The sequence below is a fragment of the Lepidochelys olivacea genome (genome assembly GCF_965140295.1).
Source record: "Lepidochelys olivacea isolate rLepOli2 genome assembly, chromosome: 25".
In the NCBI taxonomy this organism is placed as follows: Eukaryota; Metazoa; Chordata; order Testudines; family Cheloniidae; genus Lepidochelys; species Lepidochelys olivacea.
This window is the reverse complement of record NC_140435.1, coordinates 10,918,521-11,032,542: the sequence shown is the minus strand read 5'-3', so window position 1 is coordinate 11,032,542 and position 114,022 is coordinate 10,918,521. Positions and strand designations below refer to the sequence as shown.

Genomic DNA, 114,022 nt, shown 5'->3' with positions numbered 1-114,022 from the left:
AAGCTCCTGATGCCTGAGATGGTCTTTTGTTGATCAGGGATTTGATTCTGCCGTAGGGAGTTCAGATCCTTTCTGGCCTGATGCTGAGCAAAGCTGGTTGAAATCACCTGGTGCATAATTTTTATAATGATAATTGGATGGGGGGAAACTGATGATATTTTACATATTCATTTTTTAAGAATGATTGCTCATGCCACGTGGGTGGGTGATCAGAATTTTGCAAGGCTGCTCCGAGCATCACGTTTGAAATGCCTAGATGCCAGATGAAACTGTGACCCTCCCCAGGAGGTTTAGATTGGCGCTTTGTTCCCGACTGGGAGGCAGGGCTCCTGTGTTCAATCTTGGCTCTGCCTCAGAATTGCTGGTGACTTCGGGCCAAGTCATTTTCCTTCTTCAGGGCGCAGCTTCCTCAGCTGTAAAACGAGGCGAACGCTGTTTTGTGTGAGGTTTGGGAAGTGCTTTGAGATCCAGGGAGTGCACGTTGTGATAGGTGCGAACTCCTTCCTCGGCAGATACACTGGTCCATTTAGGGGTTACTGCGTGAGGGTCTCTTGGACAAAAATGGCAGCCCTCTCTGCTCTGTGCAAAGATCTTTGGGGCACTTTTCCTGAGGATGTTTGCAGAGTCCTTGGCCAACATTTCCCCCTCACCCACCCATTGGGCAGCACATTTGTATGCCTCACTCTTATCCTCCACCCCAGAGGTGGCTGCATTTCCATGAGTGCTGCATGTATATAGTTTGTAATGTGTTGTAGCATTAAAGGCCCTGTTTTAGTAAGGTAGCCTTGTGGCCACCAAACTTCTCTCTCCCTAGCACACTGAAAACCCTGAATCGGGCAGGAATCTGAGCAATCTAATAAAATTCCAGGCAACCTCTGATTCAGGAATGAGCAAGTTTTGTACTTTTATGACTTATCGCCTGCTCTGGTGCTTGGCAAATTGTGCCCCAACAGGAGCGGAGCGGAGGGTAGATTTTGCTAGATCAGATTGTTGCATCCTGAATCCTAACCTTGCCTTTCAAGATGCAGCAATTATTCAATCTTCCCCGATGAGTCAGCCTCTCTGATCCTCCCCTCGAGCTGAAGCTGGAGCTACCTCTGGGATGTGGCAGGATTCTTCTGTATCTTTGGGCCTGCCGGGAGTTAACGATCAGTAACTGACAAGATTGGGCGTTTAGTCTTTTGCCACCGTGACATGGAATGGACAGCGCCTGTGTGACTGAGCTCTTAGCACCTGTTATAGCAGCTTTCATCCTAGGATCTCAAAGCACTTGATTAGTTGGTTCTGTTAAGTAAAAGAATCTCTCGGAGCAGGGTAACCCCCAGTATATTAGGAATCAGATGAGAGCATCCTAAAAGCAGTTAAAACCCAGGGTTGTTTTTTTTAGAAAAGGGTTATTTAAGGTCTTCCTGAAAGGTGCGGGGAATCTTTCTGGAGATGGAAGCTGCTGGGGTAGAAATAAAAGCACTCTGGGGCTGCTTCTCCTTTAAGGCTTTGGAGTTGGGGTTTGGAATGTATCTCCTCTGGGGCCCTCAGGCTGGGTCATTAAATGCACAGGCTTCTGAGATGGGTAGTTCTCCGTCAGACTGGCACCAATGTATTTACTGTCCAGCAGAGGCAAAGCCTAATTTATTTATTTGAATAGCGGGCACTGAAAGACTGGCCCAGGGGATGTGCACAGAGCTAACGTGGTGGGGTGGAGGAGACGGGCGCTGGGGCTGACCGCGCCTCAAGCCCTGTCGTCCTTTCCTTGCTGCGGTTACTAGAAGAGTGCCCAAAACTTCACCCGGTGCCCAGTTTCAGTCCCAAAAAGATGCGGGCGTGACCTACGTGTGAGATGATCAGAATCGCAGGCTAACCTGGTCTGAAATGGGCCACGGACTCCTTGAAACAAACGGGATCAGGGCCTAACGCTCAGTTACACCAAGGCCTTTACAACCCTCTGCTAGCACAGAAAGACCTTGAAAGTGGCTTGTAAATTACTCCCACTGTAATGGGGCCAAGGTGGTGTAGGTGTTAGGCCTGGTCCACACACGGGTATTGTACCAGTATAACTGTTTCAGGTAGGGGTGTGACTTTTAACTGATGCAGCACAGTGCCTGCTGTGGATACAGTGATACCAGTAGAAAGATATGAGAAGGGAAATAAGCAATGCTGGTATAAGCACCTTTCTACCAGTAAACCTGCATCCACACTAGAGGACTTGTACCCCTTTAACTATTCCGGGACAGGTAAAGGGGTCCAATGCCCTAATGTGGACAAGGCCTTAACACTGAGGATTGTTCCTAGCCAGTCCCAGCCCTGTGATCTGAAACATATCACATGGGTCAGTCTCAATCAGTCCCTATTCCCCAGCTATATAGACTCAAGTATACGGATATAAAGTAAATATTGGTGTGTACTACCCAGCTCCTCCAGCTTAGCAGAGTCTAGAAAGGGCACCTTTCAGCCATTCTCCTGTTTTTTAAATGCACAGTTCAAAATGAAAAGAGATTCTAGTCCTTTTATTTTGAAAGCACTTTTTAGATTTTATTTTAATTTTAAAGTGAGAGCAGGTTTGGCCGAATGTAAACTGGAGAGGGAGTGAGAGGGGAGTGTGTGAACTGGGGGAGGAGGGCGGGGGGGGGGTGGTGTAGGGGAGAGAAAGATGGATGTTTATTTAATGCAGAAAAAGCAATAAAAATTTAAAAAACCATTATTAAAAAAACATAAAAAAAAAACCAACCAAGAAGTCTTAGCACTTTGCGATGGAACGGGTACTTCAAAATCACTTTATCTTAATTTAAAAAGCAAAAGCGAAACATGTTTACAAGTTGAAACCAACTTCTATGGAAAAAAAATTATGAAAAAAAAATTCCTAAATTTATTTTTGTAAGAAAAAAAAAAGTGTATATATATATATATTAAAAAACAAAACAAACCCCAACCTAGGCAGAATCCAATGTCTATTTCATGGAATAATAAAACAAAAAGATATCCAAGGAGAGGAAGGATGCTAATTAGGTTCTGTGACATGACCTGAAAATAAACCCCTCAGAAGTGATTGCACTTCACAAAACGGAAGCTTGAATATTAGGCAGGAATCATGGGTGTTTTTGTTTTTGTATTTTTTTCCTTCTATTTTCCTTTTTTTTTTTTATTTGTTTGTTTGTTTGTTTCTTAAATGTCTTATAGCCAGTGCTAGCCCAGATGTCTCTCCCAGCTTCCCCCAGGCCCCTCCCGCCCCAGGAGCATCTTAGCTTGTGTAGCAAGGAGGAAAGAAAGTGTCTCAACTGCTGGGTGATGTAGTTGATCAGGGGGAAAGGACCATGGGACGGGGCAGCCCCTGTGTTCTTCCTTGTTTCATTTCTTCTCCGAGGGATACTCAGCCAGGCTTGGGTAGATGATGAGATACGTCTCCTGGGTATAGAGCTCAAAGCCAAAAGCATACTCGATCTTTGAAGTTAATCTAGCATTTCCCAGCTCTGCCTCCTGCCACTCCACTGTTTGGACAGCAGTAGACGTGTTTCTAGCATGAAGCAGGGATTCAGGTTTGAAGTCAGTTTGTTGATGTCTAATTCAGGATAGAGACTTTTGTGGCTTGATGATGCACATAAACCCTCCTCCTCCCCACTTGCCATGAGCCCAGTGACTATTCCAGAATCAGATGCTCAGAGTGGAGGGGGGGGACCCACCTTACAAATTAAATACAAAGAAAGCAAATATCAAAAATAATGTCCCCCATTGCTTTTCTTTACCAACCGATAGGCTGGTAGCCAGATCTTTGCCTCACAGGAGCGCCCTGCTTCTGGAGTAACGTAAAAGCCCCCCAAAATTTCACACAAGGAATTCCCCCCCCCCAAGGGTGAAGAGAATAAAAAGGGTACAAAACCTGGCAGTCCTGACTCAGCGTTTCCCCCAGGGCCTAGGCCCGGCCTTAGTGTCTGAACGTGGGCTCGCTCCAGGGGACACGGAAACCTCTGGGCTGGTGCCTTTGCTTTCAGGCTCTAGTTCCTGTTTGCAGAGCACGAGGCTGGGCTCGGAGGCGCTGTAAGATCAGGGCCTAGGAGACAAACTGTTGGGAGAATGTGCCCTGCCCTCAAGGGGATGGAATTGATGACCTAGGAGGTCTCTTCACCTTTGACTCTTCTGATCCCATGACAGTTGAGATACATTTTAATAAGATGGCTCAGTAGTTAGTTGCATTTAGTGCCAGAAGCAGGTGTCCCATCTATTAAACTGCAGGGGTTGGAGGCTGTCGGTCAGCTGAAATGTACCAAAAGCCAAAGGAGGGACCATATGTCTCCATGCAGCAGCCAACTAAGGGTGACTCTGAAATGCCCCAAATCCAATCCCAGTTTCTCCGTAGTGTTGGTGACAGTGCAGATGCTGGGTCCTTCCTCCGTGCTGTAAAACAGCTTAATCTTGGCCCCCGCCTTCCCATCCCAAAGAGAGCGGAGTGGAATGTCCCATGACCCGGGCACTAGCTGGATGTGGCAAGCCACCTCTTCCAGGGATGAACCTCTGCTTAGCACTGGCTACCTATTGCATATGCAAAAACTAGTGTGGACTTGTAAATAGACAGTTACTTGAGGTTCTTTATTGTAATCAAAAGTTGTGGTATCTCTTTTCTCGTTTGTGTTACCCCTTCTCTGCCCCCACCACCTTTTAAAGCTTGTGTTTCTCTCCAAACCTCCTTCTGCCATTTCGGGGGGGGGAATCCCCCTCCCCCCTCCAAAATGGACAGGAAAAAAAAAAGTCTCAGGATTCTTGTTGGAGAGAGCGAGTCAGACACCTAGATTCCTTGTGAGAAATGAGAGCAGCCCTGGGGCCTTGACAGTCCCAGCCTGCCGAGCCCCCATCTTGGAGATCCCAGGGTGAGCCACTTTGGAGGTGCTCTCTGCCTCTGAGAATGAACAAACAGGGATGGGGCTGTTCTTAAGGGCAAAAGTCCTGTCCCCTCCTCTGTGAAATCTGCACAGCAGAGCTGGGGCCTGAATTAAAAGCCCAGATCCCAGTTCCAATCCCAGGGCCCCCACCCAAACCAGAACAATCCCACACTTTGGGATAGATCCCCTGGGGAGCTGGAGCAGAAAACTCCCTGGTCAGTCAGTTAACTGTGGGGATCCGGCGTTCTGGTCTGTGGTTTGGGTTGGGATCCATCTCTGCTACAGGCCAGGGAGTATCCTTCCACCCCCGGAGGAACAGAGGGCAGCTTCCACATGATGTAGGATGGCACTACACCTGCCCTCCACGCCCCCCGACCCACACCCTGCCAGTGTCCTCTCTCCAGAGCGAACCTCCTCTCCCTGTCCCCTGGGGGCCCCTGGGCAGAGGTGGGTTTGGAGGCAGATCAGCGATGGCTTCTGAACAGAGATACCGCACCTTATATGTGATATGAGATGCTTTTACCTTTATTAGAGATCCGGGGAGCCGCCGCGTGAGCTTTGATTGATACATGAGTGCCGGCAACACTTTAGCACAAGCCTTGATAAGTTTGCACTAAAAACCAACCAACCAATCTTCTCCCTTCTCCGTGTAGGGAGGCGTTGCCTCCACGTACATTCTGCCTTAACTTTTTGACCTGTCTTACTCTATGTACCAACCGACGATGAACAGACTAGTGCATGCAAAACCTCCCCAATCATATACTGTATATAAGCATTGATTCTTAATGTTGTTAAGGTTATTATTATTCTTTTGAAATTCAGGTTGTGATAAAGTGTTGCCAAAGATACTGCTGAATTATGACGTTTCAGGAAAAAAACCCAACCCAACCCATAACTCCTACGAAACAAACAGACAACACCGCGGACTTTTTAGTATTGCCTCTCTTCATTTCTTGGTACAAAACAAACCCTGTAATTTCAGTTGTGATATAACTGTGTGTGTGGGTATGCGTGTCTCAGACAGTGGGTTCCCCTAGACTGGGGGGATGCCTGGGTTGTCCAGCCACCCTAGATGGGGCTTTATCTGTGGAGTGGGGGTTTCACGGGGGCCATTTGAGAGCTCTCCTGCTTTGGGGGCTAGTTGAGGATCCTAATTGCCCAGCCATGGGATCATAGCTTCTACACGAGTGCCAATCAGGAAGAACGCCCTTCGAAGTCAGCAGTGTAAGTGGGCTCCGAAACAGGCCTGGGGTTTTTGACACTAAAGACAAAATGTCGGTGTGGTCCCATCACCCTCTAGTGTTGTGGGAGGAAAGCACAGATTGTCCAATGCACCTGACCCGCTACCCGCCCCCCCAGTCTAGAAGGAAACTTACAGAGACGCACATACTGTCCCATGTCTCCCAGCCATGGTGGGATACAGAGAAACCACCTCTGCTTGCACCTCTGCTCTAGGAAACCATGGATTTGGGTTGCACCCAAGGCTGTCAGGCTCACGGAGGGAATGCTATTGTCGTCGTTTTAGGTTGTTATCTCCTCCCTTCTTTTCCCTTCTCCTCCCCCTGCCCTCCCCACATGAAACCAGTGAATGTAAACCCGTGACCGTGGCGAAGGGTTAAGGAAGGCGGGGAGAGGTACGGGCAGAACTGCCCAGCTGTGTTGTAAAAGATCCTGTTTGCGTCCGGGCCTAACGGTGATGAGATCAAGAACCGTGAGTTCCAGCGATTTCTTCAGTCAATACCAAAGTATACTCCACCCTCACTGCAGAGCTCTCTCTGGGGGGGCAGGAAGGGGATTTCTGACAGGACCCCTTTGATCCCTTCCCACAGACTGGGATTCGTTCTTCGATTGGCTGCTGCCCCAGCCCATGTGGGGAACTTTCTGGGGGTGATGAACCAGCAGGTGGTGGGTGGGCCAAGATCCTAGTGCTGCGGAAGCCACCTGACGTGAGCGTGGGGTGTATTTTCCTCTCCGTTTGTCATACTCTAGCCCCCCTTTCCCCATTTTTGTGCCCCTCCTTCCCCTTCTCTGAGCTCCTTTTAAAGATGCTGCATCTTCTTGCTGAAACCCTCCCCCAGCCTCCGCTGGACCCACGTGTGAGTCGACAGCTTTGCCTGCGGAGGCGGAAAACCGGCCACGCCCAGGTAGAGCTTGGGCTGGGCGGGGGCTGCCCCCAGTTCTGAATTTGGGGGGAGGCGGGGGCGGAGAGAGAAAGGAGTCACAGCACAGAGCAAAACCATGCAGTGGGAGCGGCACAGCTGTCCCCTTCCATCGCTGTCATGGGGGAGCATCACACGTCCCGTCTGCCCTGGTGTGGGTGCAGCCAAGGAAGCTGCCCGCTCTTCCAACCCAGACCTCGAGTCACCTGCCCCAGAGCGGGGGTCTGAGTAAGGGGCAAAGACTCTACTTTCCCCCAGGCCTTAAACAAGAAAGAGGGATGCAGCATCTTGGAGGTGCAGGAGGTTTCTTTGCACTAACGGGACCCATTAGACTCAGTGGGAAGTTGTTCTGTGGCACATGGGAGCTAGGCTAGTGGCTGTTCCTAGGCGAGCCCAGGCTGTTGGGGGATGGGGAGAGGGCTTTCCTAGCCATTTCCCTCATTTCTTGGGGGCCGATCTCTGCATGCAAAGGGCTCCTTTTCCTTTAGCATCTGCTGTTCAATGCTGCAAGGGAATTTTCTCCCTTCTATCCCCTCCCCTCCAGAGCTCTCACCAGCCACAGCTACCCTCAGAGCCTGTGGAGCCCAGCTCCAAGGGAAGAGGGGGATAGGTTGAAAACCCGGAGGGAGAGTTCGGCTTTGGGGTGTGGCGGGGGCGCATGGAGGTTTCTGCGCAGTGCAGGTATTAAGCCATTGGGACAGCTCCTCAAGGGATGGGTGGATTCTCCGTCCCGTGGTATTTTTAAATTGAGATTGGCTGTTTCCGATAAGATTACACCGTTGTCCAGCCACAGGGTGCCATCTGGAAGCAGGAATGGTCAGCCTGAGCAACCATAACAGTCCCTTGAAATTGACAAACCGTCGTAAGTCCCTACATCATCCCCAAACATTTGGGATGCTTGAAATGACCCCGTCTTGAGCCCATCCGTCAGGTTAGCAAACCAAAAGCTCTGTCTGTATTCTCAAAATGCCGGTGTGAGGAGCATTCGGGAGGCCTGATTCGACTATTTAAAAAAATCTCTATATATTTATATTTTTGATTTATTATGAAAGTTTTATTTAAATAAAGAGGAACACTTTTTAAAGAGCAGGTAGCAGATTTAGCTTCCTAGTTGGGAACCTGTGTGGGTAGCATTTATACTGCCTGGGACAAGTAACGAGATGCTGTATTGAAGTTATGTTTTCTAAAATATATATATATATATATATGTATACACACACAGAGATTAATCTTTAATCTGAGGTGGGTAGATTTTAAACTCTCCCATCACCTCCCCAGAAATCAACTGATTTGATACCAGGAGGAAGAAAGAGAATATTAAGGCTAGGGCCACATTTCCTGCGTCTTTATATATAAACACAGAAAAACAAATTCTATATATAAAGTACTCGCAAGTTTCATCAGTTTTATGTGTAAACTACTTTGTGTGGTATCTGGGTAATGAGCGAGGCAAGAAAAGCACAGAAAAGACATTCCATAGATTGTAACTTTGGTAGTTCTTTATAAAGTGTGGGAGACGAGAAAAAAAAATAATAAAAAAATGCACTTTTTGGGGGCGTTAAAAAAAATAAAAGAGATATATTAAAAATATAAAAATGCAACCGGTTTTTCTTCTTGTATATAAGAACCACTAAACCCCACCACACAGCAATGTAACAATCTGCCCGTTACGAATGTGGGGGTAGTTTTTGTTTTTTTAAAAAACTTGTTTGAAATCAAAAGAGAAGAAAAGAGAAACTACAGCTGCATAAAAACTGCCTGTTTCTGGGCTAACACTTGAGGCGAGCTAGGATCCTGGTGGGACGAGAGGCAGCAGCTAACGCGCACTCCTGGCATGTCACCAAATGCATGGCAATTCCAATTCCAATCCCAATCCCTCACGATGCCCCAGTACTTTCCCCTGCATTCCTCAGGGGGGAGAGTTTGGGCCCCGTTGCAGCTGCTGTTCACCCCAGAGCAGAGAGGCTAACACCTCTAATGGCCCGGAGGCCTTGTACGGACTCCTTTGCACCAGGATGGATGCCACCCTGGGATCCAAGGACAGGCAATGACGGCAGGCTGTGGCGTTGAGCTGAACTGGTGCACGGGCCTAGCAGATGCCACAAGATAGTGGATCGGATGCGGAGAACAACCCTCTTATGCCTCCCAGGTGTACAAACCTCACCCCCCACATCCTGGTCATTAGCTGGCATAAATCACCTGTGGCTCTCTGGACTGAATGGAGCGAAGCTGATTTACGCCAGCTGAGGGTCAGGGGAAATTGTTCTGACAGGTGTTTTCATTGGAGCTGATTTCCCTTTTTGTTGATTTCGCTTTTATTTGGATTTGGGCTGTGCAGGATCAAGCCAGGCAGAAGGAGGTTTGGAGCTTTGTTAACTAGGTTGCTGCTCTTGGATTCTTTCTACTCCTTTCCCCCCAGCGCTGAGCTTGGAACAGTGTTGGGGGAAATGTGGGGGAAGGATGGAGATTTGGGTTTTATATCCATGCTCTTGGCTTTGTTTGCTGAAGGAGGGCAGGGGAGTCTTTGGATGGGGCCATTGCTTGGTCATTTGCCTGCATCCCGCTCCTCAAGCTCACTGCACTCTGGCTAATGGCTCTTTCTGAAAGCTGCCTGTCTCACCCAGGTCCTGTTTGCTGGGCGCCTCGCAACTGGACTTGTGACTTGTTTCACAGCGACCAGCCACTTCGGACTCTCCTTTCTGTCTGGCGCTATTTATACGAGGGAGCTGATCCCATTTGCCCTGGATGTGGGTCGGGCAAGTCAAATCCCAGTGCTGAGGAAGCCAAGCGTAGGTGGGGGTGGAGGCAGGTCTGCTTTTCAGACCCACCACCCCAGTGGGTGCCTGAGACCACTGAAAATTAGTCCCCAAGACTGTGGGGCACAATCCTCAGCTGATGTAAATCTGCATCACTCAGTTGAAGCCAGTGGGCTGATGCTGGTTTACGCCAGCTGAGGATCCAGCCCTGGGTCTACACTATGAAAATGGCCTGTTGTTGGAAAGTGGGTGGCCGATATGGCTTTTCCCCACCACTGCACTCCTGTCAGTGTTCTCCCCTGGACCAGGATCTGAACAGTGCTGTGGATCTGTCCTGGTTCCCTCTGCGATAGGGGATGTTGATCTCATTCCTGGCCCGGTAAGACAGCCCATTCCCAACCCCAGCTGGACGGAGGCCAGGAAGGGCTGGTAAAGTTTTGGGGGCCAAACTCTACCCCGTGGTACCAGGTCAGTGGCTGTCCTCCCGACTGCCCGGGCTGGAAGCTGGAGTAGAATCAGAATCTGGCCCTTTGGTGTTGGAGAGAGGCACGTTTCTCCCAAGCTACTTGGCGCTATTGACAAAGTAACTCAGAGCTCTTTGCCTGAACTATTAGGTCCCATCTGAGGTTCTGCTCGGAGTCTGCTGGGTTCTAATGCAAACCGTGTGCCTGGCCTGGCCAATTCCCCAAAACCAGCCCCCAGCCCAGGCAGGGAAAGGTCGAGGGCTTTGGAAGCCGCTTTGTGCCCATCCTGGCTGGGCAGAGTCTAACAGTGGTCGATGGACCAGTTTTCGCCAGCATAGACAAGGCCTTAGTGAGCTCAGGGCCCTGACCGAGCCAATAGATTCACAGAAGTTTGGGATTATTCACCGCACACCCCTGGGGCAAACGCCCATCTGTCCTGCCCTGTACTAACTGCTGGGAAACACCAAGTCACCGACCCAGGAGCTAACCGCCTGATTTTAATTGTTCTAGTTTGGTTTGGGACTGTCTAGTTCTAATTTTTTAGTTTCTAGTTTTAATTGTTCTAGTTTGGTTTGGGACCTGCCTGCAATTGGAAATGACGCAGGGATCTCTGCCAGTCTGGTTCTATCCCAGGCCCCAAGATGAACCCCAAAGTCCTTTTGCAGGAAAAACTTACACAGGAGTGAGGACTGGAGAGTGGAAGAGGCCAGCGGCAGCGAGCCTGGGAAGGGGATGGGGGTGATACTTAGATTGGAAATCAGGCATTTGACTTCCTGGCTAAAGGCCAGAGTGGACTTGCCTCACCACTCACTTCACTTGGGTTTTTTCTCCCCTAGTGAGCAGTAATATCCTGGAGGGACTGCTCAGGAAGGGAGTGTTTTCAATCACCTTCCTGGGGTGGATCCACTTGTTTTAAACTGGCTCAGTTCGGCAGCAGGCCTGAATTCCCCTCCCCACCCGCCCTAGAAGAAAGAAACCAACCAATGACTCCACCCCAGTCCCAGAATAATCGAAGAACCCGACTCATTTTGCCCAGGATCTAGCAGCAAACATGCATCTTCCTCGCAGACACCTTTTTAAAACCCAAGCGACAAGGTGAGAGCGGTCACATTTTGTTTGGGCCCGAGTTCTGACGGTGGAAGAAAGTCAAGCCGTTGGGCCCACCGCACAGCTGTGTGGCTCGGACGCTTGGCTCGCTCCCCACCAGCCGCTGGTCCAACAGAAGATGGGACCTCGCCCCTCTTGTGGCTCAAGTAGCCGGGGTCAACACAACAATTTAAAAATCAAGTCAGGTGCCTTCCCCGCCCTGCCCGTCTCCTGCTGAAAGTGACAATGACCCCGGGGATGCTGAAACAGGGATGCTCCCACCCCGCCTCCCCGTAAAGTAGCTCCCTCCTGTAAATGCCAGACTTCACTGCGGTAGCTGCTCCAAACTGCAGAGGAGGAGGAGAGCTGCACTGGCTCGCCGATGGCCTCGAACCCGTCGTTCCAGGCCCGTTACCCGCAGAGCCCGTCTGCCCGAAGCGCCGGCAGTCCACGGTGTCGCTCTTAGGCTGCCCTGAGACGCAGGGCTCAGGCCGATTCCGGTGTCGCTTCCACGTGTCTCCTTTATGAGTCGACTAGTGACCGATGGTCAGGGCGGCTGCTAACGCCCAGGGGGAGGCGGGCTGGAGAAGGCCTGGCTGGTTTGCTGGGAGACCTGGGTATTTTTTTTTTAAATTATTATTATTAATCGATGTCCAGGCTGGGGCAGCCACCACTAATTTCAAGTCTGCGCAGGCCACGTTCCCGTCCCCTGGATTTTCTGTCTTGTAAGGAGACGCCAGTCGAAACGCTACATTTGATCCTTTTCTGCTCTTGGTCAGGATCGGCTGCTGACTGAAATGAAGGCCGTTGTCTGTTCCGCTCCCTCTGTTGTCCTGTACTAGAGAAATGGTCATTTTTGCACTAACAGATTGTTGTCTCTCTGACTTCCGGCATCTGCTCTGTTTACTTGTGTCCGACTCTCATTCCCGTGGCGGCTTCCTCGTGACCACTGGCGTTCACGACTCGCACGTGGCTCCGCCGGCCCGGGGAAACGTGGCTCACGCCCTTGCGGCCAGTCCCTGCGTGAGCGCAAGGGCACCTGAGAGCTCCCTGTGGAACCAGAGCTTTCCCAGCACCACCTGCTGGGAACGGGCCCCGCAGCCCACGCTCCTGCAGCGCCTCCTGCTGGAAGCTTCTTCACAGGCGCTCCTCCCACCCCAGCTCCTGCTGGGGGAGGCTGAGAGTGGAGAAGCTCTGAACTCTCCCGGCTTCTCCCCCTAGAAATCAGCTTTGCAATCCCACTCCTGAGAGCTTCTGCCCTGTGACAGGCAGGGGAAATAAGGAAATCAAATGCCATCGACCCACGTGGCTCGCCAGCCCAATTCCACCAGCTCCCCCCGAAGGAGGGAGGCTGGAGCGCCGCGACCACTCCCCTTCCACTAGGGGGGCTCCAAAGCAGCAGGACCCCAGCAGGGGCAGGGGCTCCTCTCCCCCCCCCCCGCACCCCCTCCAGCAGCCCGTGCTGGGAGGGGACGCACCGCGCTGGATGGTGCAGTGATCAGGGCGCGAGCCAGGGGCTCAGGAGGTCTCTGTGCGTAGGCCCCGATTCCCCCCTGAGCCCTGCCGCAGAGGTGGGGGGGGGCTGTGCTGCGGGAGAAGATGGTGCGGGGCAATCTAAGGCCCTCCGGGAGATGCCAGCTCAGCCCCCCTGCGCTCTGCAGTGACTCCTTGTGGTGGGAGCTGGAACAAACCCAGCAAGCGCCCGGTACCAGGCCCTGTGCAGCTGATGGCCCCTGCTGGGTGGAACACCCCGGGGGGGGGGGTTCCTCCCCACCTCTGCCTCTTGCTTATTTATTGGGTGACACAATGTGGCCCATCTTTGCTTATTGTCTTAAAGGAGCTTTCCCGGCGCTCAGCGCTCTAAGCCGCTTGCCGGCGCTGGCAAGAAGTGCGAGGTGATGCTGCCGACGCCGGGATAGAAACACAAAGCACGCGTGTAATCCTCGTTTTGCTCAGCTTACTGCCTGAACGGCTGCTAATGCCCCCCCCACCCCCCTTTGCGCAGCGTGTTAAGGAGCTGGGCCAGAGCCGCTGCTGAGCGCAGGCCAACCTGTCGCCCAGCGGGAACGCGGCAGCATATGGCACGGGCTTAACGAGCCCCCCGGGGGCTCAGCTGTGGGCCAGGGCCGGGAGTCACAAGGGGGTGGGGGGCTGTGCATTAAGGCAGCCATTAAAACAGCAAGGATGGCTGGAGCCACACGGCCCAGGCGCTCAGGCGTGGCTTTTTTACGGAAGGCCCACGGGCCATAAAGGCTCAACAGGCCGGGGCAGCCTTGGCCTGATGCACAGGATGGGGGCAGGGCCACGTCCATGAGCAAAAATGAAACTAATCCCACAGCCGGGCCGAGAACCTGAGGCCTGACAGTTGTTCCTCTTCTCCCCACCGCCCCCGCAGCCAGGAGCCCTGCCGCCCATCCCTGCCCCCTGCCCACCCCTTTCCCACCCGCCCGCTATGTGTCAGCCAACGCAAGCGCCGGGTTCTCAGCCGCGCCAGGCCGCTCCCTGCCTCAGAGCGCTGCCCCGCGTCATGTTACCCCCACGGATGGATTCGCCCTGAAGCTCCAGCACCATCCCCCCCCCTTACCCCTTCCCCCCCAGTTGTGTGCTGCCCCTGGCAAGGGTCGGGCCACTCACGCTCCCCTCCCCCTCACTGCCGGGGTCAGCTGACGGCCCCCGAAGCGCAGTCTCGCCAGCCCCCGCGTGGCAGCGGGGAGGTCTGCGGGGAGGCAGGGTGTATGCGCCAGGCAGGGCTGTGCTGATTAACCCGGGCTCTGCCCGGCCCGGGCTGGCTGGCTGAGGGCCCCACGCATTAAAAATCTGCAGCTGATCCCCCCTGGGCTTGGGGGGGGGCCGCTCACGCCATCGTCCAGCCAGGGAACTCCACACAGCCGAACCCATTGCTGGCAGGGAGCCCAGCCCTCGCCCCCAGCGCCCCTGCAGCCTCCCTGCTGCTGCTGGGGGCGTTCACACCTTGCCCAGCAGCACCTGGGGCCGCGCCTGGCACAGCGCAGCCTTCCCCCCCCCGCCCCCAGCCAGGCTATTTCAGAGCAGCACTGGGGGCAGGGGATTGGGCCAAGCCCTGCACCCGCAGGGGCCAGCTCAGCCCGGCCGCTGCTGGATAACCTGGGCGGCCTGCAGTTTGGGGGTGTTGGGATGAGGCCCCCCCCGCCCCAAAAAAGTAAAGCACCTACATAGGCATGAAGCCCCCCCCCAAAGCACGTCCTTATACAAGCAGGTTTGCCTGGGCGGCCAAGGGCCACAGCTGCCCCCCCCCCCAGGTTGGTCGCATTTTGCTGGTCCTGGAGCTTTGGCATGTGCAGTGATCTGGCCACTTGGTCTCGCCCCCCGGCCCGAAGGTGGGGCCTGCCTGAGAACAGGGAACCCTGGGCGGGTGGGAGAGGCCAGGCCAGGGCCTGGGGGAGCTGGGGGCGGGCGGGGGGGCACACAGCTGTGTCATGCTTACATAACTGTGGACGCAAGTCAGCAGGAACGCAGGCCCTGTGAAACGCATGGGATTGGGTAACACTTCCTGCGTGCCAACCCCCTTGGCCAGCGTGACCCCCCCCACCCCCCCGAGGCGGCCAATGGCGGATGCTGGTGCAAAGCAATCGCCCCGGGTGGGACGTGCACCAGAGCCCGGCTGGCCCCGCACTAGCCTGGCCTTGCACAGGCAGCATAGCCAATGCTTAAGCCCCCGGCACCTCTGGGCTTGGCCGTTCCAAGCCCCCCCCCCCAGCACCTCTGGGCTCGGCCGTTCCTAGCCCCCCCCCCCCGGCACCTCAGGCCTTGGCCATTCAGAGCCCCCCCGGCATCTCTGGCCCCAGCACCTCTGGGCTTGGCCGTTCCTAGCCCCCCCTGGCACCTCTGGGCTCAGCCGTTCCTAGCCCCCCCCCGGCACCTCTGGGCTCAGCCATTCCTAGCCCCCCCGGCACCTCTGGGCTTGGCTGTTCAGAGCCCCCCCGGCACCTCTGGGCTTGGGCCGTTCAGAGCCCTGGCACTTCTGGGCTTGCTGCATCAGTTATGAAAGTAAAATAATTGCTTGAGTCCCGGCCCCTCTTTCATTACAAATTAAGCGCTGGGTGTATTGGGTCCTGGGGTAGACATACCAGAGGGAAGACTCAGCCATGGAGGCTCCAACAACGCACTGCAGGGCGCAAACGGGCGAGACGGGAGAGGAAAGACAGATGGTTTGGTGCCAGCCCAGGCCTTGGGACCTCTGGGTTTAGGTCTCTTTGCTGAGTGACCCTGGGCAGGTCGCCTAGACCCACATCCTCAAAGGCATCTAGGCACCTAAGTCCCCTTGGACCCCATGGAGGAGCTAGGCCATAGGCGCTGTGTGCCTCGGTCCTGTCCCATGGGGACTACAACTCTGCCCGCCCGCACAGGGGCAAGGGGAGGAGAGAGGCATTACAGATTGGCGGGCGCAGCGTGGGGAGACACGGCCCAGCCCCGGGGAGCCCCTGGGTGCTGCATCGTCAGCCTCACTAACACAGAGATTAGAGTCTCTAGAACTCCAGGGCTGCTGGGATTAGCAGTGGGGCAGTGACGCCCAGAGGCCCCACCCAAGAGCAGGGCGCTGCACGGACCCTGAACGAGAGAGTCCCTGGCCAAGGGTTTCAATCTAACGGGGGCGGGATGGGGAGCAGATTGCTCAAGGATCCAGCGGTGGGATTAGAACTCAGCTCTCCTGCAGCCAGCAGGTGGCCCTCTGCCCCGGTCAGGCGGCCTCCCTCTCGTGGGGCTCAGCGGGGCAGAAGATGAAGGTCGTGCAACTACAGGGCTAGGTTAGGGGAGTCAGAAGCTGGCTTTTTACCTAGCGAAACGGCTCCCCAGGGCAATGGCAGCACTGCCTGGGGTCTGCCCCTGACCTTAGACAAGTCACTGCCCTGCTCGCTGCCTCAGTTTCCCCACCAGTACCCTGGGACAATGCTACTGACCCGCCTCCTGGGAGGTTGGGAGTTTTGGATGGGAAGGTGCTTCCTCGTACTGTCAGGCCCCAGGAAGTCTAGCCCACGCTGGGTGTTGGAGGGAGACAGACAGACACACACCTGTAAGCATCCCCACCTCCCTCAGTAGCCAAAGGCAGCGGGGGTGATGCTGCAACCTCACAGTTATGTGATCATGTGCTCATCCCGCAGGGATGAGACAGGCCCCAGCTGCCCCCCGGACACAGAGTGGGGCACCCAGCCCCGTTCAAACATTGCGCCTGCCCATAGGGGGGAACCGTGGTTTGGCCCTGCCAGGTGCCTTGATTACCAAGTGGGCATAGCCTTGCTCTGACTGGATCCCACGCCCACAGACCAGGCTGTTCTTTCAAGAACTTGCCCGTTGGCAACATGGTTAGAAGCACAGCTGGCCGTCAGGGTCAACCAGGGCTATTGTGGTAGCAGGGAGAGAGGCTTTGATTACAGGTCTCACCACCTGGGGGAAGCTGGGATAGCTCCACCCGGGACCCTCCCCAGGGTGGGCAGCGGGTGCAATTCCAAATACGCCAGGGCAGAGGCTAGTGCACAAAGCGGCAATGGGGGGGTGGGGGGGGGACTGGTTTGAGACCCAAACTCATTTCCCAAAGGCCCCCACCCAAGTAAGGAGGTAAAAGCGGCGAGTCTCAGCCTCTGCCGTGACCGCCCCACCCCCCCCCATCGTCGTGAAGTCAGGACCCTCCTCCCATGGAGCCAGCTGGGAAGGGTGGGGTGACCGCCGTGTGCAAGGCCCCCTGCGGCCTTCAAGGGTCGAGAACAAAACTATCCCCAAGCCTGCAGAGAGAGGGGGACCCGCGTGAGAAATCGGGCTACTTTTCTTTGCCGGGGGAAGGGAAGCAGGGGTAGTTGTGTCTATAAGACAAAGCCTCAAATATCGGGACGAGCCCAACATTCTCGGGACGTCCAGCCGCTCGCTGCAGAGCCCGTGTGCACGAGCTCGGCATCAGGACCCTCGCTGGGTGGGATCCAGGCATTAGCTGCTAGTTAAATAGAAAACAATCACATCTCCTTCCTGCTTTAGCATAGCGGCGCCTGGTTCGCCTGGGCCCACGCATTACAACCCTACCCCCACTTACCCTGGCACGGGCCACATTTACTCTGCTAGAGGTTCAACACTCAAGCCAGGGCCCCCCAAGGCAGCAGGGGAGGGACTTGAGCTAGGAAAGGACCCTTGTTTGTTCACAGGAGGGGCACAGGATTTTGGGAGAGGACCAAGACAGTGGCTTCCCCTCCGGGGAAAAGAAGATGAGGGCTTGCGGGAGGTGCAGTGGAAAATCGGCTCAGGAAAGGAGCAGGTAACTAGCAGCCGAAAGCCTTAGTGAAGGCAGGACATTTTGAAAGAGGATTTCAGTGCACCAGCCCCCTTGCAGCCCTCGGGCCTGCACCTACATGTACATTTGACCCAGGGGTTGAAATGTGTTTCCCCAGCAGCCTCAATCCAAAGGGCACGGACCACGTTAAAAGATTAGTTTGTGTCATAAGCTTCCTATTTTGCGAGGCCGCTATAAGATTTGGGGGGCTTAGCCGCTGGGCTTAAACCAGCAAAGTCGTCTTTCTTAGCAAGGCTGCTAATGCCACTTAGGGCCTGGGATCTGCGATTTTCATTAAGGGCGTCAGGAACAATTAGCAGGGGGAAATCAGGGCAGGGTCGTTCTTAAATAAAAATGGAGGCTTATCCCATCAGTCAAATGAATTTCCAATCAAAGCACCGCAATACCCCCGCCCCCCATGCAAGGAGGAGATTTTAAGCCCCATATGTGTAAGCGGCTTCTGGGAGGGGTGGGAGGAACCTACATGTGCACACTTCTAGAAGTCAGGAGAGAAAAGGAAGTGGCCGTTCCCAGAGGATTCACTGCACTGTCCCAGGAACAGACTTTCACACTGAAGCGTTGATGCTTGGACAGCGCTTTAATACGAGGCAGGGTGGCGGTGTATTTCCACGCTGGGAGGGGCGGGGGGTTCGCTCGATTTCACTCCAGCTACGTCTGAAAAGGGTTCGTGCTGCACAAGACCTTACCCCGCAAAGAAACCCACCCGATCGACTTCACAAGCCAGCCAGGGTCGGAGTCATTAACACGAGAGGAGGGTAGGGGGCGCTGGGTGTCCGCAGGGAAGGGGTCACCCAAACCCACCCAGACAAAGCGCAAGGCAGAAGTAGAACATTACTGCCTGGTTCAAACCAAAATGCCACATCAAAGTCTCAAGGGAATTAAGAGCCTGCTAGGTCCCCGCTCGCCCACTGGTGATTGTTCTCTGCAGCCCGTTAGCGAGTGCTGGGCCCAGCTTGGTTGTAAGTGGCACGGGAAGAATCATAGAAATGGAGGGGGAAAGGGATCCGAGAGGTCATCAACTCCAGACCCCTGCACCGAGGCAGGACCAAGTCAACCTAGACCATCCCTGACAGGGGTTTGTCCAACCTGTTCTTAAAAACCCCAAATGACAGGGATTCTACAACCTGGTCCAGAGCTTAACTCCCCTGAGAGTTCGAAAGTTTCCCCTAATATCTAACCTAACTCTCCCTGGCTGCAGATTAAGCCCATTGCTTCTTGTCGTCCATGGGCATGGAGAACAATTGATCACAGTCCTCTTTATAACATCCCTGGACAGATTTGAAGACGTATTAGGTCTCCCCTCACCCCCATCATCTTTTCTCAAGACTAAACATGGCCATTTTTTTAACCTTTCCTCAGCAATCAGGTTTTCTAAACCTTCCCTTGCTTTTCTCACTCTCCTCCAGCCTCTCTCCACTTTGTTCACATCTTTATTACAGGGTGGTGCCCAGAACTGGACACCGTGCTCCTCACCGGTGCCGAGGAGAGCAGGACAATTACCGCCCATGTCACCATGACACTCCCATTAATCCATTCCAGGTTGACAACAGCTGCGAAAAAGGCCACTATCGCATTGGTGACTCACATTCAAGTTGTGATCCGCTGTAACCTGTTCAGCAGCACGGCCACCTAGCCAGTTATTCCCCAGATAGTAGCTGTGCAGTGGACTTTTCCTTCCTACGTGAAGTTCTTTGCACATCAAGGGTAGCTGTGCTTCCAATCCCACGTTCCCTCAGTCGCACGAATACACTTCTGTGTATGGGAACCCCGACTCCTCCTCTCTATCACTACCTTCTGGCTCCACCGCCAGAGTGGGTTTGCACTGGCTGGGGGGTGCAAATTCCATCCCAGCTTCCTGGCCCTGAATAGGGGAGTGTGGGCCAGGCTCACCCTGGGCTCAGCGGCTTAGCCTACAAGGCAACGTTGAGAGGATCAGTTGCCCAACTGGAAAATGGTTTTGCTTGTGAACATCAGGCCATGGCCCAGGGAGGGTCATTAGCAGCAGGGCTTGAAGGTGGGACCTCCGGCTCTGGCTGCCTGAGCTGACGCACCCGTGTGCATTCGCCACGGCTGCAGATGGGTCGTCAAGATCTATCTGTGACCCAGACATCCCTAGTGGTGCCCAGAGCACCACACTGAAGGGAGGCAGGTCACATTGTCTTTATCTTAGGCATCAACATGGTGCTAATCCTGGTATGTGACGGCCCTGCGTTTGACCCCAGCCCAGCAGGAGAATGGAGACTCCATGACCTATTCAGTCCTTGGCCTGTCTCCAGAGGCTGCCCACAAGAGTGGTGTGGGATGCAGACAACTGGTTATCATCACGTTAATGCCCAGCCCAGCGAGCAGCTGGGGCCAGTCACCCACCAACCATCAGCGGCTGAGCCGAGCCACGCTTGAGCTCAGGAGCTAGATGCGAAAGGCTCTGTGCATCCCTTTACCGATGGCCTGGGCCCCCAGAGCAGGAGTGGTCAAGTCTGAGGAGCTCATAGACCAGAATTGGCAGAGCTTCTGGGCGCATTGCAGAAGACCTAGCGGACGGCGGGAGGGGAGGGCTGGAGAGGATTGCATGCATGCCCCTGGAGCAATACAGAGGTGGACAGATGTCCTGTAGGTGGCTGGCAGGCCGAGTTCCTGCCTGCTTGATGGTTTAACAGCAGTGAGGTGCTACGGAGCTTTAGGGCCCCTTCAGTCTTGCGTAGGCCTCTTGTCTTTTGAAATCAAAACCACGGGGAGACACAGAAAGGAGCAGCCCCAAGCAATGAGGAAGGGCAGCCCGTCAGCATTCAAACGCTAAAGACGCTGGGCAGGTATGGCCATGAGCATGGACGGTTCCACGGCTGTACGTAGGGAGCCAGATGGAGCAGGGCTACTCGGGGACTGGAGTTGCAAGAGTCACTTCCCCCTTTGAAGAGGGTGGAGGTGGGGAAGATAGCCAGGCCCCAGGGACCCAAAGGCAAACCACGCCGAGCTGCTCAGGGGCTGCTCCAAAGCCGCGTCCCAGGCCAAGCAGAGAAGCAAAAGCACCCAAAGATCTCCTTGCTGGGACGATCCCTGGTGGCCCAAGGCTCCCCGGAGGCTGGCGAAGTGGAGGCTACAGGTACGGATGAGCCTGCAGGGGGCGATGGAAGTGGGGTCTGTGCCAAGGCCAGCTGAGCGGCTTCTCCTGCAGGACTTTGTGGGCGCCCACGGGAAGGTAGGGGTGACGCTGGGAGGCGGGCGGGTAGAGAGGGAGGAGTGGGAATCCAGGCTGGCAATGCGCAGAAGGGCTGGGGCCAGCAGGGTGCGCGTAGGGAGGGCAGCAGAGGCAGACACGTCCCGGGCAGCAGCTCAGTCCGTAGAAGGCGTACGGGTGGCAATAGTTCAGGTTCACCGCCATCCTGCATCGGGCAAGGAGAGGACAGTCAGACAGACAAAGGCCCCTGCTCCCAGCCTGGGGCAGATTCACCCGAGCTGGCTGCAGAAGGGGAAGATCGGGCCTCCCGCGGCAGCCAGCTCGCCAGGAGGGTTGGCCCTGATGGAGGGGAGGGAGGGTCGCCCCCGACCCCCGCCAAGGCAGGGCAGCTTCAGCAACTCCATGGGAGGGTCAGTTGTCTCAGCTACGTCCCCTTCTGCAGCTTCCACCCCACTGGCACAAGAGTTCATATTGGCCTCCAGGAGGGAACATAAGAGCGGCCATACTGGGTCAGACCAAAGGTCCATCTAGCCCAGTGTCCTGTCCTCTGACAGTGGCCAGTGCCAGGTGCCCCAGAGGGAATGAACAGAACAGGGAATCATCAAGTGATCCATCCCCTGTCACCCGTTCCCAGCTCCTGGCAAACAGAGGCTAGGGACACCGTCCCTGCCCATCCTGGCTAATAGCCATTGATGGACCTATCCTCCATGAACTTATCTAGTTCTTTTTTGAAACCCGTTATAGTCTTGGCCTTCACAACATCCTCTGGCAAGGAGTTCCCCAGGTTGACTGGAAGTGGGTCTCTCTCCAACATGCCCTGATTTTCCATAGTCCCCCATCCCTTCCCATGGGACCCTTATTTTCCCTTCCCTAGTATCTTTCACCTGAGCGCCTCTCCGAACACGCTTACCCGACATCAGCCCTCTCTCAGCAGCTGGGGAGGGAGGTGAGCATTATGCCCGTTGTACAGATGAAACTGCGCCCCACACGCTGACTGGTCTAGAAGCTGCACAGCTGAACCCAGGAGTCCTAGCTCCCCAGTGTCCATCTCCTGCCCACAGAAGAGCTGGAGCTCCAGAAGCCAGAAACGAATGAGGCTGCATTTCATTAAATGGCCGAGAACCTGCAGTGGTCCTTGGTCTCGTGCACCAAGGAATGTTTGGTAAACACGGGAGGCCAGGAGCCCTGGTGCACTGGGCAAACGCCCTCCCCGGAGACCTGACTTGGTCTCTTCACGCCTCACCACAAACCACCACCAGGCCGAGTCTCCCCAGCTGGCTGAGAGGAGACGTGGCAGTTTTTCTCCTTCCAAGAGCAGAAGGGTGATTTTAAAGCAAGGGTGGAGACAAGGTCACCTGCGGGACCAGGCTCCAGTGAAAGGAGAACGTGGGTAGCATTTGGGGTCTGGCAAGGTCAGATTCAGGTCAGCATGAAGGAATAATGGTCTTAGCCCTGAAGGGGGAGTAATGCCGGCTGGTCATCAGGCTAGAGGCTAAGAGTCCATTAGGGAGGGGGTTACCGGAGGGATAAGCGGAGGATTTGAGCGCCTGGCCCCACTCCCCCACCCTGAGCCACCTCTCACCTGCGGATGCGCCTCCGGGCTCGGCGCCGGTGGTAGTCGCCCTTGGAGAAGTCGTCCAGGTTGGCCGGGTGGATGGCCCAGAAGTGCCCTTTGCCATTGTCGCTTCGCCCGGCCTTGATGAAGCATTCGTTCAGGGACAAGTTATGCCGGACACTGTTGCGCCAGCTCTTCTCCTGCAAAGCCAATGAGTGGGGGCGGTGGGGGGATTGAGATACGGCAAGCGGGGTAGGGACACAGGCAATCAAACCTCCATGGCAAAAGCCCACGGGGCGAGGCAGCGGCTACACGAGCCGCAAACCTGTTTTCATGATCCCAGATCATCGGTGGATCCCTCAACCGTCCTGTCACGTCCCCAAGCTCTACAGATGGATAAACCGAGTTATAGGGGGTCCAGCAAAGGACTTAAAAAAATAAAGCCCACCATCTCTGGACTTGAGACTTAGACACTCCTGCCATCTTTCTAATGGATAAAGGAAGTTTTTCCCTCCCCTGGTGTTTTTCCCCCTAACTTTAGAAATATCCAGTCTGCTCTTCTCCAGGTTTGCTGGAGCAAAGGTGTGGCTGGAGGTACTTGTGATTGCCGGGTGACTCTTTTAACAGAGATGTCTCTGCTCCAAACGGTTCATTCGCCAGTGGAATTAAAGCAGCGTCGAATGACCCAAGTTTTAGTGATGGGACAAACCGCTTCCCTCTCTCACTTGCTGCAGCTTGCAGCCTCTCTGCTCGTGTTGCTTCTGCTAGGTCCCCTCTCACCCCGCTGCCATCGGAGATGCTTCCAGGGACGACCAGCCCTCACTTTGCAATGTGAGCAAGCAGGGGTTTGTAACATATGGAAAAACAAAGGCAGATGCGGGATATTTTTCTGCCTCCTTTGCGGGTCACTTAAATGACTCCCGCAGCAAGCCATGAGTTCGCCCCACAGCTTGGTTCCCCGCACCCTACTCGAAGCCCTAAGCAGAACTGACGACCCCTCTCCCCCGCACAGGGGCACCCCCCCATGTACTCCAGATGGCAGTGTCACAATTCCCATTGTGTTTGCTCAATCGCTCGGACGACCCAGGGACGGGGACGCTTTCCTAGTACAGTCACAGTCCGATTGTTTTCAAAGATGAGTCTGACCTGAAAACAAACAAACCCCAACCCAACACCACTCCAGGCCCGAAAGCTATGGACCCTCTCTGCACCTGCCCCTCAAACCGCTGCATTCTCCTGCCAGGCTGGAAAAGGACCTTTGCATTCCCCCAGCAATGGAGGTTTAGAGCAGACTTTCCATTTCAATGTTTCCTGACCTTTTCCATCCGTTATACCCAGAGTGGCCGGAAGGCAGGAGCGGGAGTGTTACCTTCACCCTGCCCTCTCTCGCAAGCGGCAGATCACAAAGAGCAAGTTTGAAAATCAGGAAGAGGAGACACAACAGCAACGAACAGGATACAGCACCCTGGGGACTCAACTAGTTCAGGGCGCGAAAGGGCGAACGACTGAGAACTTTCCACTCGCCTTCAAAAAGAGGAGGTTTTCCCTAGTTCTGACCCACCGCCCTTCGTCTCTGCTGGTCTAATTTCAGAGGCCAGGCGATCTTGTGTCTATTCCTCACCGAAGAGGGAGAAGTTTGTATTGGACAATTAAATCCCCCCAAAATCCCAGTGAAAACATCAGAGAGAGAGAGAGAAGCAATGCTTTGTGATTCAGCTGTGCAAGCCCACACGCCGATAGGCTCAGACGGGGCTGGTGGGTTTTACGAAAGAAAGCGTAACCGAGTTTTATAGAATCGCTCTGCTCCCCTTGGGAATATACCAGGGGCCAAAACACAGCCCCAAAGGAGTGACTCTGGAGCTAGAGAGGTTTGGAAAGCTTGAAGCCCAGGGTGTGAACGCACTGGGGACAGCTGGACCCGCTCCAGCCCTCATCCTGGCCTAGAAAGCCTACCAGCCCAAGAGAGGGGGAACTCACCTTATTTTTGAAGTAAGGGTAGTTATCCATGATCCACTGGTAAATATCCGAGAGCAGCAGCTTCTTTCCCGGGGAGGAGAGGATGGCTGTGGAAATGAGGGCGATGTAAGACTGGTTGGGTTTGTCCAGTGGATCCAGAGACTCCGGGATGGGCGGGTTCCCCCGAACCACCTCCTCCACTGATTTCCTTTCAGAGGAGCCAGGGGTATCCTGTGGCCGGCAGCTCCTGGGCTCCCGCTCCTTGCTGGCTGGCTTCCCCTTAGCGAAGAGCAGATAATCAATTGTGAAGGAGGCTCCAGGTTGGCGTCTGCTCCCAGCTTCTGCCTCCTCCATGGTCTGGGCAATTCTGGGGGTTTCACCTGAGCTCTTGCCCCTCTCCTCCTCCAGCACGAGGAGCGGCTTCCAGTGGGGCCAGGGAAACCCTGCGGGAGCTGAGGCGAATGAACCTCCTGAGTGCTGCCTGATAATTAGTGCAGATTACAGGGTTTGCTAATTGTGTTTTCACAAACGGGCTGCCTTTGCAAAGCAGCCTGTTTATCTGGCAAAGCCCCGGGTTTAGCAGGATTTGGCCCGTAAGCCTAATAAATAAAATGATTAATCCGCTCGAGGTGGAGGAATTCTGAGCCAAGCTCTCCAACAAGGCCAGGGTTCACAAAGAGAAAAGAGCTGCTCGAGCGACGCAAGGGAGGACACAGAAGAGGGCTCGGAGATATTTAAGGAGGGTGGCTCCTCCGGAAAAACAAAACCTGAAAGCCATCAGCACGCTTATTCGCTGGCTCTGTTACCGCAGAGGGGCTGCAGATCCATAAGTAAGGGACCCAAGATCAGCTTTCTCCCTTGGGTGGAAAGGTGTCAAAGGAGAGTTGGGGGACAAGTTGTGGAACTCCATTGCTGAGCAGGATCAGCAAAAAGCCAACTAGGGAAGTCGATAAAAGAAGCCAAGGTACCGGCGTGGCTTGAGTGTGCCCAAGGGGTCTTGTGCTCCAGGCCGCTACTTCTGATGTCAAAGAATCACAGAGCAATGGGTGTTTTTTCAGCCGTGAACAAGGAGCACAAGACTGGGAATCCCATGGTGAGGGTATCTCTGAAGAGCTACATTTTTCATACTGGTCACAGGATAACTGATCACAAAGAATCATAGGATGAATCGAAAGCTTTTGAAGGGAAGAAATTTCACATCCTCAGCCAGCAACTTAAGAATGAGGCGCTAGCCAGGCAAACCAGCAAAGATGTATTCAAGTAACAACCCACTCATGTTGCATCACCAAGCACTAGCTGCTGTTAGGGCCAGATTTCCAAAGGCGCAAATGAGAGTTCAGTGCCCAACTGGCCCGGCAAATCAACAGAAGTTGGGTACCTCACTGACCTTTAATCTCTGACCCTGAGGACAGCAAGAGGGGTGAGATGCTCAGTAACTAAAAGCAAAATTGCTCTAAACCACTGAGGTTAGAGCAGCTGCCAATTCTTAAAATCTTCCTGTGGCCACAAGAAAGTCAATACGAAACCGTACTGACCTTCGGCATTAGGCCTGTCCACTCCGATGTGCGTATTTGTGCATTTAGGATGGCTTGTGCCTCTTCTACAATTGAATGATGTGTCGAGCTCTCATCTCAACCAGCCTCCCACTTACAGCGTTCTCATGTTCTTCTAGGCCTGTCTTGCAAAAGGACAATTTCTACCCTTACCGCCCCCCCTTGCCCTTCCCACTTTCCCATTGGAGTGAGTGGCCCACCTGTTTAAAAATAGAACTGAAAGATCACCTCACTCCACCCCTGCCGTGATCAAACAGACACGCTCCTTCAGAATAGAGAACAGGCCTTGGTCTGATAGAAGCAGGGCATTTTACCCAATTTTTTTTAAAGTGCCCATAAAAATTAAACCAACTTAAAATCCCAATGTATTTTAATACACAGGTTAAGAGAACCAGCTGGCAAGGTTCCCATTTGGCCTGTCTAGTCAGCCTCGTGCATGAGAAATTAACTCCCCTTCCTCCACTGTATGGACCAATTCAGAACTTAGGGCCTGATTCACATTTAGACATAAGGTTCTGCCGGACTTAAACTTGAAGTCATTTACACCCAAAGGGAGACCCCTTTGCACCACCAGAACAGTATCAGGAGGCCCTAGTGTAAATGAGAACCAGGCTTTTGCAGAAGACCCTAAGGGTACATCTATACTGCAGACGGGAGGTGTAATTCCCAGCTTAGGCAGATGGACACGGGCTAGCTCTCCTCAAGCCAGTGTGCTAAAATAGCAGGGTGGCCCTGGCAGTGCGGACAAGCCCCCAAGCATGTATCCAGGATTTTGGATGGGTGACCCAAGGTGCTGTGGCCACGCTACCATTTTTCGCGGGATAGCTTGCGCAAAGCTAGTGCACGTTATTCTACCCGTGCTGGGAAGCGCCCAGAGGTAGCCGAAGGAATGCGTCTACACTGCCTTGAAACGCCTGTAGCTGGCCTGTGTCAGCTGACTCACGCTCTGGCTGTGGGGCTGTAAAATTTCAGGGTGGCCGTTCAGGCTGGAGCCCAAGCTCTGGGGCCCCACGAGGAGGGTGCTCAGCCTCCAGCCCTCATGTCTACACCAGTTTTACAGCCCCAGCTCAAGTCAGCTGGCAAGGGCCAGCTGCATGTGTTTAATTGCAGTGTAGACAGACCCTTAGGAGCACACCGAAAGCCAATGGGACGTGTGCTCGTAAGCCACTGAGGCGCTTTTGAAGATTCCCTCCAAATCTCATGATCTTAGGCCCCGGATGGGCCACCCTTACCCAGCATCCATGTGCTCCTGCAGTAGGGCACGGGAACGTTAAAAACTCTGTGCAACTTACCAGGTTTCTTTGTGCTAATTTGTACTTTCAAGCCAACCATCAGGGCTTTGGCTACTGGTATGGGAAGATTTTATGCCCTTTCTAGGGAAGGTTTTTAAAAGTGGCTTGATAGATGGTGCTGTAACTGTGTTCCTCGCCAAATGAAAGGCTGAATGCTCTAACGCTGCAGAGAACGCATGGAGAAACCAGAATCTGACTGTTACGTGGGAAGACTCCCTTATCTGCAGCAGCTAAGACAGCTGGTGTTATCCACAGGGAACCAGCCCACCAGAGGCTGCGGTCTCTCACTGTCTGCGGGTGGATGGGCCAGCGTTCCAAGCGCTTTAAAGCCAATTTCCAGCCCATCAGTTTGTTGGAATCGCTCAGACATTTCAAAGCCAGGATTCGAGACCTGCAGCAGGATTAAGCAGGGCCGCATCTTCCAGGAAGTCCAGTGCTTGGCGTATTTTGCTTTAGACCTCTGCGCTGTTGTTCTCGTGCTGGGTTGCCTGTTAGTGGATCTCATCGGCCCAGCTCTCACTGATCCTCAGTCATTTTTTGAAGATTACGTAGCAAAACTCTTCCAGGACAGAAGAGAGTTATTTAAATTACAGTAACACCTAGGGGTCCCAAAGCCCTCCGCCTTTTACTTACACAATGGCCCCCTGCTCCAAAGAGCTTACAATCTAAGTGGACAAGTCAAACAAAGGGTGGGAGAGGGAAGAGGCAGAGAAAGGAAGTGACTTGACCAAGGTGTCACCGCTGTTCAGTGGCAGAGCTAGGAAAAGCTCTCTTTAATCCCAGTTCAGTGGACCATGCTGGTTAGGGTTTGGAAAGTGTAGTTCCTTCCACAATTCTGGCTGCCACGTGCTTTGTGTTTCAGTGGCCGTGCCCAAGGACAGGCTGTTGCTGATTGGTGCCCTCTTAACATGGATAAGAAACAAAATGGTGCACTTCTGTTTTGGTGCTGATCTAAATTCCAGACATTTATATGAAATAAATGGGTCATTGTATAAAGCCTAGTTTGGTTCAGTGTCCTATTTTAAGTGGTGATTTGAGCATATCTGCAGGGAATGGAGCCAGAGCTCAGTGTGAATGCTGATGGCTCATAAGACCTCCAATACCAAAAAAAGCCCCCAACTTGAATAGGAGAGAGGAACAAGGGCTGGTCCCAGATTTAATCGGTAAAAGGATCCATGCAAGCTCAGAGCAGCCTTTCCCACTCAGAAGCCCCGTTAATGATACAAGCAGGAATGCAAAATAAAGGACAAGGCAGCCACTTTATTCCTAATGAATTCAGGAGTTATGGCGGGGGACATGTGGGAGGTTCATTGCTATAATTTAACAGATGTACACACCCCCCATTTATGGTCAGGAGATGAACACACTCCGACAGACCAAGGCCCCATATAAACTGAGATTACAGCTATGTCTTAGTAACCAGTCTGTGACACACTTCTGGCCCAGGCATGGAGTTGTCCACACAGCACTTATTCCACGGCAACCACACATCCACTAAGCTTGTCCCCCATAGCGCCTCTGAACAGCTGAGTTTTAACTCCATGCAGTCTGGGAAAATGTAGGCAGCTATCGCCCCGTGCCTCTGCCGGGAACACGCACCCACAGAGTGGCAGTCCACCTGCGCATTCTAGGATGCCCTGCCTGCCGCACTGAGAACTAGGAGGGAGAAGCAGGCAAACTGGTTAAATGGTTAAAGGGAGTCTCCTCCACACAGCCAAAAAGGTGGCTGTGACCAATTTGACATCCGTGTTCCCGCTTAGGATGCATGTGGTAAGCTACTACAGCTCTGAATATTAATCATATGTTGCCGCAAACTGTATCTGAAGTCAGCCACGTCGCTATCGAGTTATTAACTCAAAGTTACAGCATAGGAGTTGCAATGTTACATCTTCCCCTGGAGAGTCACAGATTAAGGATGACCATTATGATCACCTAGCCTGGCCACCTACATGATACTGGCCAGAGAATCCCATCCCGTGACTCCTACATGAAGCCCAACATACAGTGGAGCCAGACCATCTTTTTTAGATGTCCGGAGCATCGGATTCTCCCTTGCCCTGAACTTCTCACTGAGTTTAAAAGTGCTAGTAAATCACCATGGTAACATTCACGCCCACTTCCCCCTGGTGTAATTGACAACGCTGGGTAACAAGGCATCGGGCTCCCAATCTTCACCCCACACAATGGAGAATCCACCATCTCTCCCGCCCGCTCTACACTTAAAAATTAGATCAACCTAGCTCTGTTGTTCAGTGCTGGGAGAAACGTCTCGCTCGGTGTGACATCAGGTCGACCTCACCCGTGGTGGAGGCGCAGTTAGGTCAGAAGAATTCTTTCACTCTCGAAGAGGTGGATTAACAACATCAACGGAAAAACCCCTTCTGTCCATATATGGAAAGCAGGGTCCATGTAATGGCACTCCAATGGCCCAGCTCTGGTGTAGACCGTAGAAGCAGCTGTAAGGTAGACATGCCTTCAGTCAGAAGAGGGAGACCCCAAAGTATACAACGGAAAAGGACAAGCTGGGAATTAAATGTAAATCTTTCTTTTTATTTAACAAACACTAGAATTCTGAACGCTGAAGAATGTGTACGGAGGGAAAGAAAAATAATTTTCTTTTGTTTTGTTTTTTTCCTCTTCTTTATAAAAAAGAAAAAAAACAGGCTATAAGAACAAACATATGTACAGGAGGAGCTGGCCAACTCCAAACAGAAAGCAGTAACAGAAGCATGATGTCTCCAAACAGTGGCTTGGCCTGCAAAATTTAAAAACAATTAAATTAGGATACAAATATTAGGAAAAAAACCGGACTGTAACACTACCGGGCGGCTGGGGGTGCAAGCCGCCAAACCCTTTATACAGTAAAACAATTGGAGCTCTACCAAGGTTTTATTTATTTATTTGTTTCAACCTGAAAACATATTGCTTATTTGCAAAAAAAAAGAAAGAAAAGAAAAAAGGAAAAAAGTCTTCCATACAAATAAAGGTTTTCCTGTGGGAAAGGAACTAAAATGGTGGACGAGTGAACTAGATTCCAGGGTTGCCTCTTTCCCTCCCGTCCCTCATCCCCTCAATTGCTCTTGAGGGGGGCCCTGGGCAATTCCTTCACCATCGTGTTTTCACAGGCTGGTGCTGCTGAGGAAATGCAAGGGAGGTTTCTTGACAATCCCCCCGCCCTGATGTGCACCTGCCAGTCAGCTTTGCAAGTGTTCGTTTAGGGGGGAGGGAGGGGAGAAAAAGCAGAAACATGCCTCCGCTTCCGTTTGCTGGGCCGAATACAGATTTGCAGGAAGGACTTTTCCCTTCAAACATGCCCATGCGGTCCAAGGTGATCAGCTCTCGCTCTCAGAGGATGCAGAGTGAGATAACCCACCACCGCAGGGCACGGGATTTCTTGAAGCAGCTTAATCTGAGGGACAACATGCCTCACTGGAGAAAGCTCTATTCATACATCATGCAACGAGTTTCAGTGAGAATTTGGAGAGGGAAGGCTCCAAAAGCCAGGGTCTAACTTTCTGCTCAATAGCCTTTATGGGATAATATTCGGCTCTCTTCCTACATGCTTTAGAGTAGGTCCTTAAAAGGGTATTTTAAAAGAGTTCTAGTGGAACTTGATGGCTTTTAAGTTGATGGGGTATTTTAAATGCATTACTTTTTCTTAAATGCATCAGAAGTGCTTTGGAAAGCACCATCACTTTGGTTCTGTGTTTTAACATAGCTGCCTCCTTTCCTCCAGGCCCAAGCTTTAGGGGAAGAGGTAATTACAGGAGATGTGTCTGTACTTTCACCGCAGCTGGGCTCGACGGTTAGAGAGTACAGTGTGAGCAGAAGGGGTGGTGGGGCTGGAAAGGAGAGACTGTCCTTTGCCAGCAGCTGGGAAGTCTATACACAGCACAACTGGAAGCTACTCGCATAGCCTTGGTTACAGCATCTCTGCTCAGCTGGTGGGGTGGTCCAGTGCATTACTAAGGGCAGTTACTTTGAGTTCCACCCTTCCCTGGTACACGGGCAAAGTTAACATGCCAACTTCCTTCTAAAGTTTATTCTCATCCACAGACGAGAAAGTCAGCAAAAGAGATGCAGACTTCAGAGGCTTTTAACTAGGAACAGGCAGAGCGGCGTATGCAATTTAGTTACCAAAAAATCTTTACAAGACAAAGGAAAAGGTTACCATTTGGAAACTCAAAAGCAACAATGTTTTGCCATTAAGAGCTTAACAGTAGCTTTGGGTCTGGGATCAAAGTCTTAAAAGAAGTGGAAAAGTCCAGAGGCCATCAACACGTGGTCGCTGTGCTCCACTTAGCCCTTGGCTAAGTCTCCAAACACCATGACATGAATGCGGTCAGCAGTACCAGTGATGGGCTTTGCACTGTTTCATGACTGAAATAAACCTGAATTGGAGTTACCGAGGTAGTTGGCTAGAAACTGAGATTTCCCCACCTGGCATTTTCTTGAAGGCCATACATCCCCTCCACCCCACCTCACGCCTACACAATGCCACATGTCCAGGTGATGGGCGTCAGCTGTCCTGCAGGCTCCTGGCACCGATTCCCGAGACAAAGCCTTCTTTACAAAAGGGAATGCCCAGCCCTTTTAGTCTTCAAAAACACCAAGTTATTGCACTTCAAAAATACAACAGATTTGTGGTTCAAGCCCTCCCCACCCTCCCCATGGCTTCTGCTCAACTAAAATGATTCACTATGCACGATTTCTACATTATCTTCAGATTAGATTAAAAGGATTCAAAATGTGTCTCTTTACATGAGGTGCAGAGCTGCTGGAGCTCCTAACTAGAACAGTGCGATTCCAATCTTAAGTCTCTTTCCTTTCATTCCTTCCCCCACCCCTAAAAAACCCTCTAACTTTGCTGGGATATATAAACCTCCCCCCTCCACCCCAAGTCCCTCTCTTTCCCACCCTAACCCACCCATTCACATGTCCAGCAAAACTTTAGATAATCAGGAATGGTTATTTAACAAGACAATAAAAATGCACACAGCTTTGGAGATGCACTGGAGTTAGCCATCCCGTAGATTTTCAGGGGAACTCCAGAGATTCACACTGTAATGCTGAATGGCAGCCGAGGTCAGTTAGCTCTGGATCCTGGCCGCCTGGCTTAAGACACTTTCCTTACTTCAGACTCCGGGTCAGGTTGAGCTGGCAGAACTCGGGTCAGGCTGTTTAGTGGGGCAGTTTTCCAACCAAGAAGCAGCTCAATGGTTTTATTTTTCGTTTTAATGGTTAACTTGGAATAGGAACGTCAAGAGGAGACCAGGGAGGAAGGGAAGTGAGGCGAAGGAGAAATTCCCCTCCCCTCCAGTTTAGTAAGCACCAGAGTATTCAAGTCTGTCCATTCTGAGATTCAGAGCTACTTCCGCAGTCAGCAGGCAGAAACTAAACCTTTCTCGTAAGAGCAGCGTCGTTTCGGTTGGGGTCCGTCATCGTCGTCCTCGTCTTCTTCGTCTTCCTCCTCCTCTTCCTCAGATGATGAACTGTCCAGTGTTAAATCCACAACGTCGGCGGCGACCTTGCCGTTCTCTCCATTACCGTTGGGAGTGGGCAACAGCCCGTTCACATCAGAAGAACCTGGGAAGAAAGGCTTCATTAGAACATCTACAAAACTTACTAACACTTCTCAGCAGCTCTTTCACCATCATCATCACCACCACAGCAAATCCCAGAGGGATGCAACCTCCTTGCATATCTGAACAGTATTTGGAGAAGGGGCAGATAAAACATTCCTTCTAGGGAGGCTGCGTACGGAAATCCACCTACTTCAAAGACCAGTGGGGTAAGTGAATACTTCCTGAGATGCCCTGGAAGGCCCATACATCCTGGAAGGAAGATGGTTACTTATCTGTACTGTAACTGTTGCTCTTTGAAATGTGGGTGCAGACATTTATTCCACTCACATGTGCACACACCCAGAGAACTTTGATTAGCAGTACCCATCAGGGCACTGCTCATGCACTCTGGCCCCCAAAGCCCCTCCCCGTAGCTACATACAGGCCGCTCCACCCTGACCCCCCTCAGTTCTTTGAGACCAGAATCCAAGACTGGAGACTCTGAAGCAGACACAACAGAGGGCGGGATTGCAGAAGATAGGTCTGCACCCACATCTCCAAGAACAGTTACAGGTAAGTAACCATCTTTTCTTTGCGTAGCTGCAGACGTATATTTCACTCAGATGATTCTCCAAGCCCTACCTCCTACTGGTACTGCTTGAATCTACTCATACAATGACTTCAGACCTGCCTTCCGTAAGTTTGCACCTGACCTAGATGCCACCACAACAGCATTATGTTTCGTAAAAGTACGTATAGAAGACCATGTAGCAGCCCTGCAAGTGTCCCCTATCGAAACACTGTTGAGAAATGACAGATGTCACTACGGCTACTTCATAAGCGGTCATAATGTTGGAAGTTCTCCCACCTGGAAATTGTGTGCGTTGAGACCAGGTGCCCTTTCATCCAATCCGCACAAAAGACAAAAGGCCAGTGCAATGATTGAAGTGGTTTAGTCCTTTCCACATAAAATGCCAAACATTGCCTCACATCGAACATATGAAGACACCGATCATCTGAGTGTGGCTTAGTAAAGGATACAGGGTAAGTAAATTACTTGCTTATGGTGAAACTGTGAAATCACTTTGGATAAGGAACTTCAGATGTGGCCTGAAGGACACTGTGTTTGAAGAACTGTGTAGGAGGAAATCCTGCCATTAGGGCCTGCAGTTGGCAGACTCTTCTTGTGGATGTTATAGCAATAAGAAAGGCAGTCTTCTTGGAAAGAAAAAGGAGAGACAAAGAGCAAGCTGGTAGCGGCTCAAATGGAGGATACAGGAGGGTGGCCTGTACAGCATTAAGGTCTCACAATGGGACCATTTCCTTCACAGGTGCACACAGACTGACAATACCTTTCAGAAATCTCACTGTTATGGAGTCTGAGAAAACTAACTTCCCCTGGATTGGAAAATGGAATGCCGAGATAGCTGTTAACTGAACTCTCAACAAGCTAAGAGGCAGACGGGAGGACTTCAGATGTAACAAGTAATCCCAGAGCATCCTGAGCACGAGCGAACATCAGCTGAATTCCCCTAGATATTGACCAAATGGAAAAAACACTTTCACTTGGCTAAATTGGTGGTCCTAGTAGATGATTTTCTACTATTAAGTAGGACCCTCCAAACTGCTTCTGAATACTGCCTTTCCTCTTCATCTAATCATCCATACCGTGAAGTTTAGACAGCTCAGCATAGGATATGCAACTTGGCCATGGTGCTGAGTCAGTAGGTTGGAAAGGAGACGGAGAGATCTGGGAGGCTGGACAGACAGATTGAGAAGATTAGAGATCCAACCTTGTCTTGACCAAGCTGGCACAATAAGTATCAGTTTGGCAAGGTCTGACTTCAGAGTTTGAGGATAACCTGAGAGATAAGAGGAATAGGGGAAAGGTATATATCAGGGCTGATCTCCAATTCAAATGGAAGGCATTGGTTAAAGATCCTGGACTGAGGCTTGGTCAAGAACAAAACTGATGGCACTTTTACTATCCTTTGTTCCAAACAGGTTTACTGAAGGGATGCCCTGTTCCCCGAGGATGGACCTCACCATGCTGCTTTCCAGAGCCCACCTGCGGTTCTCGGAGAAAGTCCTGCTGAGATGGTTGGCCAATTGGTTTTGCGAAGCCGGTAAGCGTGAGGCTGTAAGCATGATGTCTTTGATGCAAAGTACCAGAACTCTATTGCTTCCTGGCAAAGCTGGTTGGAGCGGGCTCCTCTCTGGTTGTTCACATGAACCACTGTGATGGTACCGTCAGTTGGTATGCTCCCCTGATCTGATCCCCAAAGGCAGGACAAGCATCATAAGTGGTGCAAAGCTCCAGTGTGTTGATATGAAAAGACGCTTCCATCTCTGACCACAAAATCATGAACCTTTAATGTCCCTAGATGCGCTATTATGGAAGCATCATAGACTGGAGTCCTGGTCAGTAGAGGACAGGCAAAGGGAACCTGACATGCATTGTTCTGTTTAGCCCACCACAGTAGCAAGACCAGTATCTCTGGTAGCACTCAGACCAGCCTGTCCAATGACTGGCAACTCAGGTGATAGGCCAACTTCAACCATGACTGAAGAGGACAAAGATGCAATCTCGTGTGCTGGACCACATAAGTGCACAGGGCCAATATGGTCTAGTAATTTCTGGTATACGTGGACCAGGGTTGAAGGCTGAGATTAGAGGTCCAGAGGCACACAGGCATCATATTGTTTGGAATCGCGGACACAGGAGAAAGGCCCTCAAATTCATAGAGTCTAGTAGAGTCCCCATAAAAATCAATGTCTACTTTGCTGTGTTCAAAATCAGACCCAGGTGATCAAAGAGGTACAGTGTGAACAGAAGAGGACTGAGGACTTATTCTTTGGATCTGCCCCTCACTAGCCAATTGTCTAGGTACGGGAGGACATGAATTCCCCTCCACTGGAGATAAGCCACTACAACCATCATCATGCATTCACTAAAGACACGTGGGGCTGATGACAGGCCAAAGTGGAGACCAGTGTATTGATAATGATTGATTGATGACTAGGAAACTTTCTGTGGTCTGGGAAAATCACCAGATGGAAAACAGGCGGCATGAAGATTGAGAGCAACAAACCAGACGGCGTGATCCAATGTGGGGAGAATAGTAGCCAGGGTAACCATGTGGAATTTTATGCGTTTGATGCAATTGCTGAGACCATGGAGACTGAGAATAGGTGTCAACCCTCCCTTGGACATAGGGATCAGGAAGTACCAGGAATAGAATCCCTTTCCATGATGAAGAGGAAGCACCTTCTCTCCAGCTCCCAGAGCACAGAGTCTGAACCTGCTGAAGCAGCAGCAGCGGCTTGTGAGATGGGTCCGTGAAAAGGGATGGGTGTAAACGTGCGGAAAGGGGAAATAGAAGTTGGATGGCTTAACCTGACCCCACAGTGCTTAGTACCCATCTGTCTGTAGTTATTGCTTCTCATGCACTGCAGAAGTGAGACAGCCCGTCCCTGAACTGAGATGTAGTTGAGACGGTCACAACTGGTAAGCTGCTCTCGATATGTAAGTCAAAGACGCTGCCTGCCCAAAGATGGAGGAGGAGGAGGAGGATGGGCTGGTTGGTTAAAATTAGAACCAGGTCTCTTCTGGTGATTTATGCCCTTTTCTGAAGAAGTCTTGTGGCCTAGCAAGGGAGGATAACAGCTGGAAGTATCACTGCAGACAATGTTGCTGGGCTGTCGCTGACCCCGCAAAATGACGACTCTTTGTGGCCTGGGTATAAAATTCCTAATGACTGGAAAGTAGTACAAGTCCTCAAAATAATGCAATGTATCATCAGTTTCTTAGAGAACAAAAACTGACCATAAAAGGTAAATCCTCTATGCTCTTTTGGACCTCAGGAGCTATGCCAGAATTCCGTAACCTCGAGGCCCTTCTCAATGTTACAGATGAGGCCATAAATCTGGATGAAGCATTTGCCACATCCAATGTTGACTGCAAAGAGGTTGTGGCCACTGAATGGCCTTATGCAATAAATGCCTAAAAACTCTCCCTGAAGGATTCTGATAACTAATCTGTAGACATGGACACAACATCCCAATTCACAAAGTCATATTTAGGTCATAGTTTCTGCTGGTTGGCAACGCACATTTGTAATGGAGACTGAATAAACTTTCCTCCCCATCAAGTCCAACCTCTTAGACGCCGACGTGAGGAGTGGATTTATATCTCCCCTGTTGTAACTTCTCGTTTTTCACCATTACAACCACGGAATCAGGAGCTGGATGTGAGAAAACACACTTGCCTGGGAACATAATTTCTCTTATCAGTATACTGTGGGTGTTAGAGACACGGTGGGGTATTTCACAGATTTGGGAGGCTCTAATATCACTTCATTTATAATGAGAGCCACTCTCCTAGGAGCTGAGAGCTGAAGGATATCAAGTAACGTGTTTGTTCTCATTAAAAACCTCAGCTTGAATAGCCAAGATCAAGGTCATTCATCTCAGGAGATCTTGATAGGATTTTAAATCCTCAGGTACCAGAGATGAAGAATCCAGCAATATAGTATCATCTGGTGACAAAGAAGAAGAGGGAAGCAGTGGAAGTACATGACTATAACAAGGGATCCAGGATGCACCAATTAAGAGGGAGCTTACTCAGTCTATGGCTGAAGCTCAAGCAGCTCACAAGGGGAGAGAACAGGTGATCTTCCCTGGACTTAGTGGAAGATCAGGACCTTGCTGAATAAGGATCCACCCAAGGATGCCAAGTAAGCCACTTTGGATAGGGAATGACATTAGTGACCAGTAGAAGCTACGCCAGGTGCAGTTATCCCTACTGCATGAATGGTACCGATCCCCGTACCACTGGCAATCGCCCAGAAGTTTAAGTGACCTCAGAGTGGTACTATGAACGTGAAGGGATGGAAATGTCTCCTAACTAGATCCTGAAGACCCTTCCACATAGTCTGGCTATAATGGAGAAGCCACTCCAGATGAAGCCAGTAAACGCCTTGCATCATCTGTAAGAGATGGCACTTACAGTCCTGATAAAGGCATCCCACTTGGTATCGAAGCTGGCATTGGTACCAAAACCAAAGTTGGTCTCAGACTCAGAGTTAGACAGTGCTGCAATCATTGTCGGTACTGAAAGGTTTGGCAGTGCAGATGCTGACCAGGAAGCCACCTGCAACCCTGGCCCATGGATACGAGGTGCTTCAGTCGACAGAGCCAACAACAGTCTGCAGCCAGTCCCAGTGGTACCAAGGACACCGAATACTAAGCCACCACTGTAAAATGCTCCTGAACAAGTGGTGAGTCAGGAACAGAAAGGCACAGCAAATCCACTGCTGCCCAATACACCGCCAATATGGGAAGCATCCATGATGACACCACTGTTGTTGGTACTGGACTCAGTGGATGCCCCACAGGCATCAGTACCAGAGTTTACTGTACGGTCTCTAACTGGTTTCACACTGGTACTGCAGGGTGGGTTGACAGTCCACCTCTACCCCACATATTGAAAGACTCACGGTGCCGGTCTACATTCTTCTTAGAAGGGGAGGAGGAATCTCTCCAAGCTCTGGAGCGGCTCCAGGCCATTTTGTGAGAGCTTTTCCTCAGATTTCCAAAGGAAGGAGAACAATCGCTGTTCCTCCTGGGCGAGGAATCCAAGTGAGACTGTGGAGTCGCAGCCTGTACTAGCTCAGGTGCTCTCTGAGGGGCCTGATGATCTGTGGCGGTCCCCTATGCTGAAGCAGGCCTCATGTTCTGCCCTAGTAGGTGCTAATTTAAGTGCAAGGCTCTAAACACCTGCATTCTCTTCTTGAGCTTACAGATGGAGCATCTTTCCTTAATGTGCCCTTCCTCAAGGCACAATAAACATTGAGTGTGGGGATCACTGGTAGGGATAGCTACTCCACATGGTGGACAATGCTTAAAACTCAGAGAAGGCGTCACACCTGGCTAAAAACTAACTACACTAAACCCTAAGGTACTACTAAACTAACTATTTCTTTGGTTTTTTTGGATAAACACTGCGATGCAGAACATGAGGTGAGACACTACACTGAACGCTCCAACTCAAGCCGCGGGTGGGCGAGAAGGAACTGAGGGGGGTCAGGGCGCTGCCTCCCCTATATAGCCATAGGAGGGGCTATGGCAGCCAGCGGGCATGAGCGCCACCCCAACAGGTACTGCCAAGCAGAGTTCCTTGGCGTCAGTGCTGTGGGCAAGCGCACACGTGAATGGAACACACATCTGCAGCCACTCAAAGAATTAGTGTTTGCTCGGGAAATATTTGCACAAAAGTAAGGGACTGCTTCAGTCAGAGATGTTACAGAACAACGCAGACGAATTTGTTGGTAACACCACCACTAAGGAAAGGTCTGGCCTTCCACTGTCCATGAGAGGAGGCAAACATTTCAGGGTTATTCCGTAAGTGAATATACAAAAGATATTCATTCCATGCCACTTTGAAGGCATAACCAAGTTTTGCTAAACAACTGATCTGAATGCTAACTCAACCATTAGGGATTTACTCAAAGGGCTGGAGGATCCCAACCAGAATAATCCCCTCCTTACTGTGCAGTTACTACCTCTCTGATACTACTTACTCCTTTGTGTAGAAAGACGGGGGAACCTATTAGCTGACTTATAATGGTATTCTGAGCAGAGCTCATAAGGTGTTCTATAACTCTCCAACACTGACCCAGCTTCCTGATGTTGTATCAAGTGATTTGTGTATGTTCTTTACAGTTTATCTTTCAGTGCATTTAAAATCGTTCACCCCACTCACTACACACCTACCTAGTACCAATATTGGACACTGAGGGCTGCAGCTTCTCTCTTTCTCAGCTTTGATTGGACACCAGGATCCATCCACCAGGTATTCTATTTCATCTGCATCCTCGCATTCCGTCAATATTTTTGATAGCAGCCTGGAGAGGAAAGAAGATGCCATCTGTTAACCTTGAGGCAATCAGCAGAGCACCTTTGATGACAGAACGCTAAGATGGATCCTCACCTTAAATGGCCCTAAAATTTATGTTTGAAGGAATTTGGTAGTGAAAAGCTGCTACACCCAAGTCCTATTTTCCCCCCACACAACAGGTACTGGCAGTGCCAACATCCCCAATCCATCCTGACACAGCTTAAACCATGAATCAGAGCAGCCTCCATGCTCAATTCAGTCCTTGGTCTCTGTTGACGCTGCCCATGGTGTGGGAGAGGACAACTACTGTTACTTATGACAGGTGGTAGTTATGTAATGAAGACTTTCCACTAGGAAGTGGGCCGAGATACCAGCTCAGTTATTAGACCACATTTGAACACCATGCCAAAGACTCAGCTCCTCACACCCCATCAGATCCCTAAAATTTTAATTATAGTAGAACACATTCCCACCCCGCTGCAAGTGGGAAGTTAGACCAATAGACAAGTTCCTTGTGCTGCTCCCCAGACAATATTCTTACGATGCCACATCTATAGTACACTGGGTGACTTGTGCACACATATTCAGTTTATTACGTTATGAAAGGACAGAGTAATCCACCAGATTAATAAAGTCAGGTAGGAAGTGTAGCCTTCCTCTCTTCTCACTCTTTATCAGTCCAGACGCTGGACTTCCCAAGCTAGTGCTGAAATCTCTGGGGAAAGTATAATGCATGCAATGTCCTCCCGCTAGAGGCTGCATCAGAAAAAGCTTCTGTGCCCAGCCCATATTGTGTTGAAAATACAAAAATGATGGCATAGATCCAGATGGCCACCTTACCTATCTCTAATCACGAGGAGACGGACCTCTAACTAAATAGAGACTACCTCTCTGGTTCATCATGCCTTAGAGGTTGGGCATTTGCTTTACTACTGTTGAAGTGTTTCTCATCACTGGCCTCAGGAGGGTGCTTGTTTAATAGCTATTGGAACAGACCATCTAGAATTCAGATTGTAGAAAGCATCACTCATGCCTAGGCTGTGGAGTTTTTCCTTTATCAGTATGAGGGTGAACCAACACTTGATTTGTAAAAGGCCATTCATGAAGTTTCCTTGAAGTGTGATACCATTCTGAGCACTGCTTTGTCCTGATTGAGTAGGATCTGCTATTTGACTCACGACAGGATCTGGACAGCTCTAGTCTCCTAGCCTAGCAAAATGAATACTAGAAATAGAACTTTAAGGATGTAAAATGGTTCAGGGACGCTTACATGAGCTCCCTCAACTAGCTTGGTCTTCAGTAGCTTCTTTGGATCTTTACTGGATGAGTTGTGTTCCTATGCTTGCTGAAACGGACAACATCCAGATGAGACTCCAACATCGTCAGTTCTAGTTTACTCCTAAAGACTGACTATTACTACCAATTTTACAAAAAACGAACAGGTATCAAGTCCAGCTGTCTAGAGAAATGCCAGACTAGTGACAAAGGCACGGACTGGATCGAGTTCATCTTCTCTACATCAGTGTTTTCTGCTCTAAAATAAAGACAATGAAGCTTTGCCAGTGGAGATAGCACCCTTCTTCTATAAGCTAGTCCTCCATAGCCAGGCTATAAACGAGAAAGGGAAATGTTCCTGTTGTATTTACTCCGGGGGGAATTCTGCGCACGATGTTTTAAAATTCTGCAAAAATCTACATATTTTGTCAAAATAATGCAATATCATCATTCTGGTTTCAATTATTTTGGTAATTTATTTAAACTACCATACAATGGATGGAGAATGGGAGTGGGGAGCATTGGAGGAAGTACCTAACCCCCTTTGTCTAATAGTAATGTAGCTAGGTTTGACCCTTTATTTCTAGTTATTAGTCAACAAATATATGCAGCCATATGCTCAGTGTTACATCATAGGCAACTGAAGAGCAAGTGAGGGCTGGGGAATGAAACTCACAATTTACATTGGCTACTGACCACCTCCAGAAAGGCCAGTAGTAAACAGTTCATGGAGCACATTTTGATAGGAAATGTTTTCAGTCCAAAAACTTAGACCAGTTCTAATCACGAAAGCACAATAAGCATTTATAAGGCGATACTGTCCTTTACACCCTTCTGGCAATGTGAAGGAGCCTTAAAACTTTTACAGCTGTTTTATACACCTGGGGGGAATTCAAAAAGACAATGGGAACAATTCATTAAGCGGGCAGGCTGCTACATTCTGCTCTGCCTGAGGGGACAGAGCCTGCCCCATGCCTACCTCCTCAGAAACACCCTGAAGCTCTGCCGCTCCATGCTGTGCATACTGCAATAGCGAGTGAGAGGGACAGAGTGTCTCTCTCTTTCACTTGCACGACTGCCCAGCTCCTCCCTCTCGGCGGTGATTTAAGCCTCTACCGGCTGCTCTGGGCACCTGAGCCAACCTGCCTGTGCTGTCAGGAAGTGGCGCATGACTGCTCTTGCAGCTTCCCTTTGCTTTCCTGTCAGAAGTCATTTTTCTGCGGGGAAGCAAAGAAATCTGCGGGGGACATGAATTCTGCACACACGCAGTGCCGCAAAATTCTCCCTGGAGTATGTATTGGTAGGCTTGGCAGAATTTATTTAATAATTTTGAAGGATAGTCTCAAAGACTATTTAAGCACCTTCTTCCGTTTTCATCTGTTTAAATAATTATTGTTTGACCCCACCTAACTTCCTGAAACTGTGGAAAATTTAATGACAGTAGATGTTGAGATTCAAAAAGTTAAAGCTTTATGACTGTTAAAACAAACATCAAAATATACAAAGTAAATATCTTTAAATCAAACTCTAATAAAGTTCTCAAGCATTTTTCTTACTTTGCATATCAGTAACTTTGAATTTTTACTGTTTACCAAGAAAAATCTAAGCCTATGTATTGGCCACAGGGCAAAGTGAACAGGTAATCTATGCCGAGGTTGCTTCAGACTGACCGAGGAGGACACAAGAGCCAGAGAAGATCAGTAACTATGAATTCCTTGATGCCCTGAGTACAGTCTGCATGACTAAATCCACGGAAATATATAACCTAGGTTGAAGTTCACATATACTCACTCATCTGCCCTTTGTAGAATTTATCTGAGCTCTTGTGATTGAGTCCATCAGTATATTTGAGGGAATTCCCATTAGGATGTCTGAGATATCTGAGGCGGGGGGGGGGTGCGGGGGAGTTCATTTCCCAGAAACAAGGAGCTCTGCAGCTTGTTGCCATCACCATTTTTATGACTGTCAGCAATTTCCACACTGGAGCTCAGTGAATAGTCAGGCTGTCTGGCCATTTCCTGACTCCTGAGCTGCCTTGTTCACATAGGAAACAATGGCAGTCATCACTTTGTTCCTTACTTTGCTCTTTGCAGAGCAGGCAGCCAGTTTACTGAGCTCTCCTTTAAGGTGATCAGCATCTAAAGCATCTAAAGCCATGTTCCTGGAGCTATCAGGGATCCTAGTCAGTCTGTAACTTGGGTGGCATCTATTGCCAGGACTAGCTAATTCAGTGGTTCTTGTAGAGGACTCTTGTCCAGGTTCTGCATATGGAGACCAGATAGCAATGATAAGAGGCAGACATTCCTTGGATAGGGCTATCCTCTTGATAAGACTCAATTCCATCTCTCCATGTTTCTTTATATGATCTTCCAATATCAATGAATCAAACCTTGTTCAGAGATGCGCAATGGAAGCAGATCACCTCCAAGGTGGTGGTCTATTATCAAGCATTAATCTTTGAGCAGCTGACATTCTTAAAGGTCTTCCAGGCTAAGGATTAAGGACTTTCTTTGACTCAGCCAGTTGCCCACGTATGGATAGACTGTGAAGCCTTCTCCCTTCCAGGCTGATGTATAAATGGTCACCATGTTAGTCCAAAGAAGAAAGCTTGGTACTGGTATGTGGACCCCAACACTGAATATTGCATCTGTAGGACACGCCCCCTCAAAGGCCAGTTGTTCTCTCATCAAGTTTTTTCAAAGGGCATAGAAACCCCCTACGGTTCACAATCTGAAGGCATGGGCTTTTAGGGTCGCCACCCTAATGTTTGGGACCCACAAGAACACACTGTGCAGCATAAGATGACAGAATGAAAGAACTCTCCTCCAGATATATTAAACACAGTCTCCACAAGGGGCAAAAAGGGGAGATTGGTTTGGGGTTGGCCAGTCTTTAAGGACCTTCCCTAAAATTTGTGGCTTCAGACCCTTGCCCCAGCTTGGGGGTGACAGAATGCAGGCCCTCCTGCCTCCCAATGTGGACCATAATGCTCTTGGTTCTCTGGTCTTCCTCCTTCATATGCTGTTTTAACAAAGTGATCCAAACTCGACTGGCTGGATCAGAGCCCAACAGGGCCATCTACAAACCTTAGAGACTTTTTTGGAATCCTACTGGCACACTTACAAACAGCATGGAAGGCACAGTAAGTGCTGGGGTGTGCTACCAGACCTCGTAACGTTGTTAGAGGATATACAGGATCTTCCATCTGAAAGCTTAACGCTTACTCACAAAAAGCTCCTCTCAGAAAGCAGCACAAACAACTAGTGTGACGTTATAACAAAGATGATTCAGTTCTTAACAGCTTGAGGTTCTTTGAACCTACCAAAGTAAGGTTATTGGATGCAGACACTGTACTACTAGAACCATGAACCAACAAGCCCCTTTTATTCATGGAAGAACATTATAAAAGCGTCTGTTGTACTGTCTCCATCTACTGGCAGGGAAGAGCCTGGATTAGTACTGAACGGTGCAAGACTACAACCTTAAGCTGCTTTGATGAACCCAGACCAAAAGAATCAAAAGTAAAAATAAAATCATTTCAAGAACATATTCGTAAAAACAATGGCTAAAAAGCCAGGAAAATTCCAAACTAAGCTTACAAGAACCCCAAACCTTTGAAAGTGTGGATATTCATAAATAAGGTGCCCAAAGTACCCTAAATATACCCCTACAAAGATTCCAACCCCATATCTTATTCCTTTTATAGGAACTCATAATATATATAAAAATAGAAAAAGCTTTGCCGGCAAAGGACTTTGAGGAGTTTGCAGCCTACCACTACAGACACTATTTGCACAGTTTGCAGGTGGAGTATCCAAAAAAATGTACCCACAGAGCACTGGTTTATAACTGCAGTCGTACCTCCATCTTAGATGTGCTAGCTCTGCATCTAATGACACCTGGATTAATGGCTGGCACATACTTATGACGTGCTGAGAACTGCTTGTGAGGTACTGAGCACCTTCAGCATCTTGCAGGATCAGGCCCTTAACGAAGGAGTGGGAGAGGAGTGCATGCCGAAGGCAGCCTGTCTTGTCAGGAGTGTGTAAAGTAGTTTTACTCTAGGGAGTGTAAATGACAATCAACAATCACTGCATGGAAAAGAGCAAAGCATCCTAGCTTTTGCGGTCACCAAGATGAAAAATGAATACGGTTGTATGAGTTTCAGAGCGAGCTGATGAGAAACTACAGAATCAAAAAGCAAAGACTAATGACCGAGTCTCACGCAAACCCACTACCACCCGTAACGGGGAGGTTAGTCTCTTACATGTCCATAGAGCAATTATATATTTTAAACTTAAAAATAATTTTGAAATGGAGGTGGATCAGCTATAAGGCCTTACAAATCAGAGCATGAGCCCAACATGGAAGAGGGTGGGGAGGAATAACCAAAGGGGCAGAAGAGGAAAGAGGGTGTGAACTCACCCGTCAATTATTAGCTGATCATAGGGTGCTGGTTTGTCACACACAGGGCACATCCAAGTGGGTTTCTTTTCATTCATCTGGAGGTAGAAGACTGCATCGAAGCACTGTAGGTGTGCACAGGTCTCAGCCCGGCATGGGACAGACAGACGCATCTTCACCAGCTACGGGACCAAGAGCAGACAGACCAGTGACCCATCCCACCATTGCATCACTAGATGCTTCCCCTTCCAAAATTGGATACTGGTGCCATGTGCAAATACACAAGAAACTGCTTCTAGATGTTTCTGGTGAAAAAGATGATTATCCTGTAAAGATGGTTTGGGCGGATGAATAGGAGAGCTAATGTTAAAAGCCTGGACTGCTGTGCAAAAACTTACCGGGCAGATGAGAGAGACTCGAACACCTGTAGTAGCAATTTCACTGTCTGGATCCAAACGCAACTTCTCCTTTACTGTATTCAGGAAGACAAGAGGGGATAACATTAAAGCAATAAACATTACGTTTTAAACCTGGGAATAACATGTAGTATAAGAGGTAAGCTTCTGCGATTGTCACATGGGGAAAAAACTGCTGATGCCAGGGGAGGATGCAGTAAATTCTCTGCAATATGCAAGCAACTCAGTCAACCATGGAGAGCAGGGACAACAGGGTGGGAGGTGTTAGTAGGTCACTTCACTGCAACCTCAGGGCAGATACTGGACAAATACCTGGCACTCAAGCTAGGGGCTCACCAACAAAAAAAAAAAAAATCATAGTAAAATGCAGAGTAATGCACGGCAATAATGAGGCAAGCACAAGAGATAGCGAGGCAGCTGGACTCCTAGTCCAACTGACCCTCCTAGTCTCACCTGAGCTGAATAGACTAGCTCTATCCAGACCCCAGTGGGATGCAACTCTGGAGCTAACCAATGAGCTAGGCTGCGGGCATACTGGCCAGTTTCTACACTGCAGCAGCCTTTGTCAGGTCTGGGAGATTAACATGTGCAAAGCCAGAGAGCAAGCAAGGCAAGAGTTCTGGCCAAAATGCTGTTTTCCAAGGAGGGAATAGGCGTATTTGGAAGGAATCAACAGATTAGGAGAGGAGGTAGGGAGTTCAGTCTCTGCTGAAGCTCACCGGTGTAAAAATCTGGTGGGACAGCAGACAGAATCAAGGATGATACTCTAGCTGGCAGGTGAAATGTGGCAGCCTACATGACTGCAGAGGCCACAGGGAGACAACCATTTACATCATTTGGAGGGACATGTTTTTAATCAAACAGGTGCTGAACAAACATAGAATACTGTCCCTAAACAAAATCACTCCATAAACATTACAAAACCTGCCACTAGCGCGGCTGTTCATACAGGTTTACTGCATTTCCACCATCTCCTCTCTTTGGGGAAGGGTGCATTACCTTGGCTGTTTGAGACCATAATAAAACAGCTCTATATAGAATCTTTATGCAATTTTGAAACAGAAACAGCTCTATGCCAAGATGTTGCTTTACAACTAAAACATAATGGCTTGTGGGGTTGTATAGTGTTGTTTTATGAGAAAACCAAGCACTAAATTCTGCAAACAGTTAAATTCATTTTCCATCCAGTCCAGCCGAACATGGAAAATGAGAACAACTATATCCTAGGAGCTATTAACTAGCATCATGGATTTTTTTTTAAATGGGTGATGAAACTTTGGCTTTCACAGTTAGGCATCTAAGTACCTGATTTCAGAAAGTGCACTTATAGCACTCAACAGAAACATATGCAGAGGACGATAAATCAGCCCTGGGAAACAAGTGGAGTTAAGGGCAGTGTTAGTGGTTAATGAAATATAGAGGTGATCAGAATCCAAAACTATCTGTTGAATGCACTGGTGAGCTATCGTAGCAGGGTTTACAAGATACTTGGATGTGGCAGATTCAGATGCCCACAAAAAATGAGTTTGTGGAAACCCAAAGTGATGGTATTTCTCATTAGCTCATAACGTGACCAGAGAAACTAAACAAAAGAAAGATGACTCCAGGGTTAAGAATTTAACAAAAGTAATCCACCTCTGCCAGGCAAATGAAGCCAAGGTTTTTATTAAATTATCTCACTGGAGTTTGAGGTGATGACAAAAATCAAGCCTGCGAACAGTGAAGGCAGGAAATCCTGTTTGTAGAATATTTGCACGATGGTTCCAGACTTTGAGGGGATATATTGTAAGCACTAGTTTTGAAAAGAAGAGCCATTCTACTCTGATTACCCACGCCTGTTTCAAGGAAAAGGAAAGTGCTGGGCTCAAAGAGGAATGATGGGATCTGGTTTTATTTATAGCACTAACGGCTAGGGGAAATGGGAGTGCAGTCCACAACCGCTGCTTCAGATATACTAGATACAGAAGCCTCACAACAACTAGTGACTGCCAAACACTTAACTGGTTGCCACTTTCCTTCCCCTTATGCTCAGACTGCCCTAAGCAAACATGCAACAGTTCTGCTGATGTCCATCAATCACATGGGACTGCTTGTTATTTAGGCACAATTGCGCCAAAGCCACTGCCAGAATGTTGAGATGGAAGAGATCAGCATGGCCATCTGCACCACACCTGGGCAGGGATGGGAGCGAGGGGCAAGGTACAAAGGTATATTGGGACCACAGGGAACCCCAAAGATAGTTGTACAAATGGATGCTGGAGTTTGGCTGAACTGTTGCAATGTAATAAGTCTTATCTAGCACTTTTCATCGGTAGATCTCAAAGCACTTAAAGGAAGTTAGTATCTTTAGCTCATTTTATCAATGAGGAAACCGAGGCATGGAGCAGGAAGTGACATACCCAAGGTCACCCAGCAGGCCAGTGTCAGAACTGGGACTAGAACCCAGGTCTCTTGATTCCAAATTCAGTGTTCTACCAACTAGGCCACACTGTGCCTCCTAAAGGCATGTTGACTTCTCTCTTTTCAAAATAATCAGTCATTTGTAGCTAGTGACCAGGCTACAAGGACCTGATACATCTGAACCATGCGTTTTCTCCTAGACATTAAATAGACCCTTTTTTCAAATTGTGCCCCCTAAGCCCGGTAAGTGCAGTCTGTGGTTAGTGTAGAATACCATAGCATGATCTTTTTTATTGTCCTCTTATACAGAATTAAGTGCTGCGGCCATTATGTCATAATATAATTTGGAATCACTGAAAGACGAGGTAAATTCCTTGGACTATTAAGAACTGATGGTCTGGCCTTGCCTTTGAAAGGTAATTTCCCTAGATTTCCAATAAGGTTCTGCATTTACCCAGTACCATGATCTATCTGAATGGGTTCGACCAAGGATCACCTCTTTTCTAAAGGTCTATCATCAGATTTGAAAGAGGTGCTGTGAACTCCAGCTCTCAGCCCTAAGAACTGAACACAGGGGAATTGGCAGCAGGGCATCTCCACAGAAGAGTTCTTTGCTTCAGAGATTTCCTCTGGAGATCCTGCAGGTGCTCTGGCAACATTCATAATTATTCAGCCAAAGGCAGGAAGCCTCTCATCAGAATGACATTGACCCTCAGCAGCACTCACCATAATATGATCTGGGAATGAATTCTAAATCCAACTGAATGTCGTCATGATTTATCTGTATAGCCACAAGAAAAAGTGCTGCAAAAACCTCTGCACAGATCTGGGGCAATTTGATAATGTGCCTAATACACAACTTAGCAAAGTCACTCAGATTTGACAAATGTTTTTTATAGAATTGCAGAGGACGATTCTATAGAATTTGACAATTGTTTCTGCACAAATTTCTAGTAGCCTTACTTCTCAGCCTTTCCAATCTGATGAAGGCTGCATGAACTTTACCAATGACATGGACTTACCGAGTGCCTTGCAGAGCTCTGGATGTTTGATTCCAATGGTTTTCAACCTCTGCAGCAATTCTGCTGAGGTCATCTGCCGCACTAAGTATAGGCCCACTGAATAACTCTGAAGAGAAAGGAAAGGGACAGGATGAGGAGAAAGGGCACACTCCACATACATGCTCGTTTAGTTCCCAAGTCACACAGTCATTTACCTTTCCATAATTCCCCCATGTAACCGTGATACGATTGGTCGCTGCAGACAGGTACATGAGATGCGTGAGGTTAATGGGACGACAGGGCCTTTTAGGCTCTACTCCAGGCTTGTTGGATGGATAGTAGCCCTATAGCAAAGACAGACATTTGTGTCTTTATTTTACCAGACACGCTGCTGTGGATTTTTTCCTTTTCAACTACAAGAACATCAGCCTTGCAAAATTCTACTCATGCACAGAGTAACTTTTTTGGATAAGATCATCAAGTCATAGTAAAGAGCAGGGAAGTTGACACTGTACTTTCATGGCAGTTTCGCAAGAATACTGTTAATGAACTCTACAAAACAAATCCATTACACAATGAGCTTCAAAGCCAAAACAATCTACTTCTAGCACTGCAGCTCCCCTTCTGTATTCGCCAGATAACAATTTCCAGAAAAAAACAGAACCATTTAAATTGCACACATTCTCCCTGTGCTGTCAAGTGACACTTCGTGGCTGGGTTGACTTACCGGCACCGAGCAGTAACTATGATTCACTTTTACTGCGATGTTTGGAGGGTACTGATCCTCCTGTGGAGAACTAGTGTCCGTGTAGCAGATTCTGGAAAGAAATGGTGACCTTTAAATGTCTACATCCCATATGCGATTTAAAAGATCTCTAACCTAATATATACTATTGACTTCAACAGCAGCCAGCTATGAGTACCAGCCAAACTAAACTAGGCTTGTCATCGGGTCAAACCAAGCCCATTAAACCCAGGAATCTCTACTGGAGGACATGATATAGACTTAGCATTATGCTGTGAAGCCGAATTTGATGTAACCAGTGTTTTCTATTAAAGCAATAACTCACATCATCTGCAGAGAACCAAGAGGGTCAAAGCAGTAGAAAGTTACGTTGTAGACGCATGTGCTATCCTTGCAAACAAGGGACTTGCTTAAAGTGATCAGTTATTTTAGCTACTGAACACAGAGCATTGAAATGGTTACCATGTTGTGTTAGTGATCTCCCTCCCCTACTTTTCTGCCTCATGGGTTTAATTAATTTCATGCTATTCAGACGTACCTTAGCACAACCTGAACAGATTTCACACCGGCTTGTAACTCCCTGGTAAAACAAAACAAACAGACTTTCATTTAACAAAACCTCATTTTCTTCTTTATCCAATCAACAAAATAACCTAAAGCTATTAGAACTGATTTTTTTTTTGTAATAACTTGTCAGGTTTGTGCCGTTTACTTTTAAGATTTCACTTGTTCTGGAAAATAGGAACAGTCTGGTTAGTTTCATTTTCCAGCTCTCCTGCACTAGACCGAGGCTGTGGTGTTTGGGTTTCCAAAATTGCAGAGAAATGTTTAACGACAAATATCTGTCTTCATAAAAATATGAAGTGACCATGGAAACATTTCCAGACAGATGAGATTTTGTAAAACGTTCCCACCCTCTGCCCCCCACTATGCTTAGGCTGACAACGTCCCTACAACATCCTCTTCATTCAATTAGTAAACTAAAACTGCTCCTTCAAATCAAGGAATCTGAGCATTAGGGTACCAACACAATATTCCTGTTGACACTATTCGCTTTATCAAACTGTATATTAACTAGTTTCAGAAAAGCTGCACAGCAGAATACGGGGTTCTTACTAGAATGTTTTAGACAGAGGCACAAGATGTACTCTAACTTATACCCAGACTGAATTCAGAATTTTGCCCGGATTTGACAGTGAGCGTGTTTCACAATCCAGTCCTACTTTTAAATTGTTTAAAGTTTTCAGGAGGTTGAGTTCAGCCCGTACCTTACGGGAAAAGGAGTTACTCTGACAGCTTTAAAGAGTCCATCAGCAGGGACCATATTGAGATACTTCTCGCTGGTGTCAGAGAAGGCAGGACCTACCCAGAATGAGCAGGCGTGTGATGTCAGGCACTCACTAGAACCTCTACAGGGAGTGCATGCTGCATTCTAATCAGACTACAGGTGATGAGAATCCCCTCACAGATCCAAACAGTCCTGGCTTTTCCTTTCGCCACAGTCACGATACAGAGTAAGCAGTCTTTTGTTAGATCATCCCGAAAGGTCTGCCCAAGTCTTGGTATATTGTTTCCTCTCTGCTGTTCTTTGAATGGCATTTCCTGGCACTACTTTCATCTACGTAGATCACCATATTATTTGGGTACTTAATTTAAAAATAAATATTCAAGAAGGAAGCTCGCCCCGATCTGACACATTATTATTCGGTTGTTTACTGTGGGAGAGTTGTATCAGAGTTTTTACATTTCACTCAGAAGCCCAAAAGGTTTATCATCATTCTGATCTCTCATGGCAACAGAGTCACAGGCCAGCTGCAGAGTAAGCTTTATCTCCCGCACTGGTGTATCTTGCTCCTGGGGTTGAAAGTTATGCCACTGAAGAGGAACATAGTTGTCATGGGAAGTTCTAGTGGCAGAGTGCAAGATAATTGCTCAGGTAGCTATTGTAAGAATCCTCATGTAATGGCATTAAGTATAGAGCTTTTAACCTGTGATTCAAAAAAGATTCTGCAAACCAATTCACACTGCAGGCTTAAAAGAGAAGTTTCAAGACCTCAATAATTGCATGCTGTTTGTCCTGCCTAAACTTACTATTCTAACTGGGATTTATTGCACTATCCAGAAGGAAACCCTACAGAGACCAAGACAGATTGGACGGTGCCAAAAATGGTTATGGGCCTCATGTTGGGGAAAAGCCTGTCTGCTGGTGTTCTCAAGTGAGCAGTGTTATCAGACAGAGAACAGAGACCCAAAATGGAGGGAAGACTGTCAGGAAAGTTATGCATTTAACAGGGTTTTAAAAATACACAGCACAGAGTACCTGGAATTTCTGATCAGCTCCACTTGTCTTGGCGTCAGTGCAAAAATGCATGGACTCTCCTGAAGCTTCTCGTTATTCTGTGGGACTGAAGAGAAGGAGAAGAAAAAAAGAGGAGACTTTATACTCCAATGTACATCCAAGTGCTACTGAAATGAGTAGTGTTCGATCCCTCATTTCACTTCCTGTTTATCAATACACCCACAGTTTGTTTAGAGAGATATTTTTTTCTTTAAATTGGCATTGGAGAAGAAGTCCTCTGCTGGGCTTAGAGGATGCTGCTATAAAGCCAAAGATATGCATGGATAGTCCAAAAAGGGAACCTTCTCATGGTAGGATAATGAAGGGAGAGATTAGTGAGACAAATGTCTTTGCACCATTGATCAAAATGCACTGCTCACTCCTTGCCTGCCTGTTTTGTTACCCATGCAACTAACATGCAGTGGAATCTGTCCCACCCATTTTTTAATGTGTTCCCTCAATTTCCCAATCAGGCAACAGGTGCATACTTTAAAATAAGAGCACATTATGAGTGGAATCACAGCATGAAGACTAGAATTCAGGGGGAGAAATGTAAGCATGTGTCAACGCATAACATGAAAGTATTTATAGACAGGACCATTAGACTGGCTGAGGAAAGGGAAAAAAGCAATCTAACATCAACATCAGGTGATAAGATAGCATCAGAACGCTGGCCCCAAAGGGCAGAGAAAAGAGGTGTCAACAAATACAGTAAGTTAATGGTGCAGTTTTAGGTATGGTAATGTAATGATCTGTAGACCGCTAAGGAGATACTGTTAGCCACAACCCAGAGCAGACAAAAACTGGATTAAAAAAGTCTGTTTAATTTTAATAAAAAAATCCAAATGACATACGTTTTTCTTTTTTAAAAGAAGCTTATTTAAAATTAAAATAGAAATTATGACAGCTATGTTAAGGTCTAACCTTACTCTAAGGTATTAAAATATTTCACACTGAACAACATTCAAGCAGTACATATTTGCAGACGACATTTTTAAAGAAAGCCAAACCATGGCTCTGGTGGAAGTCAGAGTTTAAGGCCAGAAGGGACCACCAGATCACCTAGGCTGACCTCCTGTATATTGCACACCACATCATGGAGGTGATGAAGAGGGAGGGGATATTCCTCCTATCCCCTGTTGCTGACCAGTTTAGAGGCAGCAAATCTCATTGGCTAAGCACTCGTTACCTAAAGTGCTAAGCAGCAGTAGCCTCTTCTGCAGGTACAGACAGAATATTTTCTTCACTTCAGTTTATTAGACTAGATCAGTTCAAAGACTAGATCACTCAAATTTGAAAAACAGATTGGGAGTTGGAAAAGCAGGAAAGCTTGTTTATCTCTTTTGATCTATGAATAAAAACTAGGTGTGAGGACTAGATCTACTAGTTCTAAAATCTTGAATGACATGGTGACCAGAGACCAATTCACCAACTGCAAATAATACTTCCTTTAATAAATTAGTTTTAAATGCAAATAACTAAACAAAACAATTTTTAAAAGCTGCCTTGTGCATTTGCAGTTGAATTCCAATTTCCATGCAAATGTAGCTGGACACAAATTACCAGTAAAAATGAATCTAGTAAATAAATATTTCAGTCACCATTTTCTAATGTAATAAAAAGTCAAAATTACAAATCTGAATAAATGTATATGAAGTTCATACAATTGCTTAAGCGTGTACAGGGTATCCTTCTGGTTAGCAAAAATAGTTTCCAAATTACAACAGTGAGAATCAACCTCTTCAGAAATTAACTAAAAAGTACAAATAAAAAACAATTAAAATCAATGAGTCACATCAAGGTTTCCTGCTTGGTGATTTAAATTACTTTGATTTATTTTTTTAAATCAATCCACCCTGCAAGAATCCCTCTTCTTTTTCAAAGCAGCCACCTTTTCCAAAAGGAATGCCTGTACCCTGATTGAGAGTACAAACCTCAGCATCAGCAGCGAAGCCATGACCCGAGCAGTCTCCCCACTTATCCCATCATCACTGTAGGATTCAGTTTTCATCTGAGGTTACGATCATCTCTCTTCATCAAAGTATTGCCCAGCAGCAAGATATCTAGCATACCACCTACCTCAAAATACATAAAAGGCCTCTCTCTACAACATGGCAGATGGCAGTGGGCAGACACCACGGGTGAGGTGTCACTCCAAGATTACCTCTTTCCCTTGTCACTCAAATGTAATTGGGCTACAAGTCCTGCCAGAGGCTGGGGAACAAAACAAGTATGACTGTGAGGCAGCATAGCAGTGCTTTCCTCAGACCACAAAACAGAGACTGAAGCAACAGCAGCCCTGGTCAATACTACTCCATAGGAAAAGCAATATCTGCCAAAGCAAAACTCTCCCTTTCCTTCTGCAGCTAGTGGGCGATCCTTGAAAGAGAAAAGGAAACAGAATTAAGAGACCTGAGCCACATGGGTCCCTTTGATCTTTCTTTATTTCTCCCCATGAAGGAGCAGGGCAACTCATCTTTCCTGGCAGAGAGTTCGGCTCCCCTCACCCATAGCCAGTCAATACCTCTACTGGGTGAGCCAGAGGAGGCTGCTAGAGGCTGATGTGAGTGAAGAACTCTTAGATACTCCTGATCCAAAAGAAGCTAGAAAAAAAACGTAAACTGGGTCAGCCCAGTGGTCCATCTACTCCAGTATTCCATCAACAGAGGCCAGTACCAGATACTTCAGAGGAAGGTGTGTGTGTGTCCGGGGGGGGGGGGGGGGCGCGAGGGCAGGGGGAAGAAGAGAGTGGGGGAAAACGGTTCAGTAAGTTGTTATGGGATAATCTGTCCCAAGGGAGAATTTTACCTGATCTCAACTAGAGGTTGCTTTATGATCTGAAGCATGAGACACTAGTCCCTTTCAAAATCTTACGATAAGTATTAAATAACTCATACATGAATTATCCTTGGCCAACAGCAAAAAAAAAAAAAAAAAAGTCATGTAAAACTATTCAATACTTAGAACATAAGAATGGCCATACTGGGTCAGACCAAAGGTCCATCCAGCCCAGTATAGTGGCCAATGCCAGGTGCCCCAGAGGGAGTGAACCTAACAGGTAATGATCAAGTGATCTCTCTCCTGCCATCCATCTCCATCCTCTGACAACAGAGGCTAGGGGCACCATGCCTTACCCATCCTGGCTAATATCCATTAATGGACTTAACCTCATGAAACTGTCCAGTTCTCTTTTAAATCCTGTTATTGTCCTAGCCTTCACAACCTCCTCAGGCAAGGAGTTCCACAGGTTGAGTGTATGCTGTGTGAAGAACTTCCTTTTATTTGTTTTAAACCTGCTGCCCATTTAATTTGGTGGCCCCTAGTTCTTATATTATGGGAACAAGTAAATAACTTTTCCTTATTCACTTTCTCCACACCACTCATGATTTTATATACCTCTATCATATTAACACTTAAGAGTTGGGCACTTTTAATCAAAAGCAAGTTTCAGCCAAAAACCTTTTCTGAAAGTGAGCTATCCCCGGTACATGAGTTACAGCTTTTCTGAACTGTGTGGCTTTTGTGACTTGCTGGGATGAATTTCTGTTAAAACCCCAGGATAGCAAGATATAAAGAAGTCAATTAATTATGAAGTTTGAGCTAGATCAGCAAATCTCAGACTTTATGACAAGACATAGAACCTCTAACACTTACAAGTACTTGGCATAGCCCTTTAGGATTTTAGTCCAATTATAATGGATTCTTATTCTGAGAAGCCAACCCACAAGCCAGTTTGAGAACAGCTGAGCATGATCACTTAAAGCTCTTTGATGTCAGAATGATCGTTAGTTTTAGGGTTTCCCTACACCAAGCTGTATGTTGTATCAGTGCATCATATTTAATAGCCTGGGAGCCTACTACCTAACTTACCACCTCTCTTTCTGCAACATACTCCCATAGTTGTGGTCAGTGGAGGCAATGCTAGATTCTCCACTTGATATATGAGAGAAGGGGCTGCTGGCATGGGAGTCTCTGTAAGAGCTCCAGAGCTCTGAAGTGTCCTTCCACCCCACAATCCAAAGTAGCCCAGATTTGATGACTTTCACAGTATGGTACAGTGCCCATTCATTTCCCTGACCTTTGAAAATACATATTGACTAATGTAAGGGGATGGTAGTGGAGTTCATACTGGGACTTGGGTGAGAGCCCATTGCATTTTGTTTTTATAATTTTAAATACAGTAACTGGCAGGGTTCTCAGGGAATATTGATGGGCACTTTTTATTCAAACTCAAAGTGAACCAATAAATCCTCCAATTTGTTCACCTCTGAGAACTAGCCCAGAGAGAGAAATGAAGCAACAGCTTGAAAATATGCTCTTGGGAGGATTTCTCAGCGGATGTCCAATGCGGGGATGTGTGTTTTGCAATCAAGAGAATGCAGTTGCCTCAGCCATCACAGGTATGTCTACACTGCCGTTAGACACCAGTGGCTGGCCTGTGCCAGCTGACTCAGGCTCGCAGAGCTCTGGCTAAGGGGTTCATTTAATTTCGGTGTATAGGTTCAGGCCCGGCCTGGAGTCAGAGCACAGGGTGATAGAGGCCAGGCTCCAGCCTGATCTTGAACATGGGTTCCCTAGGGAGGTGGTGGAATCTCCTTCCTTAGGAGTTTTTAAGGTCAGGCTTGACAAAGCCCTGGCCAGGCTGATTTAGTTGGGGTTGGTCCTGCTTTGAGCAGGGGGCTGGACTAGATACCTCCTGAGGTCCCTTCCAACCCCGATATTCTATGATCGATACTGCAATAAAACAGCCCATTAAACTGAGCCATGCCAGCCTGAGCCACAAGTTTTTAATTGCAGTGTAGACATCCCCCAAGGCAGACTGAATATACACAGGAACTGAGCATGATCTTCAACAGGGGAGGAAATATTCTGGCAATTGTATTACTCATAGCTAGATAAAAAGCAGTATACAAATTGCCAAGTAGATACCATCAAAAGGTATCAAGCAAACTGAGATACAGTTTACTCTGACAGTGGCTGGAACACACAGATTATGTAGCCCTCTGTTCCCACAATGATACCAGCAGATCCCCCTCAGGCACTGCCTCCAAGTGAAGACCACAGCACTCTGCATCCACAATAAGCAAGCATCTCTCCCCTCAGGAGAACCAGCCAAAATTCCCTACCACACCACATTTCGCTATTACCAAACCATGTTCATCTTTGATAAAAACCAAGGCATTTACTGACAGCCAGAGTACAGCTAGGAAAGTCTACAAAAACATCCTGTCAGCAAATACTAAGTTTTAAGCCTTGTCTACACACACAAGCTGTATCGATTCAACTAAACCAGCACAACTACCCTGCGTGGACAATCTTAAAACCAATTTAAAAGTGTCCACACAAGGAAGTTGTGATCATTTAATTAAATCCATTACTAAACTGAATTGGTATAACGTGTGTTTATGTAGTTACCAAATATGGAATGTTACCAGGTTCACAAAACACTTCAAGTCTCCTCGCCCTAACACCTGAAGCTGTATCTTTGTCTGCAAGCATGGTAATCTGACACTCTTCTGCAGAGAAAAGCATGTCTGCCTAGAGACACAAGGTGGGTGATGTAATATCTTTTAACTTCTGTTAGTGAGAGACGAGCTTACACAGAGCTCTTCTTCAGGTCAAAAGAGCTCTGTGTCAGCTCAAAAGCTTGGTCTCTCTAACCAACAGAAGTTGGCCCAATAAAAGATACTAACTCACGCACCTTGTCTCTCTAATATCCCCTGGGACCCACACACCTACAACACCACTGCATACATATGGTAGAAATCTAGTTAAATATAGCCCACCTTTTGATCTCAATGTGATAATTTAAAGGAGGCAAGAAATCCTCTGTTGTTTCTCAGCACATATTAGCTTTTGATTAACAAAGATCCTTCTTTAATACACAAGTTACAGTTCCCTGGTTTCCCTCATCACAGTACATATGCTTAAAATGTCTTCTGTAGCAGGACATTTACCCAGGCCACATTATGATGTGCATGTGAAATAGGTCTTTGATCTCAGATCTGTTTCAGGTATTTCTATGGGATACCACCAGTAGCATCTGAATTTTCTACAGAATAGCTCTTGGGATTAGTCTACACACAGAAGTTGCACTGCTTTAACAAAAGGTGTAAAGTTAAGAAGAGATAGTAAACCAAAGTAACTGATAAGCCTTTGTTCTTCTTTATTCTTTTTTCGGTCTCATCAAGTAGAACTCCATAGACATTTAACTTTGCATTGGTATTCTTAACTTAATACTCTTGGAGTTAAATTGTCAACATGCCAGTTTTCAAAACACAAACAATTAGCGTGTATTTGTGAGTATAGTTCACTAGCACACTCATGAGCATTGTTCTTGGGTTATGATAACTGGAATCTTACTGAGCCAAGTACAAAAGTTAGCCACTCAGATATCTATCACCTCTGCTAATGTTAATGCTAGGAGAGCAAGAGTCCAGAACCAGATCTCAGTAGAGATGCCTACTAGTCTCATTTCCAGTTACCAAAATGAAAGAGTACATTGCAGACATTCCGCCATGCTGAAGCCTAAACACTGGGATCATACACTGGGCTTGCTCCCCATTAATGATACTCAGCAATTGTACTCCCTGCCACCACCAATGCCGGACCTCCAGAGTCGGTAAGGTGAAGTAGAAATGTAAATAATCTATATTTTAGTGCGGATTCGGAGTGATAAAGCAGATAAATCAGGATTTAAAAGAGCACCTGTTCCACACCGAGCTGCCCTACACCAAGTCCCACAGATAAAGCACAAGTTACACCCATCAAAAGAGAACATTTGTCAAACATGCACCGGGAACAAGAGGACTTCTGGGAGGTGCTAGCTTTCACATGGAGCAGGATGCCAAGCTAGCCAAACTAAAGATCTGATCTGACATAGAACTTTTATGTATTGTCAAACTTCAGTACCCTCTGGCAATCAGGCTAAATATATTTATCATCTCTAGATGCTTCCGCTCCTTTTTCTTGGAGCTATAAATAGGAGATGGGGTTGTAGCTGAAAAAAAAAATTAACTTTTTTCCTCCCCCTTCAAAATATTAGATTACATTGCATTTGTGTTTCCAGTGGACTGGCACATGAAGTGTTCAAGACTGAATTAACCAATTTCTAAAACTCTGTTTAAGTCATCACAGCCTTACCGTCTGTACTGCCTTCTTATGCAGACAAATCACATACATCTGAAGCCTGTATAATATAGTCAATACAGTTTTCTTTTTATACTGGTAAGTAGTCCAGAAGCTAAGAAATATGGAAAATAAGAGTAAACAGGGAAACTCCACAAGTAGTAACAAACATATGGAATAAGTTAACAAGGAAGGCAACTGAAACAGAGGATATAAATAACCTCAAGGGATACCCAGCCTAGTTTGTGAAGGCGGAAGGGAGTGAAGGGTTATGATGAAAACAGCAGGAAGATGGGATTAAGAAATTATGAAAGTGCAGGCACACAGGGCCAGATGGCTGTTTCCTGTTCCTAAAATTTATGTTCTCTCAAATTAAAGAGAGCAGTTTAAGTATTATCTGATTTGTGTTCTGGCAGGTTTCTCAGAGCCATGTAACATGGTTAAAGAAAACGCCTTTTATGTCCACATTAGAGAAACAAATCCACACTTCTGCCTAGTGAGGGTATTCAGCAATGGTTGCTTCCCACATGCCTTCAAATGTCCAGTCCATGTTCAGACACTGCAGCAGTTCATCGAGCTGCATCTTGGTAAGATGCACTACCTTCATTTATCAACACTTCTTTCACCTCTGTGCACATTAGGATCAAGCCTTTCCAGCAATGGGAGATCCTCAAGTTCAGTCTTTATTTTGCTCAGAACAAGGTCCGTTTTGTAACAAGGCCTGAGGTTACCATGTTTACTCTACAGGCCATTGAAGATGGGTGTAGTGTGATGGGTCACAAAGCAAAGGGAGCCATAGCAAAAAGGCACATTTTGCCTACGCCATTCACAAAAAACCACATTACAGCCAGTTATGGCAATGCTCGTCACTACCTAGAACCATAACCACGCTAACCCAGACTCTGGTTATCATGGCTTCAAGGTGGAAGGAGCTGCTCCTTTCACCTTCCAAGCTCCTCTAGCTGCTCCTCAAAACACAAGGTATGGTGCATAAAGAACTGCATGACAGGTTTATAAAAGTAAAAAGAGGGGTGTGTGCGTATTAAAGTAGTAAGTCCCCTTTCTTTATTTGTGGGAAGCTTTAAGTCTGTCATGATTAAGTATAGAACTGGTATCAGCATAGAAAGGGCCACTGTTCCAGTTTAGCAGAGTTGTGACAATGACGGAGAAAACAGCTGCTCTCCTAATATACTGCTACGTTAGCTAGAGCAAGGACAGATTATGATTCAGTACACAAGGATGCAATATGTTAAAAAGGTAGCACCTTCAGCGAAGGATACAAAAGCTACAGCAAAACAAGACAGACTTTCAAGTCACTTATCAAAGTGACTGCAGCTCCTGCTTTAAGAAAGGTTTAAAAAAAAAGCAACAAAAATTAATCTAGGAATATTCTGAATAAATACACACCAACTAGAAGAGAACCCACTGGTTTTCTTTTTCTCTCGACTATGTGGCCTCACTGCTCACCAGAAATGCTACCATCATTTCAAAACTTGTATGCTTTTTCACCGTCCCTTCCCAGATGGAGTCCTGGGCATTACTAATGTATCTGCATATATGAGAGAGACTCACCTAGCTCAGTTGGCTTCAGCAGTTCATCCAAGGTGGTATAGAAGGGAAGTTTCACCAGCCGCACTTCAGGCTTTACAACTTTGGGTGGCAACCTCCCCAGTCCGTTAAGGTATTTCCCATAGAGTGCAGGATAGTCAATGTTAGGCGTGGAAAGAGAAGTCCTAGCAACAGTGCTCCCACGGTCATAGGAAGAATGTATGGAGAGTGCCTCTGGAGGTCGGTGCTGCTGTGGCTGCCCTGGTTCAGAGCTCTTCTTAGCATAGCGAGTCTCATAGAGCTCTTTAATTTTCTTGAAAACTTCAGGGCTACAATCAAACTGGACCAGCTGCAATGCTCTAGTGACCAGCTCGTGTTTAAGTCCACTCTTACTCCGGCCAACAAAACCCAGTAACATCTGAAGATCTGAGACTCTGAAACTCATCACCATGTTCTAGGAAATAAAGGTAAAAAATTAAAATAAAAGATTCTTAAAGCTATAAATAGATCAAGTGACAATTCTCTCCAAAGCCTGTACCCTGGAACTCAAAAGATTAAAATTCACTTGCAAGAGTGACACCAACGCTTCTGTTTAGATCACCTGCTTTTCAACTGATTTAACGTGCCACGTATTAGACACCTGTTTGTGCAATGGGAATACACAGTAGACCTACTGAACATCAGCCAGTATACACAGATCGGAAAGCAGTGACACAAGCTAGTCACTGAATTACTACAAAAAAATCTGTGATAAATACTAAGTAATCTCATGGTAACAGCCGGAAACAATGGCAATCACAAGGACACTAAATATCTTGCATCAGGTTGTTGGAAAAGCAAGCGTATTGGGGGTTAACAACTACTTCAGCTCACACCTCACTTCCTTCAATCAGCTCTCCTGTGAATAGGACCAGTGCCTGCTTCTTTTACTGCTCTGAGGGAGCACCATGAAACTACCTATTTCAAGGCTGATCCTAAGGTTTTGAACAACACTGAAACTGACCAGTCTTGTCAACTTCACTTTTCTTCTGCCTGGGGAAGCTCAGAGGGAACTGGAGCTGTCTGTAGACTCAAAGACAACACAGAATTGATCTACACAGGGAAGATTGTCTTCATAAGGATAAGAGTGAGAGAATAATAATTAAAATTAATGCACTTGTTCTGCAGAGATGGATTGTTAAGGCCTTCCTCATTGCCAAAAAAAGCTTCACATACACTCAGGGTGAAGAAAGTGTTTTTCAAGCCCTGAAAATATGTTTGAACATTTGCATTTATTCTTGCAGCTTGCTCACCGGTTTGTGAAAAATATAGGAGAAATTTTCCAGAAAACACTCCTACATGTCCAGCTGCAGGCAATGGAATCAGACACGCACTAGGTGTTTTCCATATTTATTTTCTGATTATATGGAAAAGGCATACAGAAATCAGATTATTAATTTACCAAAATAGGTTGAAAATAATATTCTTACTGATCATTGAAAAAACTGACAAGCCAACTTTTAAAGGAAAATGGCAACTGATTTAAATCCAGAAATGTTCATTAACACTGTTTGTGGGCCATGAAATTTAACAAAGGTCACGTCTACACTATGGGGGCTATAGAAGCATAGCTATGGCACTCTACCTCTGCTGGCATAACCCTGTAATGTAGAGACAGCCTACAGTGACAGAAGGAGTTTTTGATCACTGCAGGAACACGACATTCCTGACCGATGGTAGCTAGGTTGATGGAAGCATTCTTCCCTGGAATTAGCGGTGTCTACACTGGGGGTTAGGTGGGCATAAGTATGGCATTCATGGGTTTTGGTTTTTCACCCGAGTGCCACAGTTATGTCAACCTAAATTTTAAATGTAGGCCAGGCCACAGGAAGAGTTAACCTCTTACATTTTATTGTTCCCCTTTCCTGTGAAATCCCCTTGGACTTCCTATTTCACTGAAGCTGTCCTAGAATGCATCCCAAATGCATCGGGGTGCAAGGAGACATTTAGTAGTGTGATGTGTTCTGGAATCTCTTCAGTGAGAAAAAGAAAGTGAGGGGGGTTGAGAGATAGAGATTTGACAAACTAAGGAAAGATGTTCAGTGGTTAGGGATCTAATCTAGGACTTGGGAGACCCAGATTCAATTCCCTACTCCACCACATGCTTCTGGTGTGACCCTGAGCAAGTCATTCAGTCTCTGTGCATCACTTATCCATTTGTAAAATGGGGGTAATAGAACTTGTCCATACCCCACATGGGCATTGTTAGAATAAATACATTACTGATCATGTGGTGCCTAAATACTACAGCAAAGCAGGCTGCATAAGCACCCTAGACAAGGGAGTTAGCTCTGTACTCATTGTTCCTCATTTCCTGTTCTCTTGGTGTATTGGGCATATAAACCAGCGCTTAACTCAATTGATTTTTGCAGTTTACATTTACCCAGATTTCAGGTCTAGAGATGTTATCAGATTTGAACAATAAAAAGCAAAACAGGCTATTTTGGCACAGAGAAATATATGTCTAGAACCTCACACCTCTAACTCTGAGTGAGTGGTATGAATATGCAGTTCTCATTAGCTAGTGAGATTATTCATTTTAAAATGAATATAGATGTAGGCTTTGGGCAGCAACAAAAGACAGGAAATTGTGTGTTCAAGGAGCATGGAAGATAATGAATTCTCACTACAGACAGGCAACAGATCACAGAAGTCTTCAAGATGCTTCCTTTCAGAAGAGTGGTGGGCTTCTGCCCACAATAATCAATGAGGAAGGGCTAACATATGGAGAAAGGGTCAGCCAGTGTTATGCCTACATTTAAAAACAGGGTTCTCCACATTTTACTTCTGCCCTACATCAGCATTCACTGGGTCTGCCCTGTCATTCCATTACTTAATGCCTAATCCTGCCAGATGCTGAGCATCCTCAACCATCACTGAAGTCACTCAGAGGTGTTCAGCATCTGGCAAGAATGGGAACTTTATTATGAAAGCCCTGTTGTGTGCACTGAGAGATTACAGTTTTGCTTCACAGACAGTACACCTGTGATTCCACTCATTGGCAGGCAGGAACTGAAGAGCCCCACTCATACAGAGAGCAGTATCACATAGCAGAACTGGACTCAATAAAAAGAGAGGCTTGGAATCTGTGCTGCAAGTCTTCCTCTCCCCAAAGAGGCTCGTTATGCACAAGGTATGTTGTAAGTATAATACAACTTAACATATTTTTAAAAAACGGCACATCACTAGACAATCTCCAAATACATCAGACATCACAGAATCCTCCAGTCTATGCAGATTTATAGACATATCAATATTTTCTCCAGAACTTTTAAACCACCATATTCTCTTCTCTGAAAGCCTCTTCATACCTTCAATTTAGATAATAAAATAATCCATTTATGCTTTCATGGAGGGGTGGGGGTTTAAAGTTTGCAAACAATCTGACCTACTGGAGACATCTGGACAGTTCACTCACCCCAAAACTATTTCCTAAAATGTCAGTGGAGGAAACCCATATGTCATCACTTCACACTCACCCCCCAACTGCACTTGCAAACTCTTCACTCTGAAGCCCACTGAGCTGAGATTGGAACAGGAAAGGGGGTGGCATGAGGGAGTCACAGAGGAAGGGGAAAATGAGAAGAGTAGAAGTGAGGATGGGAGAACTGCAGGAGGGACCTGAGGCAATGACTCCATGGAGGAGGCAATAGTGAGAGAAGATGAAGCAGCAGGCGGGGAGGAAAGCCAAGGTGTGCAGGGAACAGCATGCCTATTGTAATGATTTTTTCAGGACAGTTATAAAAAATGATGCCCTGAAATGGGGGAGTAAGCTAGGGATCTTCAGGTTCAGTGTTGGGGTGAGAAGAGGCTGAGACAGCAGCAGGTGGGGAACGTGTTAAGTAACAGTCACAAAGAGTGAAAGCAGGGGAAGCAGGGGTGGGGGTGATGAAAAGGACCTGAGGAAATCTCAGGAATCAGCATGGGGATGAGAAGGAGCTGAGCCAAATGGACTCTGGAGTTGGCGGGAATAGGAAGGCACTGACGCTGGTGGGATTGGGGAGGGATCTCCAGACTGGAGGGGAAGGTGGGGACACCAGAGGGATGGGGGCTCTCTGGGGTCGTGAGGGTCAGGCTGACACGGGGCTTGGGTGGAGTCTCCAGGGTCAGGAAGGGGCTGATGCTGGAGTCAGCTATAGAATGGCAGGATGGCACTGATGCCAGGGAGGGGGATTAGGGAGAAGCCTCCAGGGAAGATTATTGGGGGTGGGGGAAGGCAGGACGGCACTGTCACCAGGAGATTGGGGGTGTCCAGGGACAGGGCGGCGGGGATGGGACTGCACCAATGCGGGGGTGGGGTGGGGAGGGAAGCGTGTCTCCAGGATTGGGACGGCGCTGACGTGGGGGGGGGGGGAAAGGTGATCGGGACGGGACGGCGCTGACGTGGGGGGGGGGGGAAAGGTGATCGGGACGGGACGGCGCTGACGTGGGGGGGGGGGAAGGTGATCGGGACGGGACGGCGCTGACGTGGGGGGGGGGGAAGGTGATCGGGACGGGACGGCGCTGACGTGGGGGGGGGGAGAAGGTGATCGGGACGGGACGGCGCTGACGTGGGGGGGGGGGAGAAGGTGATCGGGACGGGACGGCGCTGACGTGGGGGGGGGGGGAGAAGGTGATCGGGACGGGACGGCGCTGACGTGGGGGGGGGGGGAGAAGGTGATCGGGACGGGACGAGGAGGCTAGTGAGGGCTCAGACCCGCAGAGGCGGGACTGGTCGAGGCCCAGGCCCCCAGGGAGCTAGCGGGTGAGGGCCCTGGCGGGGGAGCGGCGAACAGGCCGGGCCGGTTCCCCGCGGGGGGCCGGCGGAGGAGGCAGGAGCTGGGGGCGGCTCCCGCAGGGAGGTTCCTGGGGCCCTCGTGGCCCGGGGGTAACGGGGCCGCCGCCCGCGGCCCTGTCGCCGCCGCCCCAACCCCGTGCCCCCGCCGCGGCCCCACCGCCCCCGCCGGGAGGGGGGGGGGAGGCCGCTCACTCACTTTCGCCTCCACCAGCTCCGCCGCCATCTTGGCTTCCAGCGTCCACCGGCGCGCCGGGAGCCGCCGCCGAGTCACGTGACCCATCAAGGTGGGGAGGTGCGAGGGAGGACCGGGGGACCAATCAAATCGCGCTCCGCCCCCTTCTCCCCCTCCCTCCGCCAGCCGGCGCGAGCGCACTGCCGCGCGCTCGCGCCCCGCCTCTGACCCCGTTCCGGCCGCCTCGGGGCGCTTAAAGCGACAGGGCCGGGGGGCGCGCCAAGCCCGGCCCGGGGCGCTGCCCCTCAGCGCTCTTCCCAGCCCCCCCCCCGAGCACAGGGCCCCCCCGGGAGGCCAGGCCATGGTGGGAACCGCTTCAAGCCGGGCGGTGCTGCCCCCCCCGCCCCCCTAGTTCCAGCACCTATGGAGGCAGGATCAGGCCCGTTGTTTAGAACGAGGGGCCAGATCTCCCTTGGGGGAGATTTCACCTGGGTCGCGGTTTGCCCCTTCCCATCGAAAAGGCTGGGGGAATAATCCCTCCAACATGGCAAATGTCCCAGGGTCATCCTCAAGGAGCTCTTGCGTGTCCTTGCGGTGCTCCCAAAGCCGGCTCCATGGCAGAGTGGCTCCTGGGGGAGCCATGTTACCAGAGAATCAGCCTGCCCGTGGAATCAGACTTGGCTAGACTTGTACAGTCCTGGAGCTGCCTTACTCCCGGCTGCTGGTGGGAAGATGAGGAACTTCCATGCAGGCTCACCCACTTCACCACACCTACCCATCCAGTGTCCTCCGGCTCCTACCACGGCGTGGACCCCAGACTTGTGCAGTGAGTCCTGCAGGGTCTGGATGGAGGGACGGGAAAGTGCCACAGAGGTAGCTGATATCCCGTCTCCTACAGGGCAGAGGGATATTTGTACATGGAGCGTCTCCTTTGCACATGGATCAGAGGGGTTTGATCCAACCCACTGTTAGGGGATATGTTATAGAATGATGGAATCTCAGGGTTGGAAGGGACCTCAGGAGGTCATCTAGGCCAACCCGCTGCTCAAAGCAGGGCCAATCCCCAATTTTTGCCCCAGATCCCTAAATGGCCCCCTCAAGGATTGAAGTCACAACCCTGGGTTATAGTATAACAATAATAATACACAGCCTGTAATGGAATGTACTTTATAAGGATCCCCCCCCAGGCTAGCGCTACCCTGTTACAGGATGGAACAATGCCTGTGAAACCAAAGACTATTTCCGGGGGAGGAAATAGTCTTAGGGAGTTTGGGGTGTGGAAAAACCATTGCTGCTAATTCTATTTAGGTCTCAAGGCCCGAGTCCCCAAGCCAGTTCCATGAGCCAGAACCCACCTCAGCCCCAGTGAAGAAGAGTCAAGCAGTTCTGGGGAATGGGGCAGTGGGGAGTAAATCTATTTCATTAAGGAGATTGCGGTGGTGGGGAACGGAGGACATGCCTCACTGCTGTGACTAGGGTAGGACTTGGCGACTCCCACATTTGTTAATCCTCTTTGGTTGGAGAAAGGCCATGTCTATACCTACAGGCGTGACAGGGGCACAGCTACCAGCGCCATAGCTAGTAAATGCAGACTGCAGTGACAGAAAGTGGTTTCCTGTTGATGTAGGTAATCCACCTCCTCGAGCAATGGTCGCTAGGTTGACAGAACCATTCTTCCGTCGACCTAGTTGTGTCTGGATCGGCGGTTAGGTTGACATAGCTACAGCACTCAGGAGTGTGGGTTTTTCATTCCTTTGAGCACTATAGCTGCGTTTTATGTGTAGATCAGGCTAAATTTTACTGCAGAACTGGATTATATGTGGCCAGATTAAGAAATCCCTTTCGAGTGCATCTGAAATGTTCTTTCTGGCCTGTTTTTGAAAACAAACAAACAAATTGCCTTCCCCGCCAGTCACATATACCCATCCAAGCAAATTAAAATAGAAAAACCTCTGGGAAACCAGAAAACCACTCTACAAAACAAATAAACCCTTTCAGGCTTCCTTGACCCATCACAGAGAGACATAAAAGGACACAAGCTCAAATTTGTTTTCCTTTGCAAGTCACCCTTTAAGAAACTGTCTACTGAACAGTGAGCAGTTTTCAAACTTGCATATTTGTTCCGGCCGCATTTGATTCAAACTTTGTTGTGCCAGCCCCAGGTGTTCAACAATCATAAGTCAAAATATCACGAGAGTGGCTTAAAAATCATGGGATTTCAAAAGATAATATATTTGGGGTTCTTTTAATTTCTCTTCTGGTTTCTAACCTTTCTACTCCAGTCATGATTTTAGGCTTTTTTCACAACCACAAGGGCTAGGAACGTTTTTTTTTTTTTAAAAGGGAGCTAAGGGCTGGTCTAAAATACAAAGTTAGGTTGGCTCAACTGCATGGTTCAGGGCTGTGAAATATTTAATGTCCTGTGCAATGTAATTAAAGCCAACCTAAGACTTGGTGTAGACACTGCTAGGTTGACGGAAGAATTCTTCTATCAACCTAACTACCACCTTTTGGAGAGGTGGATTCACTACCTCAGTGGAAGAACCCCTTCTGTAGCTGTAGTGTGTGTCTACACTGCAGCACAGCTGCAGCGTGGACGCTCTGCTGCGGTAGTGTTACCAGTGTAGACACACCCTGAGATGTTCATGGAATCACTTGCTTCCAGGAGCTGGGGCTTTGAAAAAAGTCACCAAATATCATGAGACCTGGTAATAAAACTGCAAGCGTTGGCAACCACGCAAACTAGACAAAAGGCACTAGTGCTCCTTGGCCAAGATTTTCTGCAAAGTCTTTATGAATATGGTTAACATTATGCACTGTGAGGAGTCCTGCAGTGGGTTTTAACAATATATAACTTTAACAATATAACATATATTTAATATATTAATATATAACTTTAACAATATATAAAGTTAACCATACACATAAGCATGTCCATAACTCTTTGAAGGATTGGGGCTTGAAAGGCCTAAACTTATTCTCGCTCTTTTTTCTTTAAATCTTAGCCTTTAGGGACAATGAGGGAGATTTGCACAGCTACAGATGGCATTTAGGCAATGAGAGTTGGGTGCCTAACTCCCGTTTGTGCCTGTGAAAGATTCTAGGCCAAATGTTCGAAAGCACCCAATTCTGTTTGCAAAAGTCACAGATGCGTGTAGGAGCCTAAATCTCATAGAAAGTCAATAACAGTCCTCATCCGAGTTCTTAGCCAGCCCTTCTTACCACAATAGATTCAAGTGCTTTGCAAAGGAGGTCAGTATCAGTGTCCCCATTTCACAGGTGGAGAAACTGATGCACAGAGTGGGGATGTGATTTGAAAAGTCACCCAACAGGGTAGTGATAGAGTTAGGAATAGAACCCAGGTCTCCTGAGTCTGACTTCCTTATGTCAGCCATGAGGCAACACAGTTCAGGCTTTGAAAGGCTACATTACATGCAGAGAGGCGTCAAGTGGGTTTTTAAATGTACTCAGGTGCCTAACTCCTGCTTGTGGGGAGCCCCATGTCGTCAATAAATAAATAATCCCCAGTTTTTATATACTTCTTTTCATCAGTAAATCTCAATTGTCTCTGGGATTCCGCGCCCCCCCCCCAGTGCTTTACAATGGAGGTCAATATCCTTTAGTCCCATTTTACAGATGGGAACATTGACACACAGAGAGGAGAGACTTTCCCAAGGACATGCAGCAGGCTGTACACGGGTGCAAGGGTCTATTCAGGTGGGTCTACTTGCAGGATCTGGGCATTAATGCAGGATTCTGCATTAATGTAACATCTGGATTTCTATTGTTACCCCTTCTGTTTTCACTCGATCAGAACTTTCCAAAAAAGTTGTCTTTGGAGTTGAAACTTTGCTTAGGGTCAGCCCAGAGTTGATTTTTTTTTAAAAGGCAAATTTGAAGAAAATCTTTTCAGCTGGTTTTGAGTTATGGGAGAGTGGGGGGAAATATTTTTTTCATCTTGAAAAAAGAAAGGGAGTCTTCTTTCCCTTACACTGTTCTTTAAACCTGAGTGAGGCCAGGTCTACACTAGGAAATTAGGTTGGGATAATTACGTCACTCAGGGGTGTGAAAAATGCACACCCCTGAGTGACGCAGTTAAACCGATCTAACCCTTGGTGTAGACAGTGCTAGGTCAATGAGTGAATTCTCCCGTCAACCTACTTACCGCCTCTCGGGGAGGTGGAGCACCTACATTGACCGGGAAACCATCCCGTCGGTGTAGGTAGTGTCTTCACGAGAGCGGTACAGCTGTAGCATTTTAACTGTAGAAAAGCCCTAACTCCATCGACTTGAGTGGAGTTACTCCTGATTCAGAGAAGAATCAGGACCTAAAGTCCAGATTCGCAAAGGCATTTAGATGCCTAACTTGACATTGGAAGTTAGGCACCTAAATACATTTGAGGATCAGGGCCTAGGCCTTTTTTGCTCACCAGTTGAATATGACTTGAATGATGGACTATGCAGGGCCAGTTTATACAGAGCATATTACAAGATGCACCTGGCCAATCATATTCTGTAACATGGATGGATTCCCTCCTGACCCTAGTTGTTAATCAATTTATGTCCTGAAGCATGAGGATTGATCACCCTGGTCATTTTAACTCTATATGTTTATGGCAGCCAAGTCTCAGCTGGTGTCAGGGATCTGCTCCCTGCAGTTTATTACCCAACCTTGGCAAAAACTCTCTCCAGCAGCCCATTACCCTCGCTGAGCAGTGATCCTTTTCTTCACCAGCCAGTTCACTTTGATGAGGGGGTAAAGTCTAGTCTTTGTTCAAGTCAACAAGCTGTTGTCTTCATAGCCTGGTTGGGAAGATTTATCCTAACACCAGGCAGGCCAGTCCCCCATCCAAACTGCAGCAGGCGTCAGGGTGCTTTATTAAAGGTGTGAGCTCAATACAGACCCGACGTAAAAGGGTGCAGCTCAGCTGAAGTCCCTGCCTGTCCCTCTTTTCCAGCTAGTGCTCCAGCTCAGCTCCATTGATGGCAACACAACATGGGCCCTCTGGCTGCTACCACCATTGAAAGCACTTTGACAATTAGATCTGCTCTGTGGGGAGGGTGAAGAAGCCTGTAGTTACCAGGAAAGGGATCTTCTAGCACAGTGATGGGGCATATACACCCTGCTTAGCGGATGGCAGGGAGGAGGTTAACTCTTTCACTCGCTTTTTCTCCCTGAAGAAGAACCACAGCTGCAGGGAGCCACTCCCCCAGGAAAACCCCTCGGCGCTCAGGGATTGTTGGGGATCCAGGGGGGCAGGGCTAGCCCCAGTTGTGGTGAACGGTCATCCTTCTGGACACTACAAGACGCATGTGTTTGGAGGACTCTGGGCTCGCCCTGCACTAGGGGTACGTCAACACCACAAATTACAGTGCAACTGTAGTGCAGGTAGGCACAGCCATGCCAGCTTGAATTTAGCCAGCGCAGCTACCATTAGCGATGAAGACGTGGTGGCATGGACCCTGGGACAGGCTAGCACAACCCACGTACATCCCCAGTGGGCTGGACAGAGGTAGCCAGAGCCCATACGGAATCTTGCCGCCTTGTCGTTGCTACTATTCTTACCTGCGTGCGCTGAATTAAAGCTAGTGCCTCCCTGTGCCGCAATCCCACCTTAATGTGCAGTGTAGACATGCCCTAAGGTATCAGTTCCTTGTTGGGCCGCTTCAGGAACCTGTCTGAGCATATGAGCTGTGCAAAGCCACTCCTTGGTTGATTTGGTTGAGAGACCTGGGCAAAGGGAAGCCCCTTCCCAAACTTTTCGGTGTAGGTAACTTCCTTAGCTATCTGTGAGCGTTGCCCTGGCTCTGTAAAGCCTGAGACATTTAGGGTGAAAGGGGTGCTCAAAAAACTCATATACCGATATAGATAGATATAGATATATTAGGGCTGTCGATTAATCGCAGTTAACTCAAGCGGTTAACTCAAAAAAATTAATTCTGATTAATCACACTTTTAATCACATGGTTAAACAATAGAATACCAATTGAAATTTATTAAATATTTGTGGCTGTTTTTCTACATTTTCAAATATATTAATTTCAATTACAACACAGAATACAAAGTGTACAGGGCTCACTTTATATTATTATTTTTGATTACAAATATTTGCACTGTAAAAATGATGAACAAAAGAAATAGTATTTTTCAATTCACCTCCTACATGTACTGCAGTGCAATCTCTTTATTGAGAAAGTGCAACTTATAAAAGTAAATTTTTTGTTTGTTACATAACTGCACTCAAAACAAAACAATATAAAACTTCAGAGCCTACAAGTCCACTCAGTCCTATGTCTTGTTCAGCCAATCACTCAGACAAACAAGTTTGTTTACATTTACGGGAGATATTGCTGCCCACTTATTATTTACAATGTCACCTGAAAGTGAGAAGAGGCATTCGCATGGCACTGTTGTAGCCAGTGTTGCCAAGTATTTACGTGACAGATATGCTAAACATTTGTATGCCCCTTCATGCTTCAGCCACCATTCCAGAGGACATGCTTCCATGCTGATGATGCTCGTTAAAAAAAATGCATTAATTACATTTGTGACTGAACTCCTTGGGGAGAATTGCATGTCTCGTGCTCTGTTTTACCCATGTTCTGCCATATATTTTGTGTTATAGCAGTCTCGGATAATGACCTATCACACACTGCTCATTTTAAGAACAGTTTCACTGCAGATTTGACAAAACACAAAGAAGATATCAATGTGAGATTTCTAAAGATAGCTACAGCACTCAACCCAAGGTTTAAGAATCTGAAGTGCTTTCCAAAATCTGAGAGGGAGGAGATGTGGAACATGCTTTCAGAAGAGTTAAAAGAGCAACACTCTGATGCGGAAGCTACAGAACCTAAACCACACCAAAAAAAAAAAAAAATCAACCTTCTGCTAGTGGCATCTGACTTAGATAATGAAAATGAACATGCATCAGTCTGCACCACTTTGGATCATTATCGAAACCCGTCACCAGCATGGACGCATGTCTTCTGGAATGGTGGTTGGAGCATGAAAGGACATATTAATCTTTAGTGCATCTGGCACATAAATATCTTGCGACACTGGCTACAACAGTGTCATGCGAATGCCTGTTCTTGCAGGTAACATTGTAAACAAGAAGCAGGCAGCATTATCTCCTGCAAATGTAAACAAACTTGTTTGAGCGATTGGCTGAACAAGAAGTAGGACTGAGTGGCCTTGTAGGCTCCAAAGTTTTACATTGTTTTACTTTTGAGTGCAGTTCTTTATTTGTACATAATTCTACATTTGTAATTTCAACTTTCATGATAAAGAGATTGCACTACAGTACTTGTATTAGGGTTAATTGAAAAATACTATTTATTTTGTTTTTTACAGTGCAAATATTCGTAATAAAAAATAATAATATAAAGCGAGCACTGTACACTTTGCATTCCGTGTTTTAATTTACATCAATATATTTGAATATGTAGAAAATATCCCAAACTATTTAAATAAATGGTATTCTATTATTATTTAGCAGTGCGACAACTATTGCCTTATATTATGGAAACACAAAGGGTTTTAAACCTCTCATTAACTCTTCACCATTTACCTTCCCTGTTTGCATCAGACAGATTTTCAGAGGCGCTCAGCTACCATTTACACACCAAAAGAAGTGGCCAGATTTTTCAAACACAGGTCGGGTCCTGCTGAGTACTTGAGAAGCTGGCTCGAGAGCCTTTCGTGGATGGGAAACTGATGACAGAGTGATAAGTGCCACTCTTCTCTAACCTTTTCATTTTCCACCTCTTATGCGTTAGCATCAGGCTGCAAAGTCTGGCTTGCAAACAGCCTGGAAATATTTCTGTTCCCTTTAGGGCTTATACCCTCTGCCACTTTTGTTCCAGCTGTACATTTGGTGTCTCAATCTAGTAGAGTCCATTTAATGCTAATAGCTTCTGGACTCAGGGCAGGTTTACACATAAAGCGCAGCATCAGCGCAGCTGCTAAGTGAAGACACCCCTACACGACAGGAGTGTTCTCCCGTTGGTGTAGTTAATCCACCTCCCAGAGGCGGTAGCTAGGTTGGCGGGAGAAGCTCTCCCATTGACCTAGTCCTGTCTACACAGAGGGAGTTAGGTCAGTATAACTGTGAGCCGTGTAGACCTGGCCTCAGTAAATGACCATGGGAAATTCCAGAGTGAGCTCTCCCCAAATAAAGTCTGCAGCGTTGGTGACTCAGGAAGTGGCAAATCCTGGAACTCAGCACACCGCCTGAATAACTGGGGTCACCGTGGGGAGCACACAGAAGAATCCCCACCAACAGCCCAGGCTGTGGAGCCACTCCGCAGCGGCCCCTGCAGCTTGGGACTGCAAAGCCAAGGTAGCTGATGTGCCACCTACAGGAATAGTCACTGGTCCACCTGCCCTGCACCACTCCTCCCCTTCCACCTGCTGCACAAGGAGCCCACCGCGGAGCTGAGCTCTGCGGCACGCAGGGGTTATGTGCCTTATGTACTTCCAGGCAGCCTGGCTCCGGGCACGGTGGGAATGTGCTTCCAGGGAGAGGGGCCACGGGGACGGGATTTGCCTATAGAAGCCCAATTCTTCAGTCCTCATGCAATCAACACTGCCATTGACTTCAAAACTAGTGGCCTGAGTGTGCATCTAGGATCTTGGATGGGGGCGTACTCAGGCGGCTGGTGCTGCTCTCCCATCAAGGTAGGAATTCTTCCCTTGACCTTGGGCTGTCTACATGGGGGAAGAGGTCAGCTTAACTATGCCATTCAGGGGTGTAGACTTTTCATGCCTCTGAGCAACGTAACCAAAATTTTTAGCATAGCCTAGGCCTACATCTACCCAGGAATTACACCTCCTAGCTGCAGTGTAGACACACCAAGAGGAGAATAAGCTCCCAGACATGCAAAGGGAGTGCATGTAACCAGTGCTGGTGGGGAAGAGAGAAATTTCCAAGAGACTTTCGCACATTGACAACAGCGACAAATATTCACTGAAGACAATTTCCCTGACAGGCCGGTGTGTTAATCTGGCCAATGGTGCCCAACTTAAATTCTGGCAAAATCCAGGGTTTGTGCTAAAAATGCAAACAGTTACCGTAGCAACTGCAACAGCTGATAGCACCTCATGTCACAGGGAGAAAGTACACCCCCAGACAGACTCAGTGGGGCAAAGCAATCCCTGATGTAACGCCCCGAAGCCACCAGAGTTACACTAGGAGTGAATTTGGCCCTTTCTCACCCATACATGCTGCCAACCGCTGTCTGTGATCATTCTTAAGTAAGCTGGGGGAGGAGGTGTGAGGAATTCAGCAGGAGACTGCTGACTGGCACGGTAGTTATGAAACAAAGTGACTTTGTTGTGCTCTAACTTTTATTATTGTAGTTTATTGAAGTTTGAAAAAAAAGAAATACAGTTCGTATCCCATAATGCTGTTTATCCTGATTGAAAATAAATAAAAGAGAGGGAATATATCTATCCTCTAAAGAAGGAGAAAGAAAGAGTCGGGCCGCCTGGATTCTCACTGTGTGACCCTGGGCAAGTTACTTAATCACTCTCTGCCTCAGTTTCCCCATCTGTGAAATTGGGACAAGGCGACTTCCCTACCACACAGGGGCTGGGGGAATCTTCATGAATCAACATGACTGATTTTCCTCTCGGACCAGGTCGACATGGCTGTAACTCCACTGCCTTCAGTGAAGTTACTCCTGACTTATCCCCATGTGAGATATGAATCTGAAGAGGTTTTTGAAGCACTCTGAGATCCTGTGAGGGAAGCTGTTCATGGGGCAGAGTAAAGTATGAGATGGAGCAGGGTAGATAGCTGATATTTAGGCCATGTCTACATGTCGTATTGTAGACAACGCTATCATCAGCCTAGCCATGTCTACACTTGGGGATAGGTTGTCTTAATTTTTCACATCCCTGAGTACCTAACTTTTAAGTACAGACCAGGCCTTAGGGGCCATAAGGATGTATTTTCTGAGTCATACTTTGTTTTTTACATGCATTTTAACAGAAAACAAAACATCCAGAGTAAGCTAATTGCAGAATGGTTAAATACTGAGCAAGGTGCAACTTCTGAAAGGTTCTGGATTAGGAGTGAATTTCTCACCTAGAGGGTGTGAATCCCCAGACCATCCCCTGATACAATTGGGCTTTGTGCAGTGTTGCTGTGGATCTTTTAAAGGGATGCGTCCTGAATGCAAAAAAGTTACCACACAGCCTGAATCAAGCAGGTGGCTCAGCTCAGTGATGGACTATGCTGCCCCACCCTCAAACACTCCACTCCCCCGTGCAATTTAGGATCCTGATTTGATCCAGCCAGCTTCACTGGTCTGGCCTCGCTCTACCCCTCTTTCAGCTCCTCCTTTCACCTAGCAACCACCTCCTCTCTGTGTCTTCATGCCATTTCACTGTTGTTGTGAGAGCCGTCCCCCCTGCAGCTCCTGCCTCTGTCAGCAGTGAATGCACTTTAAGGGGAGCCTGCCTTTTTAATGTTTCTGCAGTTCATATCAAGTCTGTGGAGGGAACAGAGCCAGGACCCCACCCTGCCAGGAAGCAGGATGAGCTTGCATCCTTCAGGGCCCAGTGCAAGATGCATTTGTTTACACAATCCTCTAATCTATGCTAGTAAGGAATAGATAGGCCAGCACTGACTCTTCTGGAGAAAAAGCCAGATCACTTAAAGGAGCCGAGTAAAACCATGGCAATATGGAGATCATTAGATGCTACGTTTCATTTTATCGATGCTCAGGTACCACAGCGATGAGCCCAACTAGACAGATATGGGCCACCCATTCCTCCACCTGCAATGAGCTGACCATTCTGCCGAAGCGGGAGGAGTTCTGCAGTGTGGATTTCAAGGAGACATTTTAAAAGCCTCCCTCGCTGCTGGGCGCAGGCAGAAATCTCCCCCCCTACGAAGATCTTCGCGAAGGTGATGCCTGCGAGAATCGAAGCGCACGACAGAGCAATATACACAGGCACCCAAGAGCCAGGTTTCAGTGAAGGCTCTAAAAATAATTCTCTTTAGCACCTGATTTATGCAGGGCTGCAGAACAGCCCTGCTCTCCCCTCTTGGCAGGCCAGCAAAACACAGGAGCCAGCTAAAGCAGCACCCCTGGGAGCTCTTGGCTTGCAGTGGAACCTCCCGTGCTGTAGGTGTAGCTGCTGCCTCTTTCTCTTGCAGAAAGTACATGCGCAGCACAGGCTCCCTGCAGAGGTTTTCATCTCCCTTCCCCACCCCCTCCTTCAATATTTAATGCAGGCCTCTGAGGCCCTCCCCCCTGCTCCCACCCCCTTGGTATTTTGTTTATAAGCACAGAAATAATGGAGCTAATGCAGCAGTAAAGATACAAAAAACAAAACACAGAGGCCAAAAAAACCAAGGGAGGTTAATATCAGCCGGGAACCCAAAGTGCTAAATTATTCCAGCTTCTGTTGAATTGTAAGCATCTGGCAGCAGCTGCATTTTGAAAGCTCTGACAGCAGCACTGTAGGGGGCAATGGTTTCAAGGAGAATAAGGGTTCTAAGACTCAGTCCACAAAATAAAAGCAACCCCGAGCAATCGGCAGTGCTGTCTTTTCACGAACTCTTTAGGTGTACATTTAGGGTGATAAATTAAAGGCTTTTCCTTTGATTTACAGCGGAGGACTGGACCAAGCTGGGGCCCAATCTGGGAAACCTTCCCTCTCGCAGCTGTTTCCTTAGGCTTCAATGGGACACCTCACACAGGATTACTGGCTTGCCTAGGGAATTGCAAGATCAGGCCTGGGTTTCCAGCTGACCAAACGTTAACACAGTGAGCCAAAGGTTAGTGCTTCAAGAAACGGTGGCGCTTTTTTAAAAACACCCTTATTTGCATCTTGCTTTTAAGAACAAGACTAGAGAGCCTGCAATGAGCAAAGCACAGGTGCAAGCCTGTGCTTCTGCAGAGACCCTGTGTCTTAATCAGGGCTCCACATGGACTCTGCCCATGCAGAGCTCATTGCAGGATCAGGGCCAAAGCAAGACATAATGTATACAGTCTATAGTCTGGAGCTGTTATGAATCATCTCAGACTGCACTGCACTTTGCAAATTAATTCAGAGACCCTGATTCTCATCTGCTTTGTGCTGAGGTAACTCAAGTCAATGGTACCATTGTAAAATTGATGAAACTGAGCAGAGAATCCCAGTTTCCTTTAGGGAAAGGAAGGTATTACTACCTACACTTTTAATGAAAGGAAGTGAACTGCCCAAAGAATGCAAAAGCAGATATTTTAATCTGCTTATTCCTTATTATGTTGTTTTATTTAACACATACATTTTAGTTATGTACTTTGTAGGAATCAAGATACATAGACAGCTCTACAACTTTAATGTTTAATGCTTTAATGTGCCTTGTGTGGTCGCGGCTCAGTGCTCTAAAAAACCCACCTCCATGAGGGGCATAGCTACCAGCGCTGGGAGCTCCCAGCAGTTTACACTGGCGCTTTACAGCACTGCAACTTGCTGCGCTCAAGGGGGTGTTTTTTCACACCTCTGAGCAAGAAACATACAGCGCTGTTAATTGCCAGTGTAGAAGCTGTAGTCATAACTTGTTTTCACCAAAGTTTTCTGGGAATTTCCTTAGAACCCAATTCTCCTTCCAGTTTAAACAAATGGCAAAATTTCCACTGATTTTAACAAGAGCTGTATCTGACCCTTGTTATAATTTATTATACAAGAGTCTGAACAAAAATTAACTGATGTAAACTACTACAGTCCTATCTAATCATCATGGTGAAGTGAGTCATAGAGAGATAACATCATCGGTAATTACTTTTGTTTTCATTATGTGTTTAGAGGATTATATTCATTTGCTTAATTCCATTTAATCATGGTGTGTCAAACAGAACCAACATCCAGGACTAGCTTGTATTCTTGATAAATGTTTTAAGCAGAATGCACTTTCATTCACTGTGTAGTGGTTTTACTAACATATTTTACATGTATCCTATGAAATGTGGCCCCAGTCCTGGAAAGGGATTTGAGTGGACAGATCCTCATGCCTTGCTGGAATCCCACTGATTTCAGTCGAACACCAGGCAGGGCCCTTTGAAGGATCATATATCTGTGACCCATAACTAGAGGGTCAACTGCAGAGGATCTGTGTTCCAGCTTTGCACCTTAGCCCTAGGTTGTGAGTGTGACTCAGATCACAACTCTGCATACCACCCTGCACTAAAAATGAAGTTGATTTCACCCACAGAGTAGGATACTTTAGGGACAAGTATTAAGGGACTCCCAGTTCCCCAAAGAGCTTGCAAATATGAAATGCGTTACTTATGTATATGCATCAAACCCACAATATCTAATACCATCCTTCCTAAATCTTCCCCACGTTTTATTTTTCGTTTACTTTAATTTTAAAAGTGGAGAGCTGGTTATTCCCTGTTGTATTGCTTTGAATCATCAGTGGAATTATATAACTTGTGTTAAAGATTAAACAGCCCAAGTCTCCGCCTATGTAGCGTTTGTAGTAGTTCCAGGGCTTTGCCCTGTGGGATACATGAGTGGACTGGCGACTGGGGCTCCCCCTATGTACAGCCACGTGGTTACAGCATGTCCCTTCTTACAGAGTTAAAGGCCCTTCGGACCATAGAGAGTCCTAAAGGGCATGGGGGAAATAGAGAGGCTCTGACGCATGCGCCTTGGGCAGCCCGCTATCCCCGCCTCTACGCCGGCTCCGGCCTATAAGAGGGCTGGTCGTTGACGTCAGCTTTCTCTTCCGCCCGCTCTGTCCCCGCCAGCGAGACAGGGCCGCAGCCGCCGCCATTACCGGTCCCCTCCTTTCCTCCACTCCCGGAGAATCCGCCGCCATCCGCAACCATGGTGAGCCATCCGCGCCCCGAGGGCGGCTGGGGGGACGCGGGGGGCCCGGACCCAGGCGGGCCGCTGGTTATGGCCGCCCCCTGGCCGGTATCGATCGACGGGGCGGCCTGGGAAGTGGGGGTGGGGCGGCCTGGGAAGTGGGGGTGGGGCGGCTAGACCCCTAAATACTCCCTCCTCCTCCTTCCCCCCCCCCCCAACACTCCTGGGAACTGTGGGGCCCGGAGCCGGGCGGGGGGAGGAGGGTGTCCTTCCCTTTCCTGGGTGTGGCTTGTGCCAACCAGGGCTGTGCTCCCTAATGGGAAGTGGGGCAATGGGGTGGGGTGGGATGTCTCTTCTCTAGGGGAGATCTGCCCCGGGCCTCTGTTGGAGTGGCCTATGGGGGGACCCCCCGTTCAAGGAGGCCCCTTCCCCAGGGGAGTTCTGGTCGCCTCTCGCCTTGGGGCAGTTGCTCGGAGGGGTCTGCTAGCCTCCCCCTTGGGGCGGGGGGGGGGAGATCAGAGACCTTCCCCCTCTGCAGCGTATGGCTGCGCCATTGGGGAGGGGGTAAGAGGCTCTGTGGCCTGCTAACTCTCCCCAGCCTCCGTGCTGTGCTGAGTGGCGGTGGTAGGCGTGAGCGGGTCCGAGTCTGCAGCGGTAGGCCCAGCGAGGCTGGTTGGCCTCTGCCCTAGAGAGACCGGCTCACCCCAGCCCGGCTCTCCTGTCAGAGGGGTTGGTTTGGTGGAGCCCTGAAGCTGCTGTGCGGCTAGGAGTGATGTGGCGGGGTGGGGGAAGGCAAGTGCCAGGATGATGTTTCTGGTCTCTCCTCTCTGGCCAAAGGGAGGTACTGCAGCCTGGTGGGAGGGCGGGGGGGGAATGTTTCCTGCAGAGAGGTAGTAGCGATTTTATGTAACTCTGCAGTCTGGAGTAAAATCCTAGCTTGGATGCTTGGGTGGCGAAAGAGTGAGCTGATGCGGAAGGTTCTCTCTGAGTGGTATAGGAACAGGAGTGACGGTGATCTTAAGACTGGGATACAGGGGAACTTAATGACCCTAAGAGCCTATTAGGCTTCCAGGGATATTGTCTCCCCCAAGGCAATTAGTAAAAGCCACTGGTTGGGACATTCAGCTAGATGAGAGCACACTGGAAAACTCTGCTGTCTCTGAGTTGCCCTGTAATGTCTGCCGAGCGATCTATTTCAGCGTGGCACTGCTATGTTTGGATTCTTGGAAGAACTTGCTCCTGATCATATAACCTTCTCTTCAAGGTGAACTTCACAGTAGACCAGATTCGGGCCATTATGGACAAAAAGGCCAATATCCGAAACATGTCTGTGATTGCCCATGTAGACCATGGCAAATCCACCTTGACTGACTCCCTGGTGTGCAAAGCTGGTATCATTGCTTCTGCCCGTGCTGGTGAGACCCGTTTCACCGACACGAGAAAAGATGAGCAGGAAAGGTGCATCACTATCAAGTCAACGTAAGTTCCTTCCCTTCAAGCATCCTGGTGTTCAGCTGCTTCTCTTCCTTGAGACATGGTCTGATTACAGGACTGGGACCCAAGAACTCCTGGGTTCTAGTTCTGTTTCTGATACTAAGCGGGGGGGGAAGAAGAAACAACTGCTTAATGAAGTGCTTTGGTTGCCACCAGAGGTTTACTTCCCTGAAACCTAGGGCATTGTGAGTGTTTAAATGTGGTAGGAGTACTGAATATTGGCTTGTACATGGTGCATCAATTAGTACCTCTGTCTTGGTAGTCAAAACAGTAAATTAAAACTTCTAGGTTAAAATGTTCCCTGTTAACGTAGTTAGATGGAGTACTAACTGGAATCCCTGGAGTGGTTGGTTGTTGCATTTCTTTAGCCAGCAACTTAATGGTCTCCAACTTTTATCTGGAGTATGCCGAAGAGCTGCCTGAGCTAAATGTGCTACAAATGCATAGACAAAAATAGAATGCCTTAAAGATGAGCATTCTCATGTAGCACTTCTCTTACGTATCTTTATTTTTCAGAGCGATCTCTCTGTTCTACGAGCTGTCTGAAAATGACTTGGCCTTTATCAAGCAGAGCAAGGATGGTTCTGGTTTCCTAATCAACTTGATTGACTCTCCTGGACACGTAGACTTCTCTTCTGAAGTCACAGCTGCTCTCCGTGTCACTGATGGTGCCCTGGTTGTCGTGGACTGTGTCTCTGGTGAGAACTGGTAGCCACATGTAGATGCATGTTGTATAGAAACAGCAGGCTAGTCCTGCAGTAGTAATCGCCACGGTTCTGCCCCCTCCAGGTGTGTGTGTGCAGACGGAAACTGTGCTGCGACAGGCCATTGCTGAGAGGATCAAGCCTGTCCTGATGATGAACAAGATGGACCGAGCTCTGCTGGAGCTTCAGTTGGAGCCCGAGGAGCTGTACCAGACCTTCCAGCGTATTGTAGAGAATGTCAACGTCATCATTTCCACCTATGGGGAAGGAGAGAGTGGCCCCATGGGAAACATCATGGTAAGGAGAAGAACCAAGGGAATGTGTTCCAAGTGAACAGCTGCCCAAAGTTTTCCCTCGGGTGTTTTGAAAGGCGTCCTTTTCCTTTGAAGCAAGGACCAGTTGTCTTGTGTTCCTCTGGCGGTTACTTCCATTGTAAACGGGCATTGTTGACCCAGAAGAATATTTACTATAATACAGTATGGGTCGTTGGCTTGAAATACAATTGACTTATGATAGTCATGCTTCGGTTTGGATGCACTGAATTACAGGTTTAATTGTACTGCTATCTGACCTACTTAGTGTCAAACCACCCCTCAAATTCCTGGTCAAACTGAAACCCTCACCAGCTACCCTCTTCCACTTGATCAGGTCTTGTATCTCATGCTTCTTCTACCTATGCTGGTATAGGTGGACTCTCCTCTTTAGAGTAGAACGTTCTTCTAGGCACTCTGGTTCCTCAACTATGCCTTGGAGGGTGATACCATGGATCCATAAACAATTATAGGAATTGCATCCCCTTTGAATGGACTAGTATGCATTCATGTAGCAAATTTTTTATCAATTTGCTAGGAGCCCCTTCCAATCTGGGTCTCAAGTATTCTTCTCAGCAGTCAGTCATGAGGCCTTGCAACCAGTTAATAGCCAGTAGCTTTTGTTTGGCCAAGTCTACCTCTTGCACCCAAAGCACTTCACCTTCCCTTTGCTTAATGAAACCATACTCGGAAGTGTGTAGTGGAGCTGGGTTGCCTGCTATTCATCCACTGGGAAGGTACCCTAATCAAATCACTCAGCATAGGCATACGTCTAGTCATGCAACATCTCTGGATCACTAATCAGTGCAGGTAGCTGGTGAAGGCCTGAAGACATTCAGTTAACTAGTGTTTTTTGCTATCCGATTCTCAGTACTAAAGCTGAAATTGAGGTGGTGATTAGTTAACGGTTGCAGCACTATGGAAGGCAGGATTTGCTTATCAGTGGAGCTGCTACAGTTGTGGGGGGGGGGGGGGTCAATACAAACTTCACCTGAGCGCCACTCGTCTGACCTCTTTCAGATTGATCCTGTGCTAGGTACTGTTGGCTTTGGTTCTGGTTTGCACGGCTGGGCTTTCACTCTGAAACAGTTTGCTGAGATGTATGTTGCGAAGTTTGCCGCAAAGGGTGATGGGCAACTGAGTGCTGCTGAGCGTGCCAAGAAGGTAGAGGACATGATGAAGAAGCTGTGGGGAGACAGGTAAGTGACTGGAGCTCCTGGCTCTAGTGCTGCTGATTTGAGCCTGGTCTTGCCCTATCGAGTATTACCTGGGCTACACCTTGAAACTGCTCCCTGGAGCAGTGACCTCCATAACAAGAGTTGGCAGAGCACAGAGGTGGTCTCTAAACTCAGATCAGGCAGTGGTAGGGAGTACCCATATAACACAGCTGTAGATCTCCAGAAAGGGGGAAGACTTGAACTCTCCTGGGCTGGGAGTGAGGAAGCAAAAGTATGGTAGCACCCAAAGGAAGGAATCCTAATTAGGGTAGATGGCTTATTGTGACGACTGCTTCGCAAATCGTTCATGGGAGGGACTTTAATCTAGATACAAGCAGACAAATATTAGGGGATAGGAACAGGAATACACCATACAGGCAGATGTATCTCCATTTTGCTTTGGAAGCAAGTGACTGAAAGTGCATCAAATCTCGGGAAGTAGATGTAAGCTCATCTCAAAACAGGTCTTTGACTTGATAAATCCTTCCCTCCATCCTGAAAGGCCAGCAGAATAAGCAGTCTTAATTAAACAAGATGGAGAAACTGCACCACAGTGCCCTCTGATTTGATTTTTCTAGATATTTTGATCCTGCTTCTGGCAAGTTCAGCAAATCTGCTACCAACCCTGATGGAAAGAAACTGCCCAGGACTTTCTGCCAGCTGATCCTAGACCCCATCTTCAAGGTAACTACCATGGTACTCAGTCTCCTCTTAACTGGCAGTGGTCTGTGCATGATGATGGCAAAATTTCTTCACTTTGACCTGACTTTTGTTTGAAGAAATTTTAAATATCTGACAAGCACAGCTGACCTGTGCAGTAAGGGAAGTTGGGAGAGTTAGTGCTCTCTAGACAAGAAGCTGTTTATAAACCTTCATGTATCTGATCAGCTGACCTACTAATTGGCAGATACAAGGGTTGCTGTTAATAAGACAGTTCAACTGCCATTTACTGGCTCTCCCTGGAGAATGAGTGTGAGCTGCTTTCTCTGTGAACTGGGTCGCTTGATGCTTTCTCCCCTAACTTGGAACTCTTGCTCTAGGTCTTTGATGCAATCATGAACTTCAAGAAAGAGGAGACTGCTAAACTGATTGAGAAACTAGATATCAAACTTGACAGTGAGGATAAAGACAAGGAGGGCAAACCCCTACTGAAGGTAAGAACTGACTGGGCATTGCCTTGGGAAGACCCTTGCAGTTAGCTTTGCCTGTATCAGAGTAGGTTGCTAAGCTACTCTTTCAACACTGGCCTGTTGGGAGATCACCTGTCTGCACAACTTGGATGATAAACTAACGAGTGGGGGCAGTAGTATGAGCACAGATGGGTTTGCCTGAGTCTCATGCCTCCAATCTGCTTTTTCAGGCTGTGATGAGGCGCTGGCTGCCTGCTGGAGAAGCTCTGCTGCAGATGATCACCATCCACCTGCCTTCCCCTGTCACAGCTCAGAAATACCGCTGTGAGCTGCTGTACGAGGGCCCCCCTGATGACGAAGCTGCCATGGGTATGAAGCACTTGTAGTGTGCAGGAGCATAACTGCATTAAGGCTGTAAAATGCCCAGAGCTGCTTGTTTGCTTTTCAACAAGTATACAGCTGGGCTGAAGTTCTTGTAATTACCACACCTGCAGCCTTTCTAATGTGGATCAGACCAGCTTATTAGTGAGCAGCTTTCCTGTGGATAGCTGGGCTAGCTAAGTACCTGGATAGTAGCCAGAGTGTATACTAAAGGCTCAGTCTATATTAATTACAGTGATCTCTTGGCACATGGCTTTTCCTTGCCAGTTGGGCTAGCCAACTACCTGGATGGTAGCCAGCAGGCCAGTGTCAAACTGCTGCATTCTGTCTTAGAGTTGATTACTTTGCTCCAAAATGAAGAGCTCTGGTAGTGGAAGAAAGGACCACAGGTCAGCATTGATGGCTTCTTCTTTCCCAGGTATTAAGAACTGTGACCCCAAAGGGCCCCTGATGATGTACATCTCTAAAATGGTGCCAACCTCAGACAAAGGGCGTTTCTATGCTTTCGGACGTGTCTTTTCTGGTCTCGTCTCTACTGGCTTGAAAGTCAGAATCATGGGACCAAACTACACTCCTGGCAAGAAGGAAGATCTCTACCTGAAACCAATCCAAAGGTCAGTAAAGGCAGGGCTGATATGGATTGATCCCATGTTGAGATTTAATGCCTCATATATTTTTTTTTTTTTTTTTACGATGCAGGTTCCATATTTACTTCTACAGTCCCAGCACTTGGAGTGACAGTTTTAGTAGCTTCCTGATGTTTGCTTGTCTAGTCAGTCCAGAGACCATGCCTTTAGCTTTCCTATGCAAACTTGTCACTTCTAGGCTGGGATCCACTCTCCCTTTCCCACCACAGAAATCCTTTCTAAGGAACCATCCAGATTGACTCAAGTTTTTCTTAACCCAGGACCATTCTTATGATGGGCCGCTACGTTGAACCCATTGAGGACGTGCCTTGTGGTAATATCGTTGGGCTGGTCGGTGTTGACCAGTACCTGGTCAAGACCGGAACAATCACCACCTTTGAGCATGCTCACAACATGAGAGTGATGAAGTTCAGCGTTAGCCCTGTGGTGCGTGTGGCTGTTGAAGCAAAGAACCCAGCTGACCTGCCCAAGCTAGTAGAAGGACTGAAGCGTTTGGCCAAGTCTGACCCTATGGTGCAGGTAAGGGACCTGTGAGGCAACTCTTCAATAGCAGTTGCCTGGGGATCTAGGATATCTGTCAGTCTTGTCCACAAATTGCACATGTAATGATGCAGCCCAGTACCATAGAGGAACCATGTGTTCTCATCGCCCCGAGCTGCAATATTTGAGGGAGTACTGGCGCAGAGCTTCCAAAACTCATCCAAGTGAAAGCCTTCCTTTGGATGAAACCTGTAGCATGCCATGAAAGCATGGGACAGGGATGTAGATCCATTTATTTTTGGTCAAGGCCCAGACTCTAGAGCAGGGGTGGGCAAATTTTTTGGCCCAAAGGCCACATCTGGGAATAGAAATTGTATGGCAGGCCATGAATGCTGCCAAAATTGGGGTGGGTGGGGCTGGGGATGAGGAGTTTAGGGTGCAGGAGGATGCTCTGGGCTGGGACTGAGGGGTTCAGATGGTGGGAGGGGGATCAGTGTTGGGGCACAGGGGGAGGCTCATGCACAGGCTCTGAGCAGTGCTTACCTGAAGCAGCTCCTGGAAGCAGCAGCATCTTCCTTCTCTGGCTCCTACGCAGCCAGGCTGCCCTGTCCACAGGCACTGTCCTTGCAGCTCCCATTGGCTGGGAACCACAGCCAATGGGAGCTGCGGGGGCAGTGTGCAGAGTGGAAACCCCTGGTTGTCCCCATGTGTAGGAGGGGTGGGTCATGCCACTGCTTCCAGGAGCCACATGGATCAGCCCCCAACCTGGCCGCAGCACCAGAGCAGGGCAAGCCGCAAACCCCGCTCCCCAGTGGGAGCTTGAGCCAGATCTGGCCTGTGGGCTGTAGTTTGCGCCCCCCCCCCCCCCGCTCTAGAGAAAATAAAAAAATAACAAATTTGCAGTACATTCAAAAGTACCCATCCATTGGATTTGGCCCATGGTCTGCCTATTGACTGCCCCTGGGTTGGGATCAACTGCAAGCTGTATGTGTAAAGATCCAACATCTCAAGTGACCTTTAACAATATAGACCAGTACACACTGATGCTTTAATGGAGTTCTAGTAAGGAGTCTCTTCTCTCTCTCCTCCCTCCCTCCCCACCCCCCCCATTGCATGACTGGTCTCTTTTCAGTGCATCATTGAAGAGTCTGGAGAGCACATTATTGCTGGTGCAGGAGAGCTGCATTTGGAGATCTGCCTGAAGGATCTGGAAGAGGACCATGCATGTATTCCAATTAAGGTAAATCTGTCATCTTCCGTCTTAAACTAAGCTCAGAAGAACTCAACTGAAGGCTGAGTGGGTGAAATGGCTGCAGATCTAGTCAGTCTGCGAACTCCTGGATTACTGGGAACAGCTACAACTACTGAAGCTGTTTTCATAGTGGGAAAACACATAGTAGCTCTGTAGGTAGCAGATCATGAGGCTGCAGCAAGGTGTGGAATACCCTATCTCCAGCACATGGACTGACCATAGCTGAGAGTCGGGAGTTTCTAACCCAGCTGAGCCACTGACTTCTCCTAATTCTACTTTCATTAGGTGTATATACAAGTTGATAAAATGGGGATGGATGCCTAAAATGTTGTGTACGGAGTAAGTCTCCTACAAAGGGTAGCTGATGTCTACTGCAGCAAACACTTCAGAGTAGTAACAGTTGTCTTGTGTTTCTGACATATTAATGCTGATTGTATCAAGCACAGATTAGCAGGACATCCAGTCTTACACTTCAAAGGCCTCTTATGTGGTTTGTGGGTGTAAAATAGGCTTCATAGCTCAGTTCAGTGACAGTATTACTTTTCCAAATCCTCTGGAACTAACTGGTGACTGGTTGTCTGCAGAAATCTGACCCTGTCGTGTCTTATCGTGAGACAGTCAGTGAGGAATCCAACGTGCTGTGCCTTTCCAAGTCCCCCAACAAGCACAATAGGCTGTACATGAAGGCCCGACCTTTCCCAGATGGATTGGCTGAGGATATCGACAAAGGCGACGTCTCTTCCCGTCAGGAGCTGAAGCAGCGTGCACGCTACCTAGCTGAGAAGTACGAGTGGGATGTCACTGAGGCCCGTAAAATTTGGTGCTTTGGTCCAGATGGCACTGGCCCCAACATCCTGACAGATATCACCAAGGGAGTGCAGTACCTGAATGAAATCAAGGACAGTGTTGTGGCTGGCTTCCAGTGGGCTACTAAGGAGGTAGGTGATAACACATTCCTGTTCCTTCCTGCCTCCCCTTCTTTCTCTCCTCCTCCTCCTCCCCCCACCCCCATCCTAGGTGGAACACCAGTAGGGCAGTTGCCTGTGGGAGGACTGCAATATGGTGCACTAGCATTGACTGGCATATCTTGATGCAGCTGCTAAAATTGCCTTTCATTTATCCCATAAAATAGAGGAGACTCTCTCCATTTAACAAGGGTTCTGATATGCCAGGCCACCAGTAACTCTTGGGAGTATCTTGCTTTGGCATTTGGATGTACAGAATGTTCCATAGGCAAATGTCTGCCCAGTATGAGACACTGACTCTGAGCCGGAGTGGTGGCATCTGTTTCTAGCTCACTGCTGTTAATACAGTTGTCACCTAGCATGCCCCTGCTAGAGAACAGTTTGCAAAGCTCTGCAGGACTTGGTTGGCACTGTCCTGTGTTTGGGACCTGTCCAACAAAAGGTGGCACCTAGTGAAGGGCCTGGGGAATCTCCGCTGGTGGCTGATATCTGGGTTTTGCTCTTTCAGGGAGCTCTGTGTGAGGAGAACATGCGTGGAGTCCGCTTTGATGTGCATGACGTGACCCTGCACGCTGATGCCATTCACCGTGGCGGTGGGCAGATCATCCCCACTGCCAGGAGGTGCCTGTATGCCTGTGTGCTCACTGCTCAGCCACGGCTTATGGAGCCCATCTACCTTGTAGAGATCCAGGTACTTACACTTTGCTTAGCTTTAGATCTAACATTTGCAGTTCTTCAAGCTGCAAACAGCTCTACAATTAAAGGACTGACTTTTTAAGCTTAAGATGGAAAGCAATGCCTGTAATACAAACTTTGTGTACCAGTGTCCAGAACAAGTAGTTGGCGGTATCTATGGTGTCCTGAACAGGAAGCGTGGCCATGTCTTTGAGGAGTCCCAGGTGGCAGGCACTCCCATGTTTGTTGTTAAGGCCTACCTGCCCGTCAACGAGTCTTTTGGTAAGTGACCTTCACATTGTTCTTGCTCCATCTGATTCCTTCTACAAGCCTAAGAACTTCTGTTAGAGCTCCATGGAGCTTGCACTGACCTTTAGAATGTTTAGAGAGAGGTCCTCCCAGCTGATTACTTCCTTCACAGGGTCATGGTGCATGGGCCTAATAGTTACATTCTTCCCTTAACCTCTTCTTCTTTTGATCCTGAACTCTCTCTCCTCCCTCAAGTGATTGGAATACAACAGGGGTTTCTTGGGACTTAAGAGAAATTAGAGTGCATGGTATTTAAGTATTTGGTTTTGCTCTTGGTGACTGAGATAGGAACAGAACCTCATACTCAGATGTGTGCTTCTCTCAACTCTTATCCCAATGGACTTTTTCCTCCATAGGTTTTACAGCTGACTTGAGATCCAACACAGGTGGCCAGGCTTTTCCCCAGTGTGTGTTCGACCACTGGCAGATCCTGCCTGGGGACCCCTTTGACAACACTAGCCGTCCTTGCCAGGTCGTTGCTGAGACCCGCAAACGCAAAGGGCTGAAGGAAGGCATCCCGGCACTAGACAACTTCCTGGACAAATTGTAAAAGCTACCCCCAACACCAGTTTAAAATCACTGTCGTTGGACTCTGAATAAACTAACTAGCATAACATCAAATGCAGCAGGCAACTGTAGACTGCAGTGACCATCTCTTTGCATTATACTTAATCAGTTTCATAGCAATTTTGAGACTTTCAGAAAAACCACATTGATATTCAGCCTTATAGGTTTCTGTGTTGCACATGACTCATTGGGGCCCCACTTGGTGCCATTGTAACTTAAAAACATTTCCACTTGATGCAACTCAAGTTGCCTGGTTCCATATTTATTTGACACATGGGGAAAGATGCTTTCCTCTCTGCAGGGATTGGGCAAAAGGGGCATGGTGGGGGTAAGAGGGCACCTGACTCTTCAAAGGGGGAAAATATAATACCCAACAGCTTGCAAACCAAGCAAAACAGTGTGGTAAGAAGAGGGTTTGCTTGAGTTAATGGCCTCTAGTGTGCGCTTTTTTTGTCTAGGGGAGGGGGATGTGTAAGGGGACGTCTAGTTGGGCAGAAACTCAAAGGCAGGAAGATCTTGTGCAGTGTGATTGTCATCATGAACATCAACAAATGTATTAGTGCCACTGGAATAATAAATTTGATATGGTGATGAGTATTCAGCTGGATTCTTGTTCAGTTTCACTTCATTCCAGGCATAGTCCAGCAAAAAGGAAACCTTCTAGCTCCCCTTCATTAATGATTCAGAGCTGCTAGCCTAGAGTGTCTTCAGGCAAGTAGCATCATCCTGCTCTGATTCCTGGGGGAGAGATGTCCCCAATCATAACTGCTTGTACAGAATGGGCCATGGAAAAAGACTGGCACTGGTAGAGAAATCTGCGTAATTATTGCATGACAGGTCTGCTTGGGCCTCATGGTTATCAGGCCTCTCCATCAGGAAAGTACTTGAAGACTAGACAAATCTGTAGTTACAGGACTAGAACAAATGTTAATCTTTTAACTTCAAGTACAAGAATGCGCAGTTCAATGGCTCACTTAGAAAAGCTAATCAAACCTGGGCCTGTAATTCATGGTTAGCAAGAACTCTGTACGGCAAAGGTGGTGTGGATCCAGTAATGTAGCACTGTGTGGTCCAACCTGAACGGTTTGTTTCTGCCATGGTTGTCAAGAGGTACATCCCTTTCATGCTGTATACAATTCATGGATTGGCTGCTAGCCTTGTATAGCTATTTAATCCTGACGTACAGGGTTTAGGACTCTTCTGTACAAAAAGCTGCACCAGTTTAAAATTGAAATGGCTGCAGCTTTCCTTGTAGCCAAGTCCTTAGTTAAGTGTGCAGAACTGTCTGCTGTGTGTGTGGGGTGAAGTTGTAGCCATGTTGGTCTCAGGATCTTAAAGACAGTGAATAACGTAATGTCTTTTATTAGACCACCTTCTGATGATAAGCTTTTGAGCCACACCAAGCTCTTCTGGGAAACATACTCCCACTGGTGCAGCAAAATGCAAGGTGGAACAGACAGATTAGCCTAAAGCACCCAGAAGGGACCATTCAAGATGATGTGGCCTTTAAACATTCTGAAAAATCTTTTCTGAACCCACCACTTCTGGCCTTCAGATATTCCCCCCCACCCTCTCCTTTCAAACTTATCCAAAGCAAGCTCCCCACTGACCGGGACACAAAGTAGCACCAGACCCTGCCAGAAGTACAGATGCAAAATCTGCAGACATCTGCACTGCTACAATGTTCAACAAAGCTTTCAAGGTTTCACTGCATCCAATGAAGTGAGCTGTAGCTCACAAAAGCTTATGCTCAGATAAATTGGTTAGTCTCTAAGGTGCCACAAGGCCTCCTTTTCTTTTTGCAAATACAGACTAACACGGCTGTTACTCTGAAACCTTTCAAGGTCAATGGATCTTACACATGTCCATCACAATAGGTGGTATACCTCATTCAGCGTGCCAAATGCCTCAATAATGCTAGGTGGCTGAACCCAGACAATCACTATGCTCTTGAATGAACTCCCATAGGAAAACAAGACAAAAACACCTCATCACCTATGGTTAAGGATCTGATTCTGTGACAGAGTTGGTGACTTTTTGGGACCTCTGTGTCATCTTTTTGGGCAGGGCTGGAGCAGCAGTCAGCCACAGAGCAGGGGGCCAAGCTCGGCAGTTTTAAAGAACTCACTGGCAGCCAGCCTTGAGTCCACTGGAGCAGTGGCTCCTGGTCTGCCAGAGCAGTGGCTGGGGTTAGCGCAGGAGTAGTCAGCCCCTTGTGCAGGAGCAGTGATGGGGATGGAGCATCTGCAAGCCCAGCAGTGCTCTGTTCATCCCCCCTGCTGGGTATTTTTAGTCAAAGTCAGGGACAGGTCATAGGCTTCCATGTTTATAGCCCATGACCTGTCACCGACTTTTACTAAAAATAGCCATGACTGAATCCTAACCTTACGTATGGGTGAACGCTTTTCCCTACAAAGCAATCTCTGACCTTTCAGTCCTCATCCAGCTAGAAGCCTGCACAATCCTTTCAAAAGACAAGCCTGGGAGCTTAAATTCGTTCCTTTGCTAGACTAAAAATCATGCACTGACCAGACACTGGCTTTATTGCTTATTACAACAATCTGTGTAACCCACAACTCCCATTTTTTTGTCCTATGACTGCAGTGGTGTTAACAGGCCACTCTGCCTTGAATGGAAGATCTTTTCCAGACCTGAAAAAGAGCTTGGAAAGCTTGTCTCTCTCTTACTAACAGCTGGTCCAATATTACCTCACCTGCCTTGCCTATGTCATCCCTACTGATGCAGCTCCTACTGCTAGCTGTTGGTGGTGTACTGAACTCACATGGTGCTTACCAGCTTCTCCCTGGGCTTATCTTCACTGTGCTGTTAGCGTGAACTAAACTACAATGAGAGTTTTGTCTGTAGCATGATGGCCCTCCATGCTCACCTCTAGCGCAAACTAAGGATGCCTTAAGCTCCAGCTAACTGGCCCATCAGCGCGGCTTAAGTTCAACAGCTGCTGGTGGTCCACCTAGTTCCATGGTGTGGGTGCAGTAGCTTGAGTTACAACTTATCTCCTACCCATCCAATCGGTGTTTTGCGGTCTGCCCACCCCTCCACCACCACTCAAGTGATGCCACGGGTGGAGTGAAGCCAAGTCCCACATCCAAAGGCAAAGGAGCAGCTCTTACTCTTAAGTTTGAATGTTCATAGCATGCCTACATTGCAATAAAACAGAGCTGGCCTATGTCCGCTGACTTGGGCTGGGGTGCGTAAGACTGCAGTGTAGATGTTTGGGCTCCCTGCTCTGCTCCTGAGAGCTGTTAGCCAGCTGCCTCTTAGCACAACTCTACACGAAAGGAGGAGGGCAGTCACCTTCAAGAAAAGGGCTTCAGTGCTGTTAAATAAAATGTGGGATTTGGCTCAGAAATGTCAGGAGGTATCAGGTTTTTTTGGCATTTGAGAAACACGGTCTGTTCAAACATTGCTCTGTCAGCCCAGCACAGAGAGGTGTTTGAAGAAAGAGCAGCCACAGCTCTGTCTGCTGCATTCTGCACAAAGCACCGTGCAAGGGTGAGTGGTCTTTTCTGCCCACCTTGGGAGCATAATATTAAATGTGGGGAATGAAGAGTCCAGGGGCCCTCATGTTGAGCCCAAAGACTCTCAATAAATTGACACACCTGCAGCAAAGGACACTTGCCAGCACAATACCATTGGAAAGGACTTGGAAATCTATGGATGAAAAGCACCAAAAGGTGAAAGTGTTAAAATTACATGTATCTTTCAAGATGGTCCCTGCCCCAAACAGCTTCCAAGCCAGTGCAGCCACCTCTTCCATGGAGGATAGGACATAAAAGGTTACACCAAAATGTAGGAGGGGGAGATTGAAGGACCCATACAGTAAGTGCCATGGGTTCACCCAAGCAGTGCAGACAGGGCCTCTGTTCTTAAATTGTATAGTTATAAATAATGGTTTTAAAATCCACACCGCTGTGACTGACAACCGACATGTCGCTGGCTCCGCCGCCCTGGAACATTGTGGGTGTGGAAAGGCAGGGAGGGACTACTCCGATCTCCCGGCTCAGCAGCTGTTAGACACGGATACACAGCACGCATTGAACTGTGCCTAAAACGCCCAGTGGAGGCTGGGAGTCCAGCCCCACTGCAGCCTGGCGCATGGAGGAGCGTGTCTGTTTGCAAGGGTTAAAACAGACAGAAGCAAGTCCACCTCCTGCGTGTTTTCTGCAGCTGGGTCCCCTGCAGAAGGGGGGTGGTGGTACAGGGCTGGAGGGGAGCCCCCCTCCGCTCCCCTGGAGAAGGGGGGTGGTGGTACAGAGGTGGAGGGGAGCCCACCTCCGCTCCCCTGGAGAAGAGGGGTGTGTGGTATAGGGGTGGGGTGGAGCCCACCTCCCCTCCCCTGGAGAAGGGGGGTGTGGTACGGGGTGGGGGGGAATCTCTCTAGGGCTGGGCCACGTCAGCACATGACGAGGGACAAGGAAGGAAGGGATGTGAGCAGCAGTAGAACTGGGGTGGGGTGGGCAGGGCAGAGGAAACTCTGGAGATGGGGCAGGAGCCGGGCCACAGGGGGCACTAGGAACCCTGGGGACAGGGCGTGGTAGAGTGGGGGGGCATAGGGGAGTCCTGCTGCCTGGCGGGGTGGGGCAGGGATAGGACGGGGGTCCATAGGGGAGCTCTCCGCCCGGGGGGAGGGGCCATGGGGGAGCCCCACCGCCTGTGGGATGGGGCAGGGATAGGACGGGGTCCATAGGGGAGCTCTCCGCCCGGGGGGAGGGGCCATGGGGGAGCCCCACCGCCTGTGGGATGGGGCAGGGATAGGACGGGGGTCCATAGGGGAGCTCTCCGCCCGGGGGGAGGGGCCATGGGGGAGCCCCACCGCCTGTGGGATGGGGCAGGGATAGGACGGGGGTCCATAGGGGAGCTCTCCGCCCGGGGGGAGGGGCCATGGGGGAGCCCCACCGCCTGTGGGATGGGGCAGGGATAGGACGGGGGTCCATAGGGGAGCTCTCCGCCCGGGGGGAGGGGCCATGGGGGAGCCCCACCGCCTGTGGGATGGGGCAGGGATAGGACGGGGGTCCATACATAGGGGAGCTCGCCGCCCGGAGGGGGGGTGGGCGGGGCCAGGGGGCGCTCACCGTCCAGAGGGGGCGGGGCCGGGGGAGCCCCGCCTCCCGGGAATCCCGGCGTGGCTCCGAGCTGCAGCCCCGCCCCCGCCCCGGGCCAGGCTGATGCGCTGCCGGCTCGGCCAATGGCGCGCATGGGGCCGGGCTGGCTGCGGTGACGTAGGCGCCGCGGCTCAGCCAATGGTGGGCGCGGGGCGAGGGGAAGGAGCCGGGAGCGTCGGAATGCGGCGGCCGCGGGCCCAGGTGCGGGGTCCGGAGCGGGGCCGGGGCTCGGCCGGCTGCGGCCGCTGGGGGGTGGGGGCTCTGTGGGGTGCGGCGGGGTTCGGGGCGGCTCTGTGGGGACGGGGAGTGAGGCGGGGGGCTGTGTGGGGGCGGGCCGTAGGGAGTGGGGCTGTGTGGGGGCGGGCCATGGGGGGCAGTGTGTGAGTGGGGTAGGGGGATGTGTGGGGGTGGGCCATGTGGGGGCAGTGTGTGAGGGGGGCAGGGGGATGTGTGGGGGATAGGGGGCAGGGCAGGGGGCTGTGTGGGGGCGGGCCATGGGGGGCAGTGTGTGAGTGGGGCAGGGGGATGTGTGGGGGCGGGCCATGTGGGGGCAGTGTGTGAGGGGGGCAGGGGGATGTGTGGGGGATAGGGGGCAGGGGGCTGTGTGGGGGCGGGCCATGGGGGGCAGTGTGTGAGGGGGGCAGGGGGCTGTGTGGGGGCGGGCCATGTGGGGGCAGTGTGTGAGGGGGGCAGTGTGTGAGTGGGGCAGGGGGATGTGTGGGGGCGGGCCATGTGGGGGCAGTGTGTGAGGGGGGCAGGGGGATGTGTGGGGGATAGGGAGCAGGGCAGGGGGCTGTGTGGGGGCGGGCCATGGGGGGGCAGTGTGTGAGTGGGGCAGGGGGCTGTGTGGGGGCGGGCCATGTGGGGGCAGTGTGTGAGGGGGGCAGTGTGTGAGGGGGGCAGGGGGCTGTGTGGGGGCGGGCCATGTGGGGGCAGTGTGTGAGTGGGGCAGGGGGCTGTGTGGGGGCGGGCCATGTGGGGGCAGTGTGTGAGGGGGGCAGGGGGATGTGTGGGGGATAGGGGTCAGGGCAGGGGGCTGTGTGGGGGTGGGCCATGGGGGGCAGTGTGTGAGGGGGGCAGGGGGATGTGTGGGGGATAGGGGGCAGGGCAGGGGGCTGTGTGGGGGCGGCCCATGGGGGGGCTATTTGTGGGTTGGGAGTGGGGCAGGGGATTGTGGGGGGGATGGGGGCAAGGTGGAGGGCTGTGGGTGGGCTAGGAGGCTGTGTTGGGGTGGGCCATAGCGAGTGGGGCAGGGGGTTGTGTGGGGGTGGGCCATAGGGAGTGGGGGCTCTGTGTAGGTAGGGAGTGTGGCAGGGGGCTGTGTGGGAGTTAGGGGTCAAGGTAGGGGACTGTGTTGGGCCGAGGAGTAGAGCGGGGGTTAGGGGTGGAGGGTTGTGTGGCGCTCCAGGCAGATGTAACTTGGGGACATTCATAGGTGCTGGAATTAGGGCTACTGCCGCACCTCCTGGCCTGAAGTGGTTGCCATCACATATAGGGTTTACAGTTTGGTTCGATGGCTCTCATTACCCCCAGTATACACATTGTTCCTGCACCCATGGGGACAGTGATTCTTGTATTGTTCTTGGAGTGTGGTGAGAGGGTGAGGCTTGCTTGTGTGTGTGTGGGGGGGGATTAAAGAGAAGGCTGAAGTTCCTTTGTGTAGATCTCTCTCTCCTCCAGTGCACCCCAGTGGGCAGAGTGGAGACATCGTAACAAGCTTAGCTTTGCTTCCTCCTCTTTCAGATTTTATAAAATCAATGTGCTGATTGAGCCACTCGTGGCCTCCATCCAGGGCCAGGCGGCTTATTTGTGGGTCTTCCCCAGTGCTGTCATGGGGCTGAGTAGGGGAGGGTGATCCTTCCTCTCCCTTAGCAGAGGGTGTTGGGGAAGCTGAACTAAAATGTGGGAAGGAGGGTGGCTGAGGGACAAAGAATGATGGTTTCGGGGTCATAGCAATGGACTAGGACTCACGAGATGTGGGTTTAATTCCTGGCTGTGCCACAGACTCCCTCTGTGATTATGGGCCAGTCCTTGGGCAGGGACAGTCTCTTGCTATGTGTCTCTACAGCACCCAGCACCATGGGGTTCTGCTGGTAGCTTCTAGGGTCTACTTAATAATCTGCTAGACTGAAATATCTTCCCACGAGCTGTGTGGGGACACTAAATCATAACCCTGGAGAGCAGACTGCAGGGATCAGTCCTGCCTTGGCTGGGTGCGAATGAACGAGAAATAGACGCAACATAAGTGCGGGGCTCATTCATCTCTTGTATCCAGTTTAGAGCAGGTGCCGCTGTGTCATGCAGAGGTTCTGTTGCTCATTCCACAGCGCTGGGATGTCTTTGGCTGACTGGGGCATAACAATTCTCTCCCGTTTCCCTTGTCTCCTTCCAGAGTTGAAACGTGCTGTCTGCACGTGGAGCAGGGGAAACTTTGGCTCTCCGAAGTGTGGGCCGGGCTCCTTTTGGTCTGGCAGCCATGTCCACCTTCAGGCAGGAGAATGTGGAGGACCATTATGAGATGGGAGAAGAGCTGGGCAGGTGAGTGTGCTAACTAGGGGGCCTGCTCTGCTGTGGGTGGTGCCGTCTCCTAGCCATAAAGCCAAGAGCCTGACCATTTCTAGTCATTAAATAAACCCATAGCGTTTCTTTTGCTACCTTAGTCAAATTCCATTTCTGGTCACGACACCCTGTTTCCATGTTCCCGCTCTGTATGTTCAGTCAGGTGTGGGATTCTCTACGACTTGCTGTTTCAAAGTGTTGGGCAGTTCTGCTGTTCAGCTGCTGTGTCTTTCTCCAGAGCCAGCTCTAGTTCAGTGGTAGGTTAAGAAATCTGTTTATATCCCTTATCCACCTCCCGGCGTGGGTCGCATGAGGGTTAATGAATATTTAAAACTTGAGCTGGTTGGGGATTTGTTTTTACACCGCTTTTTTTTTTTTTTGGCTGGATAAAGTTCATTCATTGAAACAAACTTTTTATGGGAATGGGCCAGTTTCGATTCTGCTTCAGTTGGGGAAAGTTTCTCCCGTTCAGGGTGGAGTTTCAACAGAGCTCCAGCCAGCCCGATGGGGGTGGGAGTGGGGGGGAGGACTCAATCTCTCCTGCTGGAGTCGTTCCATTTGTGTAAATAATTAAATATTCATTAGGCCAATGAGAGAGACCATACGGTGACAGGCCCTCCTAGAAGGGCCAAGCATTTTTATTCACAATTCACTCCTTTTTTTAGTGGTGCTATGGCTCTTTTTTTCCCCTTAAGCTCACCTCATGTCCCTGTTTGGCTGGCTCTGCCCTGCCTCGAACAGATGACTGTGGGTTGCTTAGCATTCTCTGTTGGTGTCTCAGTCGCTCTGCATGTTTGGGGCACGTTTCTGGTATGAATCATCTTTGCCTTTCAGCAGAAGCTAGGCCGTCTTTAGAACACGGGAAGAGGAGGTTATTGTGTTGCGTACAAACTGGGCTTATTCATGCTGGATGCAAAACCTTTGTGGATCTTAGCTGGGTTCCATGCCTTAGCATAAAAATAAACTCTCCCCAAGCTTTTGGGGTTGATGATTGAGCTGCTGTTTGTTACAGCAGTGCCCAAAGCTCCCACTCGGTGTAGGCCTTTGCTCCAGGTGCTATATAAACCCATAGGAAGATGCGGCTCCTGTTCCAAAGGGCTTATGGCCTAGCACAGTGATATTCAGACAGACTCGTGAGCCGCCAGTGGCTCTTTAACATGTCTCCCGCGGCTCTTTGCAACACACGATATTAAAACACTGTGTGATTGAATTATTAACCAATCAGGGTGCCTTTACTATGTTATTAACCAGTTGTAGTTGGTAAGATGATAATACTTGGTCAGTCATTTTGCTGTGAGAATAATCTATACAAATAGGAAACGAAACAATGAATTCACCTGCCTGTGGCTCTTTTGGGTAACGCTGATGGCTAATTTGACTCCTGAACCACTGAAGTCTGAGTGCTGCTGGAGTTTGACTCTGTAGGGGAACGCTTGCTTGTAAACATGGAAAAATCCTTTGGTGGGAACATTTCTGATGATCTTAGGCTTTTTAGAAAACCTTTCCCCACCAAATTAATCTTCTGAATCAAACTGAAGTTGGTGGTGTCCCTTGAAGAAGTCTGCATTCCAAGTCTGAACTGTAGAAGCAGAGTTAAAGTGGTTCGGGTGTAGCAAGCCCAGAAAAATTCTGATCCATGTGTGTGTGTGAATGGCGTTTAAGTTTGGCATTAGACTTCGGCATCTAAACCTAGCTGGTGATTGCCATGGTGTCTCTGGTTTAAATAACGTGCAACGTTAGATGTTCTTCGGCATCCTCCGCTGCTAGCTAAGTGGTGTTGTGTATGGGAATATCACTCGGGAGTTCCTTAGGGACAGTGTTTTCCTTTTGAGGGCTGTAACCGCACAGGTGGCCCTGTTGGCGTTTAAATAAGAATGACGCTTGTTAGAACCCTGCACAGGCTCAAAACGTTTTCCAAGCAATCCTCCCTCCGCTCCTGGAAGGTGGACAGGCAGGGAGTGTTACCCGGGCAGGGGTATTGGCGTGGGGCTTTGTGGGTTTGGCCCATGCTGCAGTGCATAGGTACATCCTTCTGTTTACCTTGAGATGGTAATTGGTCTTCTCCATTGCCTGGCATAAGAGCTGGCAACTCTTCAGGTGAGCTCTTCGAGAGGCTTTTAAGGTTACATTCCTGGGCCTGTTGACCTTTAGTTGAATTCTCTTTTCAAGTCTGCTGGACCAGCCTGCTGGTGCTGTAGTTCTGCTTTCTTGAGCAGCAGACAAAGGTTTGTTTCATGGGTTCCTCTAATCTCTGGGCTCCCCAGCCCCTTGGGAAGGAGTTTTGTGTCACCAACCTGTCCAGCTGAGCAAGGAGCAGCATGAATTCCTCTTGTTCAGGCAGCTGGAAGGTTGACCACTGTGGCAGTGAAGAGAGATGGGTGCTGGGGGGGGACGGGACGGGGAACAAGATTTTTAAAGGAGGCAAGTGGTTCCCCCTTCCTCTGTGCTTTGGGTTTGACTAATGTGTTTATAAAGGGGTGAGCATCTTAAAAAGGGTGTGCCTCGTGCTCCCTGGAGAAGGAATCCAGGGAATCACTAGGTCTTTACTGTTCTGGCGGTCTCTCTCCTTTGGTGTGTGAATATTTCATCACTTCTCTGTCCCAACAGGGAGAGTTAAGGGCAAGGTGACCTCCTTATTTCTGCATTTCCTAGAAGACGTTGGTTTGTTAGACATTTCATGCTTCGTAACCCCGTTTCTTCCTCCCCTGCGCAGCACTCTCTCCTCCAGCCAGACTGCTGGATTTTGCTGGTGGGAGTCTGGGAAGCCTTTAGCATTTGATCAGCTCTGACTGTTTCCTGTCCGAGTGCAGCCTTTTATGGAAAGTTCAGGCCCAGCAGCTGCCAACCAATGAAGCGAGCCTTGATGTCACTGTTTAAAAATGTAAATAACCCCATTGGAGGCGGAAATGCTGGCAGTGTAATGAGGAGGACGACGATGCAGGGTAGGGTGACCAGATGTCCCTATTTTATCAGGACTGTCTCTCTTTTATAAGCGCCTATTACTCCCCACCGCCAGTCCCGATTTTTCACACTTGGTATCTGGTCACCCTAACGCAGGGGCAGTTAATTTTGATCCTCCCAGGAAGAAGAAGAAATGCACCTAAATCTGGGCATGTAACTTTCAGAGGTTTAGTGGGTAGATCAAGGGACTGGGTGGGGTCAGGATTCCCTGGGTTCTGTTTTTTGACTCTGTCGCTGACCCCCTGTGTGTCAGTAACATCCCCTCTGAGTCTCGCTTTTCCTGCTTGTAAAATGGGGGTGTCACTGATGTAGACCATGGCAGGGAGCATGTGTTATAAATTAGTATTCACAAAGCACTTGCAAATCTAAAGAGCGCTGTAAGCGCCGAGCGTTACAGCCTGGGTCAGTTGCACAGGAACCCTTCTCCCCAAATGCTCCTCACGATGAAATTGACATCTCGGGGTGCTCTGGAATGGTGGTTGGAACTCTTGAGCTGCCAGCTTCATAAATCTGAAGGCCGGAAGGGACCATTGTGATCATCAGAACACGGGAACTCTGCCTGATTCCAGCACTGAACCGCAAGTTACAGGGCTATGTTTCAGCAGGATATTGTACAAATGCCGAAGCAGCATAATCACATTGTTACCATGATACGCTTCCTGATACCTGGGTAGATTAATACGTTTCAAGGAAGGGCCAGAGATTTGTATGAATCAGAATAGCATCTGCAGTGACGTACTTAGGATAAAACCAGCATGGGCCATCAATCCTCACGCTCTAGGATGTTAACTGAATGCTAGCTGCAGCCAGGAGGGAAGTTAGTTCCTTCCTTCCTTCATCCTACCCAGCACAGCAGCACATAGTGGCGGTATCGGTTTATTCCAATCCTGCATCTGATGCATCACATATTGACAACCAGAGGGGATGAGCTGAGCTATTGATCTGTCCTGGCTTGGCAGCAATTCGGTCTGTTTGTACTCCACAGGCGGCTGAAGTGTGCTCTCCAAGAAAGGGGCTTTTATTCTGCCTTGGTGCTCAGCTTTGTCCATGATGCCACCATCCCTGAGCTGGCCAAGTGGTGCATGGAGAAGGCAGACGCTTAGACCTGGAGTCGAGTGGAAGGGCTTTACCTGCTGCCCATGGAAGCACTGTGGCCCCAGCGGGTTTGTCAGGAGTTGTACCCTTCTCAGTGAGGAAATGCACCAATGGGAGATCTCTTTAGAACATAGCAGACTGTAGCTGCCCCACTGCAGTCACCGATTCCTCCAGGCAGGTGCCAGTGAGGAGACGTCTTATTAACTGCTGCGTCCCCTCTCCCCATGCAGTGGCCAGTTCGCCATTGTGCGGAAGTGCCGGGAGAAGAAAAGCGGCCTGGAGTATGCAGCCAAGTTCATCAAGAAGCGGCGCCTGTCGTCCAGCCGGCGGGGCGTGAGCCGGGAGGAGATCGAGAGGGAGGTGGACATCCTGCGGGAGATCCAGCACCCCAACATCATCACGCTCCACGACATCTTCGAGAACAAGACGGACGTGGTGCTGATCCTGGAGCTGGTCTCGGGGGGCGAGCTCTTTGACTTCCTGGCTGAGAAGGAGTCTCTGACGGAGGAAGAGGCCACCCAGTTCCTCAAACAGATCCTGGATGGGGTCCACTACTTGCATTCCAAGCGCATAGCGCACTTCGACCTGAAGGTAAGTTTCGGCCTATGAAGCCCAGGGCCCTTGCCTGCTAGATGCAGAGGAGTCAGTGTGGACGGACTTGTTGGCTGTGAGGCCGGCTCCATCTTGTGCGTTGATATCATTAGATTTTTTTTCCTCAGCTAAATGAGAACAAAGCCGGTCGGCTCCAAGGGCTGCTGCGGGAAATCGTTCATGGTCCAGTAGTTGGCGCTCTTTTTTTCTTGGGTGTGGTGTGGTGCCGCGGGGGATGGGAAATGAGGTGTGCTTTTTGAGGTGAGGCATAGACCAAGCAATCAGGACTTGCTTTTGTCTACACTTCCCAAGCCCTCTGAACCCAAACACATGGGCTGAAGTCTGCTCTCGTTTGCACTGGTGCCAAATCGTTTACTCTGGTGGAGTACTCTGGGTGTTTGCTGGCATGTCCGTGATCAGACTCTGGCCTGTTGCTTTGGAGTCAAACCGAAGCGTGTAAGCACAGATGCAAAACACTGAATCCAGATCGGATACCCTGTGCTTCACCTGGGCAGGTGAAGCTGGGACAGGCAGTGAAGGGCTCTTGAGAGACAGTAAACAAACCACAGTAGCAAAATGCACGCAGTGCTTGTGTAAAGTCACTGAGCGTTGAGTCCAGGGTCTCAGCTGCAGCTGAGGCTTATCTGTGGCATTCTGAGTGGAGGTTTGAAATAACCATGTAGAACTGGTTCCACACCAGCCACACTTGCTTCGTGTGCTGCTTAGTCTCTACTTCCTGCTGCGTGCATTTTTAACTCCCCTCGGCAGCTGCGGGAGAGCAAGCTGCCTTTCAGATCCCAGGCAGAGTCTGCTGGGCTGGCAACTTGGAAAGCCGTATTCTGAGCAGAGACGGCTGAAGCCTGACCTATGATAAAAAATTAATTTGACCTAAGCTAGGTTGGTGGTTCGTGTCCATGCAATGCCCCCTCTGTTGGCTGTCGCACCCTCTCCAGGAGCACTTTCACTGATTTAACTGGGTAGGGGGAACTGACAGCTGGGGCCCCCAGCCCTGGCACCACCATAAGCTGCCTTACGTTGACCTAACTCTGTAGTATAGAGCTAGACCAAGCCTGAGGGGGGGAAAGGGGGTTAGGGAATCACAGGATGTCTCTTTCCAGTATAGAGTTGCGCTCAAAGGTATGGGGATCTTAGTGAGCGTTGCTGGAAGCCAATATGAAAAAGCCCTGCTACTTTTGCTTCTCTCCAGCCTGAGAACATCATGCTGCTGGACAAGAACGTGCCAAACCCCCGCATCAAACTCATCGACTTCGGCATTGCTCACAAAATCGAAGCAGGGAACGAGTTCAAAAACATCTTTGGGACCCCGGAGTTCGTAGGTAGGAGGGGAAGTGGGACAGTGGCGGCTCGTGGGGTTCCGGAGGCTTGTTTGAATCTGGGAAAGATGCCCTGTGACTTCGCAGTGAAGGAGAGCCAGGGTGGCTGGTTGGGAGTTGTATTCCTGCATGCTGCCCCTGTGTATCAGAGCCCACAACGGCCTCCCTTCGCTCTATCAGCTGTGTAGCCAGGACCGCCCTGAGTCTGAGGAAGCTGCCAGTGCAGCCCTGGACTGGGTGAGATTTGGGTACCCTTACTACAGCTCTTTTTGCCTGGGTATGTCAAAGTATCACCAAAGCTCTGGCTACGTACAGTTGGGTGAGGGTTTGAGTCGTTGCACGAGATGGCTGAAGCTGCTTGCAATGGATTTTCCCTGCAGCATAACTTTGTCTGTCTCTCTCCTTCTAAAGCCCCTGAAATCGTGAACTACGAGCCCTTGGGGCTGGAGGCTGACATGTGGTGAGTATGCCATGATGCTCCATCATAACCACAGGCCCGTTGTAGAACATCTGATGTGGGTGGCTTCGGCCCAGTTCTTAGTGAGCAGGTGTTTGTACCCTCTCTGTGGTGGACACCAGCTGGCAGCTTCCTTACAGAGGCCAAGAATTAAATGCACCTGGAGACTGAACCGTCGTCTTGTTGCTGGAGGGGAGTCCCTCTAAGCCGTGCTTGAGGGGTGCTCAATGTGGGCAATGTGAGGGAAGCGGCTCATACCAGCTGATATGTTAGCTAGCAGGCCATGTGCTGTCTTGGCCCATAGACTAGCTTGTAGTGCTAATATGTATGTGGCACATTCTTGTAGGTAAATGGGTTGCTTCAGTCTGTGGGGCTGTCAGCCTGGCACTGGCAATCAGTCTGGGAGGAGGGGATTCTGCATTTGTGGGGCTTGTTTCTGTCCCTTGGTTGTCTTGCGTATCCAGGCAGTGTTCTGGCTGGGGTCTGCTGACCCCGTTGCTGTCTGCTCAGTGTCCCCATCTAATTCCCTGCTTTTATATATTTTTGTCCCTCACTCCTGTTCCTGTGCTTCATCTATTGTCCCAGGTCGATACCTGGTTCTGTGGTACCTCTCTCTCTGAAGAGGACAGTCCCTTAATTCCTGGTGGGCCCCACCAATCCGTCTTTCAGACAGACTAGTCTCTTTGAATGCTGCTAAATCTAGCTCTGGGGTGGGGGTGGGTGGATGTTGGGCTTGTGGGCCAGGGCTCGGGATAGGCCTGTAATCACTGGAGGCTGAGTGGGATTTGGGTGGCTTGCGCATCCTGGATGTTTCTAATGAAGTAACCCAACCTCGGATTCCCTGACCTGAGCTTTGATCTTTAACTTGGGACGCTAACAGGGAACCTTGTCCTAGACCTAGAAAACGTCTGTGCTAAGGGAAAGGTGAAATCTTGGGGAAAGCTGACTGCAGGATGGACCGATCTGTCACTAACCTGTGCCCTCTGTTGGAAAACCTAAGACTTGAGGCTGGAGTGAGGAAAGACCTGACTAAAAACTGATCTACAATGCAGTGATCTTATATCCTCTCTCTCTCCCCCCTAGGAGCATCGGGGTCATCACATACATTCTGTGAGTATAAAGACAATTCTTCTCTCTGGGTAAGAATATGCTCTTCTGTGCCTGAGGAGACTGTGTTGTCAAGGGCTGGGATTCAGGACTCCTGGGTCCTACACCCAGCTCTGCCACTGAGTCATTGCCTGACCTGGGGTGAGTCCATCAGTGTGTCCCTCCCCCCACCCCCCAAATGTAACCAAGGTCAGAGGAACCAAAGTAATGTTAGTTCCTCCTGGGGGCTGCATGAGTCCTGCAGAGCTGGAGTTTGGGAGCGAGCGGCAGGGCTTGGTGCTTTTGGCACAGAGCAGGGTCTGATCTCTCCCTGCAGTCTAAGTGGCGCCTCTCCGTTCCTGGGCGAAACGAAGCAGGAGACCCTGACGAACATCTCCGCCGTGAACTATGACTTCGACGAGGAGTATTTCAGCAACACCAGCGAGCTGGCCAAGGACTTCATCCGGCGCCTGCTTGTCAAGGATCCCAAGTACGAGACCAGTCGGTTGAAACGAACTGTGGGGAGCGAGCGTGGGGATGGTCTGCTGTGTGCCCAGTACTGCCCCCTGCCAGCAGCCTCTAAAAGCCCCAGCCTCCCTCTTGCTGCCATTGTGCAGTGGATGAGCTTGGCTAACCTGTTGCTTGTTGTCACCCCAGAGCACACTCCGTGTAAGCGGAATGGCAGGCGACTGCCCCTGTCTTAGGCCATAAATCAGCTAGAAGTGCTGTTTTCTCACGTCCATAGCCTCCGACAGCTGCTTATTATCTGCCATCAACAGGTCCAGGTTTGCACAATATCCTCAAAGCCAAAATACCTGCTGCTCCAGGTGTGCAGGTTTAATGGGAGCTGTTGGACTGGCTCTCGTCTCTCCAGGACGATAGTCTGTTACCAGACTGCTGTTGCAGCACCTCTGACAGCCAGCTCCCCTCTAAAAGGGATCCCTCACTTAGCAGAGAAGCTAGTTCGCCTTGGGCAGCGGTTGGGTCCACAGGGCAGGAAGGCAAATAATTACAGTACAGCCTGTGTTTGGGAAGCTGCTGCTGATTTGACAGCTGGCACTTGGTGGGATTAAAGCAGAGACTGAGAATAACTGGCCCAGCTCTCTCTGCATGTGGGTTTCATCTGAAAACTAGTGACCCGAGCGGGCCAAAAGCTCGGTCCAGCTGCTGTAGCCTCGAACAACCAGACCTAATGTCATTGCAGGAAGCGGATGACAATTGCCCAGAGCTTGGAGCATCCCTGGATTAAGGTAAAAATCCATAAATTCTTGTGGCCTGGCTCCGTTTGCCAAAGGTACCGAACAGCTCAACTCCTATGGATGGGAACGGCGCGCACTCAGCCTCCTCTGGAGAATCCGGCCATTCATCGTGTTGTCTTTAAATTACACTTGGCATCACCCTTTAAGCAAGAGGCTTTTGCTTCTCATTTGCTCCACCAGCCTGGAGAGATCTAGCAGCTGTGCTGACTTGGTCTAGAGGGAGCTGATTCCTGGCCAACCTTGAAGCAGGGGTGGGGGCAAAACAATGTGGAATTCTCTACAGGCAGGGAAGTGGGGGACCGGAGGCCATGTCTCCATCAATATTGGCTTGCACCATGGAGGTAGGGGAACGGCACTGTGTGTGGGCTGGCTGTGAACCATGCTGTGAAGGATATGGTGTGAATGCAACTGCAGGGCTTGCTGTTAGGCTGTTTAAATGCACAGCCTGGAGGTGGAAGGGGAGAGTCATTGATGCTGGATGGTACCCGAGAGCTGAGTTTTCCCTTCTCCTTGCAGGTGATCAAGAGGAGGAACGTCCGCAACGAAGACAACGGCAAGAAGCCGGAGAGGCGGCGTCTCAAGACCACTCGGCTCAAGGAGTACACCATCAAATCCCACTCCAGCATGCCCCCCAACAACACCTACATCAACTTTGAGCGCTTCTCCAAGGTCCTGGAGGAGGTGGCTGCGGCTGAGGAGAGCCTCCGGGAGATGGAGAGGAACAAGAAGTCCTTCCGGGAGGACATCGAAGCCTTGCGCTCCATCTACGAGGAGAAGGAGTCCTGGTACAAGGAGGAGAATGAGAGCATCAGCCAGGACCTGCGCCAGATCCGGCAGGAGCTGCAGAAGACAGAGGCCCTGAAAAAGCAGACCCAGGAGGAGACCAAGAGCACCCTCCTGGTGGCCAATGGGCTTAAACGGCGCTACCGGAAGCTGGAGAACCGCTATGAAGCTCTGGCCAAGCAGGTGGCCTCAGAGATGAAGTTTGTGCAGGAGCTGGTGTGGTCAATGGAGCAGGAGAAGCTGCAGGTTGGAGAGGGGGACTGCAGCATCCGCTAGCCTTCATCCTCTGAGCTTGTGGGGCTGGGGAGGAGGACACGGTGGTGGGGAGAATACCTTTGCCACGGCCTGTATAGGGGAGACACCCAATCTGTGCCCACTTGAGCTTCATCTATTCACCAGGAGCCCGAGAGACTCTACCTTAATGGCATAAAACCAGAGTAGATTGCTGCAGCGTGTAGTATCTAAGTATGACAGCCTAGAAACTACAACTCCCATCATGCAATGCTTTTGATCCAAACTGTAGTCTGCTGAGCCCACTGCATGCTGGGATCTGTAGCCTTCCCCTAATTGCCCCACTATATTGAAGTAGAAGGCTGCACTATTTATGGGCTGGTCTCTGGCCAGCCCCCTGTTTTGAGGGTATATTGGCAATGGCAGCTCTTAATCACTTGCGAGTGGGTCCAGTCCTTGTCCAAGGACTTGGGCTGTTTCTTACTCTGAAATTAACGAAATCCCTTGCTGAGCTTTCTTAATGTTCCATCTCTCTTCCCCCCTCGTACTCTGACCACCAGCAGTGAAGCTGTGACTTGTCTTCTAACTCCCTGCAGCCATGGCTGTGATGATCCTGACCTGGGTACTGCAGTTGCTTGGACTTCTAGAGCATCCCGACAGCGGGAGCTGCTCTTGCAAGTTCATAAGACTCTTGCCTTTCTGGGGAGAGAGATCAGCAAGTGTTCCCAGATAAACTAGTTCCGTGGGGCACAGCTGAATGGCTCAGGGAGGGGCCTCTGATCTGTGCATTGTACAGACTCTTGATAGCTCCTGACGCGTTTGGAGAGGGAAGAGCCAAACCCTTTGGAAAAAGGGGCTTCTAACTGGCCAGTCCATAACCCGGCTGTCGAGTTCTCCTGACCTGAGCAACTCACCTTAGCCGACCTCCTCAGCCGGCTTGCACAGTGGCGGCCTGTCGGTACTCTTGCCAGTAGAATCTCTCTCACTGATTTGCAGTCTCCTCAAGAGCTGTTGTTTCAGCAGCGTGACCTTCTTTCCTTCTCGGGAACTGCCTTTGTCCCTCAGTGACCCAAGTTGGGGGAGGGCTTTAATTTCTTTTTAAACTCTCCAAGCCACTTTGCTGTTGGAAATACATTTTCTTACCATTCTGGGCGGAGAACTGATCACCCTGCGATAATCCTAACCATTGAGACTAGAGCTGCCTCCCATCCAGCAGTTACTAGTTATCTGTTGGCCTGTGGGGCTTGGGCTTGCTTTAGGGCTTCTGGGCACCATTCCCAGCTGCACAGGATGCTCTGGAAGGTCTCTGTAATGCTAGGGCCTCCTCTCAATGATCCTTGCCCTTTCCCAGGGTTTAATTTGCACCTCCCTCAATCTTGGCTGCGGAAGAGACCGGCTGAGCTCTCCTGAGCCAGTGCTGGGTTGGAGAATTGAGTCCTTTTGTCCTAATGAGGGCAGGGTTTGGTCTTCTCCTGCCATGCTTCTTCCCTGCTGGCCTGCATATCAAAGACCCAGCTTTATCCAAGGCAGGAGAGCACCGGGAGTCTAGGATCCCGAACCCAGGCAGGCGTCTTCCCAAGATACACTGGGGATGCTGTGGCTCTGATGGCAGCAGGGGCTGCCATGAACATACCTGCCCATGTCAACTCCCCGTGCCTGGTGCCTGCATCTCCTTTTCTGCACCTCCTGGCCTGGATGTTTCTCTGGAGCCCTCTTGGCTGGGGCTGTTCCTGCTGCTTCTCGGAGCCTTTTTCATCTGTGAATTGCTCGTCGTCTCCCACTCCCAAAGCAGCTGGATACCTCCCAGCTTCAGTCTCTGCCTGTCACGTGGCTTCTGTTTTCCCTCCCCTTGGACCTTGGTGCTGCTCGGCCCTGAGACCTTGTAGGGGTTTGTGCAGCCTTTTTCTATCAACCTCTTTCTTTGTACAGTAGGAATACCAGCATCGTGGAAGCTAGAGATGGGAAAGATCAACTAGCAGGCACATGGAGTTGGCTAACGCAATGCAGGTCCTTCCTTGCTGTTCCCTTTGCTGTCTCTTCTGCCTCTTCCATGATTCTCTTCCAGGCTGCCTGGCATTGTGCCCAGTACTCCAGACCGGATTTGCTGGCCACAGCAGGGTCATAAGGGTTTCTCCTGACTCCTGCTCCTTGTTCTGCATGTTCCTAACCGCTATTTGTCACTGGCCAGATCTTCAGTTTCTCTCCTGCCCTAGTGGCCTGATTCAGTGTTTGGCCCTCTAGGGCCTAATTCCCTTGGACTTTTCTCCCCAGTCCTCTCCTTATGTTAGTCACATGCAGAAGCCACTTCTCAATGCTTGTCCCTCTTCTCCCCTGCCCCGCCTTTGGGCGTTGACTGGCCTCTGTGCACTTCCCATTTCCCTGCATGTTGCCAGCATGTGCCAGATCAGAGCCCACCGTCTGTGGTACTTGATTTGTCACTTCCGTGTAGTTATTCCCCTACTGCCTTCCACCCAGGGACCTCGGAGTGCTTTGCAGACACCACCTGAACCTCCATTGACTCTGTGGTCAGAATCCGCCTACGTTTTTAGAGGTGAACTGAATTGCACGGTCCAGTCATTGACCCGTGGGAACAGAACCCAGGAGTCCTGCCTTCCATCCCCACCTCGACCCACTAGCCAATCCTCTTGCCTGCGAGCTAAACCACATTTCTACCTCCACCACCCATATCCATTTACGGCTGCTCTATGGCCTGTTACCCAGTCAACTTTTGTATTTCGTCGTCGGTAAAACATTCACTGCCTTGATGCTGCCCCCTTGCTACATTGTACTGACAGCTGCTTTGATAGTTCAAGGCAACTGTTTGAGTCTGTAGTGTACCTTGAATTTCAGTTTCCCTAACTTTGACCCTTATAGCCACATGCTGTCTTCAACCCCAGGTCCAATCAGTTTCCTTTCTTGGCTTCCCTCCCATCTGCCCTAGCCTGGAATTTGCTCTATACAACCATCCAGTGCAAGAAAGAGTCTGCATACAGATCGGCAGTGGTGGGGGAAGAAACAGTCTCTCAAGCTGGAAAACAATAATCAGGATGCAAACGTGGCATGTGCGGCTCGTTTGGCCTCTTCTGGTCTGTGGACTCTAATGTCAGGAGTGGAAGAATGCGAAGAATGCCCTGGATTTTCCTGGCTTTTGTGCTAACTCTTCCTCATTGATCCCTCCAGGGAGGTAGCAGCAAGGAATTTGTTGCTTTACAGTTCAATGCTTCCACATTGAAAAGCCAAGCTGGCTAGTGACTGTGTGGCTTGAGAATCCCTTTTCAGCTGGTCTCTCTCAACCCCTTCTTTCTTCCGTGTGTCTCTGCTTAACGGAGGAGACAATCTGTGACCAAAGACTTTGAATCTCACAGGGGCCCAATCCTTGCAGTTGCCAGATACACTCCAGTCCTGTGGATTTCACTAGGAATAAAGGATTGCTTGTCACTTCCCAGGATCGGGCCCCATGTCTGCAGGGAGTGTAACTGCTACTCTGCGCTCATGTCACTTGTTGCCAGGCTACGTAACCAGAGAGGGAGTAGGACCCCGGCAGTCGGGGTTCAAGGATGTATCCTGGGTGTGGTCGGATAGGACAGCAGCTACGCCTAGAAATCTCTCCAACGTTCTCTTTACCCAGCTAATGGATTTGGGCTCCATACTGTAAACTGAAAGAACAAGGAAATGCCTAGCGGAGAATATTGCTATGGTCTCTTCCTGTGCAAGAGGCGATGTTTGCCCTTCTCCCGTTCCGACTGTATTACCCTTTTCTCCTGTGCCATAGCTCCAAAGGTCATGGATTCGAAAGGCAGCCCCATGCCTGCGTAAGCTGCAGCATTGAGGGCTGTCATGTACCTCTTGAACTCTGAGCTGTCGGGCCCCCGGGGCCACTCGGAGATTAAACAGACCCGTGCGTTTGTGCCAATCCCAGTCGAAAGCACCAGTGCACATGCCGTAACCCAGCACCTAACTTCCGTAATGAAGTGGATGCCGTCCAGAGGGTGCTTTCAAGCGAACTTGTTCTAGGAGCATGGAAATGTCTGTGTAAAATGAGGGAGGGACCGGTACTGGGACCTGGACAGGTTGATCTCTAGGCTTGGTTGGATACACAGCGGATCAGAGAAACGAGATGCTCAACAAAGAGATGTTGGTTGCCAAGCTGGTACCAGATCTGCAGAAAACATGTGTTTTCCTGGCTTCTTCCTTGGCTGTGATGTGTGATCTCCAAGTGTCCTTTCCGTACCAATCTGCTGGGCGTTCCAAGGGGCTGTAGGAGGGAACCTCGCAGCCACTCCTGTATGTTCCTGGTTTTTGAATACCTTTACCCCCAGGTGCCGGTGCGGGATTAAATAGATGAGGGGAGGCAGGTGTGAACTACCAGGTGAGATGTGAGGTTTGTCCACGGTCTGGTCTCGAGCTGCTTGGATTAGTTGGGAGCCTTCTGGTGTGCTCGAGTGTGTTGCACTTTGGCAATCCTTTGCTGTCCTTGAGCAAGGATCAGCTTCACTTCCCATCCAGGGAAAGTCCTTAGCCAGTCCCCGAAGCTGTAAGCAGATGTCAACACAACACAGGGCCTTGAGGAGGGAGACAAGCATGGGCTGGATCTTGGGGAATCCCGCCGCTTGTCATGAACATGGCAGTGGGGGTGGATAGAAACTCCTTCTGTGTGAGAGCCGCTAGCCCCTGGCCCACTCCCAGAGCAAGTCTCCACTTGACGTAGGGTCCCCAACGGAAAGGCTAAGAGAGGTCTCTGGGGACCAGCGGCTCTGCCGTTGCTCGGGGCCTGGGGTTGGTTGGTTTGTATCGGAGCCTAGGGTTGAAAGGCAGATGGTGCCTCTAGCTCCTTGCCTGAAGCATGTGTTGGAAGGCGGGCTGTAGTACAGCTCCGCAGCAACAACCAGCAGCCAGTCAGTGTTCAGCTTTGCCTGAAAGGAGTCGGGGTTGGCCAATCACTGACTCTCATTGTTATGAATGTAGACAGGGTCTGAGCCCTCTTTCGTGGTTCGCCCACCTGGCTGTCTGGGCTCATGGGTGGCGTGTTCTGTGCCATGTCCTAGTGCCGGTGTGGCAGGGAGATGAATTAACCTTGGTGTAGGTCCGTTTTTATTAGGAACGAGTGAACCCATGCACTCCTCTGCTCTGTGACACGCACAGGCCAGTACCGATAGGTTATACGAGCCTGTCTTTATTTGAAAGGAATAAAGATTTCTGTAGCAACGGGCTGCGGCATTGGCTTTTGTTCTGACGTGGGTGGGAGGGGACAAGGTAGCCTCAGCAGGGTGAGCTTATATTGGTAAACTCGCTATGTGCCTCTCGCCTCCAAGGCGCTGGTTCGAATCCAGCCAGAGGAGAGGGTTAGCGAAGCTGCTTAACGGTAGATCACCATGAGGGTGCCCTGCATAGAGTCCACGTCGTCATGTCCATGTGATTGCAAACCCTACCCTGCTTCCCCCTCGCCATGCCCCACAGGGGCCGGGCACTGTCCTGTGGCTAAACACTGGCCTTTCTTCTCCAGGGCTAGGAGGCCAGCTATCTTTTCCGTGCGCTAAATTCATACCACTTGAAATGCCTCATCTGGATTCCCTGTGGCAGGAGCTCTCTGCCCTTCAATGCAATTCCCTGGGCAGGCTCTGTACTTTGCCGGTTGAGTTAAAGGCGTCGGTGTCCTCCTCCCTGCCCCTGATCTAACAGGAAAACAAACTTACCCCAGCTAGGCCAGTGTAATGCCCTAAGCACGTGTGCCCCTGTGCCTGCAGGGGCTGCCCATGTAGGATGGCGACCAACTCATGCCCATGCAGCTTCAGGGGCAGAAAACTCTGCCCTTGGTGCTGAAGCTCCTGATCTCTCCCCCTGTGCAGCAGCTTCTGCAGCCATTGCTTTTGGCAGCCCCGAAGCAGGGAGCGGGCAGCCTGCAGGACCCCCAGCAGCGGAAAACTTTCCTCTGCCGCATGAGCGATGCTCAGGTGGGAGTGCTAAGAGGGGAAACACCCCTTCATACCTACCTGTGCCTGGGATCGATTTCTCTTCTTCCCCCCCCTCCCCCCCACCATGCTGCCCCTAGATCGTCACCATTTATACCCAGGGCCTGTATTAACCTGCTCTGCCTTTGCTTCCTCTGTTGCAAGGAGGCAGCCGGGGTGCTGCCAAAGCCCCACCTCCCAGAGCCGTTTGAAAAAGGGGGTGGGGGAGTTGCTTACTCCACACTCCTCTACCCTGGGCCTGCGGGTGGGTCCTGAGAGCAGCGGGGCCTGTCGAGGTGTTAGATGAGTATGAGATGGGGGCCGGGCCCTAGGCCAGGGGACAGTTTGATGAGGCTGTTACCAAGCAGCTCTGAGGTCTGTCTTGTGACGAGCTGCTTAAATCCCCTAAGAGCTGGCCGTGGAGCAAGCTGGGGGCGTGCAGTGTGTAACAGAGGCCAGCTGCCACTAGAGGGCACTGGTCTCCCTTTCTTAAAGACAAGGCCCCAGGCTTTGCCTCCAGGCTGCTGCCCTGGTTTTCGGTCTTACCCTGGTACCTGCCTGCCCTGGTGCTGGGGTGAGGCCTGTGGCTGCGTGGCTTGGCCTCACCTCCTGCAAGTGGGGAGGGCTGCGTCCTGGGCCCCTTCCCTAAGGGCTGCAGTAGCATAGGCCAGAGCGGGGGTGGGGGACGAGGAGGGTAATATCCTGCCTTGAAGTACATGGGAGGCAAGCGTGACTCATTCCAGTTGTCTCCTGCCCAGGGATGGA

General features: G+C 49.4%; 3 protein-coding genes across 6 annotated transcripts; 2 read left to right on the top strand and 1 right to left on the bottom strand.

Moving 5' to 3' along the window:
• Positions 1–28,426: 28,426 nt before the first annotated feature.
• Positions 28,427–65,993, bottom strand: PIAS4 (protein inhibitor of activated STAT 4). Of its 3 annotated transcripts, none has more exons than XR_014709581.1 (12): positions 65,907–65,993; positions 60,919–61,348; positions 52,201–52,285; positions 50,419–50,460; positions 49,863–49,953; positions 49,351–49,479; positions 49,157–49,262; positions 45,717–45,790; positions 45,340–45,500; positions 39,516–39,646; positions 32,312–32,763; positions 28,427–29,633 (listed from the first exon to the last, which is right to left on the bottom strand). XR_014709581.1 is itself a non-coding variant. In XM_084614238.1 (11 exons), exons 1-11 carry the CDS (start codon positions 65,988–65,990, stop codon positions 32,558–32,560), a joined length of 1,539 nt encoding a protein of 512 aa, XP_084470364.1. In that variant the 5' UTR covers positions 65,991–65,993; the 3' UTR covers positions 32,106–32,557. The 3 variants fall into 3 exon arrangements, 1 of the variants encoding a protein (XP_084470364.1); XR_014709582.1 differs by lacking the exon at positions 28,427–29,633 and adding an exon at positions 29,738–29,932; XM_084614238.1 differs by lacking the exon at positions 28,427–29,633 and having other exon boundaries at positions 32,106–32,763.
• Positions 65,994–79,588: 13,595 nt separating this feature from the next.
• EEF2 (eukaryotic translation elongation factor 2) lies at positions 79,589–90,437 on the top strand. The gene is made up of 15 exons (XM_084614868.1): positions 79,589–79,719; positions 80,963–81,177; positions 81,709–81,890; positions 81,982–82,193; positions 83,228–83,406; positions 84,003–84,108; positions 84,465–84,578; positions 84,785–84,923; positions 85,354–85,549; positions 85,843–86,101; positions 87,195–87,302; positions 87,899–88,252; positions 88,788–88,970; positions 89,104–89,236; positions 89,620–90,437. The coding sequence occupies exons 1-15, from the start codon at positions 79,717–79,719 to the stop codon at positions 89,811–89,813; spliced, it is 2,577 nt and encodes an 858-aa protein (XP_084470994.1). The 5' UTR covers positions 79,589–79,716; the 3' UTR covers positions 89,814–90,437.
• A 4,630-nt stretch (positions 90,438–95,067) lies between these two features.
• Positions 95,068–112,514, top strand: DAPK3 (death associated protein kinase 3). 2 transcript variants are annotated; one of them, XM_084614869.1, is made up of 9 exons: positions 95,068–95,154; positions 97,346–97,491; positions 101,799–102,159; positions 103,367–103,496; positions 103,905–103,953; positions 105,034–105,060; positions 105,374–105,526; positions 106,241–106,286; positions 106,812–112,514. In XM_084614869.1, the coding sequence occupies exons 2-9, from the start codon at positions 97,430–97,432 to the stop codon at positions 107,352–107,354; spliced, it is 1,371 nt and encodes a 456-aa protein (XP_084470995.1). In that variant the 5' UTR covers positions 95,068–95,154; positions 97,346–97,429; the 3' UTR covers positions 107,355–112,514. The 2 variants fall into 2 exon arrangements, with proteins under 2 accessions (XP_084470995.1, XP_084470996.1); XM_084614870.1 differs by lacking the exon at positions 95,068–95,154 and adding an exon at positions 96,362–96,553.
• The last annotated feature ends 1,508 nt before the right edge of the window (positions 112,515–114,022 follow it).

Bases quoted from the DNA above. Each gene is read 5' to 3' on its own strand.
- PIAS4 (XM_084614238.1), bottom strand. From the start codon at position 65,990: ATGGGTCACGTGACTCGGCGGCGGCTCCCGGCGCGCCGGTGGACGCTG. The intron at 50,461-52,200 runs GTACTCTGTGCT...TTGTTTTACCAG, and splicing joins GAGCTGATCAGAAATTCCAG to GGAGTTACAAGCCGGTGTGA. The intron at 49,263-49,350 runs GTAAATGACTGT...CTTTCTCTTCAG, and splicing joins CATGGGGGAATTATGGAAAG to AGTTATTCAGTGGGCCTATA.
- EEF2 (XM_084614868.1), top strand. The intron at 81,891-81,981 runs GTGAGAACTGGT...TGCCCCCTCCAG, and splicing joins TGTCGTGGACTGTGTCTCTG to GTGTGTGTGTGCAGACGGAA. The intron at 84,924-85,353 runs GTATGAAGCACT...CTTCTTTCCCAG, and splicing joins TGATGACGAAGCTGCCATGG to GTATTAAGAACTGTGACCCC.
- DAPK3 (XM_084614869.1), top strand. From the start codon at position 97,430: ATGTCCACCTTCAGGCAGGAGAATGTGGAGGACCATTATGAGATGGGA. The intron at 103,954-105,033 runs GTGAGTATGCCA...TCTCCCCCCTAG, and splicing joins GGGCTGGAGGCTGACATGTG to GAGCATCGGGGTCATCACAT. The intron at 106,287-106,811 runs GTAAAAATCCAT...TTCTCCTTGCAG, and splicing joins TGGAGCATCCCTGGATTAAG to GTGATCAAGAGGAGGAACGT.